Source organism: Myotis yumanensis, unplaced genomic scaffold (assembly GCF_028538775.1).
Source record: "Myotis yumanensis isolate MYYU_CA2020_CCGP unplaced genomic scaffold, mMyoYum1.0.hap1 SCAF_13, whole genome shotgun sequence".
Classification (NCBI taxonomy): domain Eukaryota; kingdom Metazoa; phylum Chordata; class Mammalia; order Chiroptera; family Vespertilionidae; genus Myotis; species Myotis yumanensis.
The window spans coordinates 367219-507761 of NW_027223764.1; the positions used below are offsets into that span (position 1 = coordinate 367219).

Genomic DNA, 140543 nt, shown 5'->3' on the forward strand with positions numbered 1-140543 from the left:
GCTTCGTCACTTTACGTCGATGCGTCTACCAACCACAGCCCCGTTATAAAGGCCCTAAAAGAAGCAGGAGAACCCGGCTGTCTCTCCATCTGGTCACGGCCCCCATTCCATGCCCTTCCCACCCCCACCCCCCGTCTGGCTGTGAAAGGGTTAAGCTCTCTGCAGAGCCCAGATTTGTTGTATTAATATGAAGCGCTTCTCTCTTTGAAGTCAAACACTGGAAGAATTTACGAAGGCCTAGTTCGCATCCGAGCGCTAAATGGAAACCATATTCAGGAGTCCTCGCAGTCGGAGACGTGGGTCCCGCACAGTCGAAGCCGCGGTGCAAACACAGGGGTGCGGCTCCTCACGTTTAACAAGGAGCCGGGATGCTATTCGAAAGTCAAAAGGGCAAGATTTGTAGTGTTTCCTTTTTGATTTTGCTAAATGCACGTTCCCGCCATTCATTTCAGCCGTCGTAACGTCCTGGAGGTTGGCTTCGACGCCGCCGCACACTCCCAGCCCAAAGGGCCGACCGTGGCAAAACTCGCGTGGGACCAACGCGTCAACACCGACAGCGGGGAGATGTGCGTCCTCATGCTCCACGCGCCCAGGATGCCACCGCCATGGACGCCTCCCGCACGCCCCGGGGGCTTCGTCACAGCCGCACGGCCGAACAACCTGACTGCCCCTCGGGGAGCGTTCGGTAAACGAGCTAAGTCCTGGTCATATAATAGAATTCCACTCAGCAGCTAAAATGAACTCACAGGATTTACATGCACCGGCGCCTTTCAGATCAAATGTAAAGGCATTTGCGTATTTTAACCACTGCTCATGGGCACACCAGGGGTTAGACACACACAAACACACATAAGAACAACAATCAAGTCCAGGAGGTAGACTGGTGGTCTGGAGGCACTGAGCAATAGAACTGACAATATTAACATCAAAAATAAGCGACATGGCCCAGGCTGGTGTGGCCCAGGGGTTAGAGCGTCGGCCCACACACCAGGGGTCTCAGAGTTAATTCCTGGTCCAGGGCACGTACCTGGGTTGCAGGTTGCATCCCCAGCCCTGGGGCACGTATGGGAGGCAACCAATCGATGTGTCTCTCACATCGATGTTTCTCTCTCTCTTTCTCTCTCTCAAAAAAAATAAAAATAAAATAGAGCAATGGGGAAAATATCCTGGGGTAAGGATTCACACAGAAAAAGTGACATTTACATCAAGTGTCGACTAAGAGCGGGTGGACGGGGGACTGGCCTCCCCATGTCTGATCCCTTCTTTCTTTGAAACGGGGTCTGAAGCGAGTTTGGTGTTTACTTTTGATGTTGGTGTGTTCGTAACTGTTTTGTTGTTTTCTGTGCTCTTATATCTTTTAAAGGGAATAATAAAGTTTTCAAGTGTTTGAAAGCTCAAACCACAGCCAAGTTTTGGAAATTAAATGCCGCTCTTGTACCAGCTTAGAGCAAAGAGAATGTCTCTACTGATGACAACTTCTACTCCCCCAGTCCCCTCGGCCGTAGTCCCCTCCTGCACGCCCCCCCCCGCCCCCCCCCCCCCCCACACACACACTGGGGATTGAGCCTGCAGCCTGGGCCTAGGCCCTGACTGGGAATCGAACCGTGACCTCCTGGTTCACAGGTCAACGCTCAACCACTGGGCCACCCCAGCTGGGCCATCCTTTGACTTTTTAAAACCTGAGTGAGCAAAACCCCCTCCGTGGGTGCAGGACTGTGGTCCTGACCTGTGGGAACAGGCCTCGGTGAGCTCGGAAAGAGAATCGTGGATCGGCTGCCTCCTGCACGCCCCACGCTAGGGATGGAGCCCGCAACCCGGGCCTGGGCCCTGACCGGGAATCGAACCGTGACCTCCTGATTCATAGGTCGATGCTCAACCACTGAGCCACGCTGGCCGGGCAAGACCTGTGCTGTCAGAACCGCAGGGCCCCAAACCCAAGCCCCCTCCAGCTGGAGCCTAGAGGGAAGAGCGGTCACCTGGGGTGGGGGAGGGGGAGCGGGAGGAAAGGGCTGCGATGGTTGAGATGACCCTGAGCCCCAGTGTCTGACTCGATGCAGTCTTTGCCTGTGGACTAACTTGAGAACCTCACCTCCTTCTGAGACGCGGCCCCCTCTTACCTGTGTGCCCCTCCCCTGACCTCGGGCCCCTGGAGGACAGGGATGAGTCCTTGTCTCTAAGTCCCCACGGATCTCGGCCCTTGAAAGTGCCTAACAGCCTTGGTGCCTCCTGTGGAGCAGGGGTCAGGGACATAAGCCTCTCACCGTGAGCTGTAACCCGACTTAACTCATCAATAGAGACGGCCTACGGACACTGCGGATGACAGACACTCTGATCGGAACAGGATCAATTTCCCAAAATTCCCAAATCCGACATTGCACTCGTTGCCTGTGTTATCCTATCAGGAATTACAACTTCTTTTATTATTATTGACTTTATTTTTAGAGGAGGGGGGAGGAGGAGAGAGAGAGAGAGAGAGAGAGAGGGATCGACGTGCTGTTCCGCTTATCGATGCACTGACGGGTTGACTCTTGTGTGTGCCTTGACCGGGGATCGAACCCGCAACCTTGGCGTGTGCGGACGACGCTCCCCCAGCTGAGCCACCGGGCCGGGCGGGAAGTACACCTTTTGACCAACACCCAGGAAGCCTGGTGCTGGGCCTCCTTGGAGTTTTCAAACCAGGTTCTCATCCCCCGGCCACCGGCCCCTAAAGCGCGCCCTCACTCGGCCCAGCCTCCGGCCTGGAGGGAAAGCAGCCGTCTCCGTGCGGATGACACAGCTCCACGCTAATTGCAAAAGGAAATGAGCTGCCGGCCGTTTCAAAGGACAAAACGGAAAATTGGGAAAGATCGATATCAAGGCGGCAGCGCTGCGACAGCCGCAAATAAAGACCCTGTCAAGGCACATTAACCACGCAGCGCCCTCGGAACCGGGAACCGGCCGAGCAGCGGCCGTTGTTTGAAGGGGCCTCGTCCTGAACAGCAAAGGGCCGCCCTGGGCTTTTCACTGTTTGGGCTGCTGGGCGGGGCGGGGGGGGGGGGGCCTGCCGAGGCCTGAGCAGGTGCCTCGTGTGGACGGAGGGCTCCCGTCCCACCTGCACGGACAGGAGCATAGCGGTTAGACCCCCGACTCCACCTGACAGGCCCCGCAGGGTGGGAGCCACAGCCCCAGCCTCGGGACAAAGTCTCCTCCGCCCCCGCCACCCCGCCTGGAATTTAGAAAACAAAGCACGGGGGGCGGGGAAGCCTGGCTCCTGGGAGTCCCGCAGCCTCATCCCCACCATCCGTCCAGCCGCTGGGCCTCAGACCCGCTTCCTAGGAGGGTCCGGCCTCGCTGCTCCCAGCGGGTCCGTGGCCGGCCGCATGGGCCTCGCCGGGAGCTGGTGGAAATGCAGGCCCTGCCCAGACCCAGACCCGCTCCGGGCAGCCTCACAGATCGTAACTGCAGCCTCCGACTCCCTGAACTGCAGCCCAGAACGAAGCTGGGCATGTTCCCGGGACACAGACACTCCGCACCTAACAAGGTAAAGCCTCAGCGCCTGGCGCCCAATCACAGATCCCCAGGCGCACACAGCGCCGACGCACCAGGCCCCTCAGGAGGAGGAGAATCCGGCCATTGAAACTGACCCAGAACCGACACGGACGCTGGGTCTCACAGAGAAGGACCTTAAATCAGCTGTCACGGCCTCGCAGACACGGGAGGCAGAGTTCATGAGAGACAGCAAGATCTTTCTTAAGGTCCCCAGTTAAATGTCGACGCCGGGCGAGATGGACGGCAGGTTAAACACGGCAGGAGAAGAAAGTTAATAAACTTAAAACATAGCAACAGAAATATCCCAAATAAAACGCACTGTAAGGAGAAAAAAAAAGGAATCAAAGTCAGCAGCACATCACAGGCTTCATGAAAACTGGAAGTCCACAGCCCGAGAAGCCCACAGAAACCCCGAGCAGAAACAAACGACACCGAGCCACCTCCTCGTCAAGTGGCTTAAAATCAGCGGCAGAGAGAAAACCTTAACGCCGGTCGCAGAGGCCCTGGCCGCGTGGCCAGTGGCCGGGCATCATGCTGGGCACCAAAGCGCTGCCGGCTGATTCCCGGTCGGGCACAGGCCCAGGGTGTGGGCTCGGTCCCCAGCGAGGGCGTCAGGAGGCAGCCGACCCCTGATTCTCTCTCATCGTCGGTGCTTCTATCTCTCGCTCCCTCCTCCTTCCTCTCCGAAACCAATAAAAATATATTTTTAATGTGGTGTTTTTATTTTCAAAAAGCATCCCTGACTGCACATGGCCTGGAGCCCAGAGACACCCCAATATCTGCCCCTGTCCCTCTTGGGGAGCAGCTGGCCTCCTTGGGCGTCCCTCCCGCTCAAACACAGCCCACCCCCAACAGGTAACGCCACAGGGCTCCGGGGCTCACTCCCCCCCCCCTTCTCCCCCACCCCAAGAAAAACAGGAGGAGTGGGCGTGTTGCCCAAGATTGGAAAGCGCCCGCAGATAAGCCCGAGCGGAACAAAGAGGCCCCTGTCCGGCGGCTGCTGCGTCCCACAGGCTGAAGGTGGGGAGATGCTAGGAGAGTCGGGGATCATCTTACAGGATCGGGCCCTTTCACTTAAGTGGCTCCTGGGACCCAGGCCTGGACGGCACAGGACGGGCTCTGGGGAGGAGAAGGACAAAGAGCGACAACCGCTGCCCGCGGCGGCGAGGGCTGGAATCTTGTCCCATCTCCTCTCCCGGCTGCACTGCCAGGCACCTGCTCGCAACCTGCAGGACCGCCCGACAGGGACAGAGCGACCCCCACCGCATGCTCCCGGCTCAAAATCAGGCACACGGAGCCCTGCCAGTGTGGCTCAGTGGATAGAGCGTCGGCCTGTGGACTACAGGGTCCCGGGTTCGATTCCGGTCAAGGGCACAGGCCTGGGTTGCAGGCTCCATCTCCAGTAGGGGGCGTGCAGGAGGCAGCTGATCCATGATTCCCTCTCATCGTTGATGTTTCTCTCTCTCCCTCTCCTTTCCTCTCTGAAATCAATAAAAATATATTTAAAAAACACACAACAGGCCCATCGATCAGTGGAAGAGAGAGGCCAGAACAAGCGCATGCACAGACGGCCCATTGACTGGGACACAGGAGGCAAGAGCACGCGGGGACACAGCCTCTTCCACGTGTGGTGCCGGGAAACAGAGCGGCTGCCTGCGAAGGAACGAACTGGAACCACCTCTTACTCCAAAAATAAACCCAGCGCGGACTGAAGACTGGCATGCAGGACCTGAGACCGTGAAACCATAGAACAAAACACCGGCGGTACGTTCTCTGGTGTCAGTCTGAGCAATCGCGTCCTGAACCAGTCTCCGCAGACACGGGCTACAGAAGCAAAAATAAACCAACGGGGCGGCATCAAACTGAAGAGCTGTGCACAGCGGGGGAACCGCCCACAGACAGACAGGCAAGCTCCTGGCGGGGAGGGGGTCCGTGCCAGTTACACATTCATTGGGGATTAAGAGCCAAAATGTACCAAGGACTCACACGACCCGATGAAGAAACCAGCCCAATTGAAAGACGGGGCAGAGGACTTACTTGAATAGACACTTTCTCCAAACAAGACGGACAGATGGCAAACAGGCCCCTGAAAGACGCTCCACATCACTAAGTATCAGGAAAACACAGATCAAAACCCCAACGAGACATCACCTCCCACCTGTCAGAACGGACGACCACAAAGGCCATAAACAAGTGTTGGCAACATTGTGGGGAAAAGGGAGCCTCGTGCGCTGCCGGTGAGAGTGTGGACGGAGCAACCGCTGCGGAGAACGGTGTGGAGGTTCCTCAAGAAACTAAAAATAGAACAGCCCTCCCACCAGCAACTCCTCTGCCAGGCATTTAGCTCCAGAAAATGAAAACACAAATTCAAACAGACACACGCCCACCCGTGTTCACCTCAGCTCTGTTTACAACAGCCAGGATATGGAAGCAACTACGTGTCCACCGACAGATGAATAAAGAAGCTGTGGTCAGCCCGGCCGCGGGGCTCAGTGGCTGAGCATCGACCTATGAACCAGGAGGTCAGGGATCGATTCCCGGTCAGGGCACGGGCCCGGGCTGTGGGCTCCATCCCCAGTGTGGGGCGTGCAGGAGGCAGCCGATCCATGATTCTCTCTCATCATTGATGTGTCTATCTCTCTCTCCCTCTCCCTTCCTCTCTGAAATCAAGAAAAACATATACATATATTTTTAAAAGGCACTTGTGGTCATATATTCAATGAAACATTACCCAGCCATAAACAAGAGCGGGATCTTGCCATCTGAGACAGAATGGATGCACCGGGGGATGTGATGCGAAGGGAACGTCAGACTGGGACAGACAAGCACCATGTGACTTCACTTAGATCGTCACCGAACAATCAAAGCAAACAAACAGCACAGACTCAGAGATACAGGAAACAGACTGGCGGTTACCGGAGGGGGAAGAGCTGGGGGCAAGGGAAGAGGGGATTCAGAGGCACAAATTCCATTTTAAAACAAATACAGAGAAGCCATGGGGGTGTCAGGCACAGCACAGGGAGTATAATCAATAATAACATTGGAATAACTTTGTACGGTGACAGATGGTACCCTCGGGATCGCGCTGTAACGTACATAAATACTGAATCCCAACGGTAATGCCGGAAACAAACAGGATATTGTATGTCAGTTACGTGCCAACTTAAAAAACAAACCAAAACCAACTAATTCTGGCTCCTGGTTTCCTGGAGTTCTAGGTGTGTACCCTCCGCAGCCCAGAGCACCCCACCAGCCCACCCCCACCCCCCGATATCCTGTCAGCTCCCCACACCGGCCACAGGCCCCCTGGGGCCGCGTCTGAGCTGGGTCTCTGAGGTGTGCTGAGGGGTGTCCTCCCTGGACCCCGGGGACACAGCCCAGCCTCCGCCAGGGGAGGGAGCAGATGCAGGGACTGTGGCTCCATAAGGGCTCCCTGTCCTGTCCTGGGGTGATGGCCAGAGTGAGACACCGAAAGCAGGGCCCTTCCCCGAGTATGTGACACCAGCCAGGAAGCACCAGGGAGGCCTCCACAGACTCCCATTCAAGGGGCCCAGGAAACACCTAAGGTCCACAAGTGGACGAGCGAAGGGGGGGAAGGAGGAGGAGAAAGAGGCCACAGAGGAGATGAGAGTCATGTGACCTCAGAGAGAGGCTCTTCCTTCAGGGCCGGGGACCCGGAGCGAGGTCTCTGACACGTGGAACCAGCAACACAGAGAAACTCCTTAGAAATCTGACCTCAGACACATAACAGAGCTGCTGCCACGGAGGCCAGGATTCCCCCTAACAGTAACTCTAACTCTCACCCCAATCCGAATGCTAACCCTAGCCCTAACCCTAACCCTAACCCTAGACCAAAACCTAGCACTGACCCTAGCCCTAACCCCAACTTTAACCCTAACCTAACCCTAACCCTAGCCCTAGCCCTAACCCTAACCCTAACCCTAGCCCTAGCCCTAGCCCTAACCCTAACCCTAACCCTAATCCTAACCCTAGCCCTAGCCCTAGCCCTAACCCTAACCCTAACTCTAGCCCTAACCCTAACCCTAACCCTAACCCTAACCCTAATCTAACCCTAACCCTAACCCTAACCCTAACCCTAGTGCCCTCTGTGCAAGTCTGAGCAGGGCCCTGGTTCTCGACTGGCCCACACGCTGGAATCACCTGGGGCTTGAAAGCCCAGCCCAGCGATGCCCGGCTCTCACCCCTGGGACTCCGACTGGATGGGTCAGGGGTGCGCCCTGGGCATCCTGCCTGGCTCTGTGGCCGGCACAGGAGCTTCCGAGACACGCCCTCGCCGCCTCCCCTGGACGGAAGGAACCAGAACCCCAGGACTGAGTCGGCCGGTTCTGATGAGCACCTTCCACCCACGTGACCCTAACTTCCTGCCTCGCAGAACCATTACTTTGGAAATTTGCCCAAGAGATCGTTTCTCCGGAGCTTTGCCAAACAGACCGCACTTCCCCACAGGGCTCCGAGCCTTCAGCCAGCATGGCCGTCCTCCATCAGCTCGAAGGCCCTCCGGGCCCCAGGCGGGTCCCTGGAGACCACAGGAACCACCAGAGGAGGCAGCGAGGCGTCGGCCCGTTTTCCAGGGGGAGCAGGGGAGGAGGAGGTGGAGCTGAGCCGCGTGTGGTTGGGTTTTTACTGCGACGAGGGAAGGAGACCAGGTGAGCGGGAGGAGCCTCTGGAAACACGCAGGGAGCCTCCGGGAACGGCGAGCAGGCGGCCTTCCCACGCCAGCCGGGCCCACTGCTTCCCGGAGGCTGAGCAAACAGTTTGTTTTGTCTTTTGAAAAGGGGTGTAGACATCCATCACCAGGGGAAAGAATGAAGGCGCCTGAGCCAGCTGAGCCCCTTCCAACAACCACCGAGGCCAAACCCGCGGGCAGGGCAGGGCGGGCGCCATCCGAGAGCCACGGTGCGGTTAACCTGTGAGTAGCCGCCAGCCCAGCGGGAGGCAGGGGGACCGAGGGGCAGGCGGAGGTGCCTGGAGGGCCGGCTCCCGGACCAGGTGGAAGCCGCCAGCGATGGAGCCGTGTTCTGGGCGCAGTCCTGGGCCCACCTCCTGATAAGCAGGAGGCCTTTTTAAAAATATGTTTTCATTGATTTCAGAGGAAGGGAGAGGGAGAGAGAAACATCAGTGATGAGAGAGAACCACGGACCGGCCGCCTCCTGCACGCCCCCCACTGGGGATGCAGCCTGTGACCCGGGCACCTGCCCTGACCAGGAATCGAACCCTGACCTCCTGGTTCATAGGTCGACCTCAACCCCTGAGCCACACTGGCCGGGCGGTAACCAGGAGTGTTGTCATGACTTGTGTACAAGTCGCTCTATGCGACCACAGGCTCCAGAGGGGCTGGGACTGGGCTCACCTGGCCCCCGGCTCCCGGCATCCGGCCTGGGACCCCCCTGGCCATGACCCCACCAGGCCGTGTCTGAGGCCTCCTGTGAACAGCCTGCCCTTCCCAGGGGACCCAGGCGGCACCTAACCGTCTGTGTGGGCCTCGGGAACCCAGCTCCGCCCACAGCACGCGGTGGAGTCACGGTTCCTGCGAACACCCGTCGGCCGGGAACCTGGAGCCGGGCCTCGTCCGGAAATCAGGACTTGGTGGAGGAGCAAAGGGATGGAGGTGAGGTCGTCATGACTACGCGTCAGCCCTCGCCCCATCAGGGTGTCCTGACGGGGAACAGAAAGGCCCCCCAGGGACACAGAGGAGGCCCCGGAAGACAGAAGCAGAGGCCGGGGCCATGCGGCCACAAGCCAACAAGTGCCGGCGGCCCCCGGAGCTGGAGGCGGCGAGGAAGATCCTCCCGGAGCCTCCAGAGGGAGCCCGGCCGCCCTGGCCCCTGACGGCCAACTTCCCGCCTCCAGGACTGAGCGCGAATGCGTTTCTGTGTGTGAGCCGCCCGAGGGTGGGATGTGTCACGGCTTCTGGAGTGTAATGCTCCCAACAAGCCCAGTTCACAGGGCGGGGAGGGAGGGAGGCGCGAGGAGCGAGGGGTGTCCCTCAGGGTGACACAGGGACCGGATCCAAGCGTCACTGCTCTCCTACCCGCCATGGAACTCAATTCCAACCCGTGCAACCAGCCGGCGTGGCTCAGCGGCTGAGCGTCGGCCTAGGAACCGGGAGGTCAGGGTTCGATTCCCAGTCAGGGCACAGGCCCAGGTTGCGGGCTCCATCCCCAGTGGGGGGGCGTGCAGGAGGCAGCCGGTCCATGATTCTCTCTCATCGTGGATGTTTCTCTCTCTCTCCCTGTCCCTTCCTCTCTGGAATCAATAAAAATTAAAAAAGGAACCCTTGCCAAGCAGCAAGACGGCCGATGGAACACGCCGAGACGGAGCCCTCAGGACGCCCGGCCCGAGCGGCGGGCAGGCGAGGACGACTAACCCATGGTGGCAGGCCCGCTCCGGCTGCCTGGCCCAGACGCTGCCGCGGACGCGGGTGTTTATCAGGAAAACCTCACCTTTGCAACTACAAAGGCCGGACAGACAGGGCGCGTAATGGGAAGGGGCACATGAAAGGGAGAGACACATGTGCAAACCATAACGTGCTATTTCCACTTAGAGGAGAGGGGAAAATCGCCACATTTTCCTGGAGTCAGCGTCTCACGAATCTGCTCCAAGATGAGAGGAGAAGGCTACTTGCACCGACACAGGCGTGTGAAGGTCTTAAGAAGGCAGAACCGAGAGGGAGACATGACCCCCCCGCCTGCCCCCATTCCCGCCGGCACGCTCTCCGCTCTCCCAGGAGCATGTGAAGCGGCGGCGGGAGCGGGTCTCCGTGTTGGGATTCCTCTTTCCCGTCCACGGAACAGAAAACACTTCACCCACAAACCACAACCCTCCTTGGCCCGGAGGTTGTCTCTCAGGATTTAAAGCTCCTGACATTTGATGGAGGAAAAAAGACAAACTAATCGCGGTGGGAAGAGCCCGCTCTCGGTCCCCTTGTCCGAGCTCGGACTCGGCGAGCCCCCCAGTTGGCATTCGGGATAACGGGGCACAGGGCCCAGGCCTGCTTCCACCAGTCCCAGCTCCCGCCACAGGCAACTGGGAAACGTGTACTTTCAAATGTCTATTTAAACGGCAGCTCTGGCCCCGCCGGCGTAGCTCAGGGGTTGAACCAGGAGGTCAGGGTTCGGTTCCCGGTCAGGGCACAGGCCCGGGTTACAGGCTCCATCCCCAGTGGGGGCGAGCAGGAGGCAGCCGGTCCATGATTCTCTCTCATTATTGATGTTTCTCTCTCTCTCCTCTCTTCCTTTCTCTCTGAAGTCAATACAAATATATTTTTTTAAAAAACAAGGCCACCGGACCCCAGCGCTTGCTGTCCTTCTGCCCAGCCGTCCCCACGTGTTGGCGAGTCTCCCCTCGGGTCACAGGACAGTTGCTGAAGCTCCGAACATCGCACCCTCGAGTGAGCGTCCCATCCGGACAAGAAGGAAAGGGTGGGCGCAGCGGGCTTCCTCCTCTCTGCCTCTTCTCAGGAAGGAACATCCCAAGTCACACGCCAGCTCCCATTAAACCTGGGACTGGGGACGCGGCCCCCAGCGCCCTCGCCAGCAGAGGCGGGTTCCACGCGGGCGCGGCCTAAGCTTGTCCGGGGATGGGACGGGGAGACCGGCTCTGGGGAGGCCTCTGCCATGGGGGGCTCGTGCGTCCACCTTCCGGAAACAGGACAACACACCAGGCAGTGGCTCCCGTCCCCCACGCCCAGCTCAGCGAGCATCGTAGCCCTTAAAATAAGATCAGAATCAGCCAGAGGCAAAGGCACGGACGGACGGTAGGAACTATATTGGGATTCCCTGGAGCCGGAGGAGGTGAGCAAAAGCCGGGGGCTGGGCCCGGCCGGCGCACAATCTCATCCGCGCCCGTGGCAAGGAATTCTAAAAATACCGCCTTTTGACAGCCGTTTAAATAGCAAGCTCCGCATGTGTAACCCCCACTCACCCCCTCCTGCCACGGAGAAAGGAGTGACAGCCGCACTGCGTTGGTGGGACCAGGGGTGGAGACCTGTCGGTGCTGGAGTCGGCGTTCCCGCCGGGCCTCTGTCCTGTTTCCTCGTGGGTAACAGGAGGGTATGAGGACCTCGCCCTCGGGGGAAGTGGCCAGCGACGCACGTCAACTTGGCCGTTCCCGACGATCAGGCTCCTGGGTCACGATTGGGAGCTGCCAGCCATGAGAGGCAGGTGGGCAGGTGGGCGCCTCCCTACACATCCCCCCAGTCACAGCGAAGACCAGTCCCAGGTTCAACGCGGCCCCAGACGTCGGTGACAAACGCTGGTCAGCGAACGGCACAAGGCGGCCACACGCCTGCTCTGTAAACATGAGGCCGTCTCAGGGTCCTTCCTTCTCAAAGAGGCTCAGTCCACGTGCATGAACCCTCAATGTCACTCAAGGTCGATGTCACTCCAGGCTGATGCCTCTCAAGGTCAAGGTCACTCCAGGTCGATGTCACGGTGTTCGTGCGTGGGCACCGGCAGCCAGAACCCTCCACAGCACGACTGGACACGGCGGGTTCGGAACCCAGCCCGGGCACCACTGCCAAGGGCACGGTGTTTGCCCCGTGAGGGCAGCCCCCTCGTCTGCTCCATGACAACAGAAGCCCTGGTTTTGCTGGAGGTAAAGGTGGGTGAAGCCTGCAGTACCGCCTGGGAGAGCGCCCTCCGCAGCAACATTGCAAATACTCGCCCGCCCCTCTGGTGTCTCAGGCAGAGCATGACGGCCCCTGGAGCGAGGTTATGGCTCCCAGCCCACACATTCACCGTCTAACCCAGCGATGGCGAACCTTCTGAGCTCGGCGGGTCAGCATTTTGAAAAACCCTGACTTAACTCTGGTGCCGTGTCACATATAGAAATATTTTGATATTTGCAACCATAGTAAAACAAAGACTTATATTTTTTATATTTATTTTATATATTTAAATGCCATTTAACAAAGAAAAATCAACCAAAAAAATGAGTTCGCATGTCACCTCTGACACGCGTGTCATAGGTTCGCCATCACTGGTCTAGACTGTGGCGTTTTATTTATTTATTTTTATTGATTTCAGAGAGGAAGGGAGAGGGAGAGAGAGGGAGAGAGAGAGAAAGATCAATGATGAGAGAGAATCATGGGTCGGCTGAGGCAGGGAGCAGGTGGGCAGGCTGATCCCACGGGAGCTGAGCTGACGGACAGGTGGAGACACAGAGGGACGCCCCCCCCCCCCCCCCCCCCCGGGAGCCGTCAGAAGCTCCCACTGCGTCAGCACTGAGGTCTGGAAACCGCTGACCCAGCGCGGCCGCAGCCCTGGATCCGCCTCGTTGGGAACCGGCTTTTCAGCAAAACCTCCCGGACTCACTGGTCTCTGAACAGCGTCCAGCCCCTTTCTCCCTCTTTCCATTCAAAGAATTTCCAACCCCATTTCCTTCTGCAAACACCTCTGGACGGGGGCATCTGTGGGTAGCACGCTGGTGGCCCTGCTTTCTGGGTGGTGTGCGTGTGCACGTATGTGTGTGTGCGTGTGTGTGTGCGCACGCGTTTCATATGACGCCTGTCCTGTTTCTGTGCTTGAAGCAACCTTTTACGGGCATGAGCACGCAGCCAAGTCCCAGCTGGCAGTCCTGCGAGCAGCCCAGCACCGCGCTGTGCCCGCCGCCAATTCTGCTCCAGCAGAAACACCGCTTTGTACTGGGGCCTGAGCTTTGGGGCGAAAGCAGGAATTTTCTGACCCACATGCAGCCTCAGAGCCACGGCGCCGAGTGCACAGGCGGGAGCAGTTCAGAAACTGGTTGGTCATCTTTGGTAGAGAGAGAGAGAGAGAGAGAGAGAGAGAGCGAGAGAGAGAGAGAGTTCCGATGGCCAAAAAACAGTCTGGGCCCCAAATACTCGTGGTTAAAAGGACTTAGAGAACCAGAGTCCCGTTGTAACAGCTCTGGCCAGGGCTGTGGAGCCTCTGTCGGTGGTCATGCCGAGAATCACTCCCCGTTCGAGCTGAGAGGGACGGCGGACTCTTAGGACCACAGTGTGGCCTCTGGGGAGGGAGGGGGCAGAGAGCCGGAGGGGGTCGGAGGGCGCTGAGTGCTGGCGTCCCCCGACTTCTCGACCGGGTGAGCTGCCACCACAGCCCAGGGTTCCCTTTGTGGACGGCTGTGTGTTCTGTGCACATTCCTCTGTTCTCTGTTTTACTTAAATTTTTTGAAGTTTTTTTAGACCAGCCAGTGTGGCTCAGGAGTTGAACATCGAGCTATGATCCAGGAGGTCACAGCTTGATTCCTGGTGGAAGAGAGACCGAAACATCAGTGATGAGAGAGAATCATGGATCGGCTGCCTTCTGCACGCCCCCCACTGGGGATCGAGCTCACCACCTGGGCCTGTGCCCTGACCGGGAATCCAACCATGTCCTCCTGGTTCACAGGTGGCCGCTCACCACGGAGCCACGCCGGCCGGCCCACGGCGGCCTTTATATGCACATTAATTCAGCTCTGTGACGGGGCTCCAGTCCCCCGAAACGTCAGCCAACAGACCCCAGGAGCGCCCTCCTGACGCCCACAGAGCCAGGCCCCAGGCCCCGTTCCGGCCTGGGCTCCCACGGTAACACTGGCTCCCACACTCACACGCTGGCCGCCGACTCTGAGCTCTGCCTTCCTGTCAGCGAGCTCCACAGCCCTGTCCTGCCGGGCCCGGCCTCCCTCCTGGTGAGTGAAAGCCGCCGGGACCTGTATGTTCGAGATGGATTAGAGAAACGGCATGGAGCCTCTCACGGCATCAGGAGAGTCAGTGCCCAGCATGGGGGGGGGGGGGGGGGGGGGCTGGGGGGGGGGGGGTTCCTACCAAGTCAGCGCTTCACGCCTCACGCTGGGCCTCAGAGCTGTGCCCGCCTGGCCCTGGCCCGGGAGAGGGGCGCTGTCTGGGGGAGATAAGGTGGAGCCTGAGAGAGTGGAGATAGAGTGGGAGCCGGAGGAGGGAGAGGCTGGAGGGAGCCACGTGGAGGGAGCCGTGTGGAGGGAGCCGTGTGGAAGGACCGCGGCGTGAAGGCCAGCCCTGTCCTGGGCCACAGAGGCCAGGCTTACCCCAAACCCAGGGCCCCCGCCCAGTCCGAGGACAGAGTGGACGCAGGGGGAGGAGCAGGTGCCCGACCCTCCATTGCCAACCTCAGCAGGGTGAGCCTGGGCGGGTGTTCCTGAGCGGCAGGAGAAATCGGGGGGGCATGGGGCTCCCCACTCATTGTCACGCGGGCAGGTGACTTGTCCCTGGTAACTCGTGGGGGGTGGGACGGTGAGGAGAGCGCGACAGGGACAGACGTAGCCTGTGGATACGGCTCCTCGGGTTGAAGATGTGATTCCATTTCAGACGCGTGGACCAGGCCCCCGCTGCCCCCCTCCCCCCCCCCACGCCCCCGTCTGGAGAGGCGTTTGTCCGTCCGCCCTCCCAGAGGCACCGGTGGGGGGGGCTGAGTGCCACCCAGGCCTTCGCAGCTGCTGCCTTTCCTCCTGGCCCTTTGCTGTCAAACGTTCCCCCCGCAGGGCGGACACTCAAACACCACCCGAGCTCCGAGAATCCACCGATTACTACGTGTATTTATTCTGAACTCGAAAACTGCCCATTTAACCAGAACAACACAAAACCGACCTGTAGCGTCCCCGCCGAACAAACCATTCCCCGCAAATCACCCCCTTCTTCTCTTACGAGAACCACCGGGGACACAGATACACGCCCGGCTCTCGGCGCCCGGCTCTCCGCGCTTCCCACGCGCTGCCTGCGGGGCTGGAGCTCTGGGTCGGCCTCCCCGAGACGTGGAAAATCCACAAAGAACCAGGAGCCTGGCCGCCAGCTCCCAGGCGAGCAGAGAGGACTGGGCGGCGTATCTGGGGGCCAGCACCCTGCCCGCCCGGCTCACCGCAAACCCCGGTGTCAGCAGACAACTCGGCGGCATGCCCCTCTCTGCCTTTCCTGGTTCTTTTCTTCCAATTTCGTTTTGTGTTGGTTTTTAGCAAATTTTTTAGAAACTATATTTTTCTTGATCTCAGAAAGGAAGCGGGAGGGAGAGAGAAACATCCATGATGAGAGAGAATCATGGGTCGGCTGCCTCCTGCACGCCCCCCACTGGGGATCGAGCCTGTGCCCCAATCGGGAACCGGAACCGTGACCTCCTGGTTCATAGGTCAACGCAACGCTCAACCACTGAGCCACGCGGGCCAGGCTGTTTGCTAGCAATTTTTTAAGTTTTATTATTTTATTTCATTTTTTTGACAAACCTGTACTATTCCACTAGGACTTTTTTCTCCAACTGAGGTTTGGCCATTTTTCCTAACGTTCAGAAGCAACTGGAGCAAGAATGCCGACCGCACACGCTGCTGGCAGCCGGTGTGGATGCCACGGCCTCGCTCGGCTGCCCACGGAGGCTCTGACACGCCTGACACCGTCTGCTGACACGAGGCTCCTGCTCCTGAGGGAGGCCCCGCCGCCGGGGCTCCCGTTGGGGTCAGGTGGGCTGCTTGCCTCCGTTTGTCGGGCTGCCTTTACAGAACATCCTCGAAACGGCCCGCCTCGTCTAAAAAGCCTCCGACGTCGCCATCGACGCCAAAACTGCCGTGAGTGGAAGGGCCAGTTCCTTGGTTATTTCTGAGGAACAGAACGGGGCTCCCGCGGAGACGGAATGAGAACTGACGCAGGGAAGTGAAAGCGCGTGCTCAGGCCGAGGAAGCCGGAGGCCGAGCTGCCAACCAGGCCCGAGCGTGAGCATCCCGGTCCTGCCCCGCCTGCCAGGACCCAGCCCGGAATCCGGCCTCTGGACCACCCTGTGCTGATTGGGTGGCACGGGTTGCTTAGCAACCCACAGGCCAATCCCATTTGGCTCTTAAATGCCAACATCTGCACCGCGTTGGAGGTATAATTTTTAATTCAAACTCTTATGGCTTCAGACAGAGGAGAAAATGTATCTTTTTTTTATAACACACTAGAGGCCCAGTGCACGAATTCTTGCACCAGTGGGGTCCCTCGGCCTGGCCTGCGGGATCAGGCCGAAACCAGCTCTCTGAGATCCCCCCGAGGGGTCCCGGATTGCCAGAGGGCACAGGCCAGGCCGAGGGACCCCACTGGGGCACGATCAGGGCCGGGGAGGGACGCGGGGGGGCTCCAGGGCATGTCCGGCCCATCTAGCTCAGTCCTGATCAGCCGGGCCCCAACAGCAAGCTAACCTACCAGTGGGCGCATCTGCCCCCTGGTGATGAGTGCACATCATAGCAAGCAGTTGAGCAGCCTTAGCATATCATTAGCATATTAGGCTTTTATTATATAGGATTTGTTATTTTGAGAAATTTTTTTTTAAAGGAAAAAAACAATATTTATTGCCTTATATACAATCCCCCTCCCCCGGCCCAAACAATTCATGATTTAGGATGCTACCCTCCACAGCTCCGTGTCTAAAACCCAACGGAGACGCGGTCTCGCCTCTCTCCAGTTTCTTTTTTGAGTAGAGATGCGTAGGAAAGGGGAAGGAAGGGGACAGTCCTTCAGGGGTCCAGAGGAGAGGCAGGAGCCGTGCATCCCATTGTCAGTGGAAGTGGGAAGGCATTAGGACAGAAGGGAAAAGTAGTTCGGTCTCCGTTCCGTTGAAAGGTGGGCATTGCGTATGGATCCACGTTTCAGCCCAAGTCAGGTAAGAATCTGGATATGTGTCTTTAAAAAGAAAAGGCTCCTATTGAATTTTTAGAGAGGGGAAGAGAGAGATAGTTAGATGGAAGCATCGATGAGAGAGAAACAGTGATCGGCTGCCTCCTGCACATCCCCCACTGGGGATCAAGCCTGCAGACCGGGCGTGTGCCCTGACCGGGAGTCAAATGGTGACCCCCTGGCTCGTGGGTCGATGTGCAACCACTGAGCCACACCAGCCAGGCAGGAGAGGTATCCTGACAGCTGTCCCAGGATGGGGCCTTGGTCTTCATGAGGCACTGTCTGCTACATCTGATGAGCCCACCACTGCTACCTTCCCCCCCAAATAATCACCTGCACCCCCCAAACGAAATCAGAGAAGCCAACCAGCAGAGGAACTCAGACCCGACACGCACTCAGGAGTTCCCGCGTGACCTCCGCACGGGCAGCGCGCTCTCCGATCTCGGCCTCCGGTACCGGCCCTCACGCAGGTGCCGGCCCTGCCTGGGCCTGACAGGCCTTGGCAATTGCAGCTTCCAGCTCTGCCAGGTCCGAGCCGATACCCGGCGTGTGGTTTGGTGACAGGGTAACAGGACCCCAGGGAAGTCAGATTTGCAGAGAATGAGGGCACGTCCAGAACCAGTTTCTTTTAAAAACTGCAAATGCACTGCAGCGGATGTCATCCTCCCCGGCCCGGCCGGGCGAGTGCGTGCGCCCACGCTCCCCGCAGCACTGGGGGTCAGGTCACCTGCGGGCAGCAAGGAAGCCCTAAGTCACTGCAGCAGGACAACGGTGCCCGGGAAGCTGAGCAAGGAGGGGAACGGGGTCTCGGCCTGGGCGGGGTCCCCTTAACGGGGCGACGTCTGCAGCTGCTCTGAGCCAGGCCTCTGGCAGAAAAAGGGTGCCAGGCGCTCTGACAGGACAAACGCACCAGCACACACCCCCGCCCGCTCCTGGCTCCTGGCTCCTGGCTCCTGCCGTGTGGGGTTTCTGGCCCCTGGATTTGCCTGGGATCTGATTACTCTTATCTCTGCTTGCATAACTACAAATGTTAGCGTTCCTGCTCAACTGATACGGCTCTGTTTGACCAACACAAAGGGAGGCTGTATGCACACTTGCCCTCTCCCCAGAAGGGCTGCTTAAACGAAGGGAAAAAAGAGAGAGAAGAAAAGAGGGGGGGGGGGGCGCTGGGAACCGAGGGCAGGCCTGCTGAGTGAGCCTTTCAGAGAGAATTATGGGCGAGGTTGTGTGTGCACGTGTGTGTGTGCACGTGTGCATGTGTGTGCACACGTGTGCTTGTGTGCATGTGTATGTGCGCGTGCACGTGCGTGTGTGTGTGTGTGTGCATGGGGGGCACACGCTTGCTTAACAGGCTGCAAAGCTCAGGATTGAAAACGGTTCACGGGCATCGTGTCAGAACCACGATGATTTATTCTGCTGGTTCTTTGTCAAACACGGGCTTTCTCCTGACTCCCTGCAACTGTCCGGGGCCCCAGCCTTCCACACGGAGGCACAGAGTCCTGCGGAGAGCAGGTCTGGTTCAAGATAAACAAGGGCTCGGTCATAAATAAGACAGCGGCATATCCTTGGCCTCCGACGCGCCTCGTCTGCCCAGACGGCAGATGTTCTCTCGTCCAAAACGGAGGGAACGATCCTCCAGCCAACGCCCCCCGCCCCCCCCAAGCTCATAAGGTGTGGGCATGAGCCCTCCGGCTCTATCCGCCCCCCTGCCCTGCCTGGGGGGCCAGTCTGCTGGGGGAGGCGGAGCACAAGGCAGGAGGCAGGTGGAGGCTCCGCTCAGGGTCAGGAGGACAAGCAGAGCTGCTGCTTTATTCTCGGGGCCACCCCCACCTTCCCCCCCCGCCCCCATGGCATCGAAGTCCCCGAGGCCGAGGCAGAGGCCGGGGTGGGAGGCAGCCGGGGGAGGGGCGGCCCCCCCTTGGCTCCTCCGAGGGCCCTGTGCCTCATGTTTGGTTAACTGTGTTTTTAGGACGGAGACGTAACTCACATTCCACAAAATCGAGGGCTTTAAAGGGTGCGTTTCAGGGGTTTTAGTCTATTTGTCAAGTTCTGCCGTCACCACCACCAAGTCCGGCCGGACTCCTCGCCTCCCAGGAAACCCCTGCACCTCATTTTGAACCCATCCCTTCGGATTCTGTTTTCTGAGGAAGGTGCACATCTGTCAGCCTCCAGCTCCACACAAATGACGTTTGCCCGGGTCCAGAGGCTCCTGCCCAGCGGCCTCCCCAGCCCTTCTACCCGAGCCCAGCCCAGGTGGGGGTGGGGGTGGGGAGGCGGCGCCCCACCTGCCTGGAGGCCCCTGACCCTAATCCCACCCCCCCACCCCCCCACCCCTCCAGGTCCCAGGGCCCTATCGCTTCATGTTTCTCCTTTCAAACTCAAAAGGCAAGAATTCGCTTCCTTTGTTGCCTGAATGGCCTCCCTTCCCCGAGGCCGGGAAGAGAAAGCATCAAAGTGACAAAACAGAAAATAATCCTCCAGGCTTCACGCACCCAGTCACCCGTCCATAGGCAGCCACGCAGCTGGGGCTCAGGCGCTTGGGGTCACCGGCCGGGTACCCCTCAGACCGAGGGGGTGCCAGGGCAATGCCAGGTGACCTCGTGGCAGGGAGCCCCCAGGAGAGGAAAGGCCTGCCAGCTCCTGCCCCGCCCCGCCACTGCTGAGGGGCTGGGCCAGGCCCTGCACTCTGGTCTCCCAGGAAGTCCTGGACTTGGGGTCACCTGTTTACTTTCTCACTCACCTCCGTGAACCCCCCAGGTCACCAAGCTTCATGCCAACCCTCCCTGGGCTCTAGTCTCCCTCCAGGGCTGCCACTCGGTGTGTGTTTTTATTTGATTTCACCTAATTAAAAAGGTTAATCCATGGATGGGGCACAAAAGTGCCCAGAAGCCCGCCAGGTGGCCGAGGCCGGGCGCGGGCACCACGCCTTGCTCCCCGGGAAGGAGCCGGTCCCGATGGAGGAGCGAAGGTCAGAAAGGGCAGATGTGCCCTGGCTGGTGTGGCTCAGTGGGTAGCGTGTCGGCCTGTGGACTGAAGGGCCCCGGGTTGTGGGCTTGATCCCATGTGGGGAGGGCGGGAGGCAGCCGATTCATGATTCTCTCTCATCATTGACGCTTCTCTCTCTCTCTCCCTTCCTCTCTGAAATCAACAAACATATTTTTTTTTTAAAAAAAAAAGGGCAGACCTGGGGTTGAGCCATCACAGGTGCCCAGGTGATGGCGATGGTGATGGCAGTGACGATGGAGGTGTTTGCCGCTTGCTGGCAGTGCGCTGTGGAGCGTCCAGACCGGGCTGTTTACTTCTTTTTTATTTTTTTTTCAATGCCCTGTGGTTTATTTTTGTTTGTTTGTTTGTTTGTTTGTTTATGTTTGATAATCTCTCACCTAAGGATTTTTTTCCATTGACTTTTAGCGAGTAAAAGGGAGGGGAAGAGACAGAGAGAAACACATCGACTGGTTGCCTCCCACACGCGCCCTGACCAGGGCCAGGGATCCAGCCTGCATCTGAGGAACGTGCCCTTGATGGGAATGAAAGCCTGGACCCCTCAGTCTGAGGTCGGACACTCTGTCCACTGAGCCACCCCAGCCCAGGCTGTGTTACTCCTTGTCCCCGTTCTATCGGGGAGGCCCTGTTACGATCCCCAGGATGCAGACAAGAAGAATGACCCGTCGGGAGGTTAAACGCTTGAGCAGGTGCAGCCCGTGCAACCAGGCACGGAGGGAGCAGCGCGTGTACCTGTCTCTGGCCGAGCGCCTTGCTCTTCACTCACCCGGAGCCAAGACTGGGCCGCCCTCCGGGGCCCGGGCAGGGAGGCCCTTCCGACCGGGTCTCTCAGCTCAGGACAGAGGTTGGCTGCCTGGTTTGCTTGGGGAGACTGAGGGTTTATGGCCTCAAAAGCCACCACCTGCATATCTAGAGGGAACAGGAATCCCTACCTCACACCATATCACCAATGCCCGCTGGCCAAAGATGAAGGGACACAGTGGAATGATAAAAGTACCAGGAAAGGATACGACAGTACTGGAATGGGAAAGGCTGTTACAAGCAGCCACCTCACCCCTGAAGCCTTAAGAGGAAAGAGCGAAGCGCTGTCCCTGGGGAAGAAAAGCACATCCTGAGTCACGCTGAGCACATGGCAGACGCCATCCTCGCTTGATTTATAAAAATATCTCCAACAGAACAAAACAAGACCAATGATCCAACGGAAATTACAGGAACGGCTATGAAAAGTCCACAGCAAAGACATCATAAGAGGCTCGGAACACATGTTAAAGGGTGCACCACTGCGCTCACAATAAGAACATGCCAAGTGAAAGCTCTCCATGCGGTTGGCAAAGGTCTACGGGAGGGACCAGCACGGATGTGGGGACACAGCCCCAGGCAGGCCCGGCGGACGTGGGGCCATCGGTCTCCAGGGAGGGCAGCAGGCCAGTCCATCTTCGTCCCAAAATTCCACCTCTAGGAATCTGCCTACAGATAACGCCCAGACAGGAGGTGTTACAAGAACATTCACTGTATTGTTGGTTTTGCAGTAAAAGTTGGGAAGGAACCCAAATATCGGACTGAAACACTGGCTAAATCAACTCTGGACCAGAATGCTCTGCAGACAGTTATGGGGACCTGAGAGAATGAGGTTGGATTATTACTCACACTATCTGCAGAAATTAAACCAGTGGATCAAAGAACTAAATGCAAGAGTTACAAAAATTCATCTATTTTTAAAAAAAAATACATTTTTATTTATTTCAGAGTGGAAGGGAGAGGGAGAGAGAAACATCAATGATGAGAGAGAATCATGGATCGGCTGCCTCCTGCACGCCCCACATTGGGGATCGAGCCCGCAACCCGGGCCTGTGCCCTGACCAGGAACCGAACCGTGACCTCCTGGTTCCTAGGTCGATGCTCAGCCCCTGAGCCACGCGGGCTGGGCAATAATTAATCTCTTAAAAGAAAACACAGGAGTCCATTTTTATTACCTTCGGTTTGGCAATAGGTTCTTAGATATAACACCAAACGCACACGCAACAAAAGAAAAAAATGGACTTCAACAATATTAAAAGCTTTTGCATCTCAAAGAATATTATCAAGGAAGCGAAAAGACAGCCTCTGGAGACAGAGAAGAGACTGCAAGCCCTGTGGTGACGAGGGTGCAGTGTGCAGACACGTGAAGAACTCGCAAACCCATCAAACACGGCGAGAGGCTGGACAGACGTGTCTCCAGAGACACAGACGGCCGACCAGCTCGGCGAGAGCCTCCGCATCATTAGTGGTTGGAGAGGCAAACCAGCACCCGGGGACCTGCCGCCCCAGATGCCGAAAGCTGGGACTCCACGCGGCTGGTGGGAATGGGGGTGCCGGGGTTGGGGAGCAGTGTGATGGGTCCTGAAAACGTGAAGCACAGAATCGCCGTGTGGCCCAGCGTGCGGCTCCTGGTGCGCATCCTGTTCAGAATAAACCCTGTAGCCCTGGCCGGTGTGGCTCAGTGGATAGAGTGTCCGTTCTGGGTTCGATTCCCGGTCAGGGCACAGACCCGGGTTGGGGGCTCGATCCCCAGTGTGGGGCGAGCAGGAGGCAGCCGGTCCGTGATTCTCTCTCATCATGGATGTTTCTATCTCGCCCTCTCCCTTCCTCTCTGAAATCAATTTTTTAAAAATAGATTAATTTTTTTTTTTAAAGACACGCATGCACCAGGTAGAAGATGAGCAAACTACTCTGACACCCCGTGAAGTCACACCGTCAGCCCAGACGGGACGCGATCAGTGAGAGATCCCCCCGGAGCCGGGAGGGTGAGGCTCAAAGCCAGAGGCGCCGAGCAGCCGGGTGGGGGGTGGGGCGGGGGGGGGTGAGGAGCCCCACCGAGCAGCACCAGCAGGTCTGGTCCGAGAGGCTTCTCTCCTCAATGGTTAACCGGCCCCGGCCCCCCGCAGGAATCCGCTGGGGGCCTATTGTGCACCTGGGGGGCTCGCGGCCCTAATGGCTCCTAATCTGGGTTTCAGGGCGCAGCCTCCCAGCTCCACATGCCCCGGCTTATCGGCAGCAGGAGCCTCTGGTTTATGATCTGGAAGCAAAGCCCAGAACCGTCTCCAGCTTATCGGAGCCCAAGGGGTGTCGCTCGCCTCTGAGCCCTCCCCACTCCCCCTCTTCCCCCACCTTCCTCCCTCCTCCCTCCGCCCTCCAGGCCACAGCACAGCGGGCCTTCCCGCCCAGCCAGCTCCCGCGGAGATAACACTGGGACTCATTTAGGTCAATGATTAAGTGGAAAGTTATACTATTACCAATTAAGTTTGAGCAAAGAGAGAAAGACAAAAAAAACCCATGCATTCCTCGGGAGGTCAGGGCCGGCCCTGTCCCCACACTCAGCCCCGAGCCCCCCCCCCCCCCCCAGGCAGAGTCCCAGGGAAGCCCCAGAACCCACCCCCTCCTTGGGGGCTCCGCTTTCAGCCAGAACAAGGGCGCACTGTCTCTGCAGCTTATCTGGGAGCCGTGTGCCCACTGGGCTGTGCAGAGCCCTCTGGGGTCAGCACATTTCCCGGGACGAGGAGGCTGGGGAGGAGGGGAAGGAGGAGGAGGAGGAGGAGGAAGAGGAGGCCAGGGAGGAGGAGGAGGAGGAGGAGGAGGAGGAAGAGGAGGCCAGGGAGGAGGAGGAGGAGGCCGGGGAGGAGGAGGAGGAGGAGGAAGAGGAGGAGGAGGAGGAGGAGGCCGGGGAGGAGGAAGAGGAGGCCAGGGAGGAGAAGGAGGAGGAGAAGGAGGAGGAGGAGGCCACACCGAGAATCGAGAATCGCTGCTAGCGCGGCACTCAGGTGCGGAGGCCGGTGACAGCTCTGAAGGTTCCAGCAGCGATGGAGGAAGGCTTGTCGGACAACAGGGTGGGCACCTGGCTGGTGGGGGCACCTGGTGCCAAAGGCCTCGCCGGCACCTCCCCAGGCGGCTCTCTTCTCACCTGAGCCCACCCTGTGCTCCCAGGTCCCCAGGGCCCAAGGATGGCACCCACAGCTCTGTCCTCCCAGGTCCCCAGGGCCCAAGGATGGCACCCACAGCTCTGTCCTCCCGACCTGGCTTGTTTAAGAGACGATGGGGGCCCGGCTGGCGTGGCTCAGTGGTTGAGCGTCGGCCTGCAGACCAAAGGGTCCCGGGTTCGATTCCAGTCAAGGGCACGGACCTCGGTTGCAGGCTCCTCCCTGCCCAGCCATGGTCAGGGCACGTGCAGGAGGCAACCAATCGATGTGTTTCTCTTACATCATGTTTCTCTCTGTCTTTTCCTCTCTCTTCCACTCGCTCTAAAAATTCAATGGGAAAATATCCTCAGGTGAGGATAGAGGGAGGGAGAGAGGGAGGGAGGGAGGGAGGGAGGGAGGGAGGGAGGGAGGGAGGGAGGGAAAGGAAGAAAGGCCCGGCCACCATGGCTCAGGGGTTGAGCATCGACCTAGGAACCCAGAGGTCACGGTTGGATTCCCGTCAGGGCACATGGCCAGGCTGCGGGCTTGACCCAGTGTGGGGTGTGCAGGAGGCGGCCGATCCATGATTCTCTTTCACTGTTGATGTTTCTATCTCTCCCCCCATCTCCCTTCCTCTCTGAAATCAATAATTTAAAAAAGATATTTAAGAATAAATAAAAGAAGATGGCGGGGGGGGTGGGGGGGGGGCGGTCATTGCAAACCGAAGCTTGTTCGCCTGAGTCCATGAGGGACTAAGAGGCGCACCCTGGGCCAGCCCCGCCCACCGGCACCGAAGCCCCGTTGGGTCCAGGAAGCCCCAGCGCCTGGAGAGATGGGCCCAGACAGAACCCTCGCTTCCTGTGCGAGGAGCTAATAGGGCCCATTATCCGCGATGCTGGGCAGTGGTTCTCAAGCAATTAAACAGCCGGGCGCCTCTCCAACCGCCTCTAATTACCGGTCTCACTGGGAATGACACCCTCAATCCCCTGATGCTACTGTGGACTCGCAGCTGGGGAGACAATGGGGGAAGGATCCCTAGAGAACGCCTCCGCCTGGGCCTGGGCCGGGGGGCGGGGCCGGGGGCCGGGGGGGGGGGGGGGGGGGGGGGGCCGGGGGCGGGGCCTGGGCCTGGGGCGGGGCCTGGGGCGGGGCGGGGCCTGGGGCGGGGCGGGGCCTGGGGCGGGGCGGGGCCTGGGCCTGGGGCGGGGCCTGGGGCGGGGGCTGGGCCTGGGGCGGGGGCTGGGGCTGGGGGTGGGGCCTGGGGCTGAGGGCGGGGCCTGGGCCGGGGCGGGGGCTGGGGGCGGGGCCGGGGCCGGGGGCGGGGCCTGGGCCTGGGGCGGGGCCTAGGGCGGGGCGGGGCCTGGGGTGGGGCGGGGGCTGGGGCTGGGGGTGGGGCCTGGGGCTGAGGGCGGGGCCTGGACCGGGGGCGGGGGCGGGACCGGGGCGGGGCCTGGGGCGGGGGCGGGGCCTGGGGCGGGGGGCGGGGCCTGGGCGGAGCGGGCAGGTACAGTTTCCCTGGCAACATCATGGCAGTGCCTCACGGTCCCGGACCGCTGACGGGTGGCGGCCGCCTAGGCCCCGCAGCCCGGGCTTCATCGGAAGGTCTAATGGTCACATGACGGTTTAGTATTGCAGACTGGAGGCCGCGCGCAGGAACCGTGTGCAGTCAGGGTCCCTGGGCCTCGCCTGGCCTCCGTCGGTGGCCCCTGCCGCCCTGCAACGCTACTGAAGCTCCCGCCCAGGACGCTCCGCGATGCTCACGGCCCGCCCCCCCCCCCCCCCCCCCCCCCCCCCGACTGCTCCGCGAGGCTCCCCCCGCCCCCCCGACTGCTCCGCTGGGCTCATGGCCACCGCCGCTCAGCGGTCCCCAGTCCTGCCCGCCGCCAGCCCCCCTCACGGTGAGCGGCTCGGGGGGCGGGGGGGGGGGGGCCGAGAGGTGCTCCATGCACTTCATGGTGACCGGTCGCCCCGTTCGGTCGTGACGGCACCTGGCTCTGTATGTATATTAGGATAGCAGTGGTTCTCAAAGTATGGCCCAGGCACCCCTGAGGTCCCCGAGACCTTTTCAGGGTCTGGTGGGTTCGAAATGATTTCGTAGCAGGACCAAAAGGTGATTTGCCTTTTCCACGGATCGTCTTAAACGTACACAGCGGAGGTTTCCAGAGCCTCCGCGATCCGTGGTCTCGAACGTGGACGGACCACACAGGCGGACACGGGATCCAGCGGACCGGCAGGCTCACCACGGAGCGTTTTGCAAAATGTGAAGCGACGCCACTTCTCTCTATTTTTTTGTTTTGGAAAATATAGTTGGTTTTATTTAGAAAGGCACATGTTTTATATGCGGCGGCTTTTTTGTTTTATGTGAAATAAGTCCTTTCATGTTTTTCCCAGTTTTAATTTCTAACATGATGGATGTCGATAGACACAACCCACATTCACAAAAGCTTTTTGGAGCCTCCATCACTCTGAAGAACGTAAAGGAGTCCCGAGACCAAAGAGTCGGAGGATTCATGATTTATAGCCGAAGATTGGAGTCAGACCTGGTTGGAAACCCAAGTCAGCCACTGGGATGAGTTATTTACTGCCCCCCGCCCGCCCCCCACAACACACACACAGAGCCTCGCTCTTATCTGTGCAACGGTGATGATAATGTTTGCTTTATGAGGTGGTTGCGAAGATTAACGAGCTGACGTACGAACAAGCACCCGCGTGTCCCTGGCGTGGGCTGAGGGCAGCGGCAGGAGGGGGAGAGATTTAACGCTTGGCTCCCACCGGCTCTCACAGGGGTCCTGCTGGGGGGGAACAGCAGGGATCACGCCGGGCCTCCCCCGGCGGGCCTTCCCTCCCGTGCGCTACACGCACGCGGGATATTTTCCCATTGAGTTTATTTTACTTTAATTATGATTATTTTTTGTGACTCCTCACCCGAGGATATTTTTCCATTGATTTTTAGGGAGAGTGCGAGAGAGAGGGAGAGACAGAGAGAATCATCGATGTGCGAGAAATACATCGATTTCCTCCTGCACACGCCCCGACCAGGGCCCGGGCCAGGGAGGAGCCTGGACCAAGGTATGTGCCCTTGACTGGGATCGAACCTGGGACCTTTCGAAATGCAGGCTGACACTCTATCCACTGAGCCAAACTGGCTAGGGCTTTCTATTGATTTTTAGAGAGAGTGAAAGGGAGGGGGAGAGAGAGAGTGAGAGAGACACGCTGATTGGTTGCCTCCCGCATGTGCCCTAACCGAGGCCAGGGACCGAGCCTGCAACCCAGGCACATGTCCTTAACTGGAATCGAACCCAGACCCTTTGGTGCGCGGGCCAACTCTCTAACCACTGAGCCAAACCGGCCAGGACAGGACTATTTTTCAAATGGACCATATCAAGGGGCCATGGAATCATAAGAGCTAGTACCTGCTCAGTATTCTGAGGCTCACCCAGGACTTTTGTACAGAGACTCTTTTATTCAATTCCCAGATCCTTTGAGGGAGACAGGTGTCAGAATTCCACCCATTTCACAGATCAGCAAACTGAGGCTTAGGGAAGTTCAGTAGCTGGCCCAGTGGGAGAGCTGGGCTGGAACTCCAAGCTCAAACCTAGGTCCTGCCATGGCCGCCCCACTTGCCCTGTTCTACCTCCACAAAGCATAGCGCCCACTTTTGACGGTTTTGTGACCCCAGAGTGGATAACGCATTTCGGCGCAGGTGCCACGTGAGAGTCAGCCTGGAAACGCCGGGGGTCCGCTGGAGAGAGGACACATTCGTCATTTATCCCTACTGTGTGCAGGGTGCCTGTGCTGAGCGCTCCCCCCCGCACCCCCCCCCCAGCCCTGGGCAGAGCCTCGGGGAGACTGAGCTCGGTCCTGATGCCCCCTCAGCTGTTGCCGTGGCTGACCCCCCCTCTCTGGACCTCTTTCCTCGTCCCTAAAACAGGAGCGTTTGTGGGCCTGGGGGCCCGGGTGGGGGTGGGAAATGCACCGAGAGCCCCCAGCACGGGGCCTGGGAGCCGGCAGGAGCCTCGGGGGCCGGAGGGAGAGGGTCGTGGCTGTTCCCATGCCTCCAACGAGGACCTCCCCTCCCTCTCCTCAAGCAAGTCCGCTTCCATCTGATTCTCGCGCCTGAAATCACCGAGGTTTCGGTCGCAGGAAACACCAAGTCGCCGAGAAACGCCGTCTGGGCCCCTTTGGAAAAAGAGCTTCTTTTTCTGACTTGAAACAAGGAGCCGTTTGCCAAACCGAAATAGCACGTGAGCCTTAGAACCCACAGATCCGAGTGAATCTAATCTCAGCCACACGGGCAGGAGAGTGAGTGTGTGTGTGTGTGGGGGGGGATGAGTCAGAGATTCCGCCCTGCGGAGGGGGCCCTAATATGGCCTTGGGGAGCCTCGGAGGGACGGAGGTATGCCCGGCCGCCAGACTGGAGCCACGGCTCTGGCCGGCAACCAGTGCCCCCACCTGCCCCCACGTGCACAGAGCAGGGCCTTGGGGTGCAGCCAACACGGGGAGCCCAGGTCCGATGGAAGGAGCAGTCGGGAGACCAACAGCTGGACCCCAGACAGGAGGGCGGGCCTCGGGCCTCAGTGGACCCGCCTTCTCGGAGCCTGGTCCTGGCCGACCCCAAGGCCCCGCGTGAGAGCGCGGCCGACACCAAGTCTGTGACGCGGGACGTGGACACGTGAGGACGAGGCAGGCTCCACCCCCACACTCAGACAGAGCCCCCCGGGCACCCAGTCTCCCTCCCGGGCACCCCGTCTCCCCCCACCGGGCCCCGTCTCCCCCCCCCCCGGGCGCCCCCTCTCCCCCCCCGGGCGCCCCGTCTCCCTCCCGGGCACCCCGTCTCCCCCCCCCCGGGCCCCGTCTCCCCCCCCCCCCGGGCGCCCCCTCTCCCCCCCCGGGCGCCCCGTCTCCCTCCCGGGCGCCCTGTCTCCCCCCCGGCACCCCGTCTCCCCCCCCGGGCGCCCCCTCTCCCTCCCGGGCGCCCCCTCTCCCCCCTGGGCGCCCCGTGTGGGCCGGCACAGGCACAGGTGCGGAGACTCCGCGGCCATCAGTCCTGGCTCCTCCCGTTGGCACCTGAGGCAGCCCCCGCGGGTCCCTGGCCGGCGCAGGAACAGGAGGAAATGGAGGCTGGGACTGTGAAGGGTCCCCCTAAGGTCACACAGCGAGGAGGAGGCAAGAGGAGCCGGGAAATTGAGGCCACCCCTCCCCCCCCCAGGAAAGGCCCCCACTCGCAGGCCATGAGACCCAGCGGCCACTCTCAGGTCCTTCCACACGCCCTCCTCGCCTCCCCCCAGGGCTCGCTCCGCCTCAGGCCCGGCGTCCGTCTCCCCACCTGACCCCACGGCTGTGCTTCTGAAGGGCCTCCTCGGCCACGCGGCCCCTCCACCCTCCGCCCCCCCACACAAGTCGCTCCCAGGGCCAGGCACCTGGAGACAGGGTCTTCTCTTCCCCCCGAGGGCGTGCTCGCTCAGAGCCGGGCGGTGGGAAGGCACAGGCTGGCCATGCTGCTGACCTGCAGGGCTCCCGCCGGCGGGCGTGCACTGGCCGGGCCAGGTCGTGGCCCCGGTGCCCGCGGCTCGGCCGTGGCCCTGGGTCTGCACAGAGGCGGCTGCTTCCTGGCCCAGGCCCGGCCGTTCTGCTCCCGCGCACGCTCAGGACCCGCACACCTGTGCCCGCTTCCCCTCCTCCCGCCGGCCTCGGGGCGGCAGGTGCAGGCAGAACCCGAGGGTCCAGGGCCGAGTGACCTGCCCGGGCCCCGGGGGGAGGCCCAGCTGGTGGAGGTCCGGCTCCTGGACTCCGTGGGGGCTGTGTCCCCACAGGGAGGCAGCGGGAGGCGCCGGCCTGGCCCTGAGCCGAGGCCCTCATAGGCCCCGAGGGCCTGGGAGACGGGGTAGCCCAGCCCCGGGCGGTGGTCACTGGGGAAGCCCAGGCCTGGGACCCTGTTGGACAACGTGGTGGACACACGACCCGGACAAAGGCTAGAGGGAGGGAAGGGCCCGGCCGCTAGGCCTCACCGTGTTTCCCCCAAACTCGGATGGGACCCCCTGCTCCCCGTGTGTCCGCCCCGAGACAGGGCCTCTCCGGAGGCAACTCAAGGTCAGTGCAGGCACCAGAGCAAGGCCCTAGCCCACAGGACCGGTGGCCTAATGAGGAGAGAAGAGAGAGCCCAGCCCATGGCTCTGATTGAGCGTAGAACCAGGAACCAGGAGGTCAGGGTTCGATGCTGGCCAGACACATGCCGGGTGGCGGGCTCCATCGCCAGTGGGGGGCGTGCAAGAGGGGTGAGGATGCTGGTGACCAGGGCTCAGCAATGGAACTGCCCAGGCTCAGGGGGCCCCCGGGCAGTGGTGGGCCAGGGAGGGCAGCTTGGGGGGGCGGACGCTCCGGGTCCGGTCTCAGCCCCTCGAATGCAGCCACATGACAGCAGGACCACTGGTTTACCCGACAGCAGGGCACTCGCTACGCAAAAGCAGCTGGGCGTCCGTTCCCCAAGTTCCACGCACCCCCCCCGGCCCACCCCAGAGCCTCCACGCCCCCGCCCCCAGTGGCAGGCGTGCACCTCGCAGGCCCGGAGCAGCTCGGACTCTTTCTCAGAGGCACCTGGTCGCGGGAGAGCTTAAGTAACCAGGAGGCCCCACGGGTGAGGCCGCCAGGAGACTTCTAAATGTTCTTATTGTTCTGAGAGGCGGCGACAGCCGGTCTACAAGGGGCTGTGCACACACACGCAGCCACAGGCCCCTGCCCGCCGCCCGCCCCGCCGGCTCGGGTTCCCGTGGGCCCACAGGTGCCGTGTGAAGCAGGTCGGCCAACACGCGTCCCTTCCGGGGTCACCACGGCATCCGCCTGCTCCTCCCGCTCCCCGCTCTGGAAAGGGTCTAGGCTCCCGCCCCCCACCCCCACCCCATCCCCCTCACCTGCCAGAGGCTGGGCCGGCCCAGGGCAGCCAGAACGGGTTCCCAGGGTCTGCTTCCTCTCCCGTCTCCTGCACTTGACTGAACTCACCTGCTTTCAGGTCAGAAAAATAAGGGCTTCGTGCTTGATGGGCCTGAAACCTAGTCTGGAAGACAAGGGAGACGCTGAAACCAGATCCCAGCGTGTTCCCGGGGCCCCGTTCCCTGCACGGTCACTGCCTGTGCAGGTTTTCTCCGGGTCCGAGTGCGGGTGGGGGCGGGACCTGCGTGCTGACTGATGGAGCAGGTGGCCCTGGCCCTGCCAGCCTCCAGCAGCCGGACCCGCAGCAACGATCCCACTGCAGATATAGAGAGTGGGAGGGAGGGAGAGGCAGAGAGAAACATCCGTGTGAGAGGGACACATCGATGGGTTGCCTCCTGCGCGAGCCCCAGCCAGGGCTCAGGCCAGGGAGGAGCCTGCAACCGAGGTACGTGCCCTTGACCGGAATCGAACCCGGGACCCTTCCGTCCGCAGGCCGGCACGCTATCCACTGAGCAAACCCGGCCAGGACTGGCTGCCCTTACGATGACGTTAACTCGGTCGCGCGGAGTCCTGTGTCCAGGGGAGACGGCGGCCCCCCCCGTGCCCTGTCCCGGGACTGCCCACCTTTTCCACGGGCACCTCCTTGCGCGCAAGACACGGGAGCGACGGGAAATAGAACCGGGCCAGCGTGACCGCACCTCGGGCCCTCTGCCCTGAGCCCGGGCGCCTGCCCACCTGCCCTGACCCCAGTGTGCCCGCCCTGCCAGGCTCAGGGGGGTGACAGTGTGAGGTGCCCCCCTCCCCACCCCTCCTCCCGTCGCTGGGGGAGGTCAGCTTTACTTCCTGCCAAACAAGCACCCCTCAGCTCCGCCTCGGCCTCAGCCTCGCGCCCCCTCCCTCGGGGGAGCGCGTGTTTGTTTAGCCTCGGCGGGCGGGTCTCTGCGGCAACCTGGTCTGGCAGCGCCGGGCATGTCGCTACACGGCGTCCCGTCGGGGAGACGCGGCGCCAGGAGGGCCCGTTCAGACACGTCACTGAGAGCATCCTCAGAGGACCAACCCCCGCGGGGCCAGCACCACCTTCTGTGCCGTCACGCCCGCCGCCTCCCCTGCAGGCACCCCCTCCCGACAGCGTCCCCGCGTTCAGGGCCTCGGGTCTGCGCCTGTCCCCACCCCACGCCACCTGCCGGGGCCTGACCCGCTCCCTCTGCCGGGGTCACCGGCTGCCGGCAAAGGCCAATCGAGTGTGACATTCGCAGCCGTCGTGGGCCAGGCGGTCTCTGTTGCAACCACGGAACACAATCCCTGGTGCACAGCGCACGGTGGACGCCGGCCGGGCGCCCAGACACCTCCCCTCCCGGCCCCTGAGATCTTCATGGGCCACCAGATGGACCTTCTGTCTTTTCTTTCAACCTTTAAACATGTACAAGCCACCCGGTCACGTGGCTCAGGGGCTGAGCGTCGACCTATGAGCCAGGAGGTCAGGGTTCGGTTCCCGTCAGGGCACAGCCCGGGTTGCCGGCTGGATCCCCAGTGAGGGGCGTGCAGGAGGCAGCCGGTCCATGATCCTCTCTCACTGACGTTTCTCTCTCCCCCTCCCCCTTCCTCTCTGAAATAATTAGAAATATATTAAATAAATAAATGAAAGTGCTGAATCGTCCCGTAAAGCTTTACAGGCACCGCCTGGCAGTGTTTACAGGGCAAACTTTGTTTAAAAAAAGGGGACGTAACAGGCCGAATGCTGTAAACGTAACTTTACGGTGGTTTTAAAACACTTTGAGCCTCGTTTTCACGGACTTAAGACATAGAAATGCCTTTGGGGTGAGGTGGGGGCGGACGTGACCCCAGTGGGTCTCACGGGGTCTGGCCCCTCCCAGAGCGGAGGACGCTGACTCTACTCCGGGTCCCCAGAGCCGCTGGGCTCCTGACCGGTCGACGCTGACTGTCCCGTGTCCGCTGTCCCCGGCAGCACCTGTGTGACCCCCCAGGACTGGGGGCAACTTCAAGGCCCCCCCACTCCCCCCACCCCCGCAACCCCACGGAAACGAGGACACAGAGGGCCCTTCCCGTGGCACTCGGGCCGGCAGCTCTGCCTCCCGCCAGCCCCGTCGCTTCCAGGCTTCCGGGGGACGAGACGCGAGAGAAGAGAAACGTGTTCAGCTCCGAAAACATCACAAGGCAAATACATCCCCGTAGGGACGAGGAGGCTCCAAGTGTGAGCACAAGCAACGGCGTTCAGCCCCGCAGCCCGCTCACGCTCACACGCTCACACTCACACACACACACACACACACACACTCACACTCTCACACGCACGCTCACTCTCACACTCACACGCACGCTCACTCTCACACTGACTCACACACACGCTCGCACACTCACACGCTCACTCACACCACGCTCACACGTACGCTCACACTCACACACACGCACGCTCACACTCGCACGCTCACTCACACACACTCACACTCCCCAGGCTTTCTCGGAAAAGCCTGCCACCCAGGAATCGCTCGCTTTCACGTGGCCGAGCCCCCCACACGTCGGCTCCACGCGGCTGCGCTGAGCCCCTGGGCTGGTGAGGCCACACGCTAAGAGCCAGCGCCAGGCCTATAACCGCGAGGAGTCTTGTTCTGGGAAACCCCAGTCGGTGGGAGGATCAGCTTTGATCCAGGGTCCGATGGCACCTCAGCTACCAGGTTCTTAGGCAGACATTTCACCCCAGAGGACGAGGCTGCGATAAACGCGGACACACGGTCACGGACGGGGACATCGGGACTCCCGCATCGCTGGTGCGTGTCAAGGGTGCAACCGCCGTGGAAAGCAGACCCTCACGAGGTGAAACAGGAACCCGCCGGCCCAGCAGGCCCGCTGGGCGGGGGACAGACCCCCAGGAGGATGCAAGCTGTGTCCCCACACAAACCTGTACCTGGCCCGGCCAGCGTGGCTCCGTGGGTGAGCGTCGACCTAGGAACCAGGAGGTCAGAGTTCAATTCTGTCAGGGCACAGGCCCGGGTTGCAGGCTCCATCCCCAGTGGGGGGCGTGCAGGAGGCAGCCCGTCCATGATTCCCTCTCATCATTGATGTTTCTCTCTCTCCCCAAAATCAATAAAAATACATTTTTTTAAAAAACTTGCACACGCATGTTCACAGCAGCTCTGTCCTTAATGGCCAAAAAGTGGACACGCCCAAACGTACAATCCACACAACGGAACACGAATCGGCAACAGAGGAATGAGGCTCTGGGAGATGCGGCCACGAGGGCGGGTCTCAAACACGAGGCCGAGTGACAGAAGCCAGACCGAACACCACGCACGCGACTCCGTCTACGTGAAACGGCAGCGCAGGCAGCGCCACAGGCCGGGCGGCTGGGTGGTGGCCAGGGCTGGGGGGGTGGGGGGGGTGGTTGGAGTGCTTGCTAACTGGTACAGGGCTCTTTTGGGGTGAAAGGCCCCCGAGTCAGGTGGTGGGGATGGTTGCACAGCCTCGGGGGTGCACTGAGAACATCATCACAGACGCACATTCGTAAAAGGAAACAGAGGACGCCTGCGGCTGAGCCGCCCTGCGGGCCCCTGGTCCGCCCGAGGTGGTGGAACCGTTTCAAGGTTGAGATGAAGGTCCAGACAGATCCACGAGGTGCCACGTCACCAGCAGCAAGAGGTCAACAGTCCGATTCGGCCGCGATCTCGACGGTCGTTTCTCCGGGCGCCGCGCACGGCTGCCGCCTGGTTGACTCGACCGTTTCCCAGGCAGGGGGCCCGGGGAACCTCAAGCTCCCGCCTGTGAGAGCAGAGCCCTCGCACCCCCTGCCCCGGCCACGCACACGGAGCAGCGAGCGGACCGACCTCTCGTTCCCAGCACTGGTGGCCGGGCCCCACGGAGCCGAGACCGGCTGCCGAGTGTCTTCCTGCACCCCCAGGCGTCCCCTTCCTGTGGGACCCGCTCCGTGCCCCCACTCCGCACCCCCCTGCACACACCCCCTGCCCCCTGCCCCCCCGCCCGCAGCTTGGAAAAGCTCTGCCCCTCACCACCCCCACCTGGTCCTCGGGGAGCCGGGAAGCCCAGGAAGGAGATGGTGCCCTGCAGCCTGTGAGGAACCCACCTCCCTGGGGCCCCCGTGTCCTGGGCACCGGCCCCGGCCACCCCCCCCCCCCCCCCGCAGGCCCCTGTTTGTAACAAACCCGACCCCCATGCCGCCTCCTGCCCCAGCGAACAGCACCGCCCCTCCACCACCCCCCCCCCCCCCCAGCCCAGGAAACCACCGGGCGAGACACGAGTGTAAAAAAATAAGCTGCGACGTTTATTCTGTTTGTTAACGTTAATATCTGCAGAGACATTTTATTGTCAGTATAAAAATTAACAGGTTTTATTAAATACTTTCCCCAAGGCCCTGGCACGTACAGTCAGTGTATTCTGCATGCGTGGCGCGCGGCGACCGCAGCGTGAGGGGCGTTTCGGAAGCAAAACAGTCCTTTCGCACGGGACCCTCAGTGGGAAATACGCTTCCTCTGCCGCCGGACCGGCCGGACCCGCTGGCGAGGCCGCCTGGAGCCGCCGGAAGCCACCCCTTAACAAGATGGATGGGACCCCAAATGCTCAGCGGAAGAACCGGCGTCTCCGTTCCCCACGGTGAGTCATGGAGACCCTAAGAGCTGCTCTGCCGCCCACGAACCTGGGAGCCGCTACCCAATCCCCGACGAGAACACAGGCCCATCTGACGGCTGCGCCGCGGGCAGGGCCGCCGCGGGAGGCGAGGCCGGCGAGGGCAGCTGTGTGAGGAGCTGGTCCCACCCGCCTGGCAGGAGCCGGGAGCGGCCACGGGCGCCCATGACCAAGCCGCCCACCAACACCCTCGCCCGAGCCCCGGCTCCTGCAGGCGGTCTGACGGCCCCGGCAGCAGAGCTCGAACCCCCGAACCTCACCTCCCCACCGGTCAGATCTGCCACCAGGTCTCTCATCAAGGGACCCGGCCACCAGCCACGTCGGAGCAGCCAGTCAACTCGCCCGCAGAGAAATGCCACTTAAATTAAAAACAAAAAACTATAAATGATTAATTGTTTTGTATATTACCAATCCATTAATAAATTAATGTTTTATACCATTTTCCCTGAAAGCAAAAGTACCTCCCACCGCTGCTCGGTGAAAATTAGGAAACTCCGGGTAAGAACAGCATTTAGCAAATAGCTATTTTTTAAAAAAAAAAAAAAAGACCGATTTTCCAGGTGCACTGCGACATCCATTTAAAATCAATACAAAAAATAATTCCTTGTAAATATATAATATATATTTATACATAATTTGCGTCTATGTACATACACCCAGCACCTCTGTGCCCTCTGTGCCCTGTGCGTGCGCCGCCTCCCCTGCTCCCCTTCTTACAACATTCACAACGAGGTCAGACGCGCGTCTGTCTCCTGAGTCCGGCTGGCCCACAGCCGGCCCGGCGGGTGGCGGGTGGCGGGCGACGGGCGTGCGGTCCCACGGCGGCCCTCCGTTGCCCCGGAAACGTCCCTCTTCCCCTGGCGAAGACGACAGGTTTCCGACGGCGTCATCTTTACACGCCTGCCGCGGACTCTCCCAGCGGCGCGCCCTCCGGTCCATATGTACAGTCGGAGACACAGCTCCGGGCAGGCCCTGCCGGGAGGGGGCGGGACACACGCCCGCTCAGGTGTCCACGCTGCCGTTGACAGGCGGGTACTGCGGGAGGCAGGGCTCGTAGGGCATGGGGTCCGGGGAGAAGACGGAGTCGTCGCCCGACGAGCAGGAGCTCCTGGTGTCGGGGTAGCTGGGCGAGTACTGCTCCAGGGGCTGGCTGAGGTCCAGGTACTCCTGGGGGAAGGACAGGGGCCTGTTATTTCTGTTGTTGTTTTTAAAGATATTTTTATTGATGTCAGAGAGGAAGGGAGAGGGAGAGAGAGAGAGAAACATCCATGATGAGAGAGAGTCATGGGTCGGCTGCCTCCTGCACGCCCCCCACTGGGGATCGAACCCGCAACCCGGGCCTGTGCCCTGACCGGGAATCAAACCCGGGACCTTTTAGTCCGCAGGCTCTATCCACTGAACCACACCAGCCGGGACGAGAGAGAGGTTTATCTCCTCTCGGGCTGGGTAACGGGTGAGGACGCTGAGGGGCTGCCCAGGCCCAGGTGTTCCTGACAGAAGGGAGGAGAGGCCTTTTATTCCAAACGCAGGCTCTCGAGAGGTTGGCCCGGGAGCTGGGACGGGACAGGGCACCTTGAAGGGTTGAGACCCAGCCGCCAGCCGCGCGCCCCCCCCCTCCCCGGCTGCACAGCGACCTCCTTGGCCGCAGCCCCATCCCCTCTAGGCGGCCGGCCCTCGGCTTTGTGTTACAACCGTCACCGATGGACGCTGACCCGTGGGGAACGGTGAGCCCAGCTGGGCTGGAGGCGCTCGGCCCAAGGACTTGCTCACTCTCCTCTGTCCCCTCCCGGGCGCACGGGGCTCAAATTCTAGCCCAGCCCGGCCATGTGGCTCAGGGGCTGAGCGTCAACCTATGAACCATGAGGTCAGGGTTCAATTCCTGGTCTAGGGCACAGGCCCGGGTTGCGGGCTCCTCCCCGGCCCGGGCCCTGGCAGGGTGTGTACAGGAGGCAACCAATCGATGAGTCTCTCTCACATCGATGTTTCTCTCTCTCTGTCTCTCCCCATCCCTTCCACTCTCTCTAAAAATCAATGGAAAAATATCCTCAGGTGAGGATTAACCAAAAAAATGTTTTTAAAAAATGTCTCAGGGCTTTAAAATGCTATAAAATGACATGTGAGGGTCCATCCAGCTTCCCCAGAACACGGACACGCGTGTTGGTTGACGCAGCGTCTGTGGCCGCTTCCTGGGTCCAGGCAGAGCAGAGCTGTGGCGACAGAGACCACGTGGCCCCCGTGTTGTCCTTCCTGCCCCCCCCAACCCTGACATTACAGAGAGACCCCTGAACGGGAGCCCCCGGGCCCCACTGCCTCCTGGGGCAGGGCATCGGGGTGTCGCTCCCACACCCGGAGCCAGGGCCCCCTCCCCCAGCCTATGCCGAGAGGCGGCGAGAAGTGCAGACACAGCACAAGCAGCCGGTCGGGTTGTCAGAAAGGAGCCCACAGAATGCTGGCAGCTGAACATCGAAAAGACAAAAAACCACCCCCGCCCCCACCCCGATCCACCGCCAGGCCTGGCGAGAGCGAGTCCCATCCGACGGGGCTGCGGCCGCCCCCACGGCCTCCGCGGTAACCACCCGCCGGGAAGAAGCCACCACATCAAGCCAGCGCTTTGCTGACGACGATAAAAGTGAAACTTCGTCCTAAATGGAACCGTTTTCCCGGAGCATCTGGCAGTGATTTTCAGACGGGAAGGGACGGGTTTTGTAGCCGCGGCTTCACCGGGCGCTGGTGTGGCCTCGGCCCGCACGGCCCACGGGAAATGTAAACATGACACGCAGCCCTGAGCCCGGCCATCAGCTCGCCGACCTGGAGGCTCCGTGACGCCCCAGCCGCCCACGCTCGGCTCAGACCCCACGTCCCGGACCCCACGCCCGGGGCTGAGGCACTGACACTGGAAACACCGCTGGGGGGAGAAGAAGGCTGTTTCCCGGCGAGGCCGTCCCTCGGCCCCTGCAGGGCACCCGCGCTCCCTGAAGCGCAGCCTCTCCCCTCCCAGACAGTCAGACCCCCGACAAGGTGCTGGCTGAAGCCATGACGTGTATTATTCAAACATTTAAATCTATTGTTTTCTTTCTCAATTCAGACAATGAGGAACCATGGGCACTGATTCCACATATTTTCTAGAAAATAAGTATTTTAGCAAAAGGTGCCAGTTTTCCCTTAAACATCCCAGTGGTCACTTGTTGTGACACGTGTGGACATTTATGTGCACACGGATGAGGCCGCGAGCCACACGCCTCGCCAGGCGGGGCCGGGAGGGACTGACGGCTCCCGTGTTGTCTGGAAGCGGGAGGGGCGAGGCCTCCACGCATCACGCCCATCAAGACCTGAGCATCCGCAGCTCGCACCCCGGTTACCAGCATCCACATACGTGCATGCACAGGCACACACACACACACACACACACACACACACACACGTGCACACACATTCATACATACACACGCACACACACCTCGGGCCCAGCACCGGAACACCATGGGGAGGGGCGGCTCGCGCAGGGCCCGCAGGCTCTGGTTGTGTGAGTCAGACGCTCACCACGCAGCTGAGGAAAACCAGGACCTGGGAGAGCACAGGTTAACCTGCTGGCCCCTGCCTGACCCCTGCCTGGCCCCTGCCTGACCCCTGGCCTGATGATGGACGGCACCCGGACTCGGACAGGGCAGGTGTGTTTACGACGCGGAGCGCCAGGCCAGAAGCCGGGCACGAGGGCGCTTACCTCGTTGGTGGTGAGCGTGAGCACCCGGTCCAGGTCCTCCACCAGCTGCTTGAAGGTCGGCCGCTGCGAGGGCACCGCGTGCCAGCAGTCCCTCATCATCATGTACCTGCGGAGACGGAGCCGCCGAGTGAGCCCCCCGAAAGGACACCCCACAGCCCACAGGCCCCGGTGCACCCCACTCTCAGCTAATCCCAGGGGAGGGCGGGCAAGACACGTCACAAACACCATCCTTCCCCCCCCCCGGCGCGGGTCAGGTCTCTCCTGGTTTTACAGTCACATCGAAACGCTAAGGAAGGCTCTGGCCAGTGTTCAATTCTCTGCACAAAAGTGCGGGTCGAACCGCAGGCAACTGGAGACGAACTAGGAAATGCGGTCGATGTCAAACTACAGCAGCAGTTTGCATGGTCCCAGAGGGGCTGCAGAAGCACCGGCCTCCACGCGCTGCACATGGGCCGGGGCCTCCACACGCTGGGCCGGGGCCAAGCACTGAGGGGAGGCCGGGCTGGTCCTCTGATCCTGTGCTCAGCTGGGCAGCCCCGTGGCTTCCTAGCTTGTGTGTGTGCGTGTGCGTGTGCGTGTGCGTGTGCATGTGCCTATGCGTGTGCGTGTGCGTGTGCGTGTGCGTGACGGGGCAGGTCTATCTTCCCGCCACTCTGAGGAGGGTCAACGGCAAAGCCCAGCACAGGGCCCACGTCACTCGGGAAGCGGAGCCCTGGCCGGGCAGCCCGACACCCCGATTGAAAGGTGGCTGCCTGCACCCCAGAACGCTCTCTCCCAGACAGGCCTGCGGCCGGGTGGAATCTGTCTCCGTCTGGGGGAGCCCAGGATGGAGGGGGGCCGGGATGGAGGGAGCCCGGGATGGAGGGGAGCCCGGGATGGAGGGGAGCCCGGGATGGAGGGGGGCTGGGATGGAGGGGAGCCCGGGATGGAGGGGGGCCGGGGCGGGGCGGGGTGCCCGGGATGGAGGGGGGCCGGGGCGGGGGGGGGAGCCCGGGATGGAGGGGAGCCGGGATGGAGGGGGGCCGGGATGGAGGGGATCCCGGGATGGAGGGGGGCCGGGATGGAGGGGAGCCCGGGATGGAGGGGATCCCGGGATGGAGGGGAGCCCGGGATGGAGGGGGGCCGGGGATGGAGGGGAGCCCGGGATGGAGGGGAGCCCGGGATGGAGGGGAGCCGGGGATGGAGGGGAGCCCGGGATGGAGGGGGGCCGGGGCGGGGAGGGGAGCCCGGACAGACGCCCCCTTACAGCTCGTTGGTGCAGTTGGCCGGCTTGTCCATCCTGTGCCCCTCCTTCAGCAGCTTGAACAGCTCCTCCACGGGGATCCCCGGGTAGGGGGAGCCCCCGAGGGTGAAGATCTCCCACATCAGCACCCCGAAGGACCAGCTGCGCAAGGAGAGAGCGAGGTCACTCACCGCCGGCCCAGGCCGCCCGGCGTGCCCGTCCGGCAGAAACGCCCGCGCGTCTTGTTCCAGGACCAGCGGCCTGTGCCTCCTGCAGGCCCCCACGTGCCCTCCTGCCCCCGAGCATCTCCAGAAACAGGACTGGGGGTCCCCAGGGAACCCCCGCCGATGACGGACGGTGACGGCCAAGCATCACCTTCTCTCTTTGGTTTCGGATTGTTGGGTGTTTTCCTTCGGTCACTCTCAACCTTACTCGTCTTCAGTGCAGTGTTTGCAACACGAAGATCTCACCTCCTGGGCCCGTCCACCCAGCTCTGCCGCCCACGTGACCGACCCAGGGCTACAACCTGCCAGGATGGGCCGCGGTCAACACGCGGCCGGCGAGCTGCCTCCCGAGGCTCAGAGGCCCGGCGGCCGCGGAGCCCCACAGGGCACGGAGGCTCCCGCCTCAGCCACCAAGGGGGCCGCTGGGGGGAGGCGGTTCAGGCAGCAAGACCCGGACCGTTTCCCGGGGCTCAATTCACACCTTCGGCGAGGGAGCCGAGACCACGCCGGCAGCTTGGCCAGCGAGAACGCGGCTCTGAGCTGCACATCGTGAATGAAGTCGGGGGCGGGGGGCACTCGGAAGCCAGGCCGATTAGCAACAGCCACGGGTTACCGGCCTCCTAAGGCCGTCCTGTGTGCCGCCCCTTCCGGCAGCTTCCCTGAACGTGGGACATGCAGCGGGCGCCGAGGAAGGTGCAGCGTGTACACCGGGTTTGCAACTGACGCAGGGAGAAGCGGGGAAGGGATCACTTACACGTCACTCTGATGCGTGTACACGCGGTCGAAAAGGGCCTCCGGAGCCATCCACTTGACAGGAAGCCGCCCCTGCGCGTGCGGGAGAAAGGAAACACCCACACGTTGGAACCCGTTTACACGCAACAAAGACCACACACAACAGGGACTACACGCCATGAGGACTACACGCAACAGGGACTACATGCAATGGGGACTACACGCAACGGGGACCACACGCAACGGGGACCACACGCAACGGGGACCACACTCAACGGGGACTACACACAATGGGGACTACACACAACGAGGATTACACACAACGAGTACTACACACAACAAAGACTACATGCAACGGGGACTACACACAACGGGTACTACACGCAACGGGAACTACACACAAAGAGGACTACACGCAACGGGGACTACACACAAAGAGGACTACACGCAACGGGGACTACACGCAAAGGGGACCACACACAACGGGGACTACACACAAAGAGGACTACACGCCATGAGGACTACACACAACGGGGACTACACGCAATGGGGACTACACACAAAGAGGACTACACGCAACGGGGACTACACGCAATGGGGACTACACACAACGGGGACTACACGCAACGAGGACTACACGCCATGAGGACTACACGCCATGAGGACCACACACAACAGGAACTACACACAACGAGGACTACACGCCATGAGGACTACACGCCATGAGGACCACACACAACGGGGACTACACGCCATGAGGACCACACACAACGGGGACTACACACAATGAGGACTACACGCAACGGGGACTACACGCCATGAGGACTACACGCAACGGGGACTACACGCCATGAGGACCACACACAACGGGGACTACACGCCATGAGGACCACACGCAACGGGGACTACACGCCATGAGGACTACACGCAACGGGGACTACACGCCATGAGGACCACACACAATGAGGACTACACGCCATGAGGACTACACAGAACGGGGACTACACGCCATGACAGGGTGCGGATTCGGAAACACTCAGGGCTGTGGTTCTCCCTGACCAGCGTCTGGAGGGAACGCTGACCAGAAGCTCCGAGCCCTGCTGGTCGGTAGGAAGGTCTGGACCCAGAGCCCCCGGAGGGCGAGAGGCGGCTGACTCTCCGCGCACAGGGGTCTCACCACACGACCCGTTAACACGTCGCCGTGGGGGAGTGTGTGAGGAGCAAGACAAGGACGAGGCACCGGGGGCGGGTGAAGGCGCCCCGTCCGGGCTTCCAGCTCGGAGCACCCATCGCTCCTTCTGGAACGTTCCGGGCCACGCCCCTCCCCCCGGCGGCTGCCAGCACTCACGTTCGTGGTCTTCTTGTAATAGTCGATGTTGTTGATGTCCCTGGCCAGCCCGAAGTCGGCTATTTTCATCACGTTGTTCTCCGTCACCAGGACATTTCTGGCCGCCAAGTCCCGGTGGATACACTGAAACGGAGAGAGAAACACTCGTGTTAGGAGGCTTCGGGCCTGAAAAAGAAACAGGCGCATTTCTGGTAACATCTGAGGCCGAACACTCGCTTCCTTTCCAGTTAAAAGTGAGCGTATGAGACCCTATCCAGAGCGCAGGCCGGCCGCGCCCGCTCTCTCTCCCTGCGGCTGACGGCACCGCGCCTCACTCGGGCTCCGCGCGGACCACCCCATCTCTCCTCCTCGCACCTGCTCTGCGGCCGCCACCGCCGGACCCAGAGGCGCTGAGGGGCCTCCGCCTCCTGGTCACTCCTCCGACATCCGACCTGTCCCACCGCCCTCCCAACGGCTGCGACCAAACAGCCGATTAGAAAGCAGCAGCCACACTCTCCGGGAGGAATGAATCCGAAATTCCCTTCTGTCCCCCCCACACCCCATTCTCTTGCTTCCGTGGACCCTGGATGGGGCTGAGCTCAGACCAGGGAGAGCAGGTTGCCCCAGGCGCCTGTGCCGGCCCAGGGTTAGGAGGCCTCTTCACAGTGAACCCCAAGGCCTGGGCCCAGCTCCCCAGGTGGAGAGCTCCCGCCGACACCAGCTCGGAGCGTTTGGCCGGCGTGTGGTCAGTGGGACCCACTGGGCTCTGGCCACACATCAGGGCTCGGAGCAGAAACACCAGGACATGACCTCCAGCCTCTGACCTCCACCCTCTTCTCTGCGAGAGCCAATCCAGGCCCCCCCCCCCCCCCCCCCCCCCGGCCGGTGACCCGACCAGGGCTGCCTCGCTCGGTGGGACTGGCAGGGCCACGCCCGCCAAAGGCCTCTCTTCCTTGGGGGCCGGGCGAGTCCCGAGGTGGCCCCAGGCTCCAGGCAGGGAGGTCAGACTCACCTGAGCCCCAGGAGGTCACCATGCAGCCCCCCCACCCCCGCCCCAGGTGCGGGCTCAATGGCCCCAGGACACCTGGGCACCTGGCTAGCTGCTCCCGGAATAACTCGGATGCTTCGAGTTCCACTGCAGGCGGCATTCCTGGAATGCAGGGCTCCCGGGGGACCTGCCTGCTCCCCCCCGGGGGGGGGGGGGGGCTCTTGCTAGTCAGTTCGACAAATAAACCCCGAGGACACCCAGGACTCTGACGCAGCACCTCCCATGATCTCCATTTCCAGCCTCTACACCGTAAACACGACACCGAAAGCCCACGTCCAGACCCCCACCGACCCTGAAACAAACAAGCCCCACCATCAGCTAAAGGCAGCGTGTCCGCTCGGGCCCTGGCCACCGCCTCTGGGACGGCCATGCCCCCGGGCTCAGGGCAGGTGGCCCTCCGCTCATCTCACGTGTCCCCAAAGGTCACGTGAGGGGCTGCGCGGGCTGTGGACCCCAATGTGACGGACGCCCCCAGGACTTCCCGGTCGCACGAGACAGGCCAGGGCCTGGCAGCAAAGGCGGGCCCAGCGCCTGCTTCCTGTCCAGCGGAACCCGCCCCCTCCCGCCCGGGAGCACGCGGCCGCACTCGCCTTCTGGGACGCCAGGTACTCCATGCCCCGGGCCAGCTGGTAGGTGCAGGACACCAGGTCCTTGAAGGTCATCTGCTCCTCGGGCACGTGGTTGATGTCATAGGAGTACTCCATCCCGGGCGGCCGCCGCGCCCGGAGGTACTCCCGGAGGTTGCCCTTGGCGGCGTATTCCACGATGACGTAGAGGGGCCCTGGGGGGACAGACAGGCTCCCTCAGACGGAAGGTTCCGGGTTCGACCGGTCAAGGGCACGTACTCGATCCCTGCAACCGAGGTCACAGGTCGGGGCACATGCAGGAGGCAACCAATCCATGTGTCTCTCTCACATCGATGTTTCTCTCCGTCTCTCCCCCCCCTTCCACTCTCTCTAAAAACCTGTGGGAAAATATCCTTGGGCCAGGAAAAGAAAATATTTTTAAAAAACAACAACCCTGGCTTCCTCAACCCCCACCTTCACAGGACACGTCGGCCAAAGCCGAGGGTCTGACTCTGAGAACCTTCTCTCGGCGCGCACGTCACAGAAGCCCCAGGGGTCGGCCGTCCCCCAGCTCCGTGGGGGGCGCCCCACACGCCAGGCCCTGCAGGCCCCTCATCCGCAGTCACCCAGCGCCCACCTCCCCCCAGGCCCCGGCCCCCGGCCCCAGGGACAGCTCCCTCCGGGGACTGTAACAGAGCCTCCTACATGCACGTGAGGTGCCCGGGAGCTCGTCCCCCGTCCCCGCCCCCCAGAGAGGCCGCCACGGCCGTGCCCCACGCACCGTCCTGCGTGCAGGCGCCCAGCAGGTTAATGATGTTCTTGTGCTTCCCGATCATCTTCATCATCTCCATCTCGGACACCAGGTCCGAGAGGTCCTTCTCCGTGGCGTCATCTGCGAACGTCAGGGCGTTAAACCCGTCCCACGCCTCCCACGGGGGGAGGGGGGCCTCGGTTCTGCCACGGCCACGCGGGTATTTACAACATCGTCCCGTGGACATAACTCACTGAATAGAAGCTAATGTGCTATGGCCCAGCCGGCTCAGTGGTTGAGCGTCGACCTATGAACCACGAGGCCGATCAGGGCACAGGCCCGGGTTGTGGGCTAGATCCCTGGTGTGGGGTGTGCAGGAGGCAGCCGGTCAGTGATTCTCTCTCATCATAGATGCCTCTCTCTCTCTCTCCTTCCCTTCCTCCCTCCCTCTCCTGTCTTCTCTGAAATCAATTTAAAAAATCCTTCTTAGAAAATTTATGTTGCTATGAAAAAGCCCCTAGGCATATTGCATTTGGAGCCCCGCCTGTGACCACCTTGGCAGGGCCAGACCCAATGATTCCGAGGGCCGGACGCTCCCCACCCTGCACTCTCGGCCGCTGCGGGGAGCTGCCCAGCACTGGGTTCAAGGTTCAAACAGCATGAAATTGAGTGTCAGAGCCAGAGGGGACTCCCCCACCATCCCTGCCCTGTGGGTCGGGGGCAAAGGCCCAGGCGGGAACAAACTGCCCGCCCGCGTCCAACGGCTAATTTGGGGTCAGAAGTCAGGACTGGCGTGGATTTAGGCCTCTCGGGCCGAGGCCGGCTCTCTTCCGGCCGAGCTCGCAAATGTGCGGCTTGGCTTTGACAAAACTGGCTTTTCTTTTTTATTATCATTTTTTAAATCCTCACCAGAGGATACTTTTTCTGTTGATTTCTAGAAAGTGGGGGGCGGGGGGGGGCAGAGAGAGAGAAACATCGATGCGAGAGACACATCAACTGGCTGCCTCCCGCACGTGGAACTTACAATAGAGGTACCCGCCCTTGACTGGGAATCGAACCCGGGACCCTTGGGTCTACAGGCCGACGCTCTAACCACTTAGCAACCAGCCAGGGAAAACTGAGCCAAACTGGCTTTTTTAAAAAGCGCACACAGCTCAGGATAAACCGTCTCCGAGCTGCTGATTCATCCTGAAAACCCCTCACCCCCGAGGTCAGCTATGTGCCCTCTGACCCCTGCCAGGTCAGAGCTCACGCGACCAAAGGAACTTTCTCAATAAGGCGTCCCCCCGCCCCCCGGTCCCCTCCCTGCCCCCCGGCCCCATCCCTGCCCCCACTCACCTTTCAGCATCTTCACGGCCACGGTGACCGCCTCCTTGGGCTTGTCCTTGTCCACGCCCACGGCCTCGGCCATGACCACTTGCCCGAAGCAGCCTTCGCCCAGGGGCTTGCCCAGCGTCAGCCTGCGTGGGGACGGGGATTAGCACCAGCACCGGGCGGGGGGGCGGCCGGGAAAGGTCAGGACCAGCAGGGCCAGCTTCCAGCCCGAGCTCGGGCGCTGATCGTATGGAACTAACACGACGGCCACACGCCCGGGTGTCCTAGTGACGCCCTGGAGGCTTCACGCGGGGACGGCTATGAAGTGTCACATTCGGGCTCCGGTCTGTTTTCCTGACCGAAGGGACCCTGGCCGCGGGCGGCCCTAAGAGCCGGCAAAGGGGAGCTCGTTACTAAACATCCGTCGTTCAGAATATCCCCGAGAAAGCCCGCACGCCCGCCGCTTCCTTCTTCGTCTTTAAAGTCACTGTTATTCAGATACCAATGGGTTTTACACTCACATTCTGGGCCAAGACACAGGATCTGAATCTTAAATGCATTTCAAGGAATCTCTCTAGTTTTTCAATAAAAGGAAAAAAATCTAAAAATTAGGGGGGGGGGGGGTTACGTAACAGCCTGGAAAGCCGTACAACTCAAAATTATCATGAAGACAATCCAGAGTGAGCACAGCAAACTAAATTCCTCCACTTGGAAGCGCTGGGCACGTCCTATTAACGCCCACATCTTGTCCCCGGGCCTCCGAGAAGCCACAGGACGAAGCCGTGTCTGAGACACGTGTGACCGTGGCGTCTCACGCACGCGCGGCGCGGGACCCAGCGTAGAGAGCGTGTTTGTGGCGGCACAGCCTGGCGTGCAGAAGCCAGGCCAAGGCCCAGGGCAACGTACGCTGCGCTGAGGTCACTCCGCTTCTACGCTGAACTGAAATTAAATTTAATGTCTTGGCAGAAAATAAACATTTGCATTGGAAAAAGGGCTAATTTATGTCCCAGCGCCCGGCCACCCCGGGCGTAACAATCCTCCCTTTGTGCAGCCCCTGCCTCCGTCTCACAAGCGGCTCTCAATGCCTCCATTCACGGACGCGCCCCGCCCACGCCGGGGCTCAAGCCTGTTTTGAAAGGTTTAGCGCTCAGACTTTCCACACACGGCCCGGCGGGAGCGCGCCGCTCGCACCGACAGGCCCGCACTGGCGGCGGCGGCGTCCCGGGTGGCACAGCCACGGCCGGGCCCCAGCTGCGCCTTCTCACCATCTGGTCCCGGCTGCCCACCAGCCCTTTAAGGTCTGTGGTCCAGGGCTCCCAGGTCACCCACACGAAGGGAATCGAAGGGTGACACGCTCGTGGGAGCCGAGAGCCGGGCTCCAACCCTGAGGGCTGCCCCTGACCTGCTCGTACGGGAACCACGTCCAGAGCATCAGGCATCCCGCACCTCCCGCAGGTGGCCGGCCTCTGGCGGGCAGGGCAAGGACGCAGGTCCCGCCCCACAGAGCCCCGCTGACACGGGCCCGAAACGAGAGCAGGAGTGACCGCTCCCAGCAATGCCGTCAGCAGAGCCCGGTGGCCGCCCTCGGACGGGGCCCGCCTGGGGCATCCCTGTGTCATCCAACAAGGAGAACACAGGGAATCACGGGAAACGGTGCCGTATCGGAAGCTTTCAGCCCGATGGGCGTTAACCAACAGAAGCAGTGACACCGGATAAAGCTTCCTTTTCTCTTTAATCCTCACCCGAGAGTATGTTTCCACTGATACAGCGAGAGTGGAAGAGGGAGGGAAAGACAGAGAGAAATATCGCTGTCCTGCACGCTCCCCAACCAGGGCCCGGGCTGGGGAGGAGCCTGCAACCATGGTAGGCGCCTTGACCGCAATCGAACCCGGGACCCTTCAGTCCGCAGGCCGACGCTCTATCCACCGAGCCACACTGGCCAGGGCTGGATAAAGATTCTTAAGACGACATAGTCGACACCCAATTTCTCCAAAGACGCGGACCTCAGAGCAGCATGTTCCGTAACCGGAGGGCAGAACAGAGAATGTTTTCCTGGACGGGGCTCTCCCGCTCCTGCTGCCCTGGACTGGGATTGAACTGTCCGGCGAGTTAATAAAAGAAAAGCGGACGACAAGGCACCGTCTTGTCTGGGGACCAGCCCTGGCCGAGTGGTTCCTCAGAACCATAACCTCACTCACTCCTGCTGGCGTCGCAACAGCAAGACCGTGCAAGTGAGGGCCACGCAGAGGCCGTGCCCACCCAGCCCCCCACTCCTTCCCGAGCCTCCGTCCAGCGGACGTGCCCCCCAGGTACTCACTTGTCTCTGGGGAACTCCCACTTGGGGTCCTCGGGCAGCTCGTACTCCGAGACGCCCGCCAGCATGGGGGTGTCCGCCGCGGACGACAGGCGGGTGGTGATCCGCACCAGGGGGGTGTTGGAGTTCATGGAGGAGCTGGACTCGGCCGACACCTGGATACAAGACCCAGAGACACAGGTGTAACCCTGGCCCCCCCTGAGGGGGCTGGGGCCCGGCCAGAGCCCAGCCGGACCGTCAGCCCTCAGGAAGGAAGACACGAGGGGCTAGACACGGTCACTCCTTCAAGGCCCAAACCCGCCGACTCAACGCCCCGGCCCTCCCGCCTACGGGGGCCTAAATCGCATCCTAATCGCGTGTCCCGAAGGGCAGGTGTCCCATGTGGGTGCGCATGCCTGCTCCAAACACGCCAGGACAGTCACCGAGGACGGGAGACAGCCCCACGGGCGTCACTGCTCCGGAATCGCCCGCCCCGGGGCCCCAGGACCGCTCTCCCCGCAGCCCAGCCCAGATCAGGGGTCAACGTGGTGCTTCGGACCATCAGCTCTTGGATGTTTTTTGTGTCGCTGACATGTCATGCCGAGCCCTGGCCGGTGTGGCTCAGTGGACAGAGCGTCGGCCTGCAGACCGCAGGGTCCCGGGTTCGATCCGAGTCAGGGGATGTGCCTCAGTTGCAGGCTCCTCCCTGGCCCGGGCCCTGGTCAGGTGTGGGCAGGAGGCAACCAATCCATGTGCTTCTCTCACATCCATGTTCCTCTCTGTCTTTCCCTCTCTTCCTCTCTCTAAAGATCAACGGGAAATACCCTCAGGTGAGGATTAACAAAAAAGAAAGAAAAATGTCAAGGGAGCGAACATCGCCCGGAACTGGCTCGAGGGAGGCTCTGAACCTGAAAGGCTTCCCAGCGGCGCCAAGGCCTTTACTCAAGGTCACCTTGGGCCCAGGCCCGGGGGCGGGGGGGGGGGGGGGCGCTGCTCCTCCCCAGTCCTGGGAACGCCCCGGCCTTCCATCCGGGAAAATCGAGGGCCTCTTGTCAACTTCGGTTTCAGAAACTAGAGCCTTGAAGACGTGGGACGAAGAGTCAAGAGAAAGAGAAACACACCTTTACCCACAATCACCTGGGAAGGCCCCTCGCCTTCCTGGGAGCGCACGGCTTCACGGAGGTGTCCCCCTGACCCTCACCCCTGTCGGCCGAGGCTGAAAACCGCTCGTGTCTTAAACACAGCCCTTCCCCGAGCTGGGCTCCATGAGGTCCGTGCACGGCCCCCTGCAGGCCCTCTCCGGGACCACACACACTCCGGTCCAATCAGGGGCTGCCTGGTCCAATCGTGCCCGCTCCCCCCGCCCCCCCCGACCGTCAGCCACGACCAAGACTTTGGCCAAGACAGTGGGAACATGGGATTCAACGTGAACAGGCAGAGCGGCTCCCCGCCCACCTCGTCCTGCCCCCGGCACCCCGGCCCAGGTCAGCCGCCTCCCGCTGTGCCCACCAACCCGTCCAAGGCAGGGAGCAAAGGGGGGGGCAGGACAGCGAATGGATGACCAAGTGCCCCAGGCGGGCCCGGCCCCTCCCACCGGAGGCTGGCCTTCCCGGGGCATCAGTGCCGTTGCAGGAGGGCCCGGCCCGCCTGGCGCAGTGGACAGAGCGCCGGACTGTGGGCGGAGGAGCCCAGGGTCCATTCCCGCCGGGGCACACTGGGCTGCAGGCTCGATCCCTGACCCGGTCGGGGTGCGTGCAGGGGGCAACCCATCCGTGTGCCCTCACATCGACGTCTCTCTCCCCCCTCCCCTCTACTCTCTAAAAACCAATGGAGAAATATCCTCCGATGAGGCTCAACAGTTTTTTTAAAAGCTGAGCCGTGTTGGAGGAGGATTGGGAGCTGAGGGAGGGGCAGAGCATGTCTTCTCCAGGCCGTTCACATGTCGTCGCCAGGCCTCCTTCTCTGGAGACATCCCCGAACCCGGAGACGGATCCGGCACCGTCGGGGTGATCACTTCTTTCCCTCTTGGCCCCAAAGCACCTCTTCCTGTCAGACTCCCTGGGTCAACTCCAGGGCTTCCTGTTTATCTCACTGAAAGATGCCCTTGATGGTGGCAACTATGTTATTTATAAACAACAACGCTGACACGCTAACACACGCTAACACACGCTAACACGCGCCTTCCCACACGGACCCTGCGGCGTGGGCGTGTGAGCTGCGTGTCCACAGCCCCCTTCCCGGGATCTCTTCGCCGCGCGCCGTAAATCAGGCTTTTAACGAAATGCGCTTTCTGTGTGTTTCCACCGCCAGACGGGGGATTAAGCAGGGAAGTGGGTTTTTTCTTCTCTTCTCTCTTTAAAGGGCCACCAAGACACCGCTATCGCCTTCCACCGGGTTAGAAGGAGCGGCCGGCGGGCACCTCACAGGGCACGGGGGGGGGGATGTCTGTGTGTTTGTTCCTGAGGACACAACACCCCCGGCCACACAGGCCCCCGAAATGCTGACTCGGGCCGAGAACCTCCGTTCGCCACCCAGAGCGTGCGGCCTCCCGGAGGCGGAGAGGACACGGCCGAACGGGCGGAGGGCGTGGCGCCCGCACAGGAGGGCAGGTTTCCCGCGAAGCCACCCCGGCCACTCGCTACCCAAGTGCCTCTGCAGCCAGAGCTTCCATGGTCGTCAAGACGCACAGGCCCCGGCGGGAAGAGGCCCCACCTGCGTGCGACGTTCCACGGACCGGGACGGACACGCCCCGGGCCACGGTTTCAGCTGCAAGGCGGGCAGTGAGCCTCGGGAGCCCTGGCGGCTCGGCTCCGTGGACAGAGCGTCGGCCGGCAGCCTGAAGGGCCCATCGGGCCTCTCAAAGCCTCCTGGGAAGTAAACGCTCGCTGGGCGTTCCCTCCCGGCACCGGAGGGAAAGGCTTTTCGGGGAAAAAGGCTGACATGTCTGACGGGTGTCGGTGCGTCCAGGACAGGCTGGTGACCGTCCAGCAGGAAACACGACAGGACCAAGGAGGCGCGTCTCCAGTTCTAACAGCAGCCATCGCTGAGCTCAGGGGGCAGGGGCGGCGTCGGGGCCAAGCAGGTAAGTTCAGGCTCCACCGGGAAAGGGAACCCACCCTGTGGGGAGGGGGAGGGGGAGGAGGAGGAGGAGGAGGCAGGGGGAGGGGCACAGGCAGCCTGAAAGGGGGCCTCCGAACTGCCTAGCGACAGGCTGTCCGCAGGTGTCCGGTTACAGGCTCACCTGCCCAGGTGAAGGCACGCCTGGCATCCCGGTGGAATTTTCTCTTTCATCGACGCATCTGCCGGCCTCTGGGGCCTTCATTCCGGCTCCGGGCCAACAACCTCGGTCCCAGACGCCTGACGGGCCTCCCTGCCCCCCCCACCCCCTTGGGCTGTGCTCGGGGACCAGTGCTCCTCGCCAGGAACCGCACAGCCACTCGGACCGGACGGCTGCGAGGGGCTGAGCGGGCAGCGTGCCCCCAAACCAATGAGTCTCCCCGACATTTACCCTCCGGGGACCGGCACCTGCCCGCCTTCCTCTGCTTTCTTACCCAGACTCCCCGACCGCATTTCAAACGGACCCTCACCGCCCGTCGCCTCAGAGCCAGTGGGGAAGGTGACAGGTGAGACCAGGCACTGGGAGACCAGAGGAAAAGAGGAAGGAGGGCGGGAGAGAGCGGGGGAGGGGCCCTGGAGTCGGGGGGCGGGGGGAGCCCATAGGTGGAGACAGACCGAAGAAAGGCCAGCGGCCGGCCGGTGAGAAATGAAGCCGTGACAACTGGGGTCCAGTCGGGGTCGAAGGGTGCCTGCCCCTTCACAGGAAGTAAAAGGAAGAGCTGGCAACAGTTGCAGAAAAAAAAGATGATAAATAATTACGGGCGATGGCTGAGCTCCACCAAAGGACAGGAGTCCTCTGGGGGGGCGCCCGTTAGAAAAGGAGGCGGCCCGGCCGAGGCTCAGGGCGGAGCATCGACCTGTGAGCCAGGAGGTCATGGTTCGAGTCCCGGTTTGATTCCGGCGGGGCTCACGCCCGGGTTTTGGCTGGATCCCCAGTCGGGGGCGTGCAGGATGCAGCCAGTCCGTGACCCTCTCTCATCATGGGTGTTTCTCTCTCTCTCCCTCCTCTCTGACATCAATAAACATATTTAAAAAAATAAAGAAAAGGAGAAGAGAGGTGGGAGCACCACCCTGTCACCCGCCTAAGCCCAGTCTCTCGTGCTGATGGTGCAGGAACAGCAGAGGGAGGGGGAGGGGGAGGGGGAGGGGGAGGGGAGGGGGAGGCCCCTGAAGGGACTGGCTGGCAGTCCTGAGGGCTGAGCTCTCCCTGCGGGTCGGTGCTGCCGTGGCCGTGGCCGTGGCCGTGGCCGGAGACGGCAGAGGTATCCCTGAGAACAACGCCTTCTTGTGGGCCCAGCAGACGCCCTCCCTCGCTCTCCGTGCAGCCTGAGCCCTCGCCCGACCGCACACCCAAACCCTCCCTTGGCCCCACGGGAAGGCCTGCTGGCTATGCGGCCTCAGAGCTCGACAAGGCCCTTTGGGCCCGGAGCCCGGAGCGCGACTCTGGGAGGAGAGCGGCCAGGCCCCGTCAGACCCCGCGGCCATCTGGTCCCTAATCCTCCCCGCGGCCTCGGCCAGAACATGTCACGGCACCTTCGGTCCCGGGAGGCGCCCGCTGGACCGACCCCTTCAGAACCGGAGGCCTCGCTTCCACGGCAGATGCCTGGCTCCGCTCCCGGCCGCGGGCTGCGATGGAGGAGCCTGCCGCTCGACAAGCCCCCGTGACCTGTGACCTCCGCCAAACACACCCTGACCCGGGGCCGGGGCACGGGCCATGTGACTCATTTCAAAAACAATGACCTTTATTGGAACCAAGTTCCAAATGATCCAGGAGACACTGTGCATGGACATCTGTCTGCCCGCCCGCCTCTCGGACGCGGAGGACAGAGATGAGGGCTGCCTGTCCCCTCGGCTCTGCCGGGCGGAGGGTGGAGGCCCAGGGCAGAGGCCCGCCACCCCCCCCCCCCCCCCCCCCAGAGCAGCACGAGGCCCACCAGGGCTCAGCCAGCACTCGGGCCACTGACGCCCCCGCACACGGTGACGGACAGCCTGGTGCCTGTTCAGCATAGAAACCACGCGAGCCCCAAACCCACGGCCGCACCCTGACCGACTCCAGTCACCACACACACGCACACGCACACACGCACACACGCACACACGCACGCACGCACATACACATGCACGTGCACATACACACATACACATACATATGCACGTACACACAGACAGACAGACATACACACACATACACACACGTGCGCACACAGACACAGACACAGACACATACACGCACATATGCACGTACACATACACACATACACATACATATGCACGTACACACAGACACACACATGTGCGCGCGCGCACACATACACACACGATTCTATTTTAAGCATCGGAGCAACGGAGCCAAAGCTCCGTCTGGAAAGACATCACGGCCGGTTTAAATCAAGCAGTAGCTCAACTGCACCTCGGGGACCCAGGTTTCTGACCTCAATTCAGAAAAATAAGTCCAGTCCCGGCCGGAGTTGCTCAGTGGATAGAGCGTCGGCCTGCGGACCCAAGGGTCCCGGGTTCGATTCCGGTCAAGGGCACGCACTTCGTTTACAGGCTCCTCCCCGGCCGGGCCCTGGTCGGGCTGCGTGCAGGAGGCAGCCCATCAACGTGTCTCTCTCATCGAGGTTTCTCTGTCTTTCCCTCTCTCTCCCACTCTCTCTAAAATCAATGGAAAAATATCCTCGGGGGAGGATTCAAAAATAAAATACGTTGACGGGAACGACAGTCCCTCCCTTTCCAACCAGTGGAGTAAGCCTGTCTCCCCCCCCCCCCCCCCCCCCCGCCCCACCTCACCCCACAAAAAGCAAGAGCATTCGATCACAGGGACAAAGTGGCCTGAGCCTCAGAGAGACGCCACCGAGTGTCATCAAACTCACAGCCCTGCCCCCTGCACCCCTCTGCGCCCCCCCCCCGCACCCCCTGCTGGTGCCCCTCGTCCTGATTAGCTCCGCGAGCCTCGCCCTCTCGCGCTCACTTGCCCTGGGAGCTCGACGCCGTGGACCCATCGGACGCGTCGGGGTCTGCCTCTCCGCGCTCCCCACACTGACCGACGGCCACAGGCCAACCGCTCGCACTGGGAGCCCCTGGGAGCTGGGGCGTCAGCCAAGGGGAAGGGAGACCGAGGAGCGGGCTGGGCGCGCAGTAGGTTCTGCAAACTCTCCATCTACTTTCTGTTACCTGTCTGCGCAGGGGGATGCGCTTGGAGAGCTTGTGCACGGCGGGCGGGCTGCTGAAGTCGGGCTTCTTGGCCGAGGCCTTCATGCGGCACACGACGACCGTCACCACCATGCAGGCGATGAGGAACACGCCGATGCAGTAGATGGCGATCTCCAGGTAGTCGGGGGCCGCGGGCAGCTCCTTCTCCCGCACGGGCGCTGGGCGGGCGCGGGAGGGGGGTAAGCAGGCGCAGTTAGGAGCTGGACGGATGCGTCCGGGCACAACTGGAGGCAGCGGGCATGCACAGGACGGGCCCTCCGATGGCACCCTCAACGCGGCCGAGCGGCCCAGGCCCTGCGCCTGCCACGCCCCTCGCTCTGCCACCAGGGCCCGGGCGCCACTCCTCCCTGCAACCCAGCGGTCGAGGGCCGGCTGCCACCTTGCACGGAGGGCAGACTGGACTCTGAGACCTGGCACATGGAGGCAGGACAGGCCGGGCACCCGCACCCACAGGAAGGGCTGTGCTCGTGGGCTCCCCGTGCAGACCGAGTCCTCAGATACGACGAGGCCCACTGTGTGTCTGAAGGGACCGTGCCTGTCTGCGTGGGCGAACTCACCCGAAGGGAGGTGGGGAGGGGGCTCACCCACAGGGAGGTGGGAGGGGGCTCACCCACAGGGAGGTGGGAGGGGGCTCACCCACAGGGAGGTGGGAGGGGGCTCACCCACAGGGAGGTGGGAGGGGGCTCACCCACAGGGAGGTGGGGAGGGGGCTCACCCACAGGGAGGTGGGAGGGGGCTCACCCACAGGGAGGTGGAGAGGGGGCTCACCCACAGGGAGGTGGGAGGGGGCTCACCCACAGGGAGGTGGGGAGGGGGCTCACCCACAGGGAGGTGGGAGGGGGCTCACCCACAGGGAGGTGGGGAGGGGGCTCACCCACAGGGAGGTGGGAGGGGGCTCACCCACAGGGAGGTGGGAGGGGGCTCACCCACAGGGAGGTGGGGAGGGGGCTCACCCACAGGGAGGTGGGGAGGGGGCTCACCCACAGGGAGGTGGGGAGGGGGCTCACCCACAGGGAGGTGGGAGGGGGCTCACCCACAGGGAGGTGGGGAGGGGGCTCACCCACAGGGAGGTGGGGAGGGGGCTCACCCACAGGGAGGTGGGAGGGGGCTCACCCACAGGGAGGTGGGGAAGGGGCTCACCCACAGGGAGGTGGGAGGGGGCTCACCCACAGGGAGGTGGGAGGGGGCTCACCCACAGGGAGGTGGGGAAGGGGCTCACCCACAGGGAGGTGGGGAGGGGGCTCACCCACAGGGAGGTGGGAGGGGGCTCACCCACAGGGAGGTGGGGAGGGGGCTCACCCACAGGGAGGTGGGAGGGGGCTCACCCACAGGGAGGTGGGAGGGGGCTCACCCACAGGGAGGTGGAAGGGGGCTCAGATGCGCCCAGGTCCGTGTGAAACGGAGTAGAGACGCACCGGGCAGGCTGGCCAGCCCCAAAGGGGTCCAATTCCTGAGCGCAGCCTCGCTCGTTATGCTACTCGACAAGCAGATGCATTTAACACGCAGGCGGGCTGGCTGCTGACGTAGAAGCATCGTCTGCGTGCCACAAATCATCTCGGTGATCGTCCTTAATCGATCATCAATACAATTTTTGCCCTAGGCAGCTGGCTCAGTGAACAGAGCATCAGCCTGTGGACCAAAGGGTCCCGGGTTCGGTTCCGGTCAAGGGAATGTACCTCGGTCGCAGGCTCTTCCCCAGCCTGGGCCCCGGTCAGGGTGCGTGCAGGAGGCAACCAACCAAGGTGACATCGATGTTCTCCCTGTCTCTCTCTCTCTTCCACTCTCTCTCTGAAGACCAAGGGGAAAATATCCTCAGGTGAGGATTCGCACATAAAAATAACAGCAACAGCAATAACACCCAGGACCGTTTTTGTGCATCTGGTTATACTGACACATCACTGCAACTTTTAAAGGAAAAACAGAAGTGGTGTTGCGTGTGCGTCCACGTGTAGTTACTCAGGTGAGCACGTTCTCGTATCCGTCCCAATAGCGTGTGCTCCCTCCTCGGGCCTCGATGGCTGACCTACGAGCAGGGATCTGCACAGCGCTGTCCTGGGACCGCGTTCTCGGTTAGTGCGCCGCGCTGCGGGGCAGGCTGGTTAAGGCGGCCCACCGGGCGCCCGTGGCGCGCAGGGCGGCGAGGACAAGCAAGCTCGACGCCAGAGGCCTCGCTGCTCGTAGCAAACACTCAGAGCAGGTTCCCGGGACCAGGGAACACGAGAGCTGTGGTCTGACTTGAAGCTCACACGTTTTCATCAGGAAAATGCTCGCAAGACAGTCAGCACCCTCAGCCGCACAGTGTCACATGGAGCGATCCCCTCCCCTGCCGGGTGTGGCACGAGCATGCAGGCGGCACGTAGGCCGACGAGGAGGCACTGGCAACGCCATGGAACGTAGGCCAGCAGCACAGTCACCACGGAAAGGACAGGAGCAGGCGGGGACCCAGCTCGTCTGACCCGACAGACACTGTGCGACGGAGTCAGACGGCAGCGAGGAGGCAGCTGATGGGGCAGAAGCAGCATCGAGCGAGAGGCCAGCGCATGCTCCGCGGGGAAGGCAGACAGAAAGCCCCGCCCAGGGTCACATGCAGGGAGCCACCGAGCCCCGAGGCGGGCACCACACCGCTTCTGTGCACCCACACGCGGGCGCCTCGCCCGGGTCGTCTGTTCACGTCTCGTTAAAAAGGGAACGTGGAGTCAACGTGCAGAGCACAATGGAGTTTAAAATGAGAAAAGCAGATTACTTTGCGTGCTACCACGTAACTTCCACGCCTTAAGGGACGCGGGGATGGGGGGCGACTTTCCACGTCGACTCCGTGGCCCACGGAGAGCATGAGGTCCCCTGGGGGCGGGAGACACGTCACGTGACCGTGCACATGTGCGTGGGGCCTCACTGCACGTGGCTTTCCCAGGCCACGGCGTCTATCCTGGGGGAGGGTCGTGGACGTTCTCCAAGTCTTTCTGCAAAGACGCGAGGGGCGGTTTCTGAGGACAGAAGCGTGTTGACGCCATAGCACCCCACCAGGAAGGGGGACCACGCCCAGGGCACCCAGTCGAGGCGGGAGCAGGCGGTATGTACCTGGCAGGACTGTCAACCATGCAGAGTGAAAGGAGATGCCGATAGAGTTACCCGCCAAGCACGTGTACTCCCCCGCATCCTCAAAAGTTACATTCCGAATATAGAGCACCTCAATCTCCTTGTCCGTGGTGTTAACCCCGGCGGCCTAGAAGACAGGGGAGCGAGAGAGAAGGTAGACGACACAGGAACGAGGCGGAGGGGCCTGGGCCCGGAGGCGGCGCGCGGGGCCCGGGGGGGGGCCGGCCGCGCAGGATCCGGCTGCAGCCCGTCCACAGAGCCCACGACCAGAGACACAGCGACAGGAGGGCTCACCGCGCAGCCCGTCACCACACCAGCGTCACCACCGGAGGCGCCTGCAGACACATGGACACAGCAGCCCACGGGCCGCGCTCCTGGCTCGTCTTCGCTTGGGAGGAGGGGAGGGGTCCCCACACGTGTGCACCCCGCGTCCACGTGGGGCTTCCTTCTGTGGGCTGCAGACTCCCGCCTCGAGGAGAGGGTGGGCCTGTCTCGATGGCTGGGGTGCAGAGCGGAACTCCACAGGCACGTCCTTCCGGCCCCCGGGGACCAGCCAGGGGGTCACCTGGCTGCCAGGCTGGGTCACTGGGACGCGAGTCCACCATCTTGACATCCACAGCGTGGAAACGAAATGGAAGGAAAAGCTCGATCTTGCCAGCAAAAGAACTGGGCTTTTTCCTCCCTTTTTAACTAAGCATTTGAATGTGAGTCATGGCGGACGACAGAAGCCACCTGCTGCCTTCAGTAGCTCCCAGGACATTCTCTCAGGGGGCTGCCTCCCCAGTCGGGGACAGCAAGGTCCAGGGCAATAAGGTCCAGGACACCGAGGTCAGGACAAGGTCAGGACAACAAGGTCAGGACACCAAGGTCAGGGCAATAAGGTCAAGGACACCGAGGTCAGGACAAGGTCAGGACAACAAGGTCCAGGACACCAAGGTCAGGACAAGGTCAGGACAACAAGGTCCAGGACACCAAGGTCAGGACACCGAGGTCAGGACACTGAGGTCAAGGGCAGCATCTCACAGGATCAGTTATACAACCAAGGAAAGGATGCCGGTCGGACAGACGACACCGTGCCCGTATTTCTCTAGAAATCGGGGGCCGGAGGAGGTGTGACTGCAGTGGATCCGCGATGCCACGCCATCAACGGGCACCCAGCTAGGCGTGTCAAACGGCGTTTACGTGCCGCGATGACGGGGTCTGTGCAGCCCAAACACGATGCCCCAGAAGGAACGAACGACTTAAACACTGGGGTGGGGGGGGCCCCTTCGGAAGGAACCAGAGCGGGCGCTGCGAGCACCGTGGGCGCGTTCCATGGCTGCCGGCACCCGCCAGCCGCGTCACCCAAGAAAGATGGTTACGAACATCCCGAGGCCACAGAGGATCCTAGAAGCTGCCTGCCGGCTCCCAAAGCACCAAGTCCTTTCAGCGTCTACATCCGCCTTCTTAAAACACAAAAAAATAAAAGAAGGAAAACTGGAGACGTCGTTACCTTGCTGCTTGGGCAGGACCGTGAGCCAGGCGGACTGGTTGGCCTGCCCTATGTAATTGGAGACCTTACACACATACTCCCCCGCGTCCGCCTCCGTCACATTGAACAGAGCCAGCACCTCCGCATTGGAGCTATTTATGCCCGAGTGCTGGAACAGACAGAGAACAGCGTCGCTCGGCACCGCGTCCGCACCCGCCCGGCCACAGCCTCCGGCCTCGGGAGAACACACCGCCCACGGGGGGCGATGGAGAGGGGCCCGCTGCAGAGGGCGACGCCCGGCGGGCCCCCGCTTCCCAGCTCTCTGACCCTGAGTGGTCTCCGCTGGAGAGAGCACCCGAGGGTGCCGTTCTCGGGGGAACCCGCTGTGGCCTTGTCTGCGAGCAGCTCCGTGTGGGAGAGAACGGTGGGCCAGGCTTAGGGCGCCGCCCGCCCCGACAGCAGGAGAGGCCGATGCGGCCGTGGGGACTGCAGGGAGCAGGCCAGAAGCGCAGGGAGAAAGGGCCCCACATTTCATGGGCGCAGAACCGGCTTCTACGGTTCGTGGTCTGCCTGCCTGGTGTGGCTCGGCGGATGGCGCGTTGGCCTGCGGACCGAAGGGTCCTGGGTTCGGTTCCAGTCCAGGGCACAGGCCCGGGGTTGGGGGCTTGATCCCCAGTGTGGGGCGTGCAGGAGGCAGCCGATCCATGATTCTCTCTCATCATTGATGTTTCTCTCTCTCCCCCTCTCCCTTCCTCTCTGAAATCAATAAAAAAAATATTTTTTAAAAAAATAATAAAATATAAAGTTTACTGTCTAAACCGCATGTGAATGAATTTCCACGGCAAAGGGGTTTCTCTAAGAAGGAGAATCTAAATGGTCTCTGAAAGGCGGCTGCGAACACTGGACCCTAATGTCACACGAAAAGAAAACATCAGCGTAACAGTAACATCGGTCCCACCCCCAGGGGTTAAAAAGCTCTTTCTGGCGACCGCTCCCTGTGCCCCCCCCCCCGACCCCCCCGCACCTACTCGGTGCAGCCGCCCTGCACGGGGATGATCTCGGGGTCCCTACCCTTACAGACGGGCAGCTGAGCTGAAACATCTCCCCAAGACCTCAGGCCAATAAATGACTGACCTTCTCTGACTCCCACCCCAGGGGTCCCCCCGCCCCCAAGTCCCTCTGGTTTTGACCAGGGAACTAATTCCCCAACACACTCTGTGCTGGCCCGATAGGAGAATCATCCCTCAAACTCAACAGGAAATCCAAGCACCGTGGCCGGACCCGCCCGGGGCCCGTGGGGCGGCTCCGGCCGCAGCGCGTCCTCACCTTCAGCACCTTGAGGTAGGGCAGCCCGTCCGGCCCGTACTTGCTGCCGTTCTTCTCCACGTGTTTGATCCACTGGATGTGGGGCTGGGCATCGCTGTACACTTTGCAGACAAACTCCACGTCGCCCCCGACCACCGTGGAGGCGTTGGCGGGCAGCCCGGCCTGGAGGATGGGCCGGTGCGGGGATCGCTCTGGGGGGGGGGGGCGGGGGGGACGGGAGGGGAGAGACGGGTAAGTAAGTTGTGCTGCCCGAAGGCTGCCTGTGAACTGGAGCCAAAAAGGTCTCAAGCCTGCTGGCTGAGTCCCTGGAAATCACACGGCCGCCCAACCCTGAACAAAAGGGGCTTCACAGGGCGCGGCGAGAGGGCGGCCCTCGTGCAAAGGAGACGCGCTCAGAACACGGAGAAAAGAGCTTGTTCGGTTGGAGGCTGTTGCTGTCCGCGGCCACCCAGGGAACACGGGGCCGCGTTTACCGTGACGACGGAGGCGCCGGCCAGGGCGCAGGGACCCGTCCCCCATCCCACGGGGGCAACGTCGGACGCGCACCTCGACCGTGAGCCCAACATCACGGGCAGGTGGCCCGCTCTCCCGTCGCCCCGATTCTGAAATGGCCCCAGACACGGGGCCTCCCCACACATCCCCAGCCGCTCTGAGAAGACCTTCCTCGCTTGTTTTTAAAGAAAACAAACAAAATGCTGGAGCCCAAAGTCACGGCCACACTGAAGGCACGGACGGTGTTCCCTCTCGGCGCGGGATCGTCCTCCGTTCATGCATTTTATTCCTCCAGTCGCTTCCTGGACAAACATGAGGTGCTGCTGTGTCCAAGGGTCGATGCACAGTAAGTGCAAGACGGCGAACCTGTGACACGCGTGTCAGAGGTGACACGCGAACTCATTTTTTTGGTTGATTTTTCTTTGTGAAATGGCATTTATATATATAAAATAAATATCAAAAATATAAGTCTTTGTTTTACTCTGGTTGCAAATATCAAAAAATGTCTCTATGTGACACGGCACCAGAGTTAAGTTTGGGTTTTTCAGAATGCTGACACTCGGAGCTCAAAAGGTTCGCCATCACTGGCCTACGCCCTGGCTTCCTCAGAGGCAGCACCGGAAAACAACACACCGTGAAGAGACACCAGCTCCAAGGCCGGGCAGGGCTTACACTGTCCTTCTTATTTATTTTCTTGTAAAAATATATTTTTATCGATCTCAGAGAGAGGAGGGAGAGGGAGAAAGAGAGAGAATCATCAGTGATGAGAGAGAATCACAGGTCGGCCGCCTCCTGCACGCCCCCCACTGGGGACGAGCCGCCAACCCAGGCCTGTGCCCCGACCAGGAATCGAACCGGGACCGCCTGGTTCCTAGGTCGATGCTCAGCCCCTGAGCCACGTGGTTGGGCTAGATTGTCTTAAAAGAGGCCCCATCCAGGGTGGGCTGACAACCGCTCCCCCCTCCCTTGCCTCTCGTCTCTAGGGAAAAGGTTACCAACAGAGGACACCCCTCCTGCCTCGGGCCTGGAGAGCCCCCACCCCACTCAGAGGTGGGTGAGCGTCTGAACACAAGGGTCCCCGAGAAGCTGTGACAGACCCGCCTGCTGGGTGTCTTGGCCACAGGCACTGGAATGACAAACCCCTGGACCTCCCTCCGTGGCACCCGAGTCGGGAGCCGCCACACACCTGGCCCCACTGTCCACAGGTACTGCCCTCCCCACCCCCCCACCTGCAGGGACCAGCCTCCCCTGCCTCCCTCCCCCCAGGGGGGCACCCTGTCTCTAACTGCCACTCAAACAGTTGCCGCGGGACAGGAGATCCGCCCGGGGTCTCCCCAGGCATCTGGGCCCTGGGCCCGGCTGGGAGCAGACATTAGAACGAGAGGGATCTGAGCCTCTCCCTCTGAGCCGTTCTGATGAAAATGTCACTGAGGGGAGGCTGCTGGGCAAGAGCAAGTTGATTTGGCTGCCTAAGCCTGTTGCTAGTGTTTAAAAACTTTTTAAAAACCCGGCCAGTGTGGCTCAGCGGTTGAGCGTCGACCCAGAAACCAGGAGGTCGCCGGCTCGATCCCCGGTCGGGGCACAGGCCCGGGTTGCGGGATTGGCGCCCAGTGTGGGGCGTGCAGGAGGCAGCGGTCCATGATGTCTCTCTCACAGATGTTTCTATCTCTCTATCCCTCTCCCTTCCTCTCTCTAAGAAAATCCATAAAAACATTTAAAAACAAAAAATAAAAACCTTAAAAAAAAGAAAGTGCGAGAGAGGTTCCCCTGAGCACACGCGTGCCAGGACCTGCCAGCACGTCACAGGCACCTGCCCCCGTTTCCCGGGGAAACAGGCTGCTGAGCCCCCCCAAGAAGTCACTCATCTGCCCCAATATCATCCCCCAGACAGGCTGCGCCGGGGACCCAGAGGACGAGGCTCCTAAACTGGGGGGCAGCAGGTTGCAAAGCTGGGAGCCCCTCCAGCACCCACAGACACCCTCCCGCTCTGGCCAACGGCGTCGGTGGAGGTGACCGGTGGTGGTGAGGCTCCCGGGCAGGCCTGGCAGCGGCCGATGCCACGGGGACCCGCTCACGGCGGGCGGGGGTGGAGGTCGGGGAACCCTGGCCCGGCCCCAGAGCTATGTCCACGCACACCCACCTCTGGGCTGCAGACGGCCAGCCCAGCGTAAACCCGCCTCCTCGCACCTGTCACCTGTGGGGCGGTGCCCTCCCTCCCACCGCGACGGGCGCGGGAGGCCCCGCTCATGCTGGGGCTCGGTTTCCACCTCTGCGCCCGTGTTTGGGTGTTTGAGGGTCAATATTTACCGCGGCCCCAAACATTGATGCTGGGACACAAAGGAACTAAAACCTTACACGTCCCGTCAGCCAGGTCAGCGGAACCTCAACCACCTCGTCTCCCTTACACGCGCTTTTCCTCATAAATCTTTTCACAAGCAAACATTGTGCGCGGCGCCCCGGCCCCGGCCCGGGAACAATGGGCGCTTTCATGGGCCCGGCACCCCCGGCTGCGCCAGGCCGCGGCGGGCGCTGACTCACCGGGCAGCCGGCAGGGCCCGCGCCAGGCCCCGGTGCTGTTGGCTCGTGGTCTGTGGGCCGCAGGCTCCGCGATGAAGTTTCTGCTCTCCCAACTGTTTCTTTATAAAACACCCGCGTCGGGGTCGGGCTGCTCTCGCTCAGGACAGCGTGCCAGCCGCTCGCTCGCGCCGAGTGCAGCCTTCCCACTCCCCTCACCTTCTGCAAACACCCCCCCCCCCCCCCAGCCCTTTCTCACTTCGGGCCCAGAGATGTGAGCGAGCGACCTGTAACGGGAACCTCGCCCGCTCCCAGCCCCTGACAGCTGCCTCGGGAAACGAAACGGAGAATGTCGCCGGAATGTTTTCAAACAGCCAGGAGGCCTCAGGTTTCGTTTCTCCACATCAGGCTTTGATTTCCGTTGCAACCTCGCTCTCTGCCCCGAACGTCTTGGACAAGGTCCCGGGTGCCAGCATCTGCATGGGGAGGGCGCCCCCCCTCCTCTTCCCCCACACCCCCCGCGCCCCCCGCCGGGCGCCATCAGACCCTCCACCGGCGATCACTCCCAGGGGATGACAGCGACGGGCTCCCGTTCCAACTTCCGAAAAACCGGGGCAGACGCCGGGAGCAGCCGGCAGCTGGGGGAGCGGCCGGGCAGCAGGTCCCTCAGACACGAGCATGGCAGGCGGCCCCCACAGCTGGGCCCGGGGACGGGGGGGGGGGGGGGGGGGGGGGCGGGCACAGGGCAGGGACGGGGGCACAGAGGTCCTCCAGCAGCTCAGGTGCCCCCCAGGGCCCCACAAGGCCCTGAGCAGGACAGCCCCCTCTGTCTGCAATGCTGTGGGGCAGCCGATAGAAAGACTGGTCAGTGGCTCTGGCCGGTGTGGCTCAGTGGATAGAGCAGCGGCCCTCGGACTGAAGGGTCCCGGGTTCGATTTCAGTCAAGGGCTCGTGCCTCGGTTGCAGGTTCCCCGGCCCTGGTCGGGGTGCTTGCAGGAGGCAACCAATCGAGTGTCTGTCTCACATCAATGTTTCTCTCTCTGTCCCTCTCCCGTCCACTCTCTCTAAAAATCAATAGAAAAATATCCTGGGATGAGGATTAACAACAACAAAAAGAAAGGAAGGAAGATCGCTCCGCGAGTTCTCTCTGGACGAGAGGATTAGCCACAGCTCGCCCACCTCTCGTTCCTCTCCTGACCGTCTCCACCAGGATTTACGGGGTTAGGCGAGGCCCCGCTCCGGCGTTACGGAAAACGGGTTTCCTCCCTACAGGGCGCGAGGTGAGTATGCGGCCGACAGATGGGCCGACGGGCGCCTCCCCTGTGTCTCTACTGTGGTTATTGAAATGGGAAGATTCTGGGCTCTGCGGGGTCAGATGCGGGGCCGTGGCCCGATTGGGTGGGAGCAGAGGTTCGAGGCCCCGTGTGAATTCCAGACGGAGGCGGCGGGAAAGCAGCCGGAGGGCGCGGCCGCGATGGGACAGTTGGCTGCACAGCTGGAATGAGGTTCCACCAACTACACGCAGAGCAAACAGGCTGAGGGGCTGGAACAGTGCTCTCCCCGCGCCCCCTCTCTCCCCGTGCTCCCTCAATCCTGGCGCCCCCCCTCCCCGCGGCCCCTCCTCCCCGCGCCTCCTCTCTCCCCGCACCCCCCCTCTCCCCGCAGCCCCCCTCTCCCCGCACCCCCCCTCTCCCCGCGCCCCCTCTCTCCCCGTGCTCCCTCAATCCTGGCGCCCCCCTCCCCGCGGCCCTCCCTCCCCGCGCCCCCTCCCTCCCCGCAGCCCCCTCTCCCCACGCCCCCCCTTCCCGCGCCCCCTCCCTCCCCGCGCCCCCCCTCTCCCCGCGCCCCCTCCCTCCCCGCGGCCCCCCTCTCCCCGCGCCCCCTCTCTCCCCGCGCCCCCCCTCCCCGCGCCCCCTCCCTCCCCGCGCCCCCCCTCTCCCCGCGCCCCCTCCCTCCCCGCGCCCCCTCTCTCCCCGCACCCCCCCTCTCCCCGCGCCCCCTCAATCCCTGTCAAGGGCTCCAGTGAAGCCACTTTGCTAAAGCAGGAGGCCCAGCTGCTAGGAGTCTAAATATCGAGACTGATTCACTCTCAAGTCCTGCGGGGGCGGGGGGGGGGGGGGGGGACAGAGAGAGAGAGAGGCAGAGAGAGAGAAATGCCCGAGTGACGGGAATAAATCCCGGTGAGCTGGCCACTGAAACTCTAACCCGTTGGGAGGTAGGAACAGGTTTGCTCGCGAAGATCTGAGCGTTGGCTCGGACATGACAGAGGCCACAAGCCGTCCCTCGCTGAGAGCCTGGTGTGCGTAGGCCGGGCGACCACGCACCCCGGGACCGGGAGGGGGACCAGGTTCTGAAGTGACACCCTGAACTGCCAGGCCCCGGCCCCGGTGGCTGGTTTCCGCCGACATCGGTCTCCTAACGACTTCTCCCCGAAACACACGCCCTCGAAGCACCGACTCCCAGCAGCTCCCCCGACGGGAACCACCGGGCAGTCCGAGCGCCAAGCACCCCGCGTGGATCCGACACCAGCCCGCCTGCCTCTCGGGCGCCTGTCCATCTACGGAGCGAGGAGAAGCCTGCCGACCTGTCCTTACGTCAAACCAACGTGGAATCCCGTCCTCTAACCCGGCCGTGGCCTAGCAGCTCCGAGGGGCTGCAGAGAGGAGCCCCGTGGGGCGTGGAGGGCGAGGGAGAGCCACCAGGACTCCTTCTCCGGCCCAGCCCGGCCTTTCCTTCCCCGGGAGCAGACGGTGGCGGCTGCCTCTGTCCGTGAACTGAACGGGGCCCCGTGAGGCGCGGGTTCGAGGGAGGCACCACAGCCCTCGGGGCCCGCGGAGCCCAGCCGCCCGCTGAAGGCCTCGCGGTAGCGACGGGCGTTCCCGGCCTCGCGGGCTCTGCCCACTGCGCTCACGGGCAGTCTGAAGCCGCGGTTCTCAGTCCGGCCTCCCCGGGCCGTCTCCCTCCCTAGAGGCCGGGCTGGGGTGACCAGGAGCGCCCGGCCGGCGGGGCTCAGGGGCTGAGCGTCAACCTGTGAACCGGGAGGTCACGATCCGATTCCCGGTCGGGGTGCAGGCCAGTGGGGGGCGTGCAGGAGGCAGCCGATCCATGATTCTCTCTCCTCATTGATGTTTCTCTCTCTTCCCCCTCTCCCTTCCTCTCTGAGATCAGTAAAAACATATTTAAAAAAAAACAGAAACAGAAACAGGTCACCATTTCCTCGTTTACTTAACTGCTACTTTGTTCCAACGGAGACTCCAGCGTTCAGCAGCCACAGCGGCCTCCTGCCCGGGGCTCACACTGGGGCCTTTGTCTCCCAGGGCGGAGGCAGCCGGGCCGCAATTTACGCAACTTCTCCTTCTCCCCTGCGGACGGGCTGCCCGCTCCGTGCCAGTGCCACCCCCTCCCTCCACCCCCCGCAGGCCCCTCCTCCCGCACGCACACCTGAGGGCCGGGGCTCCTGCACGCCCCCCACTGGGGATCAAGCCCACAACCTGGGCCCGGGCCCTGACCGGGAACTGAACCCTGACCTCCTGGTTCCTAGGTCGACACTCAACCACTGAGCCACCTGGCCAGGCAGGGGGCCTTTTTCTAACGCTACTGAGTCCCAGCGCCTTCGCTTTCGAGACATAAGGATCCTGAACCCAAACGTTAAAGGACGGATCCGAGGGCGCAGCCCTGAGTGGCAGCCCTCCCCCCACATCCAGCGCTCGGCCCCCCCTGACAGAAACGCGGGGGCCTGGCTCACAGCCCGGAGCCCCTCTCCGGGGGGAGCCGTGTGCTGTCACCCCAATCCCCGAGGCGGGAACTTCCCGCCCACTTCCCCTTGCAAGCGAGCGGCTGGAAGTAACGGTGCCGATTAGTGAGGATCCCGAGAGCTCCTAACGGAGCAGCTCCTCACACACAACACGGCTGTTTCATGCCAGGACACGGATGTCGCCTACAGGACACGGATGTCACCCGCAGGATGCCTTTGCTGGGGAAGAACTTCCATCACAAGGTCTCCCCCGCCTGATGCTTCGTCACGTCTGCACCACGACCTCCCAGGCACAGCAGCAAACCAAACAGCGCCTGGCGGTGGGGTTCCGTGTCAGCGTCACCCGTGAACCAGGAGGTCAGGGTTCGATTCCCGGTCGGGGCACAGGCCCGGGTGGCGGCTCCATCCCCAGTGGGGGATGTGCAGAGGCAGCGGATCCACGATTCTCTCCCATCCCTGATGTTTCTCTCTCCCTCTCCCCTCCTCTCTGACATCAATAAGAATATATTTTAAAACAATAAAAATAAATAGAACCCTCAGAGAATGTGCACTCTCCCTGGTTCAGCCGCATTTCCTGTGTGAGGCGCCGTGATCACACAGCCACGCGCTCAGCGCGGACCCGCGGGCACCAGCCTGTCCCCATTCAGGCCTGAATCCCATGTGCCCAGGAGCCGAGGGGCCCGGAGGACCGGCCGCCCGCCCAGTGCGTCTACACGCGGCCCCTTCGCGGCTCCGTGCTTATGTCATTGGTGCTTTTCTTGGCCTACGACTCGCCGGGCGAGCTCCCAGGCCGGTGAGGTGACATCATCGGGCCTCTCCCGCGTGACTCCGCACGCTCGGCACCCGCCCATCGCACCCCTGGACCCCTGGCCGGGATTCGCGGGAGCAGCACAGCTCCAGACTCAGCAGCCGCTCACCCCGGCCTCCGCTCGGAGACCTCAGGCTTCGGAGACGCGGCCCCAGAGCCTCCGCAGAGCGCGGCGGGGGGAGGGGCTTCTCGATGTTCCACTTAACCACTCAGCCCACGCCTGCGCTGGCTGGGGTGGCCGGGCCGGGGCTCCCCACGCCTGGAACGGCCCCCACCCACCCGCGGGCACCTTGGCCGGTCCCCCCAAACCGCCCAGCACCCTCGTTCTCGCCCCACAGTGACCGGCTCACGCTCGGGGTGAGGCATCTAGAACGAGTCGCCCCAAATTGTCTCCTTAAATAGAAACGCTTTCATGTCCAGCTCAGGGCGCGGAGCCCGAGTGGAAGCCAAGCCCCAGGCCCTCTGAGCACTCCGTGTACGGGCGCTCACACCAAAGTGAACGCCCGCCCTCTCCTCTCACACGGGAGGGCTCAGCGAATGTCTGAGCACGGAGATCCCCACCAGGCTCCTCCATAAACTCTCCGTGCGGAAACGGAGCCCCAGGCTCAGCCGCCTGCGAACATCACGGAACCCGGTTACCGGCCGACAGAGCAGTGAAAGGTTACAAAGGCTCTTCCTTCCTCCCTGAAGGCTGACGTGGAAATAAAGGCCGCGATGGCGATGCAGAGGGTCTTACGGACTTAACTGACGTTCACTCGATAGAAAATCAAAACGGGTTTCTGTTTACTTCTCAGTTAACCCACAACGTCAATTACCCAAACCTATGTCACTTGGTTCATCAGCTTCGGGGAGTTCTTCACGCCTCTCGGGGCAAGTCCAAGACCGGGGGGCCTCCCTCTTGGGGGCGTGTCTGTTCCAGGGAAGGAGAAACGTGCCGACAAACGAAACCACACTCGGCCCGGCCGCGTCGGAAATGCCGGAGGAAGCCTGGGGCACGGACACACAGGGGGTGGGCGCGGGTTCGAGGCGTCACAACGGGAAAAGCCCTTTGACGACATGAGTCCAGGTGGCTCTGGGTGAGGCCTCGCAGGTGTCAGCACCCTGCCCATCGCTCGGAGGGACAACCCGATGAGCCCAACGCAGGACCCAGGGCAGGTGGCGACAATGAGAGTCGGGATGGACGACGAGACGGAAAACACGGCTTCTACCGAGAAAGGGAAACCCAGCCCGCGTCCCCGCGGCAGGAGGCGGTCCCATCGCTCCGCGCTCCGCGCTGTGGGTGCTCACACAGAGGAACACTCTTTCTCCGTCACCGACGACAAAGCCCCACACAGGCCAGGCATGGAGAAACGGGAGCTCCCCGGACAACAGGCCACGCGGTCTGAAGACATTTCATTACAATAGCACTTTGATCAGAAGGTACTGAGCCCGGCCGGGTGGCTTAGTGGTGAGCGTCGACCTAGGAACCAGGAGGTCAGGGTTCATTCCTGTCAGGGCACAGGCCCGGGTTGCGGACTCGATCCCCAGTGGGGGACCTGCAGGAGGCAGCCGATCCGTGATTCTCTCTCATCATTGTTTCTATCTCTCCCTCCCTCTCCCGTCCTCTCTGAAATCAATAAAGATATGTATAAAAATAAAATAAAACACGCTTCTCCTGCAGCGTCCCTGTCCCCTCCCCTCACAGCTGGCGTTTTTCAGAGCGAGCTCAGCCCCGGGCGCGTGGGCAGGTTTCACACCAGGTCCGTCTTGTACGGGCGACGCTTGGCCGAGAGGCGCACACGAAACGCACGAAACCGGGCTCAGAGGAAACAGGCCCCGTCCCCCGAGAGGAGAGCCCGCCCTGGGTGACGGCTCGCGTTCAGAAAGAGCGAGAAGCCCCGGCTCCCCCGCGGCCGGGAGAGCGGACTCACCCACGACGTCGAGGTGGTAGGTGTGGTTGATGGAGCCGCACTCGTTCTCCACCACGCAGGTGTAGTTGCCTTTGTCGGAAGGGACCACGCTCTCCATGATCAGGCTCCAGTGCTGGTTGCGCACCTGCAAGGTCAGAGCAGAGGGGGTCAGTCAGCCCGCGGCCGCAGCACAGAGCACCCGGCGCTGGCTCCTGATCTAAATAGTCGGGGGTGAGGGAGGTCAGGGTCTCCTGAAGCTGCCCAGCCGGCAGGGCGCAGGGGCTGAGCGTCGACCGAGGAACCAGGAGGTCAGGGTGCGATTCCGGTCAGGGCACAGGCCCGGTTGTGGGCTCCATCCCCAGTGGGGGGCTTGCAGGAGGCAGCCGATCCATGCTTCTCCCTCATCATGGGTGTTGCTCTCTCTCTCCCTCTCCCTTCCTCTCTGGAATCAGTAAAAATATATTAAACAGAAGAAAAAGCATCTCCTGAATTCTAACTGCCCTCATGCAAGCATGCGGAAGGTGACAAACGGGAACGGTCGAGGCGGTGAATGGCGAGCAGCGGACACGTGTGTTCAGACGCCCAGGCATGTGGGCGTGAGTCACTGTCACAGGTCCGAGGGCTCCCTGAGTTGGGGCTCCGAGCGCCGCCTGCAGTGCCCGTGCCCAGGGACGGTGCAACCCCAGCTGGCCCACCCGCTCGGCCCAGGGCTCCCAGGAACCGTCCAGGGCCCCTGAGCCACCTGCACGCCAGGCACGGCCCTGAGCCCCTCCCTTCCCCCAGGTGAAGTGAACGCAGTGAAACGGATCCGGAGACCTCGGACCGACAGCCGAGCCGGTCGGCGCTCTGGGCTGGGGGACACCCCCCTCGGGTCCCGGCTGGGCCACAGCCTTGCAGCCGGACCACAGCGAGAGGCGAGGTCCCCTCCCCGGCTGCCGGCACCTTCTGCAGAAAGCACTGCAGCTGCTCTGACCGAGAAGAGGCGGCGCCGACTTTCCCAGGACAATTGAAACGACCCAGCCCGGCCGGCAGGGCTCAGGGGCCGAGCGTCGACCTAGGAACCAGGAGTTCACGGTTCGATTCCTGGTCAGGGCACAGGCCCGGGTTGCGGGCTCGATCCCCAGTGTGGGGCGTGCAGGAGGCAGCAGATCCATGGTTCTCTCTGGTCATTGATGTTTTTCTCTCTCTCCCCCTCTCCCTTCCTCTCTGAAATCAATAAAAATATTAAAAATAAATAAATAAAAATAAAACTCTGCCTAAATCCCAGCCCCTGGCTGCCGACCTGGAGCTGTCGGCCCAGAGCATGAGGCAGCAGGGCCAGCTCCCTGGCTCAGCTCCTGGCAAATGGCCCCCAATGGGACCCTCCCTCCCCCAAAGCTCTCAAGGTGCCAGGGAGGGGACTCCCCCGGCTCTGAGCAGCCAGTCCTGGGAGGCGACTCGGGGTGAAGCCACAGGCCGGCGTCACCGAGCCCGTAATCCCGCACGCGGCCCAGCTGTAAACACAGGTCTCTGGGCCCCTGCTCAGATGTCGCTCCCGTGAGCCCTTAATCGTGGCCAAGGCCGTTTCTGGACCCCGTCCAACCCGCCGATGTCTTTCCAGAGCCGGGAGCCGGGCTGGGCACTCGGCGTGCTCCCAACGGAGCTGAACCCCAACAGGCGGGAGGCACACCTGCGGCTGGCAGGCCACGGCCACTGCTAACCCGGACCCGGGGCGGCCCCGTCTCCCGGGCCGTGGCAATCCCTGCTCATGGCACCGGCCCTGACACTGACTTCCTGGAGACGCCACAGAAATTATAAAATTATACGTTCACACGGATCAGCGCTTTCAGCACGAGATGCACACTGACCCCGGGCTCTGCCCTACAGAAACCCCGGTGCTGGGTCAGCGCTGCCCCGCGGGGCGCTGTCTGGCCTCGCACCTGCGGCGCCCGCCACGCCTCACACACCAACCCAGACCCACGCGCCGTGGCACTGCCCACGTGGTGCCCTCGGCCACCAGCAGGGGGGCTGCGTGGTCATGCGGGAGGGGTCCCCCCAACAGTCGTGGCTTCATGAGAAGCTATGAACAGTAACTCCCTGAAGGCGGGGAGCGGAGGCACGCGGATTTGGGGGTGTTTGTGGGCTTTTGGGGGTTTTGTTTTTGGTTGTTGTTAACTCACTCAAGGTCGGTTTTCCACTGATTTTTAGAGAGTCCCGGGGAGGCAGGAGACAGAGAAACATCGATGCGAGAGACACATTGGTAGGCTGCCTCCTGTACGCACCCCAACTAGGGCCAGGGATCGAGCCTGCAACCAAGGACGGGCCCTTGACCGGAATCGAACCCGGGACCCTTCAGTCTGCAGGCCGACTCTCTCCACTGAGCCGCACCGGCCAGGGCTGTGCTGTTTTTTCAATATTCTGTTTCCACACCCCAAGTCGGTGCAGCCACCGTTCCAACAAAAACGTACGCTCCTCACCACCGTTCTGTCTGAAGCCCCCAGCTTTCTGGTTTTCCCGCCAGTTTGGGCCCAGGCGGCATAGGCCCAGCGGCTTCGCGCACGGAGGACGGGGTGCAGGCCCCGGGGAGCCCTGAGAAGCTGCTGAGCTCATTACCACACGGGACATGCAAACGAGAGCAATAATGGGGCTGCTATTCACTGTGGTGAGCCAAGTTCAGGCCGATCGCGCAGCAGCACTCGCTGAGACGGAGATTCCGACAGGAGTGGGGCACTCGGGGAGCCTCGCCGGGGTCAGTGGGTGGTGCCCATCAAAATCGACAGCATCTTTTTCGATCCAGTTCATTCTACGCCAGAAATCCAGCCGCCACAGGAAGCCACGGCGGCTCCAGGCACGTGAGCGAGACTGTGGATTCCAGCAGCGTTTGTAGCAGCAAAACCAGGACCATCCAGAAGGCCCTGCACAAGGTCTAGTCCGTCCCATGAGAACGAATGTGCAGCTCGTTCCAGCTCCACGGCAAACCATCGTCAAAGACGAGGCCTTTGTGCCCGGCCAGCGTGGCTCAGTGGTGAGCGCAGACCTATGAACCAGGTCAGGGCACAGGCCCGGGGTGCAGGCTCCACCCGCAGTGTGGGGCGTGCAGGAGGCAGCCGATCCGTGATTCTCTCTCATCACTGATGTTTCTCTCTCCCTTCCTCTCTGCTCTTCCCTGAAATCAATACAAAATACATTTTTTTAAATGAGGCATTCGTATGTTCCCACGTGGCAAGATATCAAGCTATTGATAAATGGAAAACCAGTGGCTGAATACAAACATGAACACTCATGACCCCGTGTCAAGTTACACGCGTGCACAGCCCCACGGGTGCGCAGAGGCCTGGATCCATGCACACGGCCGTATACACACGGCTAAAACCAGGAAGAAACGGTACTAAATGGTTAGCAACACACTTTATATAACGAAGTGGTGGGGTCACAAATATGTACTTTCTTCTCCTCTTCACTTTTCAGATTTAAACAGGAATCTTACGCACACACGTGCACACACACGCCCCAAAAATAAGTGACGTGAACCAGCTTCTCGGGCCTCCCCAGCCCCCAAACTCCCCGGCCCCCAGGCTCCCCTGCCCTCTGGGCCTCCCTCGCCTGCATGACTGTCCTGCAGACCTGTTGCCCTGGCAGAAACTGGAGCCACAGGGACGAGGGACCCTGCAGCAGCCAACACGGGCACCTCTTCCCGCCCTGGCCCGTGGCCCAATCTCCGTGGCGCCTCTCCCCGCCCCGGCCCGTGGCCCAATCTCCGTGGAATCATCCCTGCGGTTCATCTGCAGGAGCAGACGGAGCACATGGGGCTGCAGAACCTGCTAGTTCCAGGCTCTCAGGACTGACACTTCGAGGCCGAACAAAGCCGACTGGAGCGTGTGTCCAGAACCCTCGCCTGCGAGACAGAAACCAGATTCCGCAAGCACCCCACGCCCGTCACCACGGCTCAGACAGGTTCCTCCCGGGTGCCCGTCACCCCCTCCCCCACTACCTCCAGGGGACAACTGGGAATGTGGGCTTCGTTTAGGATGATGACACCAAAACACAAAGGTGAAAGGTCAAAGTTTGGCTTCCCCGTGGCACAAAAAGCCCAGACATTTCCCAACAGCCAGGTGTGCGATAAGCAGAGGCAAACACGCAGGAGCCGGGAGGCACGTAGGCTGCGCGCCAAGCGGCTGTGCCAACAAACACGCCCGGCTCCCCGCCACCACCGGCCTATGCACAGGGGACAGCCCCCCTCCACCTCGGCCGTCACCACGGTGCCCCACGAACCGCAACTCAGCACAGACCAAGTGCTGCCAGGACGCACGAACTCTCACGGCCCCGGCCACGCCCCCGAGGGCCCCAGGCCACCCCTCTGGACGCGTGTGCGTGAACGGGGTGACACGTGTCAAGGGCTGGGCATTTACGGCTGCAGATGGGAGCCAACACCCGTTTAACCTTAAACACCAAGGCGTTTGCTTTGCAGGAGGTGCCCACGGAGCAGGGCTGGGCGAGCCGGGTCCTTGGGCGCGAGAGCTGCCCTCCGCTCCGCTCCCAGCCCCGATCTCCCAGGACTCGGGCGTGAGCGCGGACGGCCGTGCCCTGCAGATGCTCGGAGAGGAACCGGGGGCAGAGTGCCAGCCGGGCACCCACTGCCTTTGAATTTAACTCTGAGAATCTCAAGACCTGCCCGGCGGGTGTGGCTCAGCGGCTGATGCCGTCAGGGTGCAGGCCCAGGTGCGGCTCGGGCCCTGGAGGAGGGTGTGTGGGGGCAGCGATGGATGTTTCTCACGTAGATGTTTCTCTCTGCCCCTCTGCCTTCCTCTCTCTCGAGAAAAGCCAATTAGAAAACCTTTAAAAAAAAGAAAATGGTGTTTTTATGTTGTCTTTCCCCGGAGGCGGCGTCCTGTGGCCTCTCTCGTTCTCGTGCGGCGAGCGTGTGGCGTGAGCGATGGTTCTGAGGACGCCCTTGGCCTCGGTGCCTGAGCGTCGCCCAGGAATGAGCTGGGGACGGAGCCGTCTGTCAATGACCTCGGGCGCCGCTGGCTCAGCCTCGTTAAAGTGTAATAACTGTTCCGGGTCCATGAAATATCAGCCGATGAAGGGAGCCCCCGTGGAGGTGATGCTCGAGGTCGGTTTCCAGGCTGGAGGGACCCATGTTCACGACGACCCATCGACCTTCTCGCTTTTAGAGAAACAGATCTTTGCATCAACCTAGGGCGGTCACGGCCTCCCTCCCGGACAGGCACAGGCCTGGGGCGGGTCTAACCGCGAGGGGGGCTCATACTCTCGGGGACCACGTTCCCCAGGAGATGGAGGTCTCTGTCTCCCCCTTGCAAGTCCCAGCAGCCTCCGGGGCTCCGTGAGGTCTGTTTCCCGCTCCCCCAGGCGGAACGTCCAACTCCTCTGTGGCGAAGCCCCAACTGCACCCAGGCCGACTGCCTCTGCCTTCGACGGGGGGACCCCCAGGCCGCTCACCCCGCCGGCCACAGCCTCTGCTCCCGAGAGAAGGCCCAGCCCTGCCAGCCAGCACGCCCTGTCCCACAGGACAAAACCCTGGCATGTGCCTGGCCAGGAATCGAACCAAGACCTCCTGGTTCCTAGGTCGGCGCTCAGCCACTGAGCCACGCCGGTCGGGCTGGATATTAATTTTTCAAGGTGAAAACAAAGGTCAAAAATGTCTGCAGACGGAAACAGCGCTTTAGAGCTGAGTGACCGTGTGACGGCTCCGGGAAGGGCTGCAGGGACTCTGGGCGGAGAGAGGCCCTGTGACCACCGCAGCTCAGGGGATGGCGGCTGGTTGAACACAGGTGCGAGGAGACCAGCGCCCTCCTCCCGGTTCTCTCCCACCGGGATCCTCGATGCCGCCCTCCGTGCAGGGTCCCGGTGGGGCCATCTCCTCCCCCAGGGACTCGCTTCACTGACGGGTCCTCAGGCCGTGGCTTCCCCTCCCCTCACTCTCGCCCTGGCTGTCTGCTCACCCCTGAAACACAGCCGCCACACGCCAGGCCCACGAGCACAGAGCTGAGGGTGGAGCCGAGGGCCCCGCGCTGACACCTGCAGGGAGGGACCCCGACCACCACCACACGGGGGTCTGGAGGCAGGTCCTCCCCAACCCCCGGTGGCCGGACGATGAGGCCCAGCCTGAACAGACATGCCCTTCAGTCCCTGGGGGCCTCGGTGCCGGAGGCCCTGGGGAGGGCGCCTGATTCCCAACCAGGGATGTGGGAGACCATCAACGTCACTGTTTACAGCCGCCATGTCCGGGGGTGACTTGTTACACAGCAGCAGGTGACAGATACGCCCTCCGGTTCCAAATGCGCCAGAGAATTTCACAGGAGGGTTCCTGAGGTCTTCCCCGTACAACACATTCTTTCTTTTAAATGTATGTTTTTGTTGATGTCAGGGAGGCAGGGAGAGGGGGAGAGAGAGACATCAGTGATGAGAGAGAATCATGGATCGGCTGCCTCCTGCACGCCCCACACTGGGGATCGAGCCCGCAACCCGGGCCTGTGCCCTGACCGGGAATCAAACCGTGACCTCCTGGTTCCTAGGTTGATGCTCAACCCCTGAGCCACGCCGGCCGGGCACCATACATTTGAAAGTCCTTCCTCTCCATACGGAATAACTTGGAGATTCTGCATCGCTCACTCTGAGCTACCCTTCCTCCAGACTCAGCTGGGACCCTCCAGTCTCCCTACCCCAGTCTCCCCAAGAGCTGACATCACACCTCCCTGCAGGGCCGCAGGGCCACGCACCTCTGACCAGGAGTCCCCGCGAGCTGGGCCTGAGATTCACCCGGCGCCCAGGACAGCGCTCAGGCACCACTCGCTGAACGGATGGGCCGAGGCCTGGCGGCCCCACCAGCACCTTCCAGGGATGGCTGTCCATGGCACCCCGGGGAGCGAGGGTCGAGACTCACTGCACACAAAGCCCAGGGTGGGCGGCCGAGTCCTCGAGGACGGAGGACGGCAGGTGGCCGCCTTCCTGCGGGACAGTCCGCACGCCAGGCCCCGTTCAGGCTCACGCAACCCTGCTCGTGCCCAGCAACTGCGCTTACGTGCTGAGCGTCGGCCGCAGTCTGGGTTTTATAGACCATAAACCGTATAGGAAACAGACTCTCAGCTTTCGACCCTTCTGCTGCTACACTCGCTCCCGTGAAGCACAGGGTGAACGGGGCCGCCCTTTGGAATCGCACGCGGCCAGGCTCACGGCAGCAAACACGGAAACGACCCGGACGATGGCGCCGGCCAGTTCCCGTTCCTGCCCGTTCCCGTGAGCTCCCGGCGCCTCACAAAACGAATAATTAAAAACAGCGCAAGACCCCCCCCCCCCCACCCCGATGTGGAGAGCGCGTCGTACCTTATACCCTCCGATGCGGTGCTCCTGCCTGAACTCCTTCCCGTTCTTCAGCCACCGCATGGTGGGCGTGGGGTTCCCGCCGGCCGGGCAGCGGAACTTGACCGTGTTGGCGGCGGGCACGGCGTGCAGCCGCTTCTCCATCTTCTCCGTGCTGGTCCAGTAGGGCGCCCCTGCGGGAACACATGGACAGTGTGGGCGGCAGCCTCTCCCTCCGCTCGCCCCTCGTGGGCGCGGTCACTGCCGTGTGTGCGCCGGGCGGAGGTTTGCGAAGCGGGGGCGAGACTCGCGTTAGGAGACCCAGCTGAGGGCGCCGGAGAGGACGCGCGTGGGTTTCCTGGTTTCTCATTTTTTGGGTGAACCCTCACCCAGGATGTTCCCATTGGCTTTTAGCGAGAGCGGAAGGGAGAGGGAGAGACAGAGAGACAGAGAGACACGGACGTGAGAGACACAATTCTACCTCCACGTCGAGCTGGCCGCTCAACAGGCCTCGGGGGGACGTGTTCTGTAAAGCTGCCCCCGCAAGTCCTGGGGGGGGCGGTTTTAAACTCGAGGAGGAGGGGAGTTTGTAAATTTGCCAAAAGAGCAATGTGTTCTCTGCCCAGAGCCACGGCGTCCCCGCCAACCCTCCGCCACCGACAATGGCTCAGCCACCAACGGTGAGGAGCACAAGATAAATAAGGAGCTTTGTGGCCGCACAAGCTGTTTACAACCTGACCTGAGCGAAGGCAGCCCTCGAGGGCCGCACCCTCGTGAGCCTCACCCTCGGGGGCCACACCCTTGGGGGCCTCACCCTCGGGGCCACACCCTCGGGGCCGCTCCGTGTGGCTGTGTGAGTGACCACAAAGCCTGCTCACGCGAATTCCTAGACCTGGACGGAGGGGCCCACAGGCAGCGCGGTCCCAGCCGAGCGGGCCCCTGGGAACGTCCTCTCCTCCCACATGAGGAACCAGCAGGTAGGGCTGCCCCGCCCGCCCCCCCGGGCAGGACTGTGAAGCTCCTGAAAATGCCACCCCATGGGCTCTCACAGGAGGCGCTGGGCTGAGCGCCGGAGGCTGCGCCCACACGGGCATCACCAGGGGCCTGGCGGGCAGCCTGGCGGCAGGACCTTCGTGGTGGCACCTGAGGAGCGACTGAGGGACGAGGGGAGGAGCCCGCGGGGTGCCCTGGCAGGTGGCCACTCCCCGGGTGGCCCTTCCATCGCCACGGCTGCACCTGAGAGCGGGGCCCGTGCAGACCAGACGCACGGCCGCCATGCAGCCACGCTGGGCGCCTGCTGCTCCCTCCCCGCGAAAGGCGCAGACCCACGGTGGCGGCACCTCCTCAACCCGTCACCACAGGCTCGAACCCTGGACTCACATTCTCTCTCCCGGACCCTGTAAGCCGTGACTCAACAGAAAGGCTGTCGAGCTGTTTCCAAGGCCCCCTGTGCCCGGACGCCCCGCCCCCTCCGGTGGGTGCGGAGGTCATGAGGCCTCCCTTGAAGACGTCAGCTCAGGGATTTTTTTTTAATGTTTTTTTTTTATTGATTTCAGAGAGGAAGGGAGGGGGAGAGAGAGATAGAAGCATCAATGACGAGAGAGAATCATCATCGGCTGCCTCCTGCACGCCCCACACTGGGGATGGAGCCCGCTGACTGGGAATCGAACCGCGACCTCCTGGTTCACGGGTTGACGCGCAACCACTGAGCCGCACTGGCCGGGCCGCAAGGAGGTTTTAATAAGCCCGATGCCGAAGGGAGGAATTATTTTCTCATTTGACAACGGCTCTTCCGGGACAAGCTGGCTTTGGGGAAGCTGGCAGAACCTGGAGGTGAGAGACACGATTAACTGTAGGAGAAGGCCCGTGTCCTCTGCTAACTCTTCCAGCCTCACCATGTCAGCGGCCTGGGCGCAGGGCGGTGCCAGGGCTCCCCAAACACAGGGCAGCGGGTGAGAAACGGACAGGCTGCCGACCCGCCCCTCGACCAGGGCGGCCTCCTCTCTCCGAGGCTGGGGACACACTCGTGACTTTCATCCGAGAAGGGAACTCATGACCTACGAACCGGAGATGCCCAGGCAGCGCTCGGGACAGGTGTTTGCCCAACAGCCTGGCTCACGAGTCTGCGAGCGAGGCCGCGTCACGCTGCTCGCGGGAAATGCAGGCGTCCTCGCCGCACGCCTCCCTGGCGGAGCCTGCGGGACGGTGGGGCTGGGTGAGAGCCGAGAGGAGGGGCTGTGAGACGAACCCGACAGCATAAGGAACGGTTCTACGGCGTTGGGTTGGCCCCGACGACAGGCACGGCCCGCGGCTCTGACCTCTCGACCTCTCGATCTCCGATGGAATCTGTGGCTGGAGAGCGAGGCCCTCGGGCACGAAATACTAACAAGGAGCTTAAGGAACAGCGAGCCCTCAGAGGCGCATCCACCTGCTCAGCACTGACAGTCACTCCATGTAGTAACAGTGCAGAGCCTGACGCCGCAGCAGCCTCTGTCGAGAGGGGCTGGTTACCCAGAGGCTCCTCACCACCCCACAGGCGCTCCCCTCCCGGTCCCCTCAGCGCAGGCTTCTCCACACCTGCACTCCCGCAAAGGGCCCCATCCTCCCCCGGCCCCTCTGTCATCCACACGAGTTTCCATCACCAGCTGTTTCCAAACTGAAAACCGCTCCTCCCGATGTCTGCCGGCGGCAAGAGCAGAGCACCGGGCAGGCACGACTCGAGTTGACTTTAGCCTGTGGAGTATCAGATGGAGGGAGGGAGGGAGGGATAGATGGATAGGTGGAGAGATGGATGAAGGGATGAATGGAGGGAGGGAGGGATGAGGGATGGATGAATAGATGGATGGACGGATGGAAGGAGGATGAATGGGTGGATGGATGGATGGATGGAGTGAGGAAGGGATAGATGGATGGAGGGGTGGATGGATGAGGGATGGATGAATGGATGGATGGACGGATGGAAGGAGGATGGATGGGTGGATGGGTGGGTGGGTGGGTGGGTGAATGGACCAACATATGAACCAGAAGGACAAGTGTTGAGAGGAGGGAGTAGGGTGCAGATTTGGTTTGGCCCCTCCTGGCGCTACCCTCCCTCCCAGCACCTCTATTCCAGGCAGACGCTGATTCTGTCCACAAGTGGGAGGACTGGAGGCCTCACTCTGAGCCTGTAATTTAAATGTCACAAGAAACACGGGCTGCGCTGCCCCACCCAATCCCGACGCGTCCCAGACTGACAGCGAAGGGTGACGGTCTGTCTCCCCGAAACCAAAGAGAGGCTCCAGCCCAGAGTTTAAAGGAAAACAGGGCATCGTGTTACCACTGTCCACAGGCGGCCTCGGGACCATCTGGCCCACGGCTGACGTGGTCAGTGCCACCCGCAGGCGGGTGATTTGATCAAGGTCACCCGGCGAGAGGCCGGCCGGGGCCGCCCGAGTCTCCAGCTCCCCGAGCGGCGCCCTCTGAACTCTCCCATGGTCACGAAGTCAGAAGTTCAAGATTTACGTGCGCTGTGGGCACGGACGACTGCCAACTGCGTCTTTATTGATGCAAAAATAAAACACACAGCCCGCTTCAGCTCCCAGATTACGTCTCCCAAACACCCTAAAGCTCCACTGAGGCCTGTGCCTAAGTCCGTAATCAGGGCCGTGAAACCTATCACTGATCGCGACATCTGAAGGCTCTGTGCCTGCGTGGAGGGTTGTCTCGGAGGCCCCGCCCCCCCATCGTCTGTTTTCAGTTTTTCATGAACTAAGAGAAATACTCTAACAAAACACGAGATAGGAGTGAGGTGTGATGGGGGGGGGGGGGGGGGGAATTTAGTTGAGGAATCTCATTCAAACAATGAACTTGCTGACAGTGAGACATTCAATACGAAAAACATTAAAACAAATCGGGCCAGTTACCCCCACGTAAATGCCAGAGGCCACTGGGAGGTCGACCAGCTGCCCCGTGGGAGCTCCCAGGATCTGCCTTGGAAAGAACCCCTGTGCCCAACTGGCGGGGCTCAGGGGCTGAGCGTCCACCTATGACCCAGGAGGTCAGGGATCGATTCCCGGTCAGGGCACAGGCCCGGGTTTCCGGCTCGATCCCCAGTGGGGGGCGTGCAGGAGGCAGCCGATCCATGATTCTCTCTCATCATTGACGTTTCTCTCTCCCTCCCTCTCTCTTCCTCTCTGAAACCAATAAAAATATATTTAAAAAAAGAAAAGAAAAGAAAACCCTGCAATTGCTGGCCAGGCTGTGCCCTGAGGAGCCTGCGGAAGAAGAGACAGTCAGCGGAGCCTAAGGAGGCAGCAGGACGGCCGGCGGTGGGAGAAGGACGTGAGCGTTTCATTTCACAGAAGAATTTCAGAGTCTAAGGAAGCCTGTGGAACGCGGTTGTGTTTTGTTGTTTTCAATTCTTAGAAACACAAACGTAACTAAGAAAGCGCCATTTACCGAGAAATCATGGCCACCAGGTGACGGTCCCCATCAGAGCAAAGGTGACTCTACACCGTTATCAGCAGATCCACCACGGACAGGAGTTTGAGATCTCGGGCCAAGAACCTTCCTTTCCCCTAGTTACATCCAAAACACGCGGCCTTGCTCCCCGGCACAGGCACGGGCATCGCCACAGGTCCCGACAGGCATGGAACCACAACAGACACCCCCTCGTCTCTCTTCAGGCGGCAGGAGGAGCCGCCTCGCTGCAGGGATCTCTCACAGCGGCCTCGCTCCCCACCTGACCCCCACGTCCATCGTGATCTTCCCGAGAACAGAGCCTCGAGCTCTTCAGAAACAACCACTGACCGCACGGTGGAGGCGGTGACGCTCGCTCCCCGAAGACGGACGCACGTGTGTCCTTATCTGCTGCCAGGGGACCCGTCCGGACCCAGAACAAGGCTACGTCACACCTTCCCATGCTGACGTACACGGAACCTTCCGAAGCCCTCAGCCAGGACGCATTCTGAAAACCAGCATTGAAACGGCCCTTTCTGCCCGAGAAGGTCAGGCGGACGGGCGTGTGAGCAGCGGCATTTCCTGGCAGCCTGGCCGGTGATGGCGTCACAGGGCTGCCCTGCTCGGGGAAACGCCCAGCGGGTGAGATGTGAGGTCACCAGCGAGTCAGCTGCTGGAGTCCGACCTGAGAATGCCCTTCCCACCTGAGACGGAGGAACCTGGCCGAGACGGCGGGGGAGTCAGACCGATCTCCTCGGCCAGGGCAGGGGTTCCAAAGCCTGGGGTCTCCACGGCGACAGAGGCCGCGGGTTAACGCGGGTCTACGGTCAGTGCCTGGGACGCCCCGAGGCAGGACCGGTGGCACACGGCTCGCTGCAGCCGAGATGCTGCTGGTGGCTCCGCGTCTCCCAGAAAGGGTCCCACCCAGAGCCCACGAGCGGCAGGAAGGCCGTGGACCTGCTTCTCTCCTCACGGAGACGCCTGTGTCGAACGAGATCCCCGAGAGAAGCAGGTGAAGCCGGGAATCCCACAGAACACTCACTCCGCGCCCTCCAGAGGCGGCCTGCGGGGCGAGGCAGGTCTGAGACACGCGGTAACAGACGCGAAGTAAGAACCGAGCCCGATCCGAAAAACCTGGGGGCTCAGGGGGCTTAGGGGAAGCCAGGACACCGGCCCGGGAGCCCGCTCTGACCCGGTTCCGTTTGAGGAGGGAGCAGTGAGGACTGGCCTGAATGCTGCCCGTCAGGCCGGCAGAGGTCAAACCCGGCCTGGACGGGGCCCACCCCCGTGTCGGGGCCCAAACGGAACCTTCCTCCCCGCGTTTTTGACGGTTCATTCTGCCACTGTACCAGGCTTTCTAGGGTCTGAGAAGAACCGACCACGCAGATAAGCCTGCTTCTTCTCATGGTTAACCATCAAAGTTAATTAAACAGCAACACAGCCAGCGGCAGAGGGAAAAATAACCTGCAGTCCATAGGGTGTCCCCCCAAATGCAGACATGGGCATTCTTTAACAGCTCGGTTGACGTTTCTTTCCTTTCAGATTTAACCTGCTGGATGGATAATTATTCACCCTGTGGGTACATTTTGGGGGACACCCCGCATTTTCAGGCCGTAGACACAGACCTGAGATCCACCCGCCCAGAGAGAGAAAGAACTCGGGGAGCCCAGCCCGCCCCCGTCAGCACAGGGTCAGGGCCCCGTGTGCGAGCTTCCCGGGAGAGGGACTCTCAGACGCACCCGCCTGGCATTTCCGGACGATCAGGAGGGGCCCGAGGCGTCAAACTGGACGCGCGGTGGCTCCCGGGGCTGAAATGCGAAGAACTCGGTGCTCCTACGATTTTCCCTCTGAATCCGGTCAGGCCTTTGGCATCAGGCGGCCGGCGTTGTTTTAATGGCAACCTCCCCTCCCCACCTTGCCCACTGCCCTGGCCGTGGCATTCCTCCGCCCACACAGGCCGCAGCCGCGTCCTCGCCGCGCCCGGCTCACCTGGGAATCAGCGCGGCCTAATCACACCAACAGATGGCAGAGGCCGCGGAGCCGGGAGGAGCCGCTATCGCTTTAAATCTCCTCTCAGGTTTCAGGGCAGCGTTCAGCGGTGGCTCCCGGTACAGCTGACACCGGCCCCTAATCACCGCAGAGCCCGTGGTTCGGGGCAGAGTTGGTGTCATTCGAGAGCTAATTACAAAGAACCCCGGTGGCAAGGCCAAGGCGAGGCGATTCATCAACGAGGGCTGGCACTCACGAGAAAGAGCACGCCACTCACGGCCCATCTATTCTACACGGCACTGGGCACAGCACTGGGCACTGAGCACTGGGCACTGGGCACTGGGCACTGAGTACTGGGCACTGAGCACTGAGCTCTGGGCACTGGGCACTGAGTACTGGGCACTGAGCACTGAGCTCTGGGCACTGGGCACTGCGCACTGGGCACTGAGTACTGGGCACTGAGCACTGAGCACGGCACTGAGCACAGCACTGGGAACTGAGCACTGAGCACTGAGCACTGGGCACTGAGCACAGCACTGGGCACTGGGCACTGGGCACTGGGCACTGGGCACTGAGTACTGAGTACTGAGCACTGGGCACTGGGCACTGAGCACTGAGTACTGGGCACTGAGCACTGGGCACTGGGCACTGAGCACAGCACTGGGCACTGGGCACTGGGCACTGAGCACTGAGCACAGCACTGGGCACTGGGCACTGGGCACTGGGCACTGGGCACTGAGCACTGAGCACAGCACTGGGCACTGGGCACTGAGTACTGGGCACTGAGCACTGAGCACAGCACTGGGCACTGAGCTCTGGGCACTGGGCACTGAGCTCTGGGCACTGGGCACTGAGCACTGAGCACAGCACTGGGCACTGGGCACTGGGCACTGGGCACTGAGTACTGGGCACTGAGCACTGAGCACTGAGCACAGCACTGGGCACTGAGCTCTGGGCACTGGGCACTGAGCTCTGGGCACTGGGCACTGAGCACTGAGCACAGCACTGGGCACTGGGCACTGGGCACTGGGCACTGGGCACTGAGCACTGAGCACAGCACTGGGCACTGGGCACTGGGCACTGGGCACTGAGTACTGGGCACTGAGCACTGAGCACAGCACTGGGCACTGAGCACTGAGCACAGCACTGGGCACTGAGCACAGCACTGAGCACAGCACTGAGCACTGAGCACTGGGCACTGAGCACTGAGTACTGGGTACTGAGCACTGGGCACTGGGCGGGGGCTGAGCATGGAGCTGGTGTTCAGGATCAAAACCCGGAGGTCTGCCCTGACGGGTGTGGCTCAGTGGGTAGAGTGTCAGCTGCAGACCAAAGGTTCCCAGGTTTGATTCTAGTCAAGGGCACGAACCTCGGTTGCAGGCTCCTCCCCGGCCCGGGCCCTGGTTGGGGTGCCAGTGGGAGGCAACCAATGGATGTGCTTCTCTCAAATCGATGTCTCTCTCTGTCTCCCTCGCTCTTCACTCTCCCTAAAAATCAATGGAAAATATCCTCAGCTGAGGATTAAAAAAGAGAGAAGAAAACCCAGCGGTCTGGCCGGTAGCCCTGTGACTCAGACAGAGACTCCGCCCGCCCAGCCTGCTTGTTACATAACCTCCGCCTTGCTGCTACACGTTATTCTTCCCAAGTCTCGGATTCGCACACTGATCATACGGGTAGGCCTGGTACGGATCGCCAGGGCAACGCCACCACAACCGGGCTGGCAGAATCAGGTGTCCCCCAACCAGTAGCCATGACACCCCCATGTGGGCACTTCAGAGCCGCGAACAGCAGGGCCGCCTGCTCACCCCGCCCCCACCACCCCTGGGCACGGGCTGAGGAGCTGTGATCGGACAGGCAGCAGGCCCACAGCTGAATCCAACCTCGCCTTTTGCTCCCTGATCAGCGCATTTCCACTCAATAAAACGGGAAAAACCCTTCTCTCCGCCCCATCGGGTCGTGGGGGAGAGGGGGGGTGGGCGCTGACAGAGCCGGCAGCCTGGGCAGGACAGACCTCATCGGACAGGACAGACCTCATCAGACAGGACAGACCTCATCGGACAGGACAGACCTCATCGGACAGGACAGACCCCAGACCCCATCGGACAGGACAGACCTCATCGGACAGGACAGACCTCATCGCCGAGGCCGCCGCGCCTTTCGCTGCCTCCCCTGCGGGAGCCAGAGGGCTCATGAGAAGCGCTGATGTTCTCCGAGGCCCAGGCTTTGCTGTTCACTACAACAGCCTCGTTAGCGGGCGCGGGTCACGGAGGAGAGCGCTCACGCACCATCACCCACGTCCTACGAGCAGCACCCCTCACCGGGAGCCCATCTGGGGAGACCTGTGCCTGGGAACCCGGAGCCAGCGGTTCTCACTCCTGAGGGCACCCGAGCCCCCCGCCCCCCGAGTTTCTCTCCAGCGGGTCTGGGCGGGGCCGGGAATGCTCATTCCCACAAGTTCTGGGTGACGCTGACGCGAGAGCCACGCCCAGGCCTGCCCGTGCCAGGAAGGAATTCATCCCCCTTTCTGCCCGCGCGGCCGGGAGACTCGGGGAGACACCCAGGTCCCCGCTTCCGAAGCACGCGCCCCGGCCCCGCCAGAGCGTCTCCTCTTCCTCTGAAAAGCCCTGGGCCGGTCTGAGTCGCGAACTGTCTGTGACTGAGGCCTTGCTTAGATTTATTCGACGAACTAGCACCGTTTGGCGGAAACGCGGGATATGAATCCGCAGGACAAAGGCCGGAGACGGACACAGTCACCGTGGGAACCTCCCGGCCGAGCGATCGGGAAACGCGCTGCCTCTGGGTTTTATCTTCTTTCCTGAACACCCCCAAGTGCTTTTCTGAGCTTCGTACAAACACGAACTCATCGAATCCTCGTGGAAAGTGCATCGCTGTCATGATCATTCCCGTGTGACAGCTGAAGAAACTGAGGCACAGCATCGAAGGCCTTGCCCGGCGCCCGACGCCGAAGAGGCGGCCGAGGGCCTGAGCCCAGGCTGTCCAGCTCCGGGCGGCCACGCTCTCGCTCACCGCGCACAGGCCTCCGCGGCCCCTGCTTGGAGTCACTGCCTCCCACAAGCAAACGGCACTCACGGGCCTTTTCTCCCTGCGACGTAAGGCGCACGGCCTCGCTCTGCACAGGACGCAGGTGTTTAAAAGCCATTAAGGCCCTGGCTGGTGTGGCTCAGCGGATAGAGCGTCGGCCTGCGGACTGAAGGGTCCCAGGTTCGATTCCGGTCAAGAGCATGTACCTTGGTTGCGGGCACATCCCCGGTGGGGGGTGCAGGAGGCAGCTGATGGATGTTTCTCTCTCATGGATATTTCTAAGCCTCTATCCCTCTCCCTTCCTCTCTGTAAAAAATCAATAAAATATATTAAAATAAAATAAAAAAGCCATTAAGATGCCTCAGCACCACCCAGGTCATTCCTTTTCTTTTCCTTTTCTTTTTTATTGATCTCAGAGAGGAAGGGAGAGGGAGAGAGAGAGAAACATCAATGATGAGAGAGAATCATGGACTGGCTGCCTCCTGCACGCCCCCTAACTGGGAATGATGAGCCTGCAACCCAGGCGTGTGCCCTGACCGGGAATCGAACCGAGGCCTCCTGGTTCCCAGCTGGATGCTCAACCACTGAGCCACCCCGGCCGGGCCCAGACCATCCTTTGTGATGGGGCCACCCTCGACCTTGCAGGATGTTTGAGCAGCGCCTTTGGCCTCTACCCACACCACCCACTTCCCCTGTACGACCCCCACACGTGGCCACGTGGCCCCCAGGGGAGCGGGAGAAGGCGAGTCCCCAACGTGGAAACCGTGGGGCCAGCCAAGCACCATCCGTCGTGACGGAGAAACCCAGGCCGCGGGCGACGTGTGTGACGCCAAAGGGACAGAGGAAACCGAGAGAAGTCACCGAGCTTCCGGGAGAGCGGCTCACGGGCCCAGAAAGAAAGGCAGACAGACAGTGGAGGAGGGTGCGCAGTGAGACTGGTTTATTCGCAGGTTTGAGAGCCGGGAGAGCAGACACAGCGGAGAAGGGGGCCAGCGTCGCGAAGCAGCGGCAGGAAGGCGGTGGGGGCCGGCGCTCCTCGCGGGGCCGCGTTACTTACTCTTGTGACTGTTCTCGCTGGCAAAGTCCTCGGAGCCGTCGGCGTCGTCCTCGTCGTCCCCGGAGGAGATGGCATCTGCACGCGAGAGAACACACCCAGGTCGGTCGGTGCCCGCGACGCGGCCCGAGGGGCAGGGACGCCGACCACCCGGGGGCCGCGACGCCGCGACGCGTGAGGGCGAGGCGGTCTCCACGGCCCCACTGCTCTCTCCCGAGGTCGGCCGGTCTGTCCCCTGGTCCCCAGGGCCTTCTGCTTTCGCACTCGTCACGCGAGTAGAAAACTGGGCCTGGGCAGCTGGATTTTTAAGCTTCAAATGGTATTCGCGTCCCCAGCAGATTCACCGACTCCCTCAACCCACAGGTGCTTCCCAGCAAAGCCTGGCAGCGCTCCGGGCCCCCAGGAAGGGACTCGTCCCTAGAAACGCAGCCTCCCTGGGGCCTTCGCCCGTTCCCTAACATTCTGAAAACAGAACTTGGTTTTTTTATTTTTTAAATATATTTTTATTGATTTCAGAGAGGAGGGAAGAGGAAGAGAGAGAAACATCAATGATGAGAGAGAATCATTGATCAGCTGGATCCTGCACGCCCCCCACTGGAGATCGAGCCCGCAACCCAGGCACGTGCCCTTGGCCGGAATCGAACCTGGGACCCTTCAGTCCGCAGGCCGACGCTCTATCCACTGAGCCACACCGACCAGGGCTGAAAACAGAACTTTAAATCGGCCATGGAGCGGGCCCGGCAGCCCCACCCCCACCCCCACCCCCCACTCACTGCAGGAGAGAAAAATCCAGGAGAGACACCCAAAGTTTGAGAAAATGAACCCGAAAACATCAGCATCCAAATTTCAATCCTGAGTTCAAAATGCCAAGGATGCCGTTGGGATGGGGGGATGGGGGGGATGGGAGGATGGGGGGGTGGGGGCGGTGGGGGGGTGGGGGATGGGGGATGGGGGGATGGGGGGTGGGGGGATGGGGGGGTGGGGGGGATGGGGGGCAGGTGGCTTCCTTATGTACAAGTGTGCTGTCTTACAAGAAAAACGTCACTTGGCACGAGAGAATCCAGTCATGTTGCTGTTAATCCTCACCTGAGGATATTTTCCATTGATTTTTTAATGAGTGGAAGGAGGGAGAGAGGCACATCGATTGGCTGCCTCCCGCACGCGCCCTGACCAGGGCACGGGATCAAACCCGGGACGCTTCAGTCCACGGGCCCACGCTCTAACCACTGAGCAGCACCGGGCAGGATGAGAATCCGTCGTTTTTAATGACCAGCCTCCCTGGTCCCCAGAAAGAATTTCAAAAGCATGCGAATAGCCAAACGGAAGCTCTGTGCCTGGACCCACAAGCAGGTCCCACCGCGGTGCCACTTGCCCAATAAAAGGATACCCAGAGCCCGTGGGCCGCGTGGCTCCGTGGCTGAGCATCGACCTAGGAACCAGGAGGTCAGGGTGCGATTCCCGGTCGGGGCACAGGCCCGGGTTGCGGCTCGATCCCCAGTGGGGGCCGTGCAGGAGGCAGTCGATCCGTGATTCTCTCTCATCATTGATGTTTCTCTCTCTCTCCCTCTCCCTTCCTCTCTGAAATCGATAGAAATATATAAACTTTTAAATTTTACCCAGAAAACGCTACGGAGAAGAGAGAGCAGGGGCCCGAGGCCCACTCACCTGTGACATTCACCATGAAGTAGCCCGTCTCACTGTCCACTGTCCTAGCAGCCGTACAAGCATAGAGGCCAGAGTCCCGGGGCGTGGCGCCCCTTATCTGCAAGTACTCCCCAATAAGCACTGTCCTATTGTTGGGCCCCAAGTGCACCCCATCCTTAGTCCAACTGATCCGAGCGGCATCTCTCAGCCGGCAGCGCAACTCTAGCGACTCCCCGGGCGCGGCCACATACACGTCGGGCTGGGAGATTTGGTATTTGGTTGGCGGCTCTGCAGAGGGTGGGAGAGGAGGTGGGAGAGAGCAGGCGGAGAGAGAAGGCGGAGACAGCGGAGAGGAAGAGGAGAGAACGTCCAACAAGGTCAGTGGAGGCCCCGTATTCCCAGGAGAGCAGGTCTCGTTTGCAAAGGGCCCCAGCAGGCTGGCCTCTCCCCGCCACCCCAGAAGCCAGCACCCCCAGGAGCCAGCACCCCCAGGAACCAGCACCCCAGGAGCCAGCACCCCAGGAGCCAGCACCCCCAGGAGCCAGCACCCCAGGAGCCAGCACCCCCAGGAGCCAGCACAGGGCCCTCAGGCAGAGCTGAGGGTCTGAAGCAGGAACCCAAGGGAGCACCTGCAGAAGCTGCCCCCACAGTGACCATCACCACAGGCCCAACCGGAACCCAAGACCCAGCGCGGACGGACGTCGGACAAGGACATGCCCCCCACAGCCTGCTCGCGATGTAATCCGGAGATTCACTCACACGGCACTTCTCACATGAGAACGTGTGTTTAGCCAACACTTCCATTCAACATGACTGATGGCTGTGTCCCCACGCACACACACGCATTCACACGCGCACACACACATTCATACCCACACACACGCATTCACACGCGCGCACACGCACACACACGCATTCACACACGCACACACGCACACGTACACATTCATACACACACGCATTCACACGCGCACACACACGCATTCACACACACATTCATACACACACGCACACACACGCATTCACATGCACACACACACATTCATACACACACACATTCTCACACACACACATTCATACACACACACATTCATACACACACGCGCGCATTCACACGCACACACACACATTCATACCCACACACACACATTCATACCCACACACACACATTCATACCCACACACGCATTCACACACACACCCCTATTCACTGTGCTAGACTTTGTCGTCAGGGAGCCCAGCTCCTGAACACGCCTCAGACCCCAGACGCTAACGGGTCCGTCCGTGAAGCTGCCGCCCGGGTCCCCACAAGCTCCAGGCTCATGGGAACTGGCGGGACCGAGGGGGGGAGTCTGTGCCGGGCGAGCCGGCGAGGGTTTCTCTCAACACGATAAAAGCCTAGAGCCCTGAAGGCCAGAAACACAGTAAAAGGCCCGGACAGCGAGAGGCGGTCTCCCCGGTGCCTCACCGGACCCTGACCCGAAGCCGGACCCTGACCCCGGCCGCCAGCAGCCTGCCCGACAGGCCACGTGGGAAGCTGGCCCCTCCCCACCCACCTCCGCACAGGCCGCTCGGCCTCCCCTGCGGCTTCTCCCCTGGTCCTACCTCCCTGCTAAGCCCATTCGTCCTTCAAGGCCCAGACCCCACAGTCCGCCCCCCCATGAGGCTGGCCCCCGCCCCCCATGAGGCTGGCCCCCGCCCCCCATGAGGCTGGCCCCCGCTCCCCCATGAGGCTGGCCCCCGCCCCCCATGAGGCTGGCCCCCGCTCCCCATGAGGCTGGCCCCCGCCCCCCATGAGGCTGGCCCTAACACGAAGCGAAGGGGACACGTCCCTCCTGTTTCCATCTCTCGCTCCCTCTCCCACCCTCTCTAAAATCAATAAAAACATATTAAATAAATAAATAAGATAAAAAGAGCAGGATGAGGAGGGCGCCCAGGCAGCCGGTCAGAAAACGAGGGGGTCACCTGCGAGGACCTGGTGCAGCGAGCGCCTGCCCTGAGCTGGGGCCCCGCCCCCTCCCCCCTGAAATGTCCTCAGGCCTTTGTTCCTGGGGGGCTGATGGGGGGCTGAACGCTCCGACTGGGAGGAGAAGGAGCCTGAGGCGGGTCCGGGTGGGAGAGGTCGTGACCTCAGTCCGGGGGGTGACATCACGCTGATGTCACCAGCTATCAGCTGTACGCATCCACCGCCCGGGAAACAGATTCTCGCTGCGTGAGGGACTCTCGTGGGGTCCAGAGAATCTGGGTTTTCGGGGTTCCATCACACCGTTCCGCCAAGCACCCCGCGATGTCGCCTCGGACGAGGGCTGGGCAGGGAGCGACTCCAGTGACACTCCGCGGCCACACCAGCGCCAGCAGGGCTCGCGGTCCCTCTTTACGATGTTTGCCTATAAGCGGCTGCCGTGCGGTGTTTGAACGGCGCCCAAACGCAAACAGAGGACAGATGGGAAGCCCGCGACCCGCCTGGTCCAATGGCCCCGTGGGGCGCGGACGACAGATTTAAACTGCGAGGGAAGAAGGCAGTTGGGCCGACGGACACCTCCACGCATCGCATTCCACACACGGGGCCGTGGCACGGCTTCCATCCAGTTGGCATCAAAGCTCACCCACAGGAAGAGAGAAAGGGCCCGGCCGCCAGGCCCCGTGGTTCAGCATCGACCCAGGAGCCAGGAGGTCCCAGCTCGATTCCCGGGTTGCAAGCTCGACCCCCAGGAGGGGACGTGCAGGAGGCAGTCGATCCATGATTCTCTCTCATCATGGACGCTTCTCTCTCCCTCTCCCTTCCTCTCTGAAATCAATATAAATATTTTTTTTTTAAAAAAAAAGGTGAAAAAGGCCCTGATGTCCCCACAATCCTGTCAGAAGGGACGCCGGGCGCGCCCTGGCTCGGGGCTCCGCAGGCGGAGCCGGTGTTCCCGCTCAGACACCCAACGCTTCGCCGTGACAAGAACAAACGTGCAGAGAACAAAACCCCGGCGGAACGCGGCGGCTTCGACGGAGAACACGCCTGTTCTTAGTGCGGGAGGAGGGCCCCGAGCTCCGCACACACAGAGCACGGAAGCCTCCACCGAGAGCGTCGCCGGCAGGAGGACGGACAGAAGGGCGCCGGGCAGCCGGCCGGGAGCCAGTGGGTCGGAGAGTTGGCCCCATCTGCCGAGGCTGCAGGTTTGAGCCCGGTCGGGGCGCACACAGGTCGGGGCGCACACAGGAGCCCCCAATGGCTGCCTGGGTCCGTGTGCACGCCGTGAGGAGCAGGACTGGCTCATGGAGGCCCTGTGCCCTCTGGAGCCTCCTCACCTGTCCCAGGTAGCGCCCCTGTGGATGCTCAGAGCTCCTCCGGCCATCGAGTCCTTCCTGGACATTCCGATCCCCCGGCCTCTGCAGCTCCCCTCCTCCCTGCCAGCGCCACTCAAGTCCCTGCTTGCAGGCTCCCATTCTACCTCCCTACCCGCCCGAGGGAGCGGCACCTGGATGCCTTCGGAGCTGCCCCTCCTCCCGCTCCTCTGGCTGGAGTCAGCTTAGAATCAACACGCTCCCAGTCTGCCCGGAGCCCCCCTTCCCCGCTGCCTCCCATCCCACCTGCCCCACAGCCCCACCCCCACTGATTCCACCTCAAAAGACAGCCGGGCAAGGCCCACTCCACACCTCCACCCTCTCTGCAAATGCCCTCTGCCCACCCCTAACCCATCACCCATGGGTCCACCATGGACCACCCGAGTGATCTTCTGAAAAGCAAATCTAATCTCCACTTAAAGAAAAGAAAGAAAGAAAAGAAAAGAGGCCAGACTGGTGTGGCTCAGTAGTTGAGAATCGACCTAGGAGGTCAGGAGTTCGATTCCTGGTCAGGGCTCAGGCCCAGGTTGTGGGCTGGATCCCCAGTGTGGGGCCTGCAGGAGGCACCGATCCGTGATTCTCTCTTGTCATTGATGTTTCTGTCTCCCTCTCCCTCTCCCTTCCTCTCTGAAATCAATAAAAATATTTTTAAAAAAAGAAGAAGAAAGAAAAGGGGACAGACCCCTCCACCCCGGACAGGTAGAACCAAGGCCCGACCCCTGCCCACCCTCCGGCTCACGCCCTGGGCTTCCTGTCCACACAGGCACGTGCCCTCGACTGGCATCTCCTTGCCGACGCTCGGCCTGGCAAGCTCCTACTCAGCCTTCAAAGCCCAGCTCAAACACCACCTCCTCCGAGACCCCGGTGCCCACTCGGACCGACGCCCGCGCCCACCACGTGGCCCGGCCTGTCTCTCCACCTACAACACACGCAGCCGGGCGTCTTCTTCCCTCAACGCCCCCTGCTCCCCTGAGAGCTCCCGGGGGGTCAGGCAGGCTCTCAGCCCTTATTTTGCGTAAAGGCCACCGGGACAGCCTGTGAAGACACAGCCTGCACGGTCTCCGGGTCGGGAGGAGTGGGGTGGCCCGGGGCCCGGAGTCCCACAGGTTCCCAGGTAACGCGGAGGTGTGGTCCCGGGGCCCCACTGGGAGGTCGGCTCCAGGGCCCAGACAGGCGTCTGCGATGGACCGTGTCCGCCCGGCGGGCCCCTGCGCATCCCGAACCTCCGAGTCCTGGTGTACAGCACAGGCTACAGGATAGCCTGCTGCCCGCCAAGGTCACCTCAAGGACAAGCCCAGGCTGCCTGGGGGGGCCTCTGGGAAGCACCCTCACCTCGGCCGGGGCAGGCAGGCGGCCCCTCCTTGGTTATAGATTAATAACTGATCGCAGGCCGTTTTTTCCAACCTCACAGGAACCTCAATCTGCATTCCTGACTGTAAAACCGGGTTTTCTTTCAAGTGAGCAAGTCTGTCCCGTCAGATACGCCCATCACGGAGTGGGGACTTCTGGAACGTGCCCAAGAGAACCAGCGTCCGGGGCCTTGTGAGGGTCGACGCCGCCCACACCTGCTCGATCCCTGTAGCCAGGACGAGGCCGGTGGCTTGTAGAACCACCTACTGTTCACCGTCCAGCAGAGGCGGGCACGGTAACCCCGCAGGATACCCTGACAACAGGATCCCAGCAGGACTGGGGTGACTGATCACAGCCCCACAGCATGCTGGGAATAACCCTGAGCCCCAAACCCCGAAGAGGAGGGGGCCTCACACAGCTCACAGGCTCAGGACCGGGGTGACAGCCAGTGGGGTGCACGGCCTGCTTTCTGGAGAGGGAGCCCCAAGCCAGCAGCCGGACATCCCAGAGGCACGTTTCAGGGTCACTCGCCTCCCCACACTCCGTCCCCTGCGGCTCCTGGAAGCGGCTGGGCTGCCGGGACGGGACCAGCCCTCCGCCCCCACCCCCACCCCCCCAACAGGGGCGTCAGCAGCCATAAAGGATGACGCTCCGCGGATCCATCTGCCCTACACACCCCTCCGAGGTCCATCCACATCCAAATCCTCTCTGACTTCTCCCCAGGCCCCTGGGACAGGCCCTCCCTCTTCAGTCAGAACTTTCTGAACAAACGAGGCTTTTTAAAGTCGCTCCAGGGACAAAGACAAGGGAAAAGTCCGAGGGGGCGGGGTCAGGAGTCAGTGCGGGAGGGCCAGGCTGCCTCCCGCTCGCAGCTCGAGCTCGGACGACTCGGGGCGCATTGTTCAGCAAGTTTACTTAAGGGCTGGGCTGCTCCCCTCCCAGCAGGACCCCGGCCCAGCCCTGCTCCGGGCCCCCAGATGTGGCCCCACCCCGGCCCCGCCCCCCACCCCCGCCCAGCAGCGTCCTAGCCTCTGGCAAACCCAGGGACAGCAGCTGGGGGCTGAGAAGCAGATGGTGCTGCTCATTTGAATGGGTTTGATCCCCAGCTCGGCCCCTGCGAGTTCGAGTTCGGGCCTGGCCGGCTGAGCCTGCAGCCGTGGCCGGAGGGTCTGCAGCAGGCAGCTCAGTGACCTCTCGAGAGGTGTCCCCTCCTCGGGCGGAGGGAGGGGCGGGGGGGCGGGGCCACAGGGATCACTTTCCTCTGGTGATTTGCAGAGAAGAGAAAAATTAACCCCAGGGGAATCCTCAGCCCAGGACCAAAACCGCATTAATTCAGGAAATTCCAAATTAAGATAGGCGCCACCAGGGTTAACCTTTCTCCCGCCGAAGCCGCGTATTTGCATAGAGGTAACCGCTTCAGAAACAAACAAACTTTGCCCAGTTTGCCTCTAGCTCCCAACAAGCCCCTCCCAACCTGCTGGGAGCTTCTGATCCAGACCTAGAAGGGCTCCTGTGGCTCTGTGGCTCCCCTGGCTCCGTGGCTCCCGTGGCTCCGTGGCTCCCCTGGACCAGCCCTTCTGAAACCAAGACCGCACCCCTCTCCATGACAGGCCTCCCTCCGGGAGCGGAGCTAAATCACCGCCAGGCCCACCGGCTCCCTGGCCACCTCCGGCCTCCTCCCCGGCCCGGTTCCGTGCTCGAGCGAGGACCTAGGAACCAGGAGGTCAGGGCACGTGCCCAGGTTGTGGGCTCCATCCCATGTGGGGCGTGCAGGAGGCAGCCGATCCATGAATCTCTCTCATCATTGACGTTTCTGCCTCTCTCTCCCTCCCTCTCCCTTCCTCTCTGAAATCGATGCAAATATAATTTTTTTAAAGAGAAAGAAACTGCAGCCGCAGAAGAGGGTCAGGGAGCAGCTAAATGCCCACTCGGCCTGCCCGGGCCACCCCTCCCCGCCACACCTTCCAGGGTGGGGGCTGAAGGGTGGGGAGGGGCCCGCCTCCCGGAAGGTCAGCCTCCACACGGAACTCACTCGGTTCGCTTTACAAATGGGCCCTTCTCCCTCGGGGACCCCTTCCTGGCGCCAGAGGAAGTGTGGGTGTAGCTGCCTCTGCCCTTTCGTTCTTGGGATTTTTTCCCCTTTCCGTGTTTTCTGGCCCCGGCCCTGACCCTGGGAAGGCCAGGCCACGTGCGCCACCTCCTCGGCGACCGGCCGAGGAGCCCAGGTGCACGTCCGTGCAGGTGGCTGCGGCCCCCCCCAAGTCGGAAGCGCTGGGGGGTAGCTCAATGCGCCAGGAAAACTAACCCAGCCCGGCTGGTGTGGCTCAGTGGTCAGAGCGCCCGTCCTCGGACTGAAGGGTCCCGGGTTCGATTCCGGTCAAGGTTGCAGGCTCGATCCCCAAACCCGGTCGGGCTGGTGCGGGATGGAGCCAATCGATGTGTTTCTCTCACATCAATGTTCCCCTCTCTTTCTCACATCCATGTTTCTCTCCCTCTCTCTCTCTCTCTCTCTCAGAAAAAAAGAAAAAGAAAAGGAAAAAGTATCCTTGGATAAGGATGATGAAGAAGATGGAAGAAAGAAAACAGTCGGTGGAGCCCAGGCGCATCGGGACGAGGAAGCCGGGGGCGGAGGAGCGAACGGCGAGTCACTAGACCAGCGCCTTCCGGTCCCCAACGCCCGGGTCGCTACCTGGGACTCAGCAGCCCCCCACCCCTCCTGGCACAGAGGACGGGCCTCTCACCCAGCAGGAGGCCGTGCCAGAGGATCGCAAAGCGGAGGTCACCGCGCAGGCGTTTCTATTGCCTGTGACTTCTCTTCAAGTAGCTTCAGTGGCTCTCCACCTTCCTGATGCCGCGACCCGTTAACACAGCTCCTCGTGTTGTGGTGACCCCCAATTTCATTGTTACAAACTGACCATAATGAAAGCACAGTGATTCATCACAAAAACAATATGTAATTATATACGTGTTTTCCGAAGGTCTTAGGCGACCCCTGTGAAAGGGTCGTTCGACCCCCAAAGAGGTCGTGACCCACAGGTTGAGAACCGCTGTTCTAGGCGCAGTGCTGTATCAACCACAACAGTAAGTACACCCACCGCTCTCCTTCCTGCGTCTGTGGGTCCCCTGGAAGCTGTCTTCTGACCTCGTCACACACGCTCGCCAAGACCTGAGATCGTATATTCCTGAATGTCCTATTCAGACGGACATTCCCTAGTCGGACGAGGGTTAAAGCAGCGAGTGTGCCCGGCGTGGCCCCGGGACTGAGGTCTTTACTGTGCGATTCCCACGAGGGGCAGAGAGCGGGATGGGCGTGGTCGCGTGGCCTCCGCCGTGGACAGAAGGAGCGGCTCACACACTCCGTGTGGAACCCCATCGTGGTGCCGGCCCCCCAAAACCCAAAGGGCTGAGAACCGTCTGTTCCCTGACGGGCACGGGGGCGGGGGGGGGGGGGTCTGCCCAGGGAGGAAGGCTCTGCCCTCGAAGGTGCGCAGGCGGAGCCGACGGGATCCTGCCAGCACCACCCGCCCCTGCGGCTGAGACTTTGGGTTTCCTCTCAGGCCCTGAAAAGGGGGAGCCATGGGTCCGAGTGAGGGGCGGGGGACAGAACACCCACCTGGGACACGGGGCCTCTGTGACTCAGGAGGAGGCAGCCCCAGGGCCTGCTGGGCTCTGAGACGTGCCAGCAGCTCGCCCAGCTCGGCCTCGGGCTCCCCGCCCGGCCTCCCCCGAGACCCCCAACCCTCGAGGCCAGGCCTGCACCTGGCTGGGTGGCCCCGGCTTCAGCAGGAGCAAGGGGCGCTGTGTGGAGACTCCACCGCAGCCAGAGGAAACGTCCCCGGATGGGACCGGAGGTGGCACCGCTCTGAAGGCTCGGCTCCAGGCCCCTGCTCAGGGCCGAGCTGAGGCCTGCGGGCCTGTCCCCCTTGGATGGAAGGACCAGAAACCCGCGTCTTCGGAAGCCGGCCCTTACGCAGTGGGCTGGACGTTCAGCCCCGGCCGCCGTCCACATCGTCCCCATCAGGTAAAAGGAACCAACGAAGGCGGAAACGCGGGGGAGGAGGTGGGCGGGTGTGGCCTGGTTAGCAACACCGAGCCTTTCGATGCCAGGAAGACTGGCATCTGTGCGTCTCACCTGGATACAGCAAAAGGGTTTTAAAGAATGCTAACCCTGAGGCTAAAGCCATCGCAGGAGAACCCGGTCACAGTGCAGACATGGACAGGTGTGCACAGCCACACACACACACACACACACACACACACACACGGGCGCAGGGGCATTGGGGAGGGTGGCCTACAAACGTTTCAAACAATAATTTCTGGGCCGGCCGCCGTGGCTCAGGGGTTGTGCGTTGACCTATGACCCAGGAGGTCAGGGTTCGATTCCCGGTCAGGGCACAGGCCCAGGTTTCGGGCTCGATCCCCAGTAGGGGGGCGTGCAGGAGGCAGCCGATCCATGATTCTCTCTCATCACTAACGTCTCTCTCTCTCTCCAATCAATATATAATAATAATAATTTCTGAGTTGCCCACCAAGACAAGTGACCTGCTAAGAATCCACCCAGCAGGATGGGAAGCAGCACCCCAGCTATGTTTCCCACTTAGACAAACACACAGGCACCCAAAGCCGGGTTCCCACGTTTTTCTTTTAAGGCTGAAGCGGAAGTGTGCGGTGAAGCCACGCTCCGAGGACAGAGGGCGGCAGGCAGCCCCCTGGCGATGGCCCTGGGTGCCTGAGCACCCACGCAGGCTGCGGACGGAGGGCTGCTGGGGACGTTTCACGGAGAATGTGAACATTAAACAAAACTGCTCCTGTTTAAACACCACCTCGGCTGTTCCATAGCCGTGTCGTCATCCGTGAGGTCCAACGCCGGATACATCTCCGATGGGGTCGCTCGGGGTGTTTGAATTCTCGCCCCCAGCTGGGTCGGGAATCCTCGGACGCCCTCTGTGGTGGCCTCGTGGGGGGCGGGAGGGGGGGGCGGGGAGTCGATGCTCGATCTGGTTAAAAATAAATGGGCGAAGCGCACGCCCAGCTGAATCTGGGTCAGAGGGAGCCGGGATCGAAAGTGTACCAATACCGGTTTCTCCGGGCTTGCCAACGTTTTGCTCTAGAAGTCACATTAAACACAGCCCTTTGTCTGCGAGTTGTGAAATACTTTATACGCTAATAAGGAATGTGTGCCTCATTGTGTATTTAACTGCACAAGCCTGCATTCGGCTTAATTGACCAAGAATAAGTCCTTGTTCCCGAGCTGGCGATCGGGTTACAGTCAACTCTTAAATATTATCACTCGGACTGGGGAGCAGAGATGCAGATAATGCAGAACAGAAGATTGTGTTAAATCAGTCCCTCCTGGTATGCGGATATATTCCTTTTTTTCCTTCTCTTTTAACTTCCAATTAAATGCGTATGGCTGACATGACGGCATTTTTGGTAGTCGGACGAAGGACGCCAACCGTACGGGAAGGGTCTGGCTGGGGGTGGGGGGGGCGGGGGAGGCGTGGATCCCTCACTCAACCCCTCTGCTGAACTGGGGGCCAGCTCCTATGGGTCCAGAGCAGCATCGACTCTTTGACGGTTGCCCAAAAAACTGGTTAAAAACAACAACAACAACACACACGCACACACACATGCGCGCACACACACACTCACACACACCTGCACACACACACACATGCACACGCACACACGCACACACGCACACGCACACACTCACACACACCTGCACACATGCACACACACACACGCGCACACGCACACACGCACACACGCACGCGCACACGCACCTGCACACATGCACACACGCGCACACGCGCACGCACACACGCACGCACATGCACGCACATACACACACACATGCACGCACACATGCACGCACACACGCACGCACATGCACGCACATACACACACACACACATGACTATCTTCCCGCCGCTGCTTTCCAGAATCACACTTTGCGGAGGGTGGGAAAGTAATTAAAGGTTTGGGGCTGGAAAAGCCCTTTTATTTCAGCTCCTACTGGGCTGGTATAAACAACGACGGCATTAATGTCAACAGCGACTTAATTAACCGGAGAAGGTGACAAAGTCAGGGAGAACTTGGAAGTAAGAGTGGCCTCCCCTCCCCGGTCATCAAGCTTGACTGTCCTTTAAATAATTAGAATATTAATCAACGGAACAGCCCTTGGCAGGAGGACCGTCCTCCATGGCTGAGCGCAACCCCTCCAGCTGGTCCCCGACAGGGAATGACCGATGGACAACATGCATTTTTAATCCGGAATATTAACCATTAAAATCTCCCGGCGACTGCTTCTCAGTCGGTGGAGTAGACCCAGCCCCACTGTGACCACGGAGACGGCGGCGGAGGCCGCGAGGACACAGATGCGGTGGGGGGAGCCGAGAAAAGTAGACAAGGACCCTCTCGGGTTAGGGCTCAGGCTCCTTCCTGGAACTTCGTCACATTTGTCCCTGGACAGTTTCCTCTGGCCGAGCCCAAGAGCGTTATCTACACCGAGCTCCCAACTATCAAACCACAGCGTCTTCCGAGATAAGGCCCTTGTGCAATAGAAGGTCAAGGTTGAAGTTACTGTAGCCACAGCCACAGCTGCAGGACCAAGGGGGCCAGACGGGCATCGATGGACACGCGGACGGGTCTGTGTCCACACACACACACACACACACTCACACACGCACTCACACACGCACGCACGCACACACATACACACACATGCATACACACACTCACACACTTACACACACTCACACACGCACACACACTCACACACACATACACACACTCACGCACACACATACACACACGCGCGCACACATGCACACGCACACTCACACACGCACACTCACACACTCACACACGCACACTCACACACGCACACTCACACTCACACACACATACACACACGCTCACACACACACGCACTCACACACGCACACACACTCACACACACATACACACACTCACACACGCACACACACATACACACTCACACACGCACGCACGCACATACATGCATGCACACACTCACACACACATACACACACACTCACACACGCACGCACTCACACACACACTCACACACACACACACACGGACTCGGCGTGACCGGCCTCCACGGGAGCTGCCTCGGGCAGTCGGGCTCTCCGTTTGCTATCAGCAGATTTCCTTCCGAACAACCTCTGACACCAAAGCAAAACTCGTTCCAGGGAAGAGCCCGTCCCGGACTCCATCGCTGCCATCACTGCGCTAACGGGCCAGCCCAGCGGACGCCACCGAAAGCAAACACAGCTGCCTGGAGACCGGGCGGCCTCTCCTCCAAGGTCTGCGATACGATACGCCGCATCCAACTCCTCGGCCACAGGACCCGCGGGCACCCACCCGCCTGGCTCCCTGGGGAGATGACGCGTGGGGGGTGGTAGATACCAGGCCCTGTGCCAACTGCTCTTTAGGCTCCAACGGCCTTTTTCTTCCCACTGATGTTTTTAGAGGGAAAAGGAGGGAGGGAGGGAGGGAGGGAGGGAGGGAGGGGTGAAGAAAGGGAGGGGGAGGGGAGAGAGAGAGAGAGAGAGAGAGAGAATGGTTGCCTCCTACAAGCACACCATCCAGAGCTGGGGATTGAACCTGCAACCCCAGTACGTGCCCTTGACCGGGAATCGAACCCACAGCCCCTTGGTGTTCGGGCCGACGCTCTAACTGCTGAGCCACCAACCAGGGCTCTGGCACCTTTCTAAGCAGGTGATCCGACGGCCTCTGAGGAGACTGACCTCATCTGACCTTCATGACGGCCCTGAAGGTCATCTGACCAAACCCTCAGCACAGAAAGAGAAGCTGAGACCCAGGTGTCCAGAGCCGGCTTTACCCCTCCCACTAAACCTTCTCTCTCCTTTAACCTCTCAGAGCCCTGGACACAAGCTTCATGGACACTATGAGCCCAGAAGGATGCACAGAGGACATTTGCGACACAGGACCCACAGTTTAGGGCATTCGTGGCCCTTCCCTGCCCCCCCCCCCCCCATTCCAGGTGGGGGAGGCCTGCTCTCAACACAGGCTGGATCCAAACTGTCACCCCAGGAGCCGCAGGGGGCCTCCAGCCCGGCCGTCCTCCCCTCCCCGCCTCCCCTCCCCTCCAGCGAGTACACACACTCTCTAAACTTTCTTCCATAATTAAATACGATACGAGGAGTCCTCCAGGACCGCTTTACACTTTATGTTGGAATAAACTCCCCGTAACGCTGCCCTGAGAGTCTAAATGAAAAAGGACAGTTTTCCCTAACCTGGGCCGCGGCTGGGCTCGCACAGTCGGTCGGGAGTCCCAGCCCAGCAGCCTCCGTGTGCGCCGAGCCTCGCACTCCAGGGAACACCGGCAATTAGGGAAACATCCATTTTAATTATTAGCAAAATTAAAGAAGTACAGGCATGGCTTTCAGAAACCAGCAGCCTTTCAAGCCCTTTCAAAACACACCCGCGCGGCCCTGGCTGGATAGCCCAGCCAGTCAGAGCATCGACCCCATACAGCAAGGTTGCGGGTTCAGTCCCCAGTCTGGGCCCATCCCAGAAGCAACCAGTGAGCGAGTGAGCAAATGGAACAACAAATGGGTGTTTTCCTCTCTCTCTCCCCCAAGTCATTTTTTTTATTTATTTTTCAAATATATTTTTATTGATTTCGGAGAGGAAGGGAAAGGGAGAGAGAAACATCAATGACAAGAGAGAATCATCAATCAGCTGCCTCCTGCACGCCCCACACTGGGGATCAAGCCCGTAACCCGGGCCTGTGCCCTGACTGGGAATCGAACCCTGACCTCCTGGTTCACAGGTCTATGCTCTACCACTGAGCCACGCCGGCCGGGCTCTAAAATCAATTTTTTTTAATGCATCACCCTTGCACATTGCATTCGTGCTGGTGTCACACGGAGGCAGTCCCATGGGTGTCGTAGCTACAACCTGGGACACCAGCTCTTACCGGATTCCCTTCCCCAAGGCCTGGTGGCCACAGTGACGTCACCACACCTGCTCACCACAGCCTCCCTGCCTCCCTGCCTCCGTGTTGGGAAAGGGCGCCGTCACGGGGGTTCCCTGATGCCTCCGTGTTAGAAAGAGGTCTGCCCTCTCTCTTCACAACCCATGCAGGGGGTCCTGGGGTGCGGAGGGCCTCGCTCAGCGCTCCCACCTGGGACGGGACCGCGGCCCTCCGCCCGCCCTGTCCTGGACGGGCTGCCCGGTCCTGGTCCAGCCTGGCGCTCGGGGGGCTCTCCCAGAGCCCTGAGCTGACCCCGGGCCACTCGGGACCGCGGCCCGGACGGAGCCGGCGGCAGGTGGGCTCCCGCGAGCAGGTTCATTAGGCGGCGATGAGAGCCGGGACCTGGCGCCTTTTGCTCGGGTTACCGGGCGCCGATATTCCCTGCCGATGACAGATCTCCACGCTGCACCGAGCAGAGGCCCCGCTGAGCCACCCGCCTCCACCTGCGCTCACGCTGGCCTTTCCGGTCAGTGTCCAGCCCACGCGGCCACCGCAGGCCCTGCGGGACCCGGAGGCCTCGGGGCGAGGCGCCAGGTAGCCCGGCTCTCAAAGCCACCTGCAGCGGGGCGGCGCTCGGCGCCTGAAACACGGCGGCTCACAGAAACCTAACAACCCAGCGCGGCCGGCCTCTGCGGGCTGGGCTTCGGGAGCTCGTTTCTGCTCGAAGACAATGAAAATAAAACGTCAGCATTTCAGATGTTGGCAACGGCCCTTAGCGCTCCGAGCTCCGAGCGCGTCTCTCCCTTGGATGAGAACGCGCTGCCGGGAGCTGGGGGGGCATCGCAGGCCCCGACCCGGCGATGGGAGAAGGTGAGCGCCGCCCCCCCCGCCCCCCGAGCACAGAGAAACCCCCCAACCCCACCCCGGAAACCAGCAAACCGCACCTCTGCCTGCAGCCGGGCCAAGAGCCTGCGCCCCACCTGACCCGGGGTCAGGAGCCCGGCCCCCCCGCCCTGAGATTCCTTTCCAACCTCTTTCTTTCACCGCATAACCCGGGACACCAGCTTCACGGAAGCTACGAACCCAGAGACGTGCACAGAAGGACGTTTGCAAAGTAGGACCCACAAGCGCAGCGGGTCCGGAACCGGCCGCGGCCCGAGCGCCACTTCCCCGGACGAACCCCCCACCGGCCCGGCGCCCGACACGGAAACACTCACCTTCGGGCTCCAGCGTGGGGTCCTGCACTAAACTGGAGGGCCGGGCCAGCGCCAGGGTTGCCATGGTGACCGCCAGCAGGCAGCCGACGCGGGCCCAGCTGACCAGGGCGGCGGTGCCGAGGCCCCGTCCGCTGCCGCATCCCCGCGTGGACGGCACTCCCATCTGCACACCGGCCCTGCGCGCATGGGCTGCCGGCGCCTCGGCCTGCGGCTCGGGAGACACGCCGCCGAGGGTCCCGCCGTGCGGGCTGCAGCCACTGGAGGAGAGAGAGGCGAGTCAGTGCGTGTCCCCGCGCCCGTTCGGGGCCCAGGGGGGCTCATGCTCACACCCGAGCCGGCCTCTCCATGTGCTCAGTGATTCTCCAGCGTCGCACACGCCTTCCCTCCGCGCCTGGGGTCCCAGGCGCCCCCCCCAGGCAGGCGCACAGCCCCTCCTCGGGGTCCCAGGCGTCCCCCCCAGGCAGGCGCACAGCCCCTCCTCGGGGTCCCAGGCGCACCCCCAGGCAGGTCCTCAGCCCCTCCTCGGGGTCCCAGGCGCCCCCCCAGGCAGGTCCTCAGTCCCTCCTCCGGGTCCCAGGCGCCCCCCCCCAGGCAGGCGCACAGCCCCTCCTCGGGGTCCCAGGCGCACCCCCAGGCAGGTCCTCAGCCCCTCCTCGGGGTCCCAGGCGTCCCCCCCAGGCAGGCGCACAGCCCCTCCTTGGGGTCCCAGGCGCACCCCCAGGCAGGTCCTCAGCCCCTCCTCGGGGTCCCAGGCGCCCCCCCAGGCAGGTCCTCAGTCCCTCCTCCGGGTCCCAGGCGCCCCCCCCAGGCAGGCGCACAGCCCCTCCTCGGGGTCCCAGGCGCACCCCCAGGCAGGTCCTCAGCCCCTGGGGGTCCCAGGCGCCCCCCCAGGCAGGTCCTCAGCCCCTCCTCGGGGTCCCAGGCGCCCCCCCAGGCAGGTCCTCAGCCCCTGGGGGTCCCAGGCGCCCCCCCGCCCCCAGGCAGGTCCTCAGCCCCTCCTCGGGGTCCCAGGCGCCCCCCCAGGCAGGTCCTCAGCCCCTGGGGGTCCCAGGCGCCCCCCCCGCCCCCAGGCAGGTCCTCAGCCCCTCCTCGGGGTCCCAGGCGCCCCCCCCAGGCAGGTCCTCAGCCCCTCCTCGGGGTCCCAGGCGCCCCCCCCAGGCAGGTCCTCAGCCCCTCCTCGGGGTCCCAGGCGCCCCCCCAGGCAGGTCCTCAGCCCCTGGGGGGCAGGCCTTGGGAAAGTCATACTTTAGGAGACAGAGCCACGTGCGCCCAGGACGCAGACCGAGCACCGCTTCTGTGAGGCCAAGAGTCCCCTCTGCGTCCAGCACCGCCTCCCCACGGGGAAGGGAAGCAGGAGCCACGTGACCTCCGCCTCAAGGGCAGCTGGGAAAGCGGGGGATGTGGGGGGACAGGCTCAGGGCCGCATAACCGCCCCTAAGTTCTCCCGGGCCCAGCAGGTCAGAAAGCTGAATCCCGCCCGGCGGGGGCTCAGGGGCCGAGCGTCGACCTGTGAACCAGGAGGTCAGGGTTCGATTCCTGCTCAGGGCACAGGCCCGGGTTGGGGGCTCCACCCCCAGTGGGGGGCGTGCAGGAGGCAGCCGATCCATGACTCTCTCTCATCATGGATGTTTCTGTCGCTCTCTCCCTTCCTCTCTGACATCAATAAAGACATATTTAAGGGGAAAAACAAAGAAAGCTGAACCATGGAGGTGGAGGCGGCCGTAGGGACTTACTTCTCGGGAGCTGGCGCCGAGCGGGGCGCTCAACACAGAAAGAATCCCAGGAAGCTCCCCAAATCCCCGCCCGTTTACACTTGTCAGGATTCATGTCAGTGCAGACGCGGCCGCAGCCCCACGGAGCAGCCGCTCACGGAGCGGGAGCCGCGATGCGATGCACTCAGAGCGGCCGATCCAAACAGCAGCGCAGCCGGAACCGCCTCCCGCGGCCGCGCAGCCGGGCCCAGCCAACGCCGTCGCTGCCCCCGCGGGTGAAACCCGGCCTGTGCCCACGGGACGCCCAGCCCAGGGGTGACCGGTGCTGATGTGTGCGTGGCTGTCGTGGTCGAGACCCGGCCCGGAGCCGGCAGCCGGCTGACCTACTGGCTGCCATTTCGGAGCAGGATGTGACCCGGGGGGCGCTCAGCGTCCTGCTCGGTTCCCCCCTTTGGTCCGAAGGCGAAGGGAATTTTCCAAGCCTCACGGACCCGCAGAACTTCACACACTGGCCCAGTCTCCTCCAGTGCAGAGCCGACAAGCACAGACTTTGCGAATCTGGTTACAACAATCGGGCTCTGTGAACGCCATGAATGAACCACATTTTATAAGACTGGGGGCGGGGGGAGGGCCTACAGGTTTAATATAAAAATCCCTTAAACCCGTGCGTTTTGCATGCCTACTTGATGGTTCAAATTATGACAGGATTTCCACGCGGCCGGGGCCTCCCCGAAGCTTCCGCAGAGAAACGGCTCCTTGTAGCCGGGACTGGAGGTTAAAACGGGTGAGAAAAAAAGAGGTGCTCCCATTCCCAGGGGGAAAGGCCTGCTCGGACAGCAGACCTGAAATGGTGTGATTCCCAGCAAAAGTGTGTGCGCGCGCGTGTGTGTGTGTGTGTGTGTGTGTGCGTGCGTGTGTGAGTGTGTGTGTGCACGTGTGTGTGCTTGTGTGAGTGTGTGTGCGTGTGAGTGTGTGTATGTGCGTGAGTGTGTGTGTGCACGTGTGTGTGCTTGTGTGAGTGTGTGTCTGTGCATGTGTGTGCTTGTGTGAATGTGTGTGTGTGTGTGAGTGTGTGTGTGTGTGTGTGCGTGAGTGTGTGTGTGAGAATGTGTGTGTGTGTGGGTGTGAGTGTGCGTGTGTGTGTGCGTGTGTGTGAGTGTGTGTGCTTGTGTGAATGTGTGTGTGTGAGTGTGTGTGTGTGAGTGTGTGTGTGCGTGAGTGTGTGTGTGTGAGAATGTGTGTGTGTGTGGGTGTGAGTGTGCGTGTGTGTGTGCGTGTGTGTGTGAGTGTGTGTGTGTGTGCTTGTGTGAGTGTGTGTGTGTGAGTGTGTGTGTGTGAGTGTGTGTGTGCGTGAGTGTGTGTGTGTGAGAATATGTGTGTGTGTGGGTGTGAGTGTGCGTGTGTGTGTGAGTGTGTGTGTGTGTGAGTGTGTATGTGCTTGTGTGAGTGTGTGTGTGTGTGTGTGTGAGTGTGTGCGTGTGAGTGTGTGTGTGCACACACACTCTGTGTTTACAGATAGCTTGCAGGATTTTCCCCCAACCTTTTCTTTCCTCTTAACGTTAAAAGCCTCCAAAGATAATTCCGTATCTATTTCCACACACATGTGGGAGGTAAGGAACACAAACATTCTCACTGATTTACTCAGCAGAACGCATGGGAATGTGCTGCCTCGGACAGCTTTGCCAACAGCCTTCAGTCCCGGCAGATCTCAGCCCCAGCGCTTCCCGCGCCTCACCTGCCCGTCCCGCCCGGAGGGCCCTCCTGGCTCTAAGCAGGGGAAGGTGGACAGTGACCACGGCTCAGTCTCAGGCCACTCATTCATCCCATCCAGACTGAACCCGAAACGCGACTTCTAGCCCCATTTCCAGGTCCACGCCACGGCAGCCCCCCCCCCCCGCCCCCCCCGCAACCCCCTGGAGGCGGAGGACGAGGTGGCAGGTCTGCTCAGCTCCTCACCGGAGGGGTCGGAGGGGACGGAGGGGACAGAGGGACAGAAGGACGGAGGGACGCAGGGACGGGGACCTCCAAGCGGGATCATTAGGGCCCGTCGGTGTCGGGAACAGGCCCAGCAGGCCGCGGCTGCCACGATCCCGGCTTCCTGCCTTCAGTACCACAACCCTTCCTGGAGTCTGAGGCCTCAGCGAAAGTGCGTGTTTATTTCCCCTGAAAGGGAGCTCTCTTCTCAGGGGGCAGGAGTTGTCACCCGTGATGGATGGCTCCTGGCGACCACCCGCTCCCTGGCCCATTCCCACCTCGGCACAAGCCTGCCCCCCCCCCCAAGCAGGCCAAGGGGCCATGGGAGAGCCTGGCTGGGGGGTGGGCCCTACGGGTCTATACTGGGCCCCCTCCAGGAACCAGAACATCCCCAAACCCCCCTGAGCTCCAAGAAGGCAAGCCAACCCCACCGCCTTCATCAGCTCCCACCCCGGTAGCTGTCTGTCCGTCAGTCCGCCCTCGCGGGGAGCCCCACTGCGCTTTGTTCTTCTTGGATTTCGTATCAGGAACGTGAACAGTGCCCTTGGGGGGGGTGCCCAGGTCCCCCCGGGGCAGCTCTGTCTCCAGGCCCAAGCCCGGCTGGCACTGCCCTTCTCCCAGGGCTGAGCCGAGGGGTCAGATGGGATGGGGCAGCGGATGGTGCCTCCAAAAACACCGAAACCTCAAAAAATACAAAACGCGGGCTGACCGGGCACACAACCCGCTCCCTGACGCCTGTGAGCAGATGCGGACCTGGGGCTCGGAGCCACGGCCAGCACCAGCCCGGTTCGGAGGCAGCGTTTCTTCCATCTGTTTGCCTGGAACATCCTGTTCCCCTCCTCCCGCGCTGAAGAACTCGCAGAAATCTGCATTTTAATTGGCATTCCAGGGAAAGCGAGAGGGCCCTGATTGCTGCTCTATTCAAACTAACCGGGCTTTTCAGATGAAAATGAGTCCCGGCCCGAGGAAGATTTGCAGGGATTTGGGGCCCGGGGGACAATGGGGCTTTAAACGTGGGTAGCGATTCACACCGAACACAGCAGAGGTGCCCCGAGTGGGACGGCAGGTTCGCCGTGAAGGGCAGGTTTCCTGGGACCCGGGGCGAGAGGAAGGCGGGCGCCGGGGAAGAGTCTGCGAGGGGCGGGCGGAGGGAGCCTCGTGGCCCCCGGGCCGGTCCCCGCGCTGGGGGGTCGGTGCCGGCGGATTCCCCGGAGCCGCCGCCGCGGGAGGAACGAGCGCGCAAGTGGGAACTCGCCTGCGCTTTCGACATCGCCGCGCGCAGCGGCGGGGACGCCAACAGTCGGTGCAGGTCGCCCCCTAGCCCCGGGCGCGCGGCGGCAGAGGGACGCCCGGCACCGATCGCAGAACCGAAGCAGCCCCGTCCCCCAAAGGGCCGCCTCCCCGGCGCAGCACCAAACCCCCGGCGACGCCGCCCGCCCCGCTCCAGCGGCTCCTTCCCGGGGAAGGGCCCCCGCCGGGGCCTGGAGGGCACGGGGCAGGCGTCCCCCGGGGCTTGGAACGAGGGACCCCGAAGATGCCCTTCTGAGCGCAGACCTGCGGGCTGTGCCACCAGCCGGGCAGCCCCGCCTCGCCGCCGGCTCTGGGGTCGGAGGGTCGCGCCCGGCCGGGGGACCGCGCCCGCGGGGGTGTGACCCGGCCGGGGCGGCAGCGCGGGCACCGATGTCCGCATCTGGCCGGAGGGGTGGCGGCAGCTTCCCAAACCCCCGCGGTCAGCACGCACCCCGCTCCCCGTCCCCGAGGAGGGAGGGACCGGAGCAGCCTCGGCGCCGGCGCCCCGCTTCCCCGGCTCCGCCCGGGCTCCCGCGCGCCCCGCTCCCCGCTGGCGAGGCTCCCGAGGCGCCCGGCGCGGCGATTACCTTGAATGGCAACGCTCCGCGGCGATCGGCTCGGTCCCCGCGCCCGGCTGGGTCGGAAGGAGGCGGAGGCGGAGGCGGCGGCGGCGGCGGAGGCGGGTCGCGGGGAAACTCCAACCGGGAGCGAGTGGTCCGGGGTCCCCGCCGGCGCCGAGGCTCCGAGCTTCACGCGCGCCGCGAGCTGCGGGGGGGCGCGGGCATGACGCCGCGGGCTGCGCTCGGACGCGGGGCGCGAGGGGAAGAAAGGACGCGGGCGCGGCGGGTCCTCCCCCAAACTTTGCTCGCCACTCGCGGCGGCGCGGAGCGCGCAGGGGAGCGGCGGCCTCGGCGCGCGCGGGCCCCGCCGGCCCGGAGAGCAGTCGCCGCGCCGGGCCAGCTACGCGCGCAGACCTCGCGGCGCCCCAGCTTCGTGGCTCCGCACCCGCCGCCGTCGCCCGCCCGCCCGCTCGGCTCTGCGCGGCGCTCCCCGCTCCCCGCCGCCGCCGCGCCCGCGCCGCCCTCCCCGCGGGTCACGCCCCCTGAAACCCGAGCCGTTTCCTGGACGGGGCGCCCGCTCCGCCAATCAGCGCCGCGCGCCCCGCCGCCCGGACTCCGCGCGGCTCCCGAGCCTGCGAGCGGCCGGCGGGGCAGGCGAGGGGCCGGGCCGCGGTCGGACCCGGACCCGGAGACGCCGCGGCCTCCCCCGCGAGGCCGGCCCGGCCCCTTCCATCCCGGGAGTCAGACTGACCTCCGTTGGCCGGGCGATGGCGGTGCGTTGTTTCATTTCAAGTCAGAAAACAAGTGACAGGACGCCCGCCCCCTCCCCCCCCCCCCCCCCGCCTCCCCGACCAAAACGCATCGACGCGGGGTCGGAGGCAGATTTAACGCGAGTGCAGCGTGGGGCGGGAGGGAGCCGCCTGGACGTGTCTGCAGGACGCGGCCTGTTCTGTCCCCAAACAACAGCGACGAAAGGAGCAGCGAGTATTCATAGCGGCCCTGCGTGGGGAGGGCGCGCCGGGCGGGTTATTCTTTTCGACCCGCACCCCCCCCCCCCCCCCCCCCCGCCCCGTGGAGTCACGGCCTCCGTTTCCGGCGATGACTGTGAGGGTGAGAGAGGGGAGGACTTAGTCGGGGCCACACCGCTGTCCCTGGCAGAGCCCGACTTTGAATCTGACCCCCTTAGGAAAAGTCAAGAAGGTGTTGTGTAGTCCTATCTATATATCGGAATTAATAAACAGAAATTAAAAAGATATCAAAGACTCGGTTCTGCTACCAACAGCTGTATGACCTTGAGCAAGTCGATTTCCCTCTCTGTATCTCAGGTTCTTCAACTGCAAAATCAGGTTCTTCAACGGACTGCCAAGCTGTAACTCATTAAATTCTTCCATTTATCGTTTTCACTTGGCTGTGTCTATGGGGTAATTTTTTTTTCAAGAGTTTTAATTGACTTTGAGAGAGAGAGGAAAGGAGAGGGAGAGAGAGAAACACTGATGTGCTGCTGGCACAGGGATGGGCCGCCTCCTGCACACGCCCTACTGGGGGTCAAACCATCAGCCTCTCTGAGCCTGGGGCCACCCTCAGGGAGACACGCCGCCAGGGCCGTCATTTATTTGTTGATCTACTTTCTTTTCTCTGCCTCCTCACTCACCCAGCACCCACGTAGCCAGGCTTACGTTCAAGGCTAAAGTGCAGCTAAAACCTTTTCATGATGTTTGCTCCAAAAAGCTCATGAGAAGCTTCAGATGCTTCTGAGGCCTAAAGGTGGGGCAGTGAGACCCAACTGGGCCGGAAAACTGACCTTTCCCGCATTTAGAACCCCAGTCGACGTGGGTCCCCAACATCCCACCGCTCACAACACTTACAACAATATTTTCTCAAGGTGCCTCGTCGTCAGAAATCTCTCTTCTTCACAAGACATCATGGACAACTGTTTATACAAATGACGTAAAAGCCAGGACCATCAGATCCACGGAGATGCTTTCAGCGAGCAGGTAGGAGATTATACTTTGGAAATTTGACAGCACGACTGATGGCCTGATTCTCAAGCAAAATGATCGGTCTGCCTGCTCGGGGAAAGGGTGTGTTTTTGGCCAAATCTTCTAACCTGAGTCAGGCCCAGACCTGTAATTCATGACCCTCAGCCCTCCCCTCCCACCTGGCTACCAAGACGTTCCAAGTTCTCAGACTCGGGGCCACAAAAAGAGCTGTGAGTGTCTGCCTGCAGGGAGCAGAGGCTGGGCCTTGTGTCTTTATATTCCCAGCCAGTGGGCAACTGGACAGATTCCCCTCCGTCCGGGGACAGCACACCCATCAGCCACTGAGAAGGCTGTGAGCACATTCTCACATAAATTACCGGGCAGGAAGCCCCGTTCCAGCGCCCAGGCTCCCTGAATGGAAGGGCAGCCTTGCCCTGAAAATGACAAATCGCGTCCACTTGAATGTCCAGGCGCCGTCCGCAGACTTCATTCTGCGCAGGGATGGAGCGGTGTCCGTGGTTCAGGGCGCGAAGCCCACGGCAGAAAACCCCTCGGCTCTGAGGAAAGTAAAAGCACGTTTGGAATTTGAAAAGGAAAAAACAACAGCACAAACCAATTCTGTCCTCATATTTAGGCGTCAAGGGCCTCAGAGGGCCCGGGAGAGCACTCCCACCAGCCGGCTTCTGAATGAGAACATAATCTCTTTACAATTTCTTCTCTTCCCTCTTCCAGCGCTGGGACCCTCGTGTCAATGGCCGGGGTGAATGGTGTTGCTAATAAGCCTATTAATGAGCCTCCTCCGCCGCGTGAATAGGTAACTAGGCCCCGATCGGCGATGGAGGCTCAGGGCCGAGGACAGAAAAGCCAGCTAGAACCAAAGGGGACAGTTTGAACTGAGCCGGGCCCCAGGTTTCAGCTCGAGGCCGCCAGACAAGGCCGCATTCATGAGCCCTCCACCCCCCACTGGGACCCTTTTCTTCACAATTTTCCCCTCTTTACAAAATGTCCTGCGTAGTCACCTTTTTTTTTTTTTTTTTTTCAAAAGCCCCGAGACCCCTTCTCTCTTTCACTCCGGCGAGGGATGACACGTCAGTGGCTGGGAGAAATGGGGACACCGATGAGGGACTCTGTGAAAAGGTCACAATAAAACAATTTCTAAAATTTTTGTTAAGCAGTGTCACCCCCATAAATTCAATTTAAAAAGTAATCATGAAAAATAAGTGAGGACAGCAGAATGCCGTGGCCAGGCCCCCAATACAAATTGTGCCGCCAGCCCATGGCTCTGGGGGGAAGGGGTGGGGGTGGGGCTGCTGCCTCTCCCCCCTCAAGGACTGGAACTTCTCCTTTAAGAAAGTGTTTTCTAATGGCTGGCTGGTCCCTCGCCCCCATAGAGAAGTTAGAAGAATAAAAGCTAATTAAGTGCTAATGAGCCTTCCAATGTGGTCCTGAGCCCTGCAGCCCTGTGAAGTTCAAGCGTAGAGCACCATCTCAGTGATGCCCAGAGCGTCAGAGAAGCATCTGGAAGGAGAACGTGGAACAGTCCCAGGATCGTGGGCTCCGGGGGGAGGGTAGGGGAGGGCCTGAGCCCCCCACAGCTCGGTCCCCTCTTCAGGGAGCTGATGGTACTTCACTGAAGCAAAATCACGGGGCCCAGCACGAACTGCACCCTGATCCTGAGCTCAGAGGCCCGGCTTCCCGCTGAGGCCTGACCGCCCAGTGCCAACTGGCAGGGCGTGCCTCTCTTCACCCCAGGGCTGTGTGACCCTGGGCGAGTTACTCGACTTCTCTGAGCCTCCGTGTTCTCAGGGGTGACCTGGGGGAAATGGTAGTGCCCGGCTGACAGGAGGGTCACCGAGGGGGCGCTGTGGATGGAGGTTTGCCAAGACCTTTCCTATCGAGGCCCCTCTCGTTCTGGAGACTGCGGCAGGGAGGAGGCCACGAGTTTCCCGAGTCTGATGAGTCCTTGCTAGTCCCTCCTCCGGGGACGACTGGGAGGACTGAGGGGTTTCAGGGAAGATCCTAGAACCCACCCACGCCACCTGGATGTCATTAGGGACCTGGTTTTAACAGAGTCCGGGCCATTCCCTGCTGAGCCCCCATCCTCCCCACCCCCCACCTCTGCCCCCGCTGGGAGGCCTGGAGTGCCCACAGGAGACCCACCTGAGGGGAACCCTGGCCTGGGTGGGTGGCCTGAGTTGTGCAAACGGCCACCAAATGGAGGCTGTGCAATGCTCACTGGTACCCACGGCCCATGCTCTGTCCACTGAGCCACCCCGGCTGGGGCTCCCTCTTCTAGTTGAAAAGATAAGTGTGTCTACGCTCCGGCCCCTCTGAGCACCTCTGGCTCCAGAGACTCTGAGACGATGTCACCCATCACCCAGAGCAACCAGGTTACAGGAAGTCAAGTCCACCTCTTCGAAACCACAGCCCAGGAACCCCGCTGCTGACCCCCGTCTCCCCGAGAAGCCCTCTAACCTGGGCGCCGCTTCGGGCAATGGACAGCCTGTCGCTGCCTGGTGCCACCCCTGCCCCATGCGCGCTCCACAGCCAGGTGCCTGCTGGCGGCTGGAGAGATAACGCAGGTGGCTTTAGGCCTGGTCTCCGTGGGAGGTTCTGTGGCCCCAAGTTCCTGTCCGTGAGGACTGCGGCCCCCCCAAATCCTCGGGCCCCAAGTCCACGGGCTCAGAGCCCGACCCCAGAGAAAGAAAGGCTGCTGCGTGGAGGTGGCAGTGCCCGGCCGAGGGCCCCGTGGAAACTGACCTCGGACGGCCATTTGGGGCGAAGGGTCCCCTGGGAACCACTCCCTCTAACCCCCAGGACAGCCCGCCGGCCTGCATGGCCTGCATTGGGGCTGGCCCTCCGCGGGCAGTGCCCTGCGCTGCCTTCTGCCTGACAGATGCCTGGGGATGGACGGAGACTGCGATTCCCTCTTGGGGGGTCTCATGGTTCCTAGTAAGACCCGGGGCGCCTGCAGGGCGTTGCGGACAGTCGGACAGGCGATGGGGTTATTTACAAGCTGGAGGGTGAGCGCCCTGGGCCGCCTGGCCGTGTGGCGGGGTTGCCTTCCCGGCGTGGCCTGATTTCCAACGCCTGTGCCCCCTCCATTCCTGGGGTACCCTGTTTCCCGAGGGGGTGTCTGCTTAGTCAAACGTGAAAAGAAGTTCCGTTTCATAAACCAAAGGGAGGCAAATGCTGCTGCCGGGACCGGTGAGCTCGGGGCAGGAGGCGCGCACACAGCGCGGGGCGCGTCGTAAAGCCACGAGCCCAGGAACCGTGCGGGGTCCCCGCGCGCCCGTGTCCCGTCCCGGGGAGAGGGGAGAGAGGGGGAGGCCATCGGGGAGGCGATTCCTTCACGGATCCCGGCGCAGCGCGGAGCAGAAAGGAACTCCCCGGGGGGCTGGTGCCCGCGAGGCCGGGGCGCCCCGCGAGCAGGTGGCTCAGGTCCCGGCGGCCCCGGGGCTCCCTTTGTTCTCCGGCTCCGCGCGGGGAGGCGCGCGGCGGCCGGGCGTCAGCGCCCCCGTGTGGCCGCCGGCGGCCGGTGCGCGCACAGGGTGCAGGGGGAGCGGGAGGGGAGGCCCGCGGGTGCAGGGGCTGGTGGCCGGGCCTGGGGGACCCGCCTGCACGGGGAGCAGGTGCTGAGCCTCGGCGTCCGCGGCAGGAACCCCGGCCTCGCCACGCGCGGCGGGCACGTCCCGGGACGGCTTGTCCCGAAGGCCGGGGCTCCGGACGAGCGATGGACACGCTGTAGCCGGTCTATTTCCAGCGGGAGCGTCTCGGACCCGCGCTCCGCTCCGCCGCCCCGCCCCAGCGCCTGGTTTCCTGCGAGTTCTGTCCGCTGCCCAGCGTCTGAGCTCCTCCGCGTCCTTGTTTGCAGGCGGCGACGTTGGGAGCCGCCCAGTTGGGCTCAGTGCTCACCTCTCAGTCTGGACTCCGGCCGCGGCCGGAGCTGCTCAGGGCGAAGCCGTCGCTCACTTGCTTCCGAAGGTCCCGCTGGGGTCGCGTAGACTCACTCCCGTGGGAGCTCAGACCTTGGGCAGAGCCTCTGTCTCAGCCACGGAGGCCGCCGTGTCCCGTCCCGGGGCCAGCGACGGACCATCCTTTCCCTGTAGAATCCTCTGTGTGCGTCCCAACGGGAATCGAGGCATTGGCTGGCCGCCCGGCCCCCGAGGGACACAGGACACCGCGCAGCACGCGGCCGGGAGGGACATGGTTCGCTAATAAAGCAGGACGCCTGTGCAATTAGAATTCCAGATCGAGAGCGGACCGTGTTTTTCGTATGCACATTCCCCGATGCTGCCTGAACAAATATTGCGTGGGACGCACTTACGTTGAAGAATGATGCCTTTTTTATCTGGAGTTCGGGCTGCTCCATAGGGCAGTGATGGCGAACCTTCTGAGCTCGGCGTGTCAGCATTTTGAAAAACCCTAACTTAACTCTGGTGCCGTGTCACATATAGAAACTTTTTGATATTTGCAACCAGAGTAAAACAAAGATTTATATTTTTGATATTTATTTTATATATGTAAATGCCATTTAACAAAGAAAAATCAACCAAAAAAATGAGTTCGAGTGTCAGAGGTGACACGTGTGTCATAGGTTCCCCGTCACTGGTTTAAACTTTCCTGCACGTGCCCCAGCTGACGGCTACCTGGGCCTCCCTCCCTCCCTTCTCTCCGCTCATCCGAGCTGTCTCCACCCTTTGAGCCTCCCTCAATGCTCTTCAAATTGAGAGACCTTGCTCGGCCGGCGTGGCTCAGTGGTTGAACTCCGACCTATGAACCAGGATCCACGGTGCGATTCCTGGTCAGGGCACATGCCCAGGTTGCGGGCTCAGTCCCCAGTGGGAGGTGTGCAGGAGGCAGCCGATCAGTGATGCTCTCTCATCATTGGTGTTTCTCTCTCTCCCCACCCCCCTTCCTCTCTGAAATCAATAAAGATCTTTTTTTAAATTTTTTAAAAAATATATTTTATTGATTTTTTACAGAGAGGAAGGAAGAGAGATAGAGAGTTGGAAACATCGATGAGAGAGAAACATCAATCAGCTGCCTCCTGCACACTCCCTACTGAGGATGTGCCCGCAACCAAGGTACATGCCCTTGACCGGAATCGAACCCGGGACCCTTGAGTCCGCAGGCTGACGCTCAATCCACTGAGCCACACCGGTCAGGGCAAGATATCTTTTTTTTTTTTTTAAATATATTTTATTGATTTTTTACAGAGAGGAAGGGAGAGGGATAGAGAGTTAGAAACATCAATGAGAGAGAAACATCAATCAGCTGCCTCCTGCACACTCCCTACTGGGGATGTGCCCGCAACCAGGGTACATGCCCTTGACCAGAATCGAACCTGGGACCCTTGAGTCCGCAGGCTGACGCTCTATCCACTGAGCCACACCAGTTAGGGCAAGATATCTTTTTAAAAAGCAAAAAAACAACACCCGAGTATCCTGACCACTGACCTCGATCGTTTCCAGAAACAGTCCTGGCCAGCGTCCCCCGCAGATGAGAGCAGAGCCGAGAGGACGGGGACAGCTGTCCTGCTGGGAACGGAAGAGATGGCAGCGTCACTGGGGTTGAAAAATGCCTGAGAGGGAAGCACCATCCCCCCAAAGGCGGTGCCCCAGGCTCTGACCTCCGGGCAAGGGGCTCCCCAGACCCGGGCTAACCCTTTATTTTGTCGTCAGCGTCCAGCCCGGGCCTGGGAGATCCATGTTCAATGAAGACCTTGGAGTGACCTTGAAGAGGCCATCAGCCACGGCTCTGGACACTGCCCCCTCTTGCAATGGAGACCTGGTCTCCGGCGCCTGGTCCAGCATGCAGGCGGTCACCTCCCAAGGGCATGGCCTGAGGGTATTGGCCGAGGGCAGACCCAAGGGGGGCAGCACCGAGAGCCACGGCCGCCTGGGGCCGAGAGGCGTCTGCACTGTTTATACGATGGGTATCTGGTGGATAAATAAACTTCGTTTTCCAGGGCTGCCAATCTCTAAACATGCAGAAATACACACTCGCTCAGAGACTTTAACAAAATAAACAAACGTGGTGATGTTTGAATCTTCCTCACATCGAGGCCCGGGCCCCAAGCTGCTCGCCTCTCAGGGTTGTGGGCCCTGAAGTTCCGCTCGGAGGAAACGCTCCTGCGGGGCTGGGGAGGGGGTTCCCCAGCAGAGCCTCCCGTCCACACCACCCGCCCCCCCAACCCCCTGGCTGCCTTCCCCAGCCCAGTGCACCGGGCCACGCACACGCCAACGATCCAGGGGGCCACCAGTGTCCACTCCACTGGCCCTACTCAGCCGACAGCAGGGGCGGTCAGGGGGAAAGGCAGAGACTTAACCTGGGGTCCCCCCTTTTTCCGGATCTGAGGCACCTTAGCCGGGCATCTGCCACCCCCGCCCCCCCCAGCCTCCGTCCTCCGGTGCCAGAGTGAGGACGGGGCTGCCGGGCCCCGGGACCAGGAGCGTCACTGCCTGGGGCATGAAAGGTGGGTGGGGAGGCGGACAAGGACCCCTGGGCTTCGAGGTGGGGAATTCTCCCGCCGCTGCAGTTTCCGTTTCTCTTCTAATCCTCACCTGCGGGCATTTCTCCATTGGCTTTTAGAGAGAGTAGAGGGAGGGGGAGAGGCACAGAGAGAAACATGGATGTGAGAGAGACACATGGATTGGTTGCCTCCCACAGGCGGCCCAGCCGGGGCTGGGGAGGGAGCCTGCAACCCAGGTACATGCCCTTGACCAGACTCGAACCTGAGACCCTTCAGTCTGAGGGCCGATGCTCTAACCACTGAGCCACCGGCCAGGGCTGCAGCCATGTTTCACCCACCCCAGGGGCACGGGTGGGGATGGAGAAGACACTCCACCGAGGGCGGGTCCTGAAGGTGCCACAGACACCAGTGTGTGCGCTGAGGACTCGCAGCAGCCCGGGGGGACGTCGCCCTGGCAGGGGGACCAATGGCTGGGGCGCCAGGTCACGGTGTGGGGCACCAGGTCATGAACCACAGGCATCGCCATCTTCCCTTCAGGCTGAGAGAGGGCAGGGCCGTGGCTCTGACACCCCCCACCCCCGGCCTGGCTGGCTACCTCTTCTCTCCTCCTCTTGACTCTGGAGGTGCCTGATGCCAACAGGAAGCCCCTTCGCGGCAAACACCCGCTCCCGTCCACTGGGGGACCAGACGGCACACCCACTTCCTGCCGCTCCTTCCACCCCCGGCCCCGACACCGTGCGCCGTGACCATGACCCGGGAAGTGAGCCCCCGTCGGGGTGTGATTCACCTGCAGCAGATTCGCATCCACACGGCGCAGCAGGAACCGGGGAGCACGCGGGGGGTGGGGGGGGGGAAACGGGGGGTGGCTCTCGCTCACCCTCGCACCCGCCTGACTTCCCAGCGGCTGCAGGTCTCACCCAGCGGGACCTCTGAGCTGCACCCAGGCCCCAGCCCACCCAGACGGCGGGGCCAGCAGTTCCCAGGAAGGGCGGGGGGGGGGGGGGGGGGGATCAGAAATAGCTTTTTTTAAAAAAACTTCTTCTTCATGGATTTCAGAGAGAAAGGGGGAGGGAGAGAGAGATTTTCCCCATGACCTCCAGGTCCCCGTGGGGAGCATCGGTCGCACCTGGAAAGGCTGTGCTGTCTCTTTAAGGCGGGGAGGGCCACCTGGCATCGGGCTGGGCATCTCTGGGAATCTGACCCCCATCTGCGGACGGTAAAGAGCAATCGTCAAGCAGGAACTTGCTCGCGCCCAACCTACCTACTTAATTGGCGCTTGGCTGAAGCTAATGCTCCGCATTATTCGGGCCTCCCCAGGTGGCACTAAAAAGGCACAGCTCATACCCGCAGGCGCCGGGCCTGGGCGCGCCCGCATGTGCCTGCATGTGCCCGCAGGCGCCCGGGGGCCGAGCCTCCCCGCACGGCGCTGGGCAAACCAACGATGCTTCCTGCAGCCGGGCACTTGCCCTGGAAGCCTCCTGGGGCCACAGCCGAGGCGAGAAGGCCGCCCTCTGTGAATTCTCGAGGTGACGGCCTGGCCGGGGCTCCTCCCGTCACTGCCTTTGGGACCTGACCGTCCTCTTCTGGGGAGAAGGAGCCAATGGAGCAGCCGGGGAGTGAAAGCATCGCCAGGAAGGGCGGGCGGGCGAGGGGTGGGCAAGGCGGGGTGGGGAATGGGAGGCGCCTGCCATGTGTCCACAATAAAGAATTTAAATTCAGTAAAAACAAAATCACTCAGGGAAACTGTTCACAAGGCACAGTGCCCGGGACATGTCTTTCCTCTGTCCACGGGCGGCGTTTGCCAGCAGTGACAGCAAACGACATTAACTATTGAAATAGTTAATAGAAATAGAAATAGTTAACTTTGCCACACGCGCCTCGCAGCAAAGCCGGAGCCACCGTTACTCACACCAGGAGGGCAGGCGCCCACGGGACCACCGGGCGAGGAGAGCCCCGGGCGGTTAAGAATGATCGGCCGGCCAGCCGGCCGGCGTGCTCAGTGGTGACCTATGAACCAGGAGGTCACAGTTCGGTTCCGGTCAGGGCACAGGCCCGGGGTGCGGGCTTGATCCCCACTAGGGGGCGTGCAGGAGGCAGCCAATCCTGGGTCTCTCACTCTCCATTCCTCCCTGAAATCAGTAAAAAAAAAATAAAAAGATAAAAAAAAAAAATTATTACTATTATTATTTTTTTAAAGAATGACCTGGAGTGGCGTTGCCTGTGAGCAGGTACAGGCTCGGTCGTGCGGCTCAGACCCCAGGGTCAGAGTCGCTCTGCAGTGACTCAGCTCCTGGCCCCCAACCACACCAGCTCCGCCAGGAGGCACGATGACGAGAGGGCTCCGCTGTCACCGCGGTTCTGCACGGTCACACTTTGCAAAGGATGACAGTGACCCTCAGAGAAGCTGAGAAACAGCCCGAGGCCACACAGAGCAGGTGCGGGGGCGGGGGGTGGACTGCAGGTGGTCGCCTGCGTGGTTTCTGGGAGCGCTGAGCGCGCTGATGTCGGTTGTGATACGAACACTCCCTCCAGGTTCTTGTCTTCTCTCTGCGTGTCTGTTCCCGAGCTCACCCTTGTCCTGATCCCGGGAGCTAAAGCCGCCCTCGGTCAGGACGCACCGCCCACCCTGCCCGCCCTGCTCCCACGCGTCTCCCGACCTCACCAGCTAATCACCTGCGTGCACAGGTGTGCCCCAGATGTGCATGCACCGCAACAGCTGATGCTCAATGTGGAAGACGGAATGTATTTTTAAATAGTTTTATTGACTTCGGAGAGAAAGGGAGAGGGAGAGAGAGCGAGAGAAACATCAATGATGAGCCCTGGCCGGTTTGGCTCAGTGGATAGAGCATCGGCCTGCAGACCGAAGGGGCCCGGGTTCGATTCCAGTCAAGGGCACGAACCTCGGGCCCTTGTCGGGGTGTGGGCAGGAGGCAACTAATCGATGTGTTTCTCTCAGATCCATGTTTCTCTCTGTCTTTCCCTCTCTCTTCCACTCTCCCTAAAAAATCAATGGAAACATGTCCTCGGGTGAGGATTAACACAAAAAAGAAAGAAAAAAGAAACACCAATAATGAGAATCGTGGACCGGCTGCCTCCTGCACGCCCCCCACTGGGGATCAAGCCTGCAACCCGGGCCTGTGCCCTGACCGGGAATCGAACCGGGACCTCCGGGTTCCTAGGTCGACGCTCAGCCACGGAGCCACGCGGGCCGGGCAGAAAATGGGGTGCACCTTATAGACGCTGTCCTTATGATCACCAGAGTGTGTATGCATTTGGGGGCACCGTCGATGTCCGTTTCCAGAGACAAACCCTGCAGAGAGATGCCCGCCCGCACGGCGGCGGGACCTGCGCTGATACCGGCTCGCCGCCCGCACTGTTCTCAGCCTTCGTCCCGCGGCTGACAGCCCAGTGGGAACTGACAGGACCCAGCTTCCTGCCCGTGAGACCTGAGCACCTCAGAAAGGGCCCAGGTTCCCTGCCAACACCCCCTCGCCCAAGCGATGAGTGACGCCTGCTACCCAACGACGGGCCTCGTTCGCACCCAGCAGCTCACCATCCAGTCTTCCTCACTCGCGCACCCGTCTGTCCATCCGTCCATCCGTCCCTTACATCCTGCCTCACGGGAGCCAGCTGTGCGCCTCTCTTGCCACTGCCCCGTCCAGAGGGCTCGCGTGGACAGCTCTGCTTGCCCGCGTGAACGGCGGGACCACTCACACGTCGGAACGGCGGACGATAGCCAGGGCTGTCCTCTTCCTGGGCGAGCAGCTGTCAAACATCTGCCTGCACAGCAACATAGCACGAGCCTCCCCACAGCACGCACGGTGCTCCCCACCACCCAGCCCCCCACTTCTACCCACACCCCCCCTCCTTCAGCCCGTCCCTGGCGACGGCAGGCGGGCAGGAGGCCCCCAGGGTTGCAGAGAAAGAAGAACCATCCAGAACAGACCCTTTTATTGCCAGGTTTCCCCCAGACGAGCCCATTGCGTGGCTGCTGGTGAAAGTGTTTACGGAGCTGCCTTCAGACCCGGGCCTCACACATGACTCCACTCGCTGAGGATTACCCCAACAAAATGCGATCATCACTTTTTAATTTCCACGCGCCCGGGGGCTTGTCAGACGGCTGCACATGGACCGAGTTCCTTCCAAACAGGCTCGACGTTCTCGGCGCTCAGCTTCGTCTTTGAGGGCCCGACGTGGCGGATGGGGGTGCTGCCAGGTCGGAAAGGGCCGGACAGAGCCCCGCTGAGGGCGCCCCGTGAAGAGCCGACGTGCAGGGGGCTTTGGCCTGGCTGGCTTTTTTGTTTTGTTTTGTTTAAATGTGTTTGTATTGATTTTTACAGAGAGAGGAAGGGAGAAGGATAGAGAGATAGAAACATCGACGGGAAAGAAACATCATCGATCAGCCGCCTCCTACTGGGGATCATCTGCAACCCAGGTACGTGCCCTTGACTGGAATCGAACCCGGGACCCTGCAGCCCGCAGGCTGATGCTCTAGCCACTGGACCACACGGGCCAGGGCTGGCCTGGCTGTGTGAAGGGGACGGGCCAGCCTGGGACCGAGCCCGAGGCGACACGGGTGAGCGGTGCACTGGGGCGGGGGGGCGGGGGGGGGGGGCCTCTAGCCTGCGCCCCGCTTTGGGGGTGGGGGGGGCGCCTCGCACGGCTCCTCCGGGTCAGGGTCCGAGCAGGGGGCTCTCTGGGTGATGACATGTCTTTACGGCGGTTTTTAAAAAACAGAGAAAGCCCGGCCAGCGGGGCTCAGCGGCATCGACCCAGGAACCAGGAGGTCACGTTCGATTCCCGGTCGGGGCACAGGCCCGGGGTGCGGGCTCCATCCCGGGGGGGAGGGGGGGCGTGCAGGAGGCAGCCGGCCCATGAGTCTCTCTCATCACTGATGTTTCTCTCTCCCTCTCCCTCTTCCTTCCTCTGAAATCAATAAAAATATATTATAAATAAATTGATAGATATAGATAGATGATAGATAGATAGATAGATAGATAGATAGATAGATAGAGGCCCGTTTTTCCACCTCGAAGAGGAAGCTGGGGGACCCCGCCGCCCGCCCGCGCCCACGGTTGGGGGTGACGGGCCCCGAATGCGGCTCCGTGAGGAGCGGTCGGAGCCTCTTGCAGCCGCGACCGGGCCTCCCGCTGGTTCGGCTGCAGCGGTTGTTGGGGAAACGCCGGGGCCGGAGGCCTCACCGAGCACAGCCCGGCCCGGCGCGGGGGCCGCCGAGAGCCTCGCTGGGCAGCTCGCGGCTGAGCGTCTCCCGGGAGCCACGTGCTCACGGCCCCGCAGGTGGAGCGGGGACCCCGCACTGGACACTCAGCCCCGGGAGGCCCCAGGGAGGGCACAGTTCCGACCCCACATTTACCTCCCGCACCACCGGAGCCGCCCACCACCGGGATCCGCCCATCACCGGGATCCGCCCACCACCGGGATCCGCCCATCACCGGGATCCGCCCATCACCGGATCCGCCCACCACCGGATCCGCCCATCACCGGGATCCGCCCATCACCGGATCCGCCCACCACCGGGATCCGCCCATCACCGGGAGCCGCCCATCACCGGGATCCGCCCATCACCGGGAGCCGCCCACCACCGGATCCGCCCATCACCGGAGCCGCCCATCACCGGGAGCCGCCCACCACCGGAGCCGCCCATCACCGGGATCCGCCCACCACCGGGAGCCGCCCACCACCGGATCCGCCCATCACCGGGATCCGCCCACCACCGGATCCGCCCATCACCGGGATCCGCCCATCACCGGGAGCCGCCCATCACCGGATCCGCCCATCACCGGGATCCGCCCACCACCGGATCCGCCCATCACCGCGATCCGCCCATCACCGGGAGCCGCCCACCACCGGATCCGCCCATCACCGGGATCCGCCCACCACCGGGATCCGCCCATCACCGGGAGCCGCCCACCACCGGGAGCCGCCCATCACCGGGAGCCGCCCACCACCGGATCCGCCCATCACCGGGATCCGCCCACCACCGGATCCGCCCACCACGGGCAGAGGTGGCCCTTGGCGGCTGGTGGGCAGAGCGGGCGCGGCCGCAGCGCATCGGACACTCTGCTGGGGCGGAGCCGCCCCGGGCCCACCTGCCCTCGGACTGTCCTTCAAGTCAAACCCCGGCCGGACGGTGGATCGTCGGCTTCCTCCTCGCAAACCTCCTTTCCCGGGGACGCCACCTGCCCGCCCGGTGCCTAAACGCTGCTTCCCCGGACACTGCGCCTCCGTTCCCGCCGGCGGCCCGGGGCCTCCTCTGCTTCCTCCCCCGCAGCCAGAGGTGCAGGCGGCTCGTGTTCAGGCCGCACTGTTGGGGGACCATGGGGGGGGGCTTCCCCAGGACGCACAGTCCCCAGAGCGAGGCTCGGCGTGGCATGGGGCTGGGCACCCATCTCAGGGTCACCCGCCCGGTCCGACCGACCTCACACTCTAATGGAGGCCCTGCTGCCGGGGTGCTGGCTGGGCCTCTGGTTTGGGGCAAACTTCAAACTTCCCTCTGGGACACTAGGAAGTGGGTCCTGGGAGGACAGTGTGTCCCCTGCCCACCCCACCTCTGCTCCAGCATCTTCCACTATTGCCGCACTTAACAATTTTAAAAATATATTTTTATTGATTTCAGAGAGGAAGGGAGAGGGAGAGAGAGAAACATCAATGAGAGAGTCATGGATCGGCTGCCTCCTGCACGCCCCCACTGGGCATCAAGGCCGCACCCGGGCCTGTGCCCTGACGGGAATCGAACCCGGGACCCCCTCCTCCCTCCCGCCCCCTCGCCAGGCCTTCCCCGCACTGTTGCCTGTGCCCGTGGGTGATGCACAGACGCTTGCGGGGTCCTTGGTTCACCTCTCCCTGCCCTCCCGCCTTCGCTCTGAGATGGTCCGTGTTCACCGCAGCACCACGTGCAGCCCTCGGGCCTGGAAACGGCCCGGTGCCGTCAGAGGCGGCGGGTGGACAGTGTGGGCAGCGACACCCGGGCCTCCTATGCAGCTGCGAAAAGAGGGTCTCGCCCTCTGAGACGCTCGGGGAGCATCGTGCCAAGCTACCGCTCTGGCGTTTCTAAGGAGAACTTTGACGAATTTGGTGGCAGAAATAAATAAAGTCGCACAAAGATCGTACTATAAGCCCGATGTCGAACCAGGAAAAGGATTTTTAAAGCATCCATCAGAGGTTACGTCCTCACCACTGAACCGTCACCCAAAGCCCAAGTTTTCTGTTCCCACCAACCGAGGAGGCCAGCGCGGCACCCAGCGCCTCCGCTCGGTGATCCCCGAATCCACAGGCCGCCCCCCCCATCCCCCGCCCCCAACTTCCCTGGTGGCCGCCCTCGGCCCTGCGCCTGAAGACCAGGAGCTTCTAAAGGCGCTGCGGACGGGTGAGTCCCTGCACCGACCGCCTCCCGCTCCACAGGCACCATCCCACCGCCACAGGTGTGTCTGAAACCCAGACCGCGATCCCTCCCAACCACAGGCCTCCTCCCCGAGGAACGACACCCAGGACCTGGGGCTCCCCACCCCGTTCCAAGGGGAAGCTGTTGTCCCATAAACTACAGGGAAACACGAAGGCCCCGCGTGTTGGGGTCCAGCCCCAGCGGGTCCAGGGGTCCCCAAAGGTGTGGACGGAGTCGGCGAAGAATGAATGACACGAAGGCAGCATTCAGGTGATCATCATAGTTGGGTTCCTCAGCCAGTTTCTATCGCCAGGTTCTATAGCCATGTTCTCTTGCTAGGTTCTGTCTCTAGGTTCTGTAGTCAGGTTCTGTTGCAAGGTTCTCTAGCCAGGTTCTCCAGCCAGGTTCAGTCGCCAGGTTCTTTAGCCAGGTTCTATCCAGGTTCTTTTGCCATGTTCTGTCTAGGTTCTCCAGTGAAGTTCTGTAGCCAGGTTCTGTCCAGGATCTTTTGCCATGTTCTCTGGCTAGGTTCTGGTTAGGATCTGATGAGGATCTGATGAGGATCTGATGTGGATCTGATGAGGAGCTGATGAGGAGCTGATGAGGAGCTGATGAGGAGCTGATGTTTATTGTCTTGTTACATCCGTATTTATACCAGCCGATTTTAATCCTGCCAATTTCTATTACAAAGGTTAGGGCGTTTCTTATCTCCATTCCAGGGAGTAAAGATTATGTAGCTCAAGCATGATTGTTTGTAGTTAAAGTGATTAACTACCCGCCTGGCACTTAGTTAAGGAGCTTTATCCCCTCCCTAACTTCAGGGGAAAATCCCTACCTGGGAAAACCACCTTTTTCGGAGAGGTGACCTTGGTTAAAACACATAGCGCCAAGAAGGTGAGCAAACATATTAAGAACAATATGCCATATATGCCAGGTCCCTTGAAACAGCAAGGATGGACCGGCTCCCGGCACCCGCGGCCTGTGGCTGCCGAGGGCACAGAGCGGGTGACAGGGAGCCAAGGCCGCAGGGCTCCCCCTAAGGAAGCCGCCTCACTCCCCACGTTCCCTGGGAGCAGGGTGAGCATCCTCTTCCGCTTCTAGAATATTCTGGATGCCCGGTGCACCCCATACTCGCCAATGTAACCAGCCTCTGGCAGGTGCTGGGGTGCCAGCTAGGGGAGCAGGTGGAGCAGGGGCTGCCCTGGGAGGAAAACTGGCCCCCCTCCTGCCCCTGCAGCCAGTGCAGCCTGGGCGATAGTCATGTGACCACAAAGTCACCCGGACAGTGACCTGTGACTGAGAGCAGAGCCCCAGGCAGGTGAGAGGTCCAAACGCCCCCCCTGTCCACACCCCCCCAGCTCCGCCCTGGATCCCAGGCCCACGTCTGCTCTGGTCACCGCTATGAACCCCGAAAGGCCACCCATGGCCCCCCTCATGCCACCCAGGAACATGGCTTCTCTCCTCAAGGGGCAGTGGGAGAGCCCTGTTAGGATGTTCTGGAAGCTCCCATCAAGGCCGAGCCGGCACACACAGCCCAGGCATGGGCATAAAGCCGTGGGGCCTCCATTCCGATTGGGGGGCCTCCTCCCTCCCCCTGCCTTCTGCTCTGAGGACCCACAGCCCCGCCTCACCTGGGAGCTGCTGGAGGCACAGACTCAGGCTCCGCCCAGGTTTGGGGAACTGACCTCTAACATCTTGACAAGGTCGGCAGGTCGTTCGCAGGCACGTTACAGTCCAGTGCCCTGACCCGGCAGGTCAGAGGGTTCACGTGTCTTTGTCTTCCGCCGGCGGAGGTTGTGGTTCGATCCCACACACAGGAAACAGCCAGGGAGTGCACAGATCTGTGGGGCAGCCAATCGATGCTTCTCACTCACTCCCTGCTTCCTCTCTCTAAAAATCAATAATAACTAAAAAGTTCAAGAAACACTCGTTTATGAAACTTGTGATGTTTCCGCCAAACCCTGCTGGGAGCAGGCAGGTCCTGGTGAGAGTCACCCGAGAAGTTGGCTCAGCCTCGTCCTGGGAGCGAAGCCGCTGGGACAGGGTGTGGGGGGGCGCCTGCGGAGGAGGAGGCGCTGGCTCTGGTTGAACCCCCTTCACTGTGGGTCGCACACCGGGGGGCAGCCCCCCGTGCAGCTCCGTGCATCCGGGCGGTGGGGCTCTGAGGCGGTCACTTACTCACGACGTACCTGGGGTGTTGGCTGTGGGCCACGCGCTTGGAGGCGCTGCAGGAGCCAAGCAGAGGGAGGAAGGCTCTGCTCACCTGGGGGAAGCAGTGAGGGGGGTGCAGATGCACTCATCATCCTGCGCTCCTCACTCCTCCATCCGGGGGACCCTGCGCTCCTCACTCCTCCATCCAGGGGACCCTGCGCTCCTCACTCCTCCATCCAGGGGACCCTCGGCAGCCACTGCGCTGACTAAAGAGGACAGGCCCCCCGCAGGCAGCACAGCGGCTGTGGAGGCATAGCCGCCTCTGAGCAAGGCCGCCAGGCCCCTGCCCGTCGGGCTAAGTGCCCCTCTTATGAGACCAAGCGTGTACCCTGGGCTGCCATTTAAAACACAGACGCTTGCCCGGCCGGCGTGGCTCAGTGCTTGAGCATCGACTTAGGAACCAGGAGGTCACGGTTCAGTTCCCAGTCAGGGCACAGGCCCGGGTTGCAGGCTTGATCCCCAGTGTGGTGCGTGCAGGAGGCAGCCGATCCATGATTCTCTCTCATCATGGATGTTTCTCTCTCTCCCCCCCTCTCCCTTCCTCTCTGAAATCAATAAAAATATCTTTTAAACAAACAAAAAAAATCATATAAAACACAGAAGCTCCATGAAACCTGAGCCATAGCCTTGGCATGAACCAGCTTGTCAGACAACTGGTCAACCTGGGAGAGTGGGAAGGGGGTGATGGGTAAGAAGCAGGCACACATCAGGTGTGGGGGTGTGGGGGGGCGGGGGCGGCAGAGAATGGGCAGCTGGGCGAGGTCATGTCCACCCTGGCCTTGGGCTCGAGGAGGCAGAACACCGGCTAGCTGGGCCCCTGGGAGAGTGAGGGCTCTGCCTGAGGGGGAGGTGGGCAGCCCCAAAGCCAGGGGACTCCCCCCTCTAGACCCGAAGCCCTCGGTCAGGGCAAGGAGAGCCTGGCAGTGCCACGGGGGCAGGAGAGGGACGTTAAGTCAGCAGCTCCAGCGGGTACATGGGCCCCAAGGAGAAGGATCAACCGGAAAACTGGGTTCAGTGAACAAGCCCTTAAGCCAAGCCATCCACCCGCCAGCAGGGCCGGGAGGGGTAGGTTTTGATGAGGGGAGGGAAGGGGAGGGGAGGGGAAGGGAGGGGAGGGGAGGGGAGGGGAGGGGAGGGGAGGGGAGGAGGAAGTAGACTAGGCACGGGCTTATCTGAAGACAGGGGTGCAGGGTGAAAGGGTGGGGGGTACCAGCCAGAGAGGAGCTAGGGTGAGGGCTCAGGGCTCTGGGGGAGGAAGGGCCAGGGAACAGTGGTCGCCTGCGGTACAGGCTGCCAAGTTGCACCTGACAAGAGTGACAGGGAAGTGAGAGGAGAGGAAGGGACAGAGAGAGGAGGGAGGAGGCAGAGGAGGGGGAGGAGGGAAGAGGAGGTGGGCCTGAGGCACCAAGAAGCAGACTCACTGCTCCTGGGCCCAGGGGCAGCAGCGCCAGCCCAGTGCCTCCCTGGCCCTCGCCTCCCCAGGCCGCTCGCAGGCCTCAATGCCTCTCTGTGACTCGGGGACAAGCCCCCTCCCCCTCCCCCACCCGCCCCGGAGCCGGAGCCCAGGCCTCGCATCATGTGGTCCCCACGCAGCGGGCACCGGGCAGGGAGGCAGCTCGCGCACTGGCACCAGAAGCTGCAAACAGCCGAGCTGTCACTGCCCCTTTGTGTGGGGACAACAGAGAGGCCGTCTCAGGACAGGGACCGCCTGCCCCGCGTCCTTGTCTGCGTGGAAATGCGGGGGAGAGAGCCGAGGGCCGTGGGCTCCCCGTGGCTCCGTGACCCAGCAGGTCCACGTTCTCACCCGCATGTCTTCGCCGCCTCTGCAGCCGCCCTGCCAGGCCACCTCCTCCCCACGTCCGTCCGTCCAGCTTCCAGCCCTGCAATCACACCTCCTCGCTGACCCCTGGTCTCCATGCCCACCCTGGTCCTGGTGACCCCTGCTCGGTCCCTTTCTGACTCCTCCACGACCTCCCAGCATGCACTGTGGCCCCTCATGCTTTCCCCTTGCACCTGCTCCACCCCAGGCTGTCCCCCACCAGCAGCCAACATGGTCTTTCTTTTTAAATATATTTTATTGATTTCAGAGAGGAAGGGAGAGGGAGAGAGATAGAAACATCCATGAGAGAGACACATCAATCAGCTGCCTCCTGCACGCCCCACACTGGGGATGAAGCCCGCAACCTGGGCGTGCGCCCTGACCGGGAATCAAACGCTGACCTCCTGGGTCATAGGTCGATGCTCAACCACTGAGCCACGCTGGCTGGGCCCGCGTTTATTCTCCATTAAATACTCATTGAGCACCTACGACAGAGCATCCACCAACCCCCCCCCCACCCCCCTAGAGCCCGTGAATTCAGGGAGTCCCTGAACTTAAATGGGATAAAGTGACACCTTGCATCTCATGAACTTCAAATCAGCATTCAGCATTCCCGTCCGTGACAACCACAGGTCCCAAGCCACAGCAGTGTTGCCACACCTGTGACCTTTGTCGCCAGCGGGAATCCCAGTGGTTTCGCAGCATTCTTCAATGGCTGCAGGTGTTGTAAAATAACACTTACCCTCACCGTTACCTTGAAATGCAGTTATTACAGTAGTTATTGCACCCATATTGAATTTCATTGCTTAATGTATTAATATAGAAGCACATACATTATTACACCACATGTTTTAAATATATCGATAACTATTCAATTATATTTCAATATACTTGGCTTCCTTTATAATCTTATACACTTCAGTTTACGCATTTAGAGACATTATTCTGAGGTTGCCAGATGGCGAGGGGCCATGAGTCCCCAGTCAGCCTCCTCTGGGTCTGGGTCTCTGACAAGGAACGAGACCGAAGAAATTCCCGCCTCACAGAGAGCACTCCAGGGGGTGAGACAGCACAGGCACGAATCATGCAGTGACATAACTACCCACCGTGACAACTACCTCTGAGAAAACAGGGCAGGTGAAGGGCACAGAATGACCGGAGGGGGGGGTTGGTTGGATAGTACAGTTGAGGAAGTCTCTCAGAGAGCAGGGTGTTTGAGCAGAGGCCTGAATGATAAAACATGAGCAGTAGAAAAAGCGTGGGGATGAGATAATTGGGCAGAGGTTACAGCAAATGCAAAGGCCCTGAGCTGGGCCTGAGGGGGTGTGGCTGCGTGACCATGGGCAGGACTGAGATGGAGAAGGGGGTGGAGGTGGAGAAGGGGGTGGAAATGGAGAAGGGGGTGGAGATGGAGAAGGGGGTGGAGGTGGAGAAGGGGGTGGAGGTGGAGAAGGGAATGGAGATGGAGAAGGGGGTGGAGGTGGAGAAGGGGGTGGAGATGGAGAAGGGAATGGAGATGGAGAAGGGGGTGGAGGTGGAGAAGGGGGTGGAGATGGAGAAGGAGAAGGAGATGGAGATGGAGAAGGGAATGGAGATGGAGAAGGAGGTGGAGGTGGAGAAGGGGGTGGAGATGGAGAAGGAGGTGGAGATGGAGAAGGAGGTGGAGATGGAGAAGGGGGTGGAGATGGAGAAGGGGGTGGAGATGGAGAAGGGGGTGGAGATGGAGAAGGGGATGGAGGTGGAGAAGCGGGTGGAGATGGAGAAGGGGGTGGAGGTGGAGAAGCGGGTGGAGATGGAGAAGGAGATGAAGATGGAGAAGGGGGTGGAGATGGAGAAGCGGGTGGAGATGGAGATGGAGAAGGGGGTGGAGATGGAGAAGGGGGTGGAGATGGAGAAGGAGAAGGAGATGGAGAAGGGGATGGAGGTGGAGAAGGGGATGGAGATGGAGAAGGGGGTGGAGATGGAGAAGGGGGTGGAGATGGAGAAGGGGGTGGAGGTGGAGAAGGGGGTGGAGATGGAGAAGGGGGTGGAGATGGAGAAGGGGGTGGAGGTGGAGAAGCGGGTGGAGATGGAGAAGGAGATGAAGATGGAGAAGGGGGTGGAGATGGAGAAGCGGGTGGAGATGGAGATGGAGAAGGGGGTGGAGGTGGAGAAGGGGGTGGAGATGGAGAAGGGAATGGAGATGGAGAAGGGGGTGGAGGTGGAGAAGGGGGTGGAGATGGAGAAGGAGAAGGAGATGGAGATGGAGAAGGGAATGGAGATGGAGAAGGGGGTGGAGGTGGAGAAGGGGATGGAGATGGAGAAGGGGGTGGAGATGGAGAAGGGGGTGGAGGTGGAGAAGGGGGTGGAGATGGAGAAGGGGATGGAGATGGAGAAGGGGGTGGAGATGGAGAAGGGGGTGGAGGTGGAGAAGGGGGTGGAGATGGAGAAGGAGAAGGAGATGGAGATGGAGAAGGGAATGGAGATGGAGAAGGAGGTGGAGGTGGAGAAGGAGGTGGAGATGGAGAAGGGGATGGAGATGGAGAAGGGGGTGGAGATGGAGAAGGGGGTGGAGATGGAGAAGGGGATGGAGGTGGAGAAGCGGGTGGAGATGGAGAAGGGGGTGGAGGTGGAGAAGCGGGTGGAGATGGAGATGGAGAAGGGGGTGGAGATGGAGAAGGGGGTGGAGATGGAGAAGGAGAAGGAGATGGAGAAGGGGATGGAGGTGGAGAAGGGGATGGAGATGGAGAAGGGGGTGGAGATGGAGAAGGGGGTGGAGATGGAGAAGGGGATGGAGATGGAGAAGGAGATGAAGATGGAGAAGGGGGTGGAGATGGAGAAGGGGGTGGAGATGGAGAAGGGGGTGGAGATGGAGAAGGAGGTGGAGATGGAGAAGGAGGTGGAGATGGAGAAGGGGGTGGAGATGGAGAAGGGGGTGGAGATGGAGAAGGAGGTGGAAATGGAGAAGGAGATGAAGATGGAGAAGGGGGTGGAGATGGAGAAGGAGGTGGAGATGGAGAAGGACAGGGAGAAGGTTAGCGGGCCAGCCCTTCAGGGCTCAACAAGCCGGGGGAAGGAGCTGGGATTCATCCCGAGTGTGAGGGGGTGGAGGAGACAGGACAGTGGAAGCACAGTGATGCTTCCCATCTCATTTACAGTTGAAAGGATCGCTCTGGCCCCCGTGGGGAGAGGGAAGCCGAGGCTAGTGAAGAAGCCATTGTGCTCCTCTGGCCAAGAAACAATGGAGGGGCCTGGAGCAGCAGGGAGCTGGAGAGGGGATGAGAGGCCTGCATGTGGACTGAGATAGGAAAGCAGATGACAGGATCTGAGGGGCTGCAAGGGGTGGGGAGGAGGGACAGTGAGGGAGCGGGACTGATGCAACTCCCTGGCTTGGGCCTCAGCCACTGGGTAGACAGCTGCCAAGAGGGAGAGAGTGTGGGGGCAGGGCAGGCCCTGGAGCTCTGCTACAGAGTGCCCCCAGGGCAACAGCCCGACTCCTGCCCCCTGGCTTTAAACCCCCACCACCTGGCCCATCCTCCTGCCCATCTGATCCTGCTCCGCCCCTTCGGGCAAACCCCGCCCCTTCGGGCAAACCCCGCCCCTTCAGGCAAACCTCGCCCCTTCAGGCAAACCCCGCCCCTTCGGGCAAACCCCGCCCCTTCAGGCAAACCCCGCCCCTTCGGGCAAACCCCGCCCCTTCGGGCAAACCCCGCCCCTTCAGGCAAACCCCGCCCCTTCAGGCAAACCCCGCCCCTTCAGGCAAACCCCGCCCCTTCAGGCAAACCCTGCACAGGCAGAGTCTGCCCGCCTGCCAAGCCCCTGTGAGGCTCACGTCCACCGCAATCCAACTCCCACACCAGGGCCCAGAGAAAGCCCACCTCCTCCACGCAGGCCTCAGCCCGGCGCTGCCAGTGCCTCCGTCGGGCGCTGGGTGTCCTGCCTGCTTTCCCGGTGACTTTTCTTCCCTCCCCTCCTCGTGGTGCCCATCAGGGAGGAGCAGCCTCTCCGAAAGCGGTCAGTCCGGATCAGTCTGGATGCATCCCGGATGTTACCCACAATCCACGAGTGCCTCGGGTCTGCCAACAGCCGGAGCCACAAGTTTTGAAACTTTTGCTCAGTCGTCTCCCAACTTGAACAGTTAGTTAGAAACTACTAATGGGGTTATTATGAAAGGTGACGTTTAAAGGTATCTGTGGCCCGGCCGCCGTGGCTCAGGGGCTGAGCATCGACCTAGGAACCAGGAGGTCAGGGTTCGATTCCCGGTCAGGGCACAGGCCCGGGTGGCAGGCTCCATGCCCAGTGTGGGGCGTGCAGGAGGCAGCGGATCCATGATTCTCTCTCATCACTGATGTTTCTCTCTCGCTCTCTCCCTTCCTCTCTGAAACCAATGAAAAAATATTTTTAATTCTCTGCTTCCGTAAAATGAAATCAGCACCAGCTTCCGGAGAAGGCGGAATGGAATCTGAACAGCAGCTGAGCCCCGCCGGCCACTCCTTCGCGTGGGACTTTCATGGCCTCTCGGGCCCTGCGTGTGCCCGTCTGCGACTGAGGGAGAGCACCGTCCGGGCTGGTGTGAGGAAAAGGGAGGGTAAAGGGCCTGAGGTCGAGAGCCAGGCCTGGCGCGTAGCAGCTGCTCAGTGAACAGGAGCGAGACCCACGGGCAGTTAGAAGACGCTCCTCGCGCAGGGCCACGCGGGGAGGCGGGTCTCCAAGAGGCGCCACAAACAGCGGGTTGGGCTCCGTTACCCAGCGGACACCGTCTGGTGTCGGTTTAGAGCCCCGTTCTTCTTCTTTTTTTTAATCCTCCCCCAAGGATACTTTTCCATTGATTTTTAGAGAGAGTGGAAGCGAGAGGGAGAGAGAGAGAAACATCGATGTGAGAGAGACACATCGATTGGTTGCCTCCCACATGCTCCGGACCAGGGCTGGGAGCCTGCAACCCAGGTACGTGCCGTTGACCGGAACCGAACCGGACGCTTCAGTCTGCAGGCCGACGCTCTACCCACTGAGCCAACTGGCTAGCGCTCCAGCCCCGTTCTTGAAGCTGCGCACGGACCCTCGGCCAGACCGCCAGGCCTGCGCTGTGCCCGCCGGGAGGTGGGGGCCGAGGGAGAGGCAGTGAGGGGTGTGGGGGAACCGGGGAGGCTACAGCCGGAGAGGCTTTGCAGCTATTGATTTTGGACGCCGTTTGCAGAGCTCCTTTGAGGGCTCGGCCAGGAAGCCGGTCCGCAGCGCGGCGCCTGGAAAAATGAAGCAGAACACTCGTGAATTCCTTCTGTGGCTCTGTGGCCGGCCGCCCTGCCAGTGCCTGCTCCATGGACCACGGCTGCTCGGCTGCTCGTTCCTCGCCTCCGTCCTCCCGGCCTCTGGGGGCCTCAGCGGGCGGCCCCACCCCGGCCTGTGTTAGAAACAGCGACGGCATGATGGACGGACGGACGGGAGGCGCTGGGGCCAGCGGCACAGATCGTAACTGACGCTTCGTTCCGTTCTCCTTACCTGCACTTCTTCTCTCTGCATAAACATGTTTCCTTTTTTGGTGTTTTTATTCATTTCAGAGAGAGGAAGGGAGAGGGAGAGAGACAGACGCATCCATGATGAGAGAATCATGGATCGGCCGCCTCCTGCACGCCCCACCGTGGGGATCAAGCCACACAACCATCCATCCAGTGCCCTGACTGGGAATCAAACCCTGACCCCTTGGTTCATAGGTCGAAGCTCAATCACTGAGCCAGGCCGGCTGGGCCAGAGGTGACTTTTTCACAGTGAATTTTAAATCTGTCGTTTTGAAGGTCGTTGTGCAGTGACGGGGGCGGGGAGGCGGGGAGGACTTCTTCGGAAACTGGCAGCAGAAATCGCGGTGTAACAGCTACGCTGAGGTGTGTGCCCGCTCGCTCGGTGCTCCGCACTCGGCTCGGAGGCGTCAGGAGGGGCCCGGCCTGCGCTCTGCGGCTGTTTGTTCTGGCAGGAGGAGCGGGAGCGGAGGAAGAGGGCAGGCGGTGGCCCTCTGAGCGGGCAGCTCTGGTTTGCAGCAGAGGAGAGAGCCCTGCCTGGGAGGCCAGGCCCGAGCCGCGGGATGAGACTTTCCCAGCTCGGCCGCCCGTCTCAGGGCGATGCTCCCTCGCCTTTCAAGAGGGCAGAGCCGCGGAGCCCGTCCCGAACCAGGATGCAAGGCGAGGACACCAAGCGAACGCTGGCCGGCGCTCCCCGCAGCTGCTCAACTGCCCCCGGAAGCCAAGACAAACACCCAGGGGCTGTCACAGGCAACTCCACAGCCCTGGGCCCCCACCCGGGCCGGGCCTCCGGAAGGCTGCGAGCTGGGCCTCCACCTGCCACTGCCTGCACCCCCCCCCCCCCCCACACACACACACAAGTCCCTCCCCGAGGGGCCCCGAGGAGGATGCTGGGAGCTCTGGGGAGAGAGGGCCGTGTGCTCTTTCTTTCCTGCCAGGCGAACGGTGGGTTTGGTCCCGTGCCCACTCAGCCTCCCAGGACAGGAAAAGCCGAGGGCGCCAGCCAGGCCAGGGCCCTGCTGGGAACGGTGCAGGGTCAGCGGAAAGCGGCCTCCCTGGGTGTGGAAAGAAACTGCTGCCGGGACGCACAGAGCCTTTCCAGGTTACAGGGCGAGAAACGCCGCGCCTCGGCATCCTGCGCTGGCTCCAGAGACCAGGAGAAACCAGGCTGCGCATTCTTTCCAGAAGCACTTCTGAAAGGGCTTGCTTTACCCCAGTCTGCCTATCCATTCACTCATCCCTCCATCCATTCACTCAACCATCCATCCATCCATCCATCCATCCATCCATCCATTCACTCATCCACTCACTCATCCATCCATCCATCCATTCACTCATCCATCCATCCATCCATCCATCCATCCATCCATCCATCCATTCACTCATCCATCCATCCATCCATCCATCCATCCATCCATCCATCCATCCATTCACTCAACCATCCATCCATCCATCCATCCATCCACTCATCCATCCATCCATCCATCCATCCATCCATCCATTCACTCAACCATCCATCCATCCATCCATCCATCCATCCATCCATCCATTCACTCAACCATCCATCCATCCATCCATCCATCCATCCATCCATCCATCCATTCACTCAACCATCCATCCATCCATCCATCCACTCATCCATCCATCCATCCATCCATCCATCCATCCATTCACTCAACCATCCATCCATCCATCCATCCATCCATCCATTCATCCATCCATCCATCCATCCATCCATTCACTCATCCACTCATCCATCCATCCATCCATCCATCCATCCATTCACTCATCCCTCCATCCATCCATCCATCCATCCATCCATCCATCCATTCACTCATCCCTCTATCCATCCATCCATCCATCCCTCCATCCATCCACTCATTCATCCCTCCATCCATCCATCCATTCACTCATCCACTCATCCATCCCTCCATCCATCCATCCATCCATCCATCCACTCATCGATCCCTCCATCCATCCATCCATCCATCCATCCATCCATCCACTCATCCACTCATCCATCCATCCATCCATCCACTCATCCACTCATCCATCCATTCATCCATCCATCCATCCATCCATCCATCATCCCTCTATCCATCCACCCACCCATCCATTCATCCATCCATCCATCCATCCATCCATTTTCATCATCCACTTATCCATCCACCCACATATCCTTCCATCCATCCATCCATCCATCCATCCATCCCTCCACCTATCCATGTCTCCATCTATCCATCCCTCCATCTGTCTATCCATCACCCATCCCTCCATTCAGTGCTCACTCAGCATGTTTTCTGCGTATAGCACTGGCCCAGGTGGAGTGGGGGCCCAAACCCAGCACTGGAGTCAGTGCCCCATAGAATAGAAGACACTGAATAAATGTCTGCTGAACAACTGAAATTCACAGTCCAGATTGGACGGCCAAACACACACATGACAGGTTAATCCATGAAATAACACCGTGAGAGGGAGTTGAGGGTTACGGGTCAGTGTGTGCAGGGGACGGTACAGCGTGGGGACAGGATGTGGGTGGGTGGAAGCGAGTCTTCGTGGGGAAGCCTGGCCTCCAGGGGCTGAAACATGAGGAGGTGGGAAGGGATGAGAGAGGGCGTGTGAGGCTGCAAAGTCCGTCTGGGTAACGATTCTCAGCCACCATCTTCCAGGTCTAACTGGGCCTCCACCCGGCCGGGCGGCTCCACCGTGTTGCCGGGAGGAGTGTGCGCGCCTTGGAGGGGCTCTCAGGCACCGCTGGGCACCGCTGGGCACTGCTGTTTGTGTTCCTGCTTTTACGGCTCCGACTGGGTTCTGTTTGCCCCAAGGGGGCAGGTCGCCCTCATACACAATGATCCCAAGGAGGGTCCGAGCGAGGGAGACTGGCCGCCACCGGCCCCTTTCCCTCCGGCCCCCGAGCGAGCAGGATAAACCCGGACAGCACACCCGTAAAACGGGAGCTTCAGACCCCGCCGCACAGTGGAGTGGTCACTGCGAGTGTAACACTTGTCAATCAAGGCCGCGCGCAGGGACCTGTGAAAATTATGTCTTCGTTCCCAAAACTGCCGGCTCCAGCCTGTCCCCCCTCCCTCCATCTGCCTCTGCGGCTCAGATGGGCCTCCTCCTTCCTTCCTTCCCCCCATCTCCCCCCCCCCCCCCCCACCCCGCAAGGAGCCGTGGCGTCTCCACGCGCTCTCACTCACTAGCATCTGGCGTATGCCCACACGGGCCTACCCTGGCATGGCTGTGGCATGCCTACAGGAAGTGGTTATCTAAGCTAGACAGCTTATCACGAAGACCCCTGCCTCAGTTTCCCCCTTTGTCACAGCCCCGTTGCTCTGTGCACGTGGATGCCGCCATTTCCACGTCGGTCCTGATCCCTGAGCAGGTGCTGGGCTCTGGCTCACGCTTCTTACTTTCCTATCACATGTGGCACCGCAGAAGCGGGAGAGGAGCGACGAGATCAGAGGCTGGGGTGCGGTTGGAAGGGACGCGGTGCCGGTCACGGCGTATCCAGCCCGCAGCTCGGAAGGAAGGAGGAGAGGGCGGGAATTAGGACAACGCTCTGACACCCACCATCTTTCAAAGGCATCCTACTGGCCTCCCATCACGACTTCAAACCGCCCTAAAAACACCCCCAGAGAGCAGCACGCCCGCCTCCCAGGGGTGAGCGGTGGAGGCGCTCGGAGAAAATTAATAGAAAGTAGACCAGTCGCCACACGCAGCCACCCGTCACTACAACAGATGATTCCGTCCTTGCAGGCTTTCGTGCAGTTAGACGCCCGGTGGCGAGAAGAAACGGAGCCCTGTCTCCTTTATCGGGAGGACCAGCGGCACTGAAATAGCTCCGTCCCGGGGGATTCAGGCCCAACCTCTCCAAACGCTGTCCCTGGAAGGAAAGAGCCCACGTGAGGCGTCGCTCGTGCGGGCCCAGCCCCTGGGAGATGCGCCCGCATCCAGCAGGTCCTGACGGGACGTCTCTCCTGCCCACCTGCTCCCCCCAGCCGGGCTGGTGACGGCTCAGAGCCAGCAGCTCCGCGAGCCGCCGGGCTGGTCTGAACTGGTCTGAAACGACACGTGTGTCTTCCCTCTCAGGTACGGACAGGTTCCCGCTCCCCGTGCAGATAACAGGGGGACGTGTTGGGATGATTTTCAATGCTCAGCTCTTTCCCTCGGGGGCAAACCAACCGCTGGGCCTAATTAAATTCCCAAGGAAACCGTGCGAGAGCGTCCCAGGCCCCGGGGTCAGCAACACCAGCTCCCGGGGCTTGGCTCACGCGCTGGTCTTGCTTGGACTTGAGGACGTGGACCTTGTGAGATGCTGACGACAGGCGCCTTCTTCATATGGATCAATATATTGTTATTGATGTCAGAGAGGGAGGGAGGGAGAGAGACGTCACTGATGAGAGAGGATCACGGACCGGCTGCCCCCTGCACGCCCCACACCGAGTATCGAGCCCGCAACCCGGGCCTGTGCCCCGACCGGGAACCGAACCCTGACCTCCTGGTTCACAGGTTGACGCTCAGCCCCTGAGCCACGCCGGCCGGGCACAACATATCTATGCCTTAAAGTGTATCTAGAAAAGCTGTGCGGCTCCCTGTCCAAGAAGCAGAGAAAGTTCTTTCCTTTGTCTCATTGTCCTGAGTTCAGTCAGAGACCCCAGCTCAGGGCACCAGCTCAGATGAGCCTCCCCAGCTCATTCCATCGGAGGCCGAGGAGCAGCCGGC

At 61.6% G+C, this 140543-nt stretch overlaps 1 protein-coding gene and 1 long non-coding RNA gene across 7 annotated transcripts; one reads left to right on the plus strand and one right to left on the minus strand.

The window, feature by feature from the left end:
* Nucleotides 1-8007: 8007 nt before the first annotated feature.
* On the plus strand, nucleotides 8008-12484 carry LOC139021621 (uncharacterized). The gene is made up of 3 exons (XR_011473525.1): nucleotides 8008-8195; nucleotides 8325-8458; nucleotides 10829-12484. It is a non-coding gene; the product is annotated as an uncharacterized lncRNA (long non-coding RNA).
* Nucleotides 12485-35311: 22827 nt separating this feature from the next.
* FGFR2 (fibroblast growth factor receptor 2) lies at nucleotides 35312-110901 on the minus strand. Of its 6 annotated transcripts, none has more exons than XM_070432000.1 (18): nucleotides 110471-110901; nucleotides 104908-105164; nucleotides 90059-90325; nucleotides 88397-88471; nucleotides 77896-78065; nucleotides 70594-70717; nucleotides 61116-61306; nucleotides 58301-58445; nucleotides 55184-55380; nucleotides 48917-49068; nucleotides 46624-46745; nucleotides 45316-45426; nucleotides 44559-44749; nucleotides 42942-43064; nucleotides 41616-41686; nucleotides 40662-40799; nucleotides 39416-39521; nucleotides 35312-36861 (listed from the first exon to the last, which is right to left on the minus strand). In XM_070432000.1, exons 2-18 carry the CDS (start codon nucleotides 105068-105070, stop codon nucleotides 36697-36699), a joined length of 2511 nt encoding a protein of 836 aa, XP_070288101.1. In that variant the 5' UTR covers nucleotides 105071-105164; nucleotides 110471-110901; the 3' UTR covers nucleotides 35312-36696. The 6 variants fall into 6 exon arrangements, with proteins under 6 accessions (XP_070288101.1, XP_070288099.1, XP_070288100.1 ...); XM_070431998.1 differs by having other exon boundaries at nucleotides 48917-49067; nucleotides 55177-55380; XM_070431999.1 differs by lacking the exon at nucleotides 58301-58445 and adding an exon at nucleotides 59811-59958.
* Between the last annotated feature and the right edge of the window lie 29642 nt (nucleotides 110902-140543).

Coding starts and splice junctions, on each gene's coding strand:
- FGFR2 (XM_070431997.1), bottom strand. CDS start 105,070: ATGGGAGTGCCGTCCACGCGGGGATGCGGCAGCGGACGGGGCCTCGGC. Junction 49,068..55,176: donor CCTGCGCAGACAGGTAACAG/AAAGTAGATGGA, acceptor CTTGTATCCAGG/TGTCGGCCGAGTCCAGCTCC. Junction 40,800..41,615: donor TACACGCATCAGAGTGACGT/GTAAGTGATCCC, acceptor CTCCTTGCGCAG/CTGGTCCTTCGGGGTGCTGA.